This window comes from Colletotrichum abscissum, assembly GCF_030869225.1.
Source record: "Colletotrichum abscissum strain IMI 504890 chromosome Unknown Scaffold_22.1, whole genome shotgun sequence".
NCBI classification, from domain to species: Eukaryota; Fungi; Ascomycota; class Sordariomycetes; order Glomerellales; family Glomerellaceae; genus Colletotrichum; species Colletotrichum abscissum.
The window spans coordinates 466,435-599,703 of record NW_026850121.1 but is presented as its reverse complement, the minus strand read 5'-3'; the positions used below and the strand labels follow the sequence as shown (position 1 = coordinate 599,703).

The 133,269-nt window shown below is 53.7% G+C and overlaps 44 protein-coding genes across 44 annotated transcripts; 17 read left to right on the top strand and 27 right to left on the bottom strand.

The window, feature by feature from the left end:
- Positions 1–373: 373 nt before the first annotated feature.
- Positions 374–4,350, top strand: CABS01_09375 (uncharacterized protein; the record flags this gene model as incomplete). The annotated part of the gene is made up of 2 exons (XM_060542732.1): positions 374–577; positions 631–4,350. The coding sequence occupies 2 exons, from the start codon at positions 374–376 to the stop codon at positions 4,348–4,350; spliced, it is 3,924 nt and encodes a 1,307-aa protein (XP_060400459.1).
- A 443-nt stretch (positions 4,351–4,793) lies between these two features.
- Positions 4,794–6,656, bottom strand: CABS01_09374 (uncharacterized protein; the record flags this gene model as incomplete). Its single annotated transcript, XM_060542731.1, has 3 exons — positions 4,794–6,368; positions 6,482–6,530; positions 6,595–6,656. The coding sequence occupies 3 exons, from the start codon at positions 6,654–6,656 to the stop codon at positions 4,794–4,796; spliced, it is 1,686 nt and encodes a 561-aa protein (XP_060400458.1).
- Positions 6,657–7,264: 608 nt separating this feature from the next.
- CABS01_09373 (ribosomal recycling factor) lies at positions 7,265–8,199 on the top strand (the record flags this gene model as incomplete). The annotated part of the gene is made up of 2 exons (XM_060542730.1): positions 7,265–7,332; positions 7,383–8,199. 2 exons carry the CDS (start codon positions 7,265–7,267, stop codon positions 8,197–8,199), a joined length of 885 nt encoding a protein of 294 aa, XP_060400457.1.
- A 336-nt stretch (positions 8,200–8,535) lies between these two features.
- CABS01_09372 (uncharacterized protein) lies at positions 8,536–9,891 on the bottom strand (the record flags this gene model as incomplete). Its single annotated transcript, XM_060542729.1, has 1 exon — positions 8,536–9,891. One exon carries the CDS (start codon positions 9,889–9,891, stop codon positions 8,536–8,538), a length of 1,356 nt encoding a protein of 451 aa, XP_060400456.1.
- Positions 9,892–10,641: 750 nt separating this feature from the next.
- Positions 10,642–15,284, bottom strand: CABS01_09371 (hsp90-like protein; the record flags this gene model as incomplete). The annotated part of the gene is made up of 2 exons (XM_060542728.1): positions 10,642–10,752; positions 10,806–15,284. The coding sequence occupies 2 exons, from the start codon at positions 15,282–15,284 to the stop codon at positions 10,642–10,644; spliced, it is 4,590 nt and encodes a 1,529-aa protein (XP_060400455.1).
- A 1,325-nt stretch (positions 15,285–16,609) lies between these two features.
- CABS01_09370 (uncharacterized protein) lies at positions 16,610–17,261 on the bottom strand (the record flags this gene model as incomplete). Its single annotated transcript, XM_060542727.1, has 3 exons — positions 16,610–16,682; positions 16,746–16,925; positions 17,245–17,261. 3 exons carry the CDS (start codon positions 17,259–17,261, stop codon positions 16,610–16,612), a joined length of 270 nt encoding a protein of 89 aa, XP_060400454.1.
- Positions 17,262–17,450: 189 nt separating this feature from the next.
- Positions 17,451–17,591, bottom strand: CABS01_09369 (uncharacterized protein; the record flags this gene model as incomplete). The annotated part of the gene is made up of 1 exon (XM_060542726.1): positions 17,451–17,591. The coding sequence occupies one exon, from the start codon at positions 17,589–17,591 to the stop codon at positions 17,451–17,453; it is 141 nt and encodes a 46-aa protein (XP_060400453.1).
- Positions 17,592–17,833: 242 nt separating this feature from the next.
- CABS01_09368 (uncharacterized protein) lies at positions 17,834–18,196 on the bottom strand (the record flags this gene model as incomplete). Its single annotated transcript, XM_060542725.1, has 1 exon — positions 17,834–18,196. One exon carries the CDS (start codon positions 18,194–18,196, stop codon positions 17,834–17,836), a length of 363 nt encoding a protein of 120 aa, XP_060400452.1.
- Positions 18,197–23,535: 5,339 nt separating this feature from the next.
- CABS01_09367 (uncharacterized protein) lies at positions 23,536–24,423 on the top strand (the record flags this gene model as incomplete). Its single annotated transcript, XM_060542724.1, has 2 exons — positions 23,536–23,780; positions 23,850–24,423. The coding sequence occupies 2 exons, from the start codon at positions 23,536–23,538 to the stop codon at positions 24,421–24,423; spliced, it is 819 nt and encodes a 272-aa protein (XP_060400451.1).
- A 734-nt stretch (positions 24,424–25,157) lies between these two features.
- Positions 25,158–27,296, bottom strand: CABS01_09366 (DEAD/DEAH box helicase; the record flags this gene model as incomplete). The annotated part of the gene is made up of 1 exon (XM_060542723.1): positions 25,158–27,296. The coding sequence occupies one exon, from the start codon at positions 27,294–27,296 to the stop codon at positions 25,158–25,160; it is 2,139 nt and encodes a 712-aa protein (XP_060400450.1).
- A 5,053-nt stretch (positions 27,297–32,349) lies between these two features.
- CABS01_09365 (immunogenic protein) lies at positions 32,350–34,175 on the bottom strand (the record flags this gene model as incomplete). The annotated part of the gene is made up of 3 exons (XM_060542722.1): positions 32,350–33,585; positions 33,642–33,831; positions 33,889–34,175. The coding sequence occupies 3 exons, from the start codon at positions 34,173–34,175 to the stop codon at positions 32,350–32,352; spliced, it is 1,713 nt and encodes a 570-aa protein (XP_060400449.1).
- Positions 34,176–35,250: 1,075 nt separating this feature from the next.
- CABS01_09364 (uncharacterized protein) lies at positions 35,251–35,550 on the top strand (the record flags this gene model as incomplete). Its single annotated transcript, XM_060542721.1, has 1 exon — positions 35,251–35,550. The coding sequence occupies one exon, from the start codon at positions 35,251–35,253 to the stop codon at positions 35,548–35,550; it is 300 nt and encodes a 99-aa protein (XP_060400448.1).
- A 1,830-nt stretch (positions 35,551–37,380) lies between these two features.
- On the bottom strand, positions 37,381–37,854 carry CABS01_09363 (uncharacterized protein; the record flags this gene model as incomplete). Its single annotated transcript, XM_060542720.1, has 1 exon — positions 37,381–37,854. The coding sequence occupies one exon, from the start codon at positions 37,852–37,854 to the stop codon at positions 37,381–37,383; it is 474 nt and encodes a 157-aa protein (XP_060400447.1).
- A 3,078-nt stretch (positions 37,855–40,932) lies between these two features.
- On the bottom strand, positions 40,933–41,378 carry CABS01_09362 (uncharacterized protein; the record flags this gene model as incomplete). The annotated part of the gene is made up of 2 exons (XM_060542719.1): positions 40,933–41,016; positions 41,082–41,378. The coding sequence occupies 2 exons, from the start codon at positions 41,376–41,378 to the stop codon at positions 40,933–40,935; spliced, it is 381 nt and encodes a 126-aa protein (XP_060400446.1).
- Positions 41,379–46,657: 5,279 nt separating this feature from the next.
- CABS01_09361 (uncharacterized protein) lies at positions 46,658–48,912 on the top strand (the record flags this gene model as incomplete). The annotated part of the gene is made up of 3 exons (XM_060542718.1): positions 46,658–47,107; positions 47,160–47,583; positions 47,636–48,912. 3 exons carry the CDS (start codon positions 46,658–46,660, stop codon positions 48,910–48,912), a joined length of 2,151 nt encoding a protein of 716 aa, XP_060400445.1.
- Positions 48,913–49,826: 914 nt separating this feature from the next.
- On the bottom strand, positions 49,827–51,911 carry CABS01_09360 (lysyl-tRNA synthetase; the record flags this gene model as incomplete). Its single annotated transcript, XM_060542717.1, has 3 exons — positions 49,827–51,139; positions 51,228–51,404; positions 51,518–51,911. The coding sequence occupies 3 exons, from the start codon at positions 51,909–51,911 to the stop codon at positions 49,827–49,829; spliced, it is 1,884 nt and encodes a 627-aa protein (XP_060400444.1).
- Positions 51,912–52,589: 678 nt separating this feature from the next.
- CABS01_09359 (Tim10/DDP family zinc finger) lies at positions 52,590–53,028 on the top strand (the record flags this gene model as incomplete). The annotated part of the gene is made up of 2 exons (XM_060542716.1): positions 52,590–52,687; positions 52,842–53,028. The coding sequence occupies 2 exons, from the start codon at positions 52,590–52,592 to the stop codon at positions 53,026–53,028; spliced, it is 285 nt and encodes a 94-aa protein (XP_060400443.1).
- Positions 53,029–56,455: 3,427 nt separating this feature from the next.
- Positions 56,456–56,674, bottom strand: CABS01_09358 (uncharacterized protein; the record flags this gene model as incomplete). The annotated part of the gene is made up of 1 exon (XM_060542715.1): positions 56,456–56,674. One exon carries the CDS (start codon positions 56,672–56,674, stop codon positions 56,456–56,458), a length of 219 nt encoding a protein of 72 aa, XP_060400442.1.
- Positions 56,675–60,366: 3,692 nt separating this feature from the next.
- On the top strand, positions 60,367–61,808 carry CABS01_09357 (uncharacterized protein; the record flags this gene model as incomplete). The annotated part of the gene is made up of 3 exons (XM_060542714.1): positions 60,367–60,728; positions 60,785–61,259; positions 61,317–61,808. Coding segments are annotated over 3 exons (1,329 nt in total), but the record flags the coding sequence as incomplete, so codon positions are not given.
- Positions 61,809–62,831: 1,023 nt separating this feature from the next.
- Positions 62,832–64,188, bottom strand: CABS01_09356 (uncharacterized protein; the record flags this gene model as incomplete). Its single annotated transcript, XM_060542713.1, has 3 exons — positions 62,832–63,794; positions 63,858–63,985; positions 64,053–64,188. The coding sequence occupies 3 exons, from the start codon at positions 64,186–64,188 to the stop codon at positions 62,832–62,834; spliced, it is 1,227 nt and encodes a 408-aa protein (XP_060400440.1).
- Positions 64,189–65,121: 933 nt separating this feature from the next.
- CABS01_09355 (uncharacterized protein) lies at positions 65,122–67,865 on the top strand (the record flags this gene model as incomplete). Its single annotated transcript, XM_060542712.1, has 2 exons — positions 65,122–65,351; positions 65,408–67,865. 2 exons carry the CDS (start codon positions 65,122–65,124, stop codon positions 67,863–67,865), a joined length of 2,688 nt encoding a protein of 895 aa, XP_060400439.1.
- Positions 67,866–69,911: 2,046 nt separating this feature from the next.
- Positions 69,912–73,603, bottom strand: CABS01_09354 (WD domain-containing protein; the record flags this gene model as incomplete). The annotated part of the gene is made up of 2 exons (XM_060542711.1): positions 69,912–73,469; positions 73,586–73,603. The coding sequence occupies 2 exons, from the start codon at positions 73,601–73,603 to the stop codon at positions 69,912–69,914; spliced, it is 3,576 nt and encodes a 1,191-aa protein (XP_060400438.1).
- An 837-nt stretch (positions 73,604–74,440) lies between these two features.
- Positions 74,441–75,469, bottom strand: CABS01_09353 (SUR7 protein; the record flags this gene model as incomplete). Its single annotated transcript, XM_060542710.1, has 1 exon — positions 74,441–75,469. One exon carries the CDS (start codon positions 75,467–75,469, stop codon positions 74,441–74,443), a length of 1,029 nt encoding a protein of 342 aa, XP_060400437.1.
- Positions 75,470–76,452: 983 nt separating this feature from the next.
- On the top strand, positions 76,453–77,046 carry CABS01_09352 (uncharacterized protein; the record flags this gene model as incomplete). Its single annotated transcript, XM_060542709.1, has 2 exons — positions 76,453–76,705; positions 76,784–77,046. The coding sequence occupies 2 exons, from the start codon at positions 76,453–76,455 to the stop codon at positions 77,044–77,046; spliced, it is 516 nt and encodes a 171-aa protein (XP_060400436.1).
- A 4,116-nt stretch (positions 77,047–81,162) lies between these two features.
- On the bottom strand, positions 81,163–81,555 carry CABS01_09351 (uncharacterized protein; the record flags this gene model as incomplete). Its single annotated transcript, XM_060542708.1, has 1 exon — positions 81,163–81,555. One exon carries the CDS (start codon positions 81,553–81,555, stop codon positions 81,163–81,165), a length of 393 nt encoding a protein of 130 aa, XP_060400435.1.
- Positions 81,556–81,733: 178 nt separating this feature from the next.
- CABS01_09350 (uncharacterized protein) lies at positions 81,734–82,123 on the top strand (the record flags this gene model as incomplete). The annotated part of the gene is made up of 1 exon (XM_060542707.1): positions 81,734–82,123. One exon carries the CDS (start codon positions 81,734–81,736, stop codon positions 82,121–82,123), a length of 390 nt encoding a protein of 129 aa, XP_060400434.1.
- A 1,726-nt stretch (positions 82,124–83,849) lies between these two features.
- CABS01_09349 (calcineurin-like phosphoesterase) lies at positions 83,850–85,548 on the top strand (the record flags this gene model as incomplete). The annotated part of the gene is made up of 3 exons (XM_060542706.1): positions 83,850–85,253; positions 85,305–85,457; positions 85,519–85,548. 3 exons carry the CDS (start codon positions 83,850–83,852, stop codon positions 85,546–85,548), a joined length of 1,587 nt encoding a protein of 528 aa, XP_060400433.1.
- Positions 85,549–86,795: 1,247 nt separating this feature from the next.
- Positions 86,796–89,241, top strand: CABS01_09348 (dihydrouridine synthase; the record flags this gene model as incomplete). The annotated part of the gene is made up of 3 exons (XM_060542705.1): positions 86,796–87,106; positions 87,160–89,073; positions 89,160–89,241. The coding sequence occupies 3 exons, from the start codon at positions 86,796–86,798 to the stop codon at positions 89,239–89,241; spliced, it is 2,307 nt and encodes a 768-aa protein (XP_060400432.1).
- Positions 89,242–89,956: 715 nt separating this feature from the next.
- Positions 89,957–90,493, bottom strand: CABS01_09347 (uncharacterized protein; the record flags this gene model as incomplete). Its single annotated transcript, XM_060542704.1, has 2 exons — positions 89,957–90,323; positions 90,429–90,493. The coding sequence occupies 2 exons, from the start codon at positions 90,491–90,493 to the stop codon at positions 89,957–89,959; spliced, it is 432 nt and encodes a 143-aa protein (XP_060400431.1).
- Positions 90,494–91,240: 747 nt separating this feature from the next.
- CABS01_09346 (uncharacterized protein) lies at positions 91,241–92,718 on the top strand (the record flags this gene model as incomplete). The annotated part of the gene is made up of 3 exons (XM_060542703.1): positions 91,241–91,382; positions 91,725–91,940; positions 92,411–92,718. The coding sequence occupies 3 exons, from the start codon at positions 91,241–91,243 to the stop codon at positions 92,716–92,718; spliced, it is 666 nt and encodes a 221-aa protein (XP_060400430.1).
- Positions 92,719–93,108: 390 nt separating this feature from the next.
- On the bottom strand, positions 93,109–93,592 carry CABS01_09345 (uncharacterized protein; the record flags this gene model as incomplete). The annotated part of the gene is made up of 3 exons (XM_060542702.1): positions 93,109–93,231; positions 93,332–93,467; positions 93,552–93,592. 3 exons carry the CDS (start codon positions 93,590–93,592, stop codon positions 93,109–93,111), a joined length of 300 nt encoding a protein of 99 aa, XP_060400429.1.
- Positions 93,593–94,991: 1,399 nt separating this feature from the next.
- On the top strand, positions 94,992–95,489 carry CABS01_09344 (uncharacterized protein; the record flags this gene model as incomplete). Its single annotated transcript, XM_060542701.1, has 3 exons — positions 94,992–95,196; positions 95,291–95,356; positions 95,413–95,489. The coding sequence occupies 3 exons, from the start codon at positions 94,992–94,994 to the stop codon at positions 95,487–95,489; spliced, it is 348 nt and encodes a 115-aa protein (XP_060400428.1).
- An 884-nt stretch (positions 95,490–96,373) lies between these two features.
- CABS01_09343 (uncharacterized protein) lies at positions 96,374–97,317 on the bottom strand (the record flags this gene model as incomplete). Its single annotated transcript, XM_060542700.1, has 4 exons — positions 96,374–96,749; positions 96,865–97,014; positions 97,103–97,188; positions 97,297–97,317. 4 exons carry the CDS (start codon positions 97,315–97,317, stop codon positions 96,374–96,376), a joined length of 633 nt encoding a protein of 210 aa, XP_060400427.1.
- A 1,304-nt stretch (positions 97,318–98,621) lies between these two features.
- CABS01_09342 (Pex13 protein) lies at positions 98,622–100,037 on the bottom strand (the record flags this gene model as incomplete). Its single annotated transcript, XM_060542699.1, has 3 exons — positions 98,622–99,358; positions 99,410–99,910; positions 99,980–100,037. 3 exons carry the CDS (start codon positions 100,035–100,037, stop codon positions 98,622–98,624), a joined length of 1,296 nt encoding a protein of 431 aa, XP_060400426.1.
- Positions 100,038–101,203: 1,166 nt separating this feature from the next.
- CABS01_09341 (NmrA-like family protein) lies at positions 101,204–102,346 on the bottom strand (the record flags this gene model as incomplete). Its single annotated transcript, XM_060542698.1, has 3 exons — positions 101,204–101,790; positions 101,886–102,075; positions 102,170–102,346. The coding sequence occupies 3 exons, from the start codon at positions 102,344–102,346 to the stop codon at positions 101,204–101,206; spliced, it is 954 nt and encodes a 317-aa protein (XP_060400425.1).
- A 2,108-nt stretch (positions 102,347–104,454) lies between these two features.
- Positions 104,455–106,027, bottom strand: CABS01_09340 (uncharacterized protein; the record flags this gene model as incomplete). The annotated part of the gene is made up of 4 exons (XM_060542697.1): positions 104,455–104,918; positions 104,972–105,144; positions 105,205–105,722; positions 105,788–106,027. 4 exons carry the CDS (start codon positions 106,025–106,027, stop codon positions 104,455–104,457), a joined length of 1,395 nt encoding a protein of 464 aa, XP_060400424.1.
- A 4,057-nt stretch (positions 106,028–110,084) lies between these two features.
- Positions 110,085–113,909, bottom strand: CABS01_09339 (DNA excision repair protein; the record flags this gene model as incomplete). The annotated part of the gene is made up of 1 exon (XM_060542696.1): positions 110,085–113,909. One exon carries the CDS (start codon positions 113,907–113,909, stop codon positions 110,085–110,087), a length of 3,825 nt encoding a protein of 1,274 aa, XP_060400423.1.
- Positions 113,910–114,280: 371 nt separating this feature from the next.
- CABS01_09338 (LSM domain-containing protein) lies at positions 114,281–114,821 on the top strand (the record flags this gene model as incomplete). Its single annotated transcript, XM_060542695.1, has 2 exons — positions 114,281–114,496; positions 114,591–114,821. Coding segments are annotated over 2 exons (447 nt in total), but the record flags the coding sequence as incomplete, so codon positions are not given.
- A 384-nt stretch (positions 114,822–115,205) lies between these two features.
- On the bottom strand, positions 115,206–116,546 carry CABS01_09337 (sphingolipid long chain base-responsive protein LSP1; the record flags this gene model as incomplete). Its single annotated transcript, XM_060542694.1, has 5 exons — positions 115,206–115,840; positions 115,901–116,084; positions 116,142–116,275; positions 116,372–116,429; positions 116,490–116,546. 5 exons carry the CDS (start codon positions 116,544–116,546, stop codon positions 115,206–115,208), a joined length of 1,068 nt encoding a protein of 355 aa, XP_060400421.1.
- A 522-nt stretch (positions 116,547–117,068) lies between these two features.
- On the bottom strand, positions 117,069–117,164 carry CABS01_09336 (uncharacterized protein; the record flags this gene model as incomplete). The annotated part of the gene is made up of 1 exon (XM_060542693.1): positions 117,069–117,164. One exon carries the CDS (start codon positions 117,162–117,164, stop codon positions 117,069–117,071), a length of 96 nt encoding a protein of 31 aa, XP_060400420.1.
- Positions 117,165–119,941: 2,777 nt separating this feature from the next.
- On the top strand, positions 119,942–123,941 carry CABS01_09335 (SET domain-containing protein; the record flags this gene model as incomplete). The annotated part of the gene is made up of 2 exons (XM_060542692.1): positions 119,942–120,730; positions 120,810–123,941. 2 exons carry the CDS (start codon positions 119,942–119,944, stop codon positions 123,939–123,941), a joined length of 3,921 nt encoding a protein of 1,306 aa, XP_060400419.1.
- Positions 123,942–125,923: 1,982 nt separating this feature from the next.
- Positions 125,924–127,594, bottom strand: CABS01_09334 (NCS1 nucleoside transporter; the record flags this gene model as incomplete). Its single annotated transcript, XM_060542691.1, has 3 exons — positions 125,924–127,020; positions 127,072–127,288; positions 127,349–127,594. 3 exons carry the CDS (start codon positions 127,592–127,594, stop codon positions 125,924–125,926), a joined length of 1,560 nt encoding a protein of 519 aa, XP_060400418.1.
- Positions 127,595–129,621: 2,027 nt separating this feature from the next.
- CABS01_09333 (uncharacterized protein) lies at positions 129,622–130,419 on the bottom strand (the record flags this gene model as incomplete). The annotated part of the gene is made up of 1 exon (XM_060542690.1): positions 129,622–130,419. One exon carries the CDS (start codon positions 130,417–130,419, stop codon positions 129,622–129,624), a length of 798 nt encoding a protein of 265 aa, XP_060400417.1.
- Positions 130,420–131,949: 1,530 nt separating this feature from the next.
- CABS01_09332 (uncharacterized protein) lies at positions 131,950–132,214 on the top strand (the record flags this gene model as incomplete). The annotated part of the gene is made up of 2 exons (XM_060542689.1): positions 131,950–132,036; positions 132,119–132,214. The coding sequence occupies 2 exons, from the start codon at positions 131,950–131,952 to the stop codon at positions 132,212–132,214; spliced, it is 183 nt and encodes a 60-aa protein (XP_060400416.1).
- Between the last annotated feature and the right edge of the window lie 1,055 nt (positions 132,215–133,269).

Here is a 133,269-nt window from a genome sequence, read left to right as displayed (position 1 = left end):
GTGTATTGCTTGACTACCTTACCTCAAGTCACCAGCGGCTTACATAAACATGTATGCGAAGTCACGCTTTTTCGCACCTCCATCAACGCGTGCCTGGCCGCCGGGAAGGCGCGTCCTCCTTGGTGCACGTCCCCTACAACCTGCATCCCACTCAAGGCACCTATCCGCCTCTGTGTCGACCTCATTGGAGCCTGGACGGCGACGACGAGCCACCCTAGGAGCAACTTTCCAAACGAGAAGACAAAAAGACTCTCCTGCCTTTCTTGCGAGATTTTCCTATTGGGCCCAACTTTTCGTGTCAACGTCTTCTTGAGCCGCGCCTCATTGATCAGCCCAATCCCACCTCATCGCATGGCATTGGCCCCAAGTCACCATGTCTAAAATTGACAAGCTATCCATCCAGGGCATTCGCTCTTTTGGTGGCAGCAGGGAGACAATTTCCTTCTACACTCCCTTGACACTCATCGTCGGTTACAACGGCTCGGGTAAGACGACCATTATCGAGTGTCTCAAGTATGCGACCACCGGCGAGCAACCTCCGAACAGCAAAGGCGGTGCTTTCGTCCATGACCCCAAGGTTTGTGCCTCATTCTTCCGTCCAATTCACCTAGTGAGGCTAACATTTTGTAGCTCTGCGGAGAGAAGGAAGTCTTGGCCCAAGTCAAGCTTGCGTTCACATCAACTAGCAGCCACAAATGCGTTGCGACACGAAGCCTTCAGTTAACCGTCAAGAAAACCACTCGATCGCTCAAGACTCTCGAGGGATCACTAGTGTACAACAACCATGGCGAGCGTACCGTCATTTCATCCCGGGTCGCCCAGATGGATGAATTCATCCCGAGAGAATTGGGCGTTTCCAGAGCAATCCTCGACTACGTCATCTTCTGCCATCAAGACGAATCTCTCTGGCCCATGAGTGAGCCTTCGGCCCTGAAGAAGCAGTTCGACCAGATCTTCGAAGCGATGCGATACACCAAAGCCATTGACAACCTCAAGGTTCTCAGAAAGAAGCAGGGCGAAGAACTTGCCAAGCTCAAGATCTTTGAGGAACAAGACCGAATCAATAAGGAGAAGGGCGACCGTGCCGAGAAGCGATCTATGGCATTGCAGAACGATATCGAGAGCTCCAGGGACAAGTGCAATGCCCTCACAGAGGAGATGGAGGAGCTTCAGGAGCAGATCCGCGAGAAGCACGAGCAGGCCAACAGCTACTTGAGCATCGTCAATGACCTCAAGTTCAAGAGAGATCAGCTCAGCTACCGCGAAGGATCCATCGCGGATATCAAGATGACCCTTGAAGAGCTTTCCGAGACCGACGAATACCTGGAGAATGCACTTGCGCAATACGAAGAGCGCATGTCTCGGTACCAAGAAGAATCAGAGCAGAACAAGGCCCAATATTCGGAGCTGCAAACGGATCTTACACAGTCTCGTCGAGAACATTCAGCGAAGCTCGCCGAGCAGGGAAAACACCAATCTGACAAGGACAAGTATGAACGGCAACTTCAGTCCCGTATGCACTTGGTCCGAGATGCAGCAGAACTTCACGGCTTCCGCGGCTACGATGGTGATTTGAAGGACAGTCAGATCAAGGCGTTCAACGAGCGCATCCAGAAGCTACTAGCTGAGAAGAAGCGTGATCTCGAACGTCTACAAAAGGAGAACGCGCGTGAGCTAGACGAGGCGACCAAGGTCATTACGGAGCTGGAGGGCCGGAAGGCAACCACGACGCAAAACCGTGTGTTCGCCAAGCAACGAATGGGTGCCATTGAGAAGCGGACCAATGTCTTGCAAATGGACATTAATCGTCTGGACATTGACGAGGGCGCCAAGGCCGTTTTAGACAGCCAATTCGAGGATGTCGAAGGCAGGTTGAAGAAAGCTCAGGAGTCCTTGAGTAGTGCCGACTACGATACTCAGCTCAAGTCGGAAAACGAGAAGCTGTGGCAACTCGAGAGCGAGACGGAAAAACTTGGACGCGAATTAATTGAGTGCACCAGACTTGCCTCGGAGCGGGCACAGCTGGATTTGAGAAAGAAAGAGCTGGCAGATCGCAAGCGAAAACTGGAGACCCTAGCCACCACATGGAAGCCCAAGTTAGACACGCATATTGGCACCACTTGGCAGACCGACACTCTCGAGGCCCAGTTCCACGATGCCGTGAAGCGCCAGAACAAGGTTGTTTCTGAAGCTCGCCAGAAACGGGATACTGCGCGGGACAAGCAACAGAAGGTCGACTTCAGACTCAAGAGCGCCAAAGACATTGGTTCCAAAAAAACCGATGAAGCACAACGTTGTCGGACTGCGGTCGTTGGTGCTTTGCAGGCGGTTCGAGACGGTGCAACAATTGAGGATTACGAAGAAGAAGTCAAGATGCATGAGGAAGACGTGGAGACGTACACCACTGATATCAGCCTTCTTGATGCTTTGGCGGATTACTACCGCGGTTGTCAAAAGACCCTGCAAGACAAGAACAAATGCCGGCTGTGCGACCGCAACTTTGATGACAAATCCAACGTTTCCAAGTCTCGCTTCTCAGACAAGTTGATCAAGTTTCTTGATCCCAACAAGAAGGAAAAGGCAGAGGAAGATCTCGCCAACTCTAACGCCCTACTCGGCTCACTGCGGAAGGTGAAGACGCAGTACGAAACGTACCAGAGGCTGATGTCGGAGCTGCCTCCTCTCAAGGAAGAGGTTGCTTCTTTCGAAGCGGAATGTGAAACTCTGGGCCGGCAGCTCGAGGAGCATGACGCCGCTGTCAGCACCGAGGAAGGTAAACTGAACGACATAGAGTCTCTCAACAAGACTGTCATCAACATCACACAAGTTTTGAAGGACATTAAAGACTCCGAAGCGCAGGTTGACAGAATCATGTCTCAGCAATCATCTGGCAACGTCAGCAGGAGCGCTGATGAAATACATGACCTTCAGGCTTCATGCAACGAACAGATTCGAATGATAAAGGGTAAGATCTCAAAGACGACGACGGATTGGCAGCGGATGAGGGACCAGGTGAACTCTCTCGAGCTGGAGAAGAGCGAGCTCCGGAATAAGTTAAGCAAGGCCTTGAACCAGCTTGAACGTAAAAAGGACTTCCTGAACCAGATCCAGACTTTAAAGGAGGATCAGGCCCACCAACGAGACTTGATCAACACCGCCGACCAGGAGCTAGAATCTATCGAGCCGGAGATCGCCGAGGCCAGATCAGTCCGGGACGAAACCTTGCAACGCGGCCGTGGCAAGGAACAGTCTGTTGCCGAGGAGCGCGACAAGGTTGCCGACTCCGTTACTGAGTTCAAGATGGTTGAGAGTGATATTCAGGAGTACATTGACCGGGGCGGCCCTTCCAACCTGGCAGCAAACCAGCGTGCTATCGCTAGCCTCGAGAAGTCGATTGCTGGTCTGGAGAAGGAAATTTCGGACTTAACCGTGCGGACGAACAAGTTGAAGCAGGACATTGATAACGGTGATCGCAAGAAGCAAAATATCAGCAATAACCTGAAGTACCGCCAGAACCTGCAGCAGCTCGACATCCTCCGCCGAGACATTGCAGAACTGGAGTCTCGTGACGCTGACGAAGATTACAAGTCGCTGATTTCCGAAGCAAAGCACCTGGAGAACCGCCACAACCGACTGGTCGCCGACCGTGGCTCTATCATGGGGCAGATGAAGACAAAAGACGAGGAACTTGAGCGACTCCTGGAAGAGTGGCAACAAGAGTACAAGAACTCTTCCAGAAAGTATCGTGAGTCGCACATCAAGGTTGAGACAACCAAAGCTGCCATTGAGGACTTGGGCCGTTACATTTCGGCGCTGGACACGGCTATCATGCGGTACCACAGCCTCAAGATGGAGGAGATCAACCGCATCGCCGGCGAGTTGTGGCAGAGCACGTACCAGGGTACCGATATTGACACCATCCTCATCCGTTCCGACAACGAGAATGCGACGACGGGCCGCCGCTCGTACAACTATCGCGTCTGCATGGTCAAGCAAGACACCGAGATGGACATGCGCGGCCGTTGTTCAGCGGGTCAAAAGGTCCTCGCCAGCATCATCATCCGCCTCGCCCTCGCCGAGAGCTTCGGCGTCAACTGCGGCCTCATCGCCCTCGACGAGCCGACGACCAATCTCGACAAGGACAACATCAAGAGCCTCGCCGAGAGCCTGCACGCCATCATCAAGGCGCGCCAGGCGCAGAGCAACTTCCAGCTCATCGTCATCACGCACGACGAGGAGTTTTTGCGACACATGCGCTGCAGCGACTTCTGCGACAGCTTCTTCCGGGTTCGGCGGGACGACAAGCAGAACAGTGTCATTACGAAGGAGAGTATTACCAGGGTCTTGTGATGAGATTTGTCTGTTCATAAGGCGTTTATGTGGGAAAGGTATGGGAATTCGGAGCTGCTTCATCATGGGCCGTGGAATAGCGCATGGCGTTTGGGAGGTTTACGGCTGTCTACTACTTTGTTTTCTTCGCCCATGTAGTCAAAGAGCTCCACGAATACTACCTTGCCACTTGAGTTGGCAATGATATGGTTGAGACTATTATAGACCCCTCATGAGTTTTGTAATGTTACCTCTCGTATGCCTCGTCAAAACTTTATGCCTGACTTTGAAATCAATCGATATTAACGCGCCAGGTCGACCCAAACTCACGGCAATGCTTCAAATCTCAAATCACAAGGATGACAAACGACGATGTAGATATTTGGTGAAGACGGTTTCTTGGTATCATATAATCATCCGCAACACAACTCACTCATTGAGCGAAGGACCCTGTACGTTCCCTCCTAAGCGCCTCCTGCTTTGGCAGCCATCTCGGCGTCTTTCGCTTTTGCTGCCGCTGCCGCTGCCGCCTCTGCAGCAGTAGCCTCGTCCGTCGCATTATCCTTCTTGGCCTCAGTCTCCTCATCTTTGCCTTCTTCGGCCTTGGCCTCACCAGGCTCGGCCTCCTTCGCATCCTCCTCCTTGGTGTCGTCTTCCTTGGGCGAGGTAGGGGTTGTAGCATCCGTTGATTCGCCCGCAATGTCTCCCTCGTGCTCCTTGACCTTCTTGCTCGCAAGACCATCGAGCTCCTCGTCAGCGTCACGTTTAGGATGCGACGTGATACTCGTGTCGGATGCCGCGTCATCGACAACCGCATCCGCCCTCATCCCATCCTCCGCTGCGGCATCACCCTCCTTGACGTCCTCGGGAGGAGGCGTGGCGGCTTTCCTGCCCACCGCAGCCTCAACATCAATGCCCTGCATATCAAGACCGGGCCCACCGCCCACAAAGCTCGTCGTCTCGCTCTGCGGGCCGAGGTCGCCAACACCAATCTCCTCGGGGCCGCGAGCGTGCGGCGCCTCGTTCTCGTCTTCAGCAGCGGCAGCAGCACCGGCAGCGTCCTGCTGCTCATCATCCTGCTGCTGCTTCTCGGGGCTACTGGCTCTGCCGCCGTCCCCGCTTCGCAGGGCGGCGGCGTGTTGTGCTTCTTCTGCTTGTCGCACGAGTTGGTTGACTGGAACGACGCCCTGCTCCTGCTCTTGTCGCAGTAACTCACCTTGTGTTATCGCGCGGCTGCTGCTGGCGCCCATAGACGGTATGCCGTTGACACTGACGCTGACGGTCTCGATACTTCCGACGCCATTAGGGCCATCGATGGTCTCCGTTGACTCGGTACGAATCTCGGCCGGTCCACCGCCATTTGAAGAGGCTGGCGAGGATGAGCCGGGGCTTGGTCGGCGTGTGAGCCACGGGATCGGGGTTAGTAGAGCACCGCCAAGGGCTTCGTCTGTGCCGACGGTTGAGGCGACTGAGTTGGTCGAGTTGCTCCAGGCGACCGAAGCCGCTGGGTTGTTAACCTCCTGGCCGTTCGCGCTGCCATTGGAGAGCAGTGTCATGGTAGACATGTCGGGTATGGCTGGCGGAAGAGGGTAGGTGTTTGCGCCACTGGTCACATGCACGACGCGGTCGACGGCATGGAGGTACGATGCCAGGTGGCGGTAATGGCGGCGCGGCTCGAGGACGAGCTCGGCAAGACGCTGAATCGTGTGCGGCGGGTATTTTGGGAAGCTGGCCAAGACAGTGTTGATCTCGTTCAGCATGGCTTCAATCTGTGCAGGGAGCGATCTCGAGGCGGTGGACGGGGGTGCGTCGGCGACAGCTGCGTCGGCATCAGTAGCGCTTTCGATCGTGGCCTTGGACGGCGAGGCATCTTTAGGCTGGCTGTTCTCTTTGTCGGCATCCTGTGATGACGGCTGGCTGCTGGCGGGATCGATGGAGGACGAGGGGAGCGGCGAGAGTAGTCGTGGTTGTTGGCCTGACGCGTTAATGGGTTGAGGAGGGGTGGGTAGGTTCGGAATAGGGAATGCATTGTGGGCGATCTAGATATTCGCGATGCGAACTGGTGAGCGCGCCCTACCGAGGAGATTTCGTCTTTCATAGATATACGATGGTGGGATTTTCCGGTCGAAGCCAGACTTGGGGGCGGACGTACCTTATCTAGCCTCGAGATGATTCCTTGCGACAGGGCGGGCCATAGACCACTGATGCGCCATGCAATTAGCAGCTAAACAGGAGATGGAAAGGGAAGACAACAAGTTCACTTACTAGTCCATTTCGCCGCCTGTCGCAACCGTCCGCAAGAGATCTTCGTCAACCTCGATCTCCATTTTGGCGGGTATGGGGTGTTTGGATGAAGTAAGTGGTGGTTGAAAGGTTGAGCCTCCCACTGACGTCGCCTGCTTGTGAAAAAGCGCGACTCTAGCTACCTACCTCAGAGAACTTTGGGGGGTCTTGGGGTAGGTGTATTCGTAGGTACAATGCGTCTAAACGGGTTGGCAGCTTCCCGCTCCAAGCTCCAAAGTTACCGGCAGTACATGCAAAGTTAATGCAAAAAATGGTTGAGCTTCAAGTGCACCTCACTGCATCCTCGTCCATGTCTTGCTTTTGGCCTACAAGAGTAAAAGTGACAACGAAACATGTTTCTGCACCTTAGAATCATTCCCAGGAATCTCAAAATGCAAAAGTTGAAGTTATTGATCGATGCAGGGATCGAACCTGCGATCCTCTGCGTGTAAAGCAGATGCCTTAAACCGCTGGGCCAATCGACCGGATGCTTCTGGTTGAAGGTTTACCCCGACTCTGTGGACAAGATGCCTCAGAAGTGGAGCCGAGTCCGCCATGGGAGCTCCGTACGTCACATCCAGCGCTTCAAAATTGCGAGAGCTTCCGACTGCCAGTCAGTAACACAACACACATAACAACCCACAAAGACACCATGCGAGGACTCAGAGCTCCCAATGCGCTCCTCAGAGGCGCCAATGGCATCCTACCAGCTTCTCAAAGGTGATCTCCCTTACCAGCTCGACCACGCGACTTCAATTGACCCGAATCAGCAGCGCAATCCAGGCACCGCTCGCAGCTCGCCTGATGGTATCCTCAACTCTCCGCCCGCAGAACAACACCGCCGCCGCGACGATTCGTCCCTTCTCCCACTCAACAACCCTCCAAAAGAAGAAGAAGAACGAGCCCAAATACCCAACAGCCGACTCCCCCGCCGTCGTCTCCCGCACCTCCCACACCGCAGACGAAGCCGACACAGACGACCTCCCGGGCTCAAAGCACCCGAAACCAGACCCGACCGACCCCCTCAACTTCGCCGACGTCGCCTCCCGCTTCGCCTCCCTCTCCTCCCACCACACCGAGATCCTCAAAAAACTCCAATCCGGCGACCGCTTCTCGCCCGACGCCATCGGCGCCCTCGCCATCCAGCCCGACCGCAAGGACCCGACGACCTACCCCCTCCGCGAGCTCGCCGAGATCGTGCCCCGCCCCGGGGGGCGCACCGTCAGCCTCCTGCTGCACGACAAGGACTACGTCAAGCCCGTCATGGCCGCCGTCCAGGCCTCCCCCGACTTCAACCAGCAGCCGCAGCGCGACCCGGACAACGAGCTCGAGCTCGTGCTCAAGGTCGAGGCGACGAACAAGGAGGTCGTCGTGCGGCGGGCAAAGGACGCCGCCCAGGCGTGGCGGGACAAGATGCGCGTCGCGACGGAGAAGAGGAAGAAGCTGCACGCAAAGTGGGAGAAGGAGAAGAGCATCGTGCCGGATCTCAAGAGGCGGGCGGACAAGGAGCTGCAAAAGGTGCAGGATAAGGAGATGAAGGTTGTCGATGTTGCTGAGCAGCAGGCTGTCAGGAAGTTGCAAGCTTAAGTTCTGGGAACAGATGGAACACTTTCCCAAGTTATTGAGCTCAAAAGTCTTCGACGGGTCACATTACAATAGGAGATGTTGCTTTCCCCAAGTATAACGAGGTAGTTGCAACCATGAAAAGTCTCGGGAGCAAAGATTCAATCCGTAGTGTACAGTAGAAGAGACTTTCGGATCTAGTTGTACAATATGTATTTTTCTTTTGCCTGTACCAAACCTCCCCATCTCTATAATCATACAACAAATCGCCCATCTGCATTTTCGTCTCCGCTCTTCTTCCCGTACTTGTTACCATCCTTGTTGATATTACAATCTCTTGAAAGACCCAGGCTTTCCAAATCAAGCCCTCGCAGCCTTGCCCCCCTTGGCGGCACCGGCAGCACCCTTCTTAGCAACAAGAGCCGCAATCTTGTCGTCAAACTTCTTCATATCCCCCGCCACGTACGTCTCGTTGTGCAGATGCGACTCTTTAGCCATGTTGACCGGATCCCGGCTGCCGCCCGGCACGAACTTGGGACCGACGTGCTGGCCCTTGACGGCCCGCTGGAGGATATACTCCCTCACGGCCTTGCTCGCGCCCTCCTCGAGCTTCAGGTCCCGCACGGCGTGGACGTGGACATCGTCGTCGACGACGCCCGCAATAGCGTCAGGCTTCTCCTCCGCCGCCGCCTTCTCGCCCGTCCTCTCCTCGCGCGCCTCGACAAACGCCTTCTTCTCCGCGCCGTCGACGAAGAAGTACACGCCCCGGTCCCGGGTATTAGCCAGCGTCTCGGCCGTGTGCCGCACGTCGCCCCACCGCTCGGGCGTGTAATCCGCCGCGCCGGCAACCTCCCGCAGCGAGCTCAGCACCGTCGCCGCCTGCACGACGGGCTGCGCCGCCGACGAGAGGGGCATGGCGGGCCTGAAGCCTAGCAGGTCGCCGACGCTGAGACTAGGCGTAAACTGCTCGGGCGCGCCGTTGCGTTTCGAAATGTACGCGCGCTCCTCGGCCGTCTCGGGACGCCAGAACATCTCGATTTGGGACTTCCAACCCTCGGGGCCATGCCCAGTAGGCTTGGGGCGGTTCTCGCCGTCTTCTTCGCCCTTGCGTCCGCCCCGGCCTCCGCCGCGACCTCCACGGCCTCCGCGACCACCGCGGCCGGTACCGCCTCGACCGGCACCACGACCCCTGAAGCCGCCGCCTCCGCGTCCTCTGAAACCACCACCTCCCTCGCCTCCTCCACGGCCGGCGAACCCTCCACGGCCAGCGAAATCTCCACGTCCTCCACGAGCGCCGAAGCCCGCGCCGGGACCACCACGACCACGTCCGAATCCGACAGGCGCCTTGACGAATTTGACCGCACCGCCAGCTCCAGAAGGTCCATCGAGACCACCAAGCCTAGGCTTCTCATCAAGGCCCCGAGGCTGAGCAGCACCGCCGGAAGAAGCAGCAGCATTATTCACCGGCCCGCCACGCAGAAGCTGTCCAATCTCGCTGGCCGCGGCGCGGGAGCGCTCTCGTCCGGTAAGTTGAGGCCTGTTGTAGGCTCGCGAGGAGGAAGATTTGTCGCCATTGTCGTTTCTGTTCGAGTTCGATGAAGAAGATTCGTCCGCCAGGCGCAATTGCGTCGTAGAAAAGGTTCGGATGCAGGTCTTGATTGCGACCACGTCAGGTTTAATGCGGCTGCTCGCCGATCGCAGCGCCGATTGATGCATTTTCGGGGGAGACGCGAATTGTGTCGGGCTTCGCGATCAATGTCTGTTGAAAGTGGTGAGCTTCGTCCCTGACCTCGAGGTTGATCTTGCCAGGAGCTCGCTCTCGCAGAAAAGTCTTCGTTACGTAAGCATTTTGGGCATGGTCCGTGCTTGAATTGGTAGAGCAAGGGTCAATCACGGGCAAGTCGATGACCGTACCTGAGGTGAGTTCACGACGAACTTAAGAGAACTGCATACTAAAACTTCGCACACGCGTGGAGAATGGTTTTTTAACCATGGTAATATGGGTATCTTTGCATTACAATACTCCGAGTGAGGAATATCAAAAAAGATACGCTGAAGATATTCGTCAGTAGGATCTGTTGCCCACTTAGATTCCATATGCCCCGTGACTCGTCCTCGCATCATGTGCGTTCCCGCCTCAATACTCCAAGTCTCGTGCTTCCAAATGCCTTGCTCCTCTCAAATGCAAGTCTTATGCACAATGAAACAAACCAATACCTTCTCCCAAGTCTTTTTGGTCAGTTGCCCCTCCTTGAACGCCCCCGGCCTATTCTCTAGTACTACCGCACCTCTCTGGTGCAATAGCGAGTCTTGGCGGAAAAAGGAGAAAAATGAAAAATGCAAGGACCCAATTCGAAAAATGAAAACAGTGATCCAACTCCAGCGGCCTCTTGCCGTCGCTTCGGACAGGACCGCATGCGGTTCAAAGGCTTTATGCGAACGCAGCCTCTATGGGCGTGTTCCTACTCAAGCCAGGGGCATGGCCTCGGTAGTAGGTGGTGCATTGTACATCGTAACCAATTCCTTCACCTTGGGCAGCAAGTCCGGTATTCTAAAAGGCTTCGAAATCACGTCGTCCTGTGTCATCATGTTAGTGAAGTTCGATATGTGCAGTTTGGAGGTCCACTCACGATACCGGCGGCTTTCGCGCTCTGGATCTGCTCTGGCCGCGCGTATGCCGTGACAGCAATGATTGGTATGTGCCTAGTCAAAGTGCCTTCCCTCTCCAATTCACGGATACGTTTCGTACACGTGATTCCATCCATGACCGGCATCTCCAGGTCCATAAGAATGACGCTGAGATCAAAGCCCTCAGCCTCGTTGCCAGCCCAGAAACGGGACTTCTTGAGCTGTTCGAGGGCCTCGCCTCCGTGGTTAGCGACGTATGTAGTGTTGCCGCAGCTTGTGAGTTGCTTCCGCAGAACCCTCTGATTAACAATGTTGTCCTCCACAATCAAAACATCGTACAGCGGCGTCGCAGGGGCCACCGGCTTCTTGATAGAAGCCCTTCTAGGCAGGGTTGTGAGCGGAGGCGTCGATGGTGCGGAAGTTGGCTCGCTTTTGACTGGTTGCGCCAAGTTGAGCGCCGAGAGAGACGGCGACTCCAGACTAGGTGATTCCGTCTTGCGACACTTGACGTAGAATGCGAAAGTGCTGCCGATTCCCTTCTCGGAGACAACACCAATCTGGCCGCCCTGTAATTCGGCAAGCATGCGAGAGATGAAGAGACCGAGTCCCGAGCCACCATACTGCACGTGGGTGCGCGGCGATGCCTGGGAGAACCGCTGGAAGAGTAGCTTTTTCTCATCTTCGCGGAGACCAGGGCCTGTGTCTTGGACTGAGAAATGGAGGTTGATTTCCTCTCCTGTTCCCCAATCCTTCTCCTGGGTCAAAGCCCGAACGTCCTCCTTCTCTTTACGGGTCGGGAAAAATGACACTCCTTTTTGGGTAACCTCGGTGATATTCTTGGATGCGCTCATCTTCATGGTAATTTCGCGTTTCTCACGGCCTTGGGTGAATTTGATGGCGTTGGTCATGAGGTTAATCAGAACCTGCCTCAGCCTAGATGGATCCAACTTGACCCAGTCGACAGCGTGAGTGCTGTAGGCTTTGTCTACCGAGAAGTCTAGCTTGATCTCATGTGTGTTTAACTCCGACTCGAACATCTTGATGACGTGTTTGACAATCGTGACCGGATGCGAGTCGACGGGTGTCACAAGCAGAAGTTGCGAGTCGAGCTTCGAAAGGGTAAGCACATCATCGACAATACGTTTCTGATGGCTGGCGCATAGGTTGATGGTGCTGGCGGCTTCGGTGCAGCTTTCCAACAGGGTGTCGAGTTGTGTCGGATCCTGCGGTTGAGCGCGGTACTCTGTGATACTGTTGACGATTTCATCAGCACACTGGAGGACCGCACTCAATGGATTCCGCATTTCGTGACTCGTGATGTCGATGAAGTTCTCTTGTTGGCGTTTGAGCTCGACTGCCTCTTCTCTGCGTTGCTTCTGGAAATCCTCGGCCCATTTTTGAGGCGAAATATCGGTGATGCAACCAAAGATACTCTTCAGGTCGCCCTCTTGAGTCTGCTCTGGGAAAGCACTCATGAGGACCCAGGTATCGATGGTGTTCATCCCGTTCTGGCGGCTGCATTTGAACCTAAACTCAATGGTGATGGCTTCCTTGTCTTCAATGAGCTTCCTCCAAGCAAGTTCGACGCCCGATCGATCTTCATCCCTCACACTTTGCATCCATGTGTTGACACTGTCTTCTGTTCTGGGATGCCTGGAAATTTGCCACCACATATCGTTGGCAAAGTTGATGAGGCCCTTGTCGTTAGCAATGAACATGCCGACCGGTGCGAATTCTGCCATTCGCGAGAACTTGTACTCGCTCTCGACTGCCTCTTGTGTTCTCAAATAGAGTTCCATTTGCAATTCTTGACGATCCATCGCGGCCAAGCGAGCAGCCCTCTGTCCTCTTCTGATCTCCTCTTCGAAAAGTACGACCGATGCCATGGACGTCGCAAGTTGTCTCGACAAGAGATGGATAAAAAGCTGATAGTCTTCGTCATAGGGTCGACGGGGGTTGGTGCCCAAGACGATGAAGCCAACGACCGACTCACCGGCTGTGGTAGGGTGGACAGGCAAGATAACGATAGTCCTACTTGGGTCACCGAAGCCTCGCCACTCCAAGCCTTCAAGTAACTTTGCTGGCAGGTTGCCAGCTTCCGACGAGAGAATGATGGGTGCACCTTGCATCGTCATAGACTGGCGCATATAGGGAGCGAAGCCATCGTCTGATGACTTTAGGTCGAGCTGGGGTAGCCCAGCTGGGTGTCCCTCTGGAACGCCCAAGCTGCCCTCGAGGTGTAATAATGGTGGGTGTGCTATGCTTCCAGAGTGCATAGAAGATACTTCACTCTCGCTATTGTCTTCCTTCACGGAGTAAATGAGGGCAAACGGTACGTCCAAGTCGTTGAACTCCAATCCATCCTTGACCCGCGGCCAGAAGCTTCTGACGTCCTTGGCAGCAGCTGTCTTCTCGCCCACCTCTCGCAAAGTCAACATCCGGCGTTCGTTGACCTTGCGGCGGGTATTTTCGAAAGCCGGATTGTAGAGTCCGACCACCTGGCCATCAGAACCCAGTAATGGGATGATTGACCATGAAAAAAACGTCTCCTCGAGGAATCCGTGTCGAAGGATGAATAGCTGGTTGTCGTTCTTCATGATTGACTGCCCATTTGTCCAAGCATTATTGAACAAAGGCTCGATATCCGACCAGATCTCTTTCCATGCGTCCTGATACCGCATGCCCATGAGTTGAGGGTGCTTTTGTCCGGCAAGCTCAATGTAGGCCTCATTGTAGATGGCGACATTGTCCCGTCCCCAGTACATGGCCGCAGGGTGGGGACTACCCATAACCATGTTGGCCATGGCCCTCAATTCTGAACTCCAGTGCTCCAACGGACCCAATGATGTGGAGGCCCAATCGGTGTTGCGACAGAATAGGATATGTTCACTCAAATCCGGGGTTGTTTGAATGCGGGTCCAGTCAAACGATGGCCTCATCATCGCTGCTTGGAAGACCTGTTGGGTGAACTCGTCAGTGTGGTACTTCTCACCACTGTCTATCATCACACAATCGTCAACGACAATTGGTGTGTCGTCCAGCTCATGCGGCTCCCCTTCCATATCACCAAAGTAATCGGGTTCGTCATCCATGGGTACAATTGATGGCTGATTTGGTGTCGGCCCTCTACTCCGCTGTTCCAGCACCGCTGATTCATCAGCTAACGGAGGCGAGTCTGCTGGTACTGATACGGCGCTAGCGTTGCCGCTCACGAAGCGAAATCGTTTGCGCAAGGTTGAGCATGTCCATGTGATGCCACCATAGCTGTGAGAAGGAAGGCAGACGTCAAGGGATTCATGGTTCAAGACGAAGCTCGTGGCCCACGTTTTGAAGTTGATATAGTCGGGGTTCTTCATGACATCGTCACCCTCCACAGAAAGCAATTCCAAGACACCCACGGAAGCCCTGAGCGCCGCATTGGCGTATAGCAAATGCAGTCCCGTTTTTTGCGCGTTGACGGGATTTGCGAGATCGATGATGAAGGTTGGACGCTCATCCTGTTCCAAAAGTTCGATCACGCCAACTCCTCTCAAAATTTGCAGTCCTTGAGGAAGATGCTGGCTATTTGGGCTCTTTGAAGAGGTTAGGGTGGCGTCTGCAGAAGATAGACTACTGCTCCCCGGCGTACTCCCAGATCTTGCTGATGTTTGTGCATGAACGGTTCCGCGGGGTAGGCGAACAGTGTGAACGCGGTCTTGGTCCTCCCTCAGACGAGCTAGCAGGACGGCTGCAGCGTCGGAGGGAGGGAGAGCAGCTGGTCGAGGCGGCATCTGTCGTTTGTTGTTTGAGGAGAAGAACAGAGGGGAGACGACCCCTTGGTTGTGCCTAGCCAGAATGACTGACGCAGTTGGTTGTTTTGGCAGCTTAATGTGCCCTGGTGGCCCCAGTCGAGTTCGCGCCTTCTTCAGAGGTGACGGGTTTGGTCGTTCGTGTGCGTTTTCGTCGTCGGACAGGCGCTTCCCGTTGGACGTTGAAGGTCTCGACAGATGGGTAGATTCTGTAAACGACCTGATAGTCGGAGAGGTCGGGTCCGACCTGGGGGTCAGGAGCGTCTTAGACGCGGCGTCGAATGAGGGATCGCAAGTAGTGTCGCTATACGTCAAACCATACCGACTAATGTCGGGAGTTGTCCATGACCCTCCGGGGCTCAATGTCGTCGAGGTGGGCGAGGCGGGATGGTAACGTGGGTTACTTGACTGCGGCTGTGAACCCGATCGCTTGTGGTTGACGTTCGTGTTGGAAGAAGAAGAAGATACGGCGGCTGTAGAAGCCTCGGGTTTCGCGGCGGCGGTGGTGGAAACGGTAGCGAACGGGTCAGCCGTCGTCGGTCTGGCCGTCGTCGTCCTCGTCGTCGGGTTCGTTGCCGTGGTCGGAGTTGTGGTGATGTTTCCGGGGGCGTGGTAGGGTCGGTGTGTCGAGGGCAAAGGGGGAGCGAGGAGTCGTATCGTGGATTGGGGGAAGCGATCGTCACCCTGCGGCATGAATGCGCGGGGGGAGGGAGTGAAGATGAGGTGCGGCCGAGAGAGTCGGTCCGTTCAAGAAATTTTCGTCTCGGGCCTCCTTCTCTATGGATGTCTTCCCCTGCCGAAACTAAAATGATTCCTTTTTAGCGACGGCGGAGACGGGAGTGAAGCAAGTGCAGAAGTAAAGGCGCACGGCAAGCACAGACACAGTGGACGATGACACGGGGGGAAGCGGGAGCAGCAGTTTGCAGGACACGGGTGAGCGAGCGAGTGAGGGTAACCTAAGCCCAGGTGCCGCGGGAAGGGAAAGGCTTAGGCGGGCAACGCTACCTTAGTCAGGTAAGGTAGGTAGGTATCCGTAGGTAAGTGAAATTCGGGTATTCCCATAGAAGAGAGGAGGAGGGGGGCAGTGAGCTAGCGGTAAGAACAATAGAAGAAAAGAAAACACCGACAGGGAGATGCCAGGCCAGACGGGCGCTGTGTGCTTTGCTACCCTAGCTGACCTTGCAACCGGGGTACAGGTGGTTGGCGAGCGAGTCGGGTATTGGGGGATCGAGATAGAGCGAGGGTTTGACGGGCCCGGGCCATGAACAGGAAGGGGAAAGGCCTGCAGCAAAAAGAGTCTGGAAGGGACGGACGCCTGGATTGGGATTCGGGGAAGGGGAGTGACTGGGAACATGCGGGCTTGATCGGGGCGCGCCTGAACAGGGTAGGCAAGGTGAGTTAGGGTAAGGTGGGATTGAGCCTCGAGCCTTGAGGTGCAAGTACGACGGATACAGCCAGCGACTGGGGGTGATGGGTGATGGGGATTTTGGGGGTTGGAGACGAAGGTTCCATAGGTAAGGTAGGGACTGACTGTACGGAGTCCTGTCAACTGGATAGGTAGGCAAGGTTTGGCCCGACACGGTCGATACAAGATAAAAGCAAAGTAGGCAGATGGCAGCAGGGCTATACGAATAAAGGAGACAATAATGACTTGTCGGACTTGGACGGCGACAATGGGACTGCCACTATCGCAGCCACAGAGACGAGACGGCCGGAGTAGGTAGTAGCCCAAAGTTGTGGGATGGTCAACCGGAAAACACTCCGAAAGCGTGTCATCGTCAATCTGGCAGTCCGAACTTTGGGAGGGTGCCACCACTACGGCAGCCGCCGTTGAGTGTCATAAGGCATAAGGGACGGCAGAAGCAAACGATCAAGTGCCGTGACTAGAAGGGAGTAGAAGGAAAGAGATGAATTACCAGGATGAGGTCGAATGCGATCCAGGGTGTACCTGCAATCTACACCACACACGAGGTGCGGTGTATGAGATGATGGCACGGGCGAATGTGATGGTTCTGAAGCTACTGGAACTTAAGCACAACGAAGGGGACCTGCTGCTGCTGCTGCTGCTGCTGCTGCTGCTGCAAGGCGTGGCTACGAAGGTGCCTTCAAACGTGCTTCGTGCAGTTCTGGTCAGATTGCGGCAAGCCGCAAGACGAGAAAGCAAGGTCAAGCCCGTAGAGGTCGGAGCGGTAAAGGTAGGCAGGCGGCCCGTTGAAGACGACTTGAGGTGTGAGTGAGGCGTAAGGCGAGCGAGCGGCTGACGATGCGATGGCTCCGAGGTGTGCTCTGCTGGTCTGGTCTGGTGGCCTGCTGCTAGGTGCTGACTGGACTGCTCTGCGATGCTGCGTTAAGGTGATTGATTGTGTTTCCGATGGTTGGAGCGGTGGATAGGTAAGAAGATGTACGTGGAGATCGAGGACGTAGGATGGAATCGAGAGATGGTACAGAAAGGCGGAATGGGAATCTCGATGTCGAAAGAGGAGTCAGTGCGAGGGCACGCCGTGTATTGGTTAATGTTTGGGGAAACGTCTGTCCTTCTTCTCTCGTGCTTTGGTCCGGTTTAGGACCTTTGGGACTTGGACCGGATTGGAATGGTCCCGCGAAAAAAAAGCTGAGATATGGCGCCGGGGGGTGGACTACTAGTAACTATTACTGTAGGTGGGCGGGCATGATTATGCGAATGGATCTAACGTGTGAGGTGGGAGAGTCTAGAAGTCCAACAAACTGCAGAGGACCTTGCAGAAGGACGAATGTATGTACGTCGGCTCCTTTCTTGGCAGCTGGCAGTGACAGAAATGGGGATGATGTGCAACTGGGGGTCTGGTCTGGTCAGGCTGTGAGTGGCCGTCAGGTAACAAACTAAGGTAATTCGAAGGCCGAGGCGGTATGGCAGATTGGGGGCTCGGGGTCTGTGGAAGGGACCAGAAAAAGAAAAGAGAGAAAAAAAGACGTGGGAGTTTGGGACTGGGAAAGCGAATTGGACAAGAATTGGAAATGCATGACGAGAGGTGACCATGAGGTGGAATTATCAAACAAATGGGAACCGTACCCTTGATACCTGGTGCATACTTCGAGCCTTCCTTCCAACGGGGCTATCCCGCTGCGGAACTCCTTCCTTCCCGTTCATTCTTCCCAACTCGAGGTCGTCCTCTCCCGTCCTTCCTTCCCTTTGCTATCTCTCTTGATAGGTAGGCACGGTAGGTAGGTAGGTACGATCGGCATCGCGTATTTCCGTACCTTAGCTACATTACTACCACAAGCCACCAGAATTGATGTATCCGATAATGCCATTTGCTTCGTCTCACTACTTTACCTTTCCACTCACTTCCTTCCATCGCTCTTGACACTGGCAAATACATATATGCACACACACGCATACTCCATGTCCATCTATGCATCTCATCTTGTCTTCTTTCCTGAGTAAGTGAGTAAGGTAGCCCAGTCGTCAACAGCACTGACGGAAGCATCAGTTGACGTGAAGAATGAAGGCTCCTCGATCCCAATGGACTAGCGGGCCGTCCAGCGATGACAAGACACAAGTTGTGTGCCGGTGTATATACGAGCTCGCCCGTTGCGCTCACACAGGTAGCCCTCTCTCTGCACATGTGAGGAACAACCTAAAATGGGTGTGAGGAATCAAAAAGAAAGGGCGGATGGGATGAAGGCTCTGGCGGAGACTAGGACTGGGGGCGGAGCTGTCGGCTGGTATCCGCACTCCATAGGTAGCCCGTGGACCGCACTGCAGGCACGCCGCACAGCTGGGGCCTGGGGGTGGTGGTGGTGGCATTGTGGATGGACTGGACGGCAGCGTGGTATTTTGGACCCGGTCTAGAATCTCTGGACTTCTTGGGTTCTGCGCCTTGGCCAAGACATTGCTCCCAACCTTGGCTTTGCTGCTTCCAGACATGGACACTCCCAGTTCCACACCAGGCATCAGACGACCTAGCCAACTTCATCTGCTTTACCTCATGCCAATCGCCAACCCAGCCGTAACTCGGTGACCTTTTCTAACCATTGGAACTTCACAACTAGGTATCACCGGCAGTGTCCGATTATCTTCCAAGACAGGTACAAGTCAAATCGTGAGTAATCTGCTGTCTTCGTGTCTCCACGGCCCTAATAAAGCCTACGCAGTTAGGTAAGGTTTCGTTGTCCACCAAAAGGCCCAAGCTTGGCCCACCTCAGTTGGTCATTCCGCGTATGGAGAATTGGAGATTTACAACACCTTTACAGATACACAAGATGTTAATATCTTGTGCAGATATCTAATGGCTCGGCATACACAGTAAACATGTTGCCAATGCAACTTGGAGACAACTTGCGCCGGCCAAATGATCTTCTTCATCTCTCCACAAGGCCGGGCAACGGCTCGCGTATCTCGCTCTTTTCACCCACTCCACCTCATAGGAATGCATCCTAGCAGACAGGCGCAGCTTCTTTTGAGTCATCTGGAAACGAAACAGGAAGCGATGACAAGAAAGAAACCGACACGGCGCACATTTCAAGAGCAAACAGACCCAAAGATCCGTCCGCTTCTGTCCTCGCGGCTTCTCGCTTCGCCCCGTAGTTCTGCGGGCTGCCTGCATATCCCGCGCAACTGCCATGCTATGCCGTTATTCCCTGTCATTACCCATCCATTACTGGATGACGAGAAAGAATGAAAGCTGAAGACGGCGACTAGCGCTTGTATCAAGATAGCTTCTCAAGCGGCAAGCCAGGTACCCGCCGAACTTTCCGTGACGCCCGGCACTTGGCAGAGGGCATACGTCAGTCCGAGTCAATCTGGTGCATGCCCAAGATAAACCGTGTGTGTGCTCAAGGTAGGATGTCTCTCGCATTCAATCAAAGAAGAGGGTTTTGAACATTCCACAAGCCTAGCCGAAAGGTTGCGCCGTCGTCAGCAACGGCGTAGATGCAGCAAAGCGAACCCGACGGATGGCTTCGAAATGTCTGGATGGGAAAGAGCCAACAACGAGCCAAGCATTGGGATTGGATCAATGGATCAATGGATCCGAGAGGGAGCTCCACTCCACACGTCCCAGGGCAGGGCAGGGTTCCGCTTAGTACTTGGGTACCTGACCATGTAATGGATCCGTACCAGAAGGGAAAGAGCCCTGGTCATCCGCTCTCCCCTGTCGGTCTCGAACTGGCGCGGTCCAGACCGTGGTCGCCCCCACTCCGAGCTCGCCGATCGATGATCGTCACCTGCCATTCTCATTGGCCCCAATCCGGAAGGAAGCTCCTGTCAGTTCTGTCAGTCTCTTGTCAGGAAGCAGTCACAGCTCACTCACGAGTGTCAACTTCCACGTCGTTGGCTTGCAGACGTAGATGCAGAAGCAGGCTCCTCCAGTCGTTAAGTCTTCATTTCCTGTTTGAATGCTGCGGCTCCGTGACCCCCAGCCTGACCGCCGCAACATCCCAAAAGTGTGAATCTCACATTTTGACATGTCAACATCCAACTACGGATGCCTACCTTCGAATAGGTACCAACCTATTGCCCGCAGATCAACGTTCAGCAGCTTTGCGACATGGGTCTTTCAATCTGTCTCAGTTGCTGTTCGCATCCGGGCGTTACTTTCGAATTTTGATATCCCTACCCCAGAGACGAGGCACCACCTGGCAAAAGAACAAGCAAAAGAACACAGCCTGGAATACTCCGTACTGTATCAATCTATGCGCCAACTGCCTTCGACCAAGACACCTTCCTCGTCCTCAAGCGATTCGGGAGAAAAAGGACGAGATAGTAGCGCCTCTATCCGTATTCTCCTCATGCAGATACCTCGCGCCTGGTGCATCTCCTGCGTCCATAGCAGTGACGCCGCTGTCACCCCAAAGCAGTCATCATACGATGACGCCGGCCTACTGTTGTCTGTTCCGGGCTCCGTGCGGAAGACTAGGCTGGCTGGGCTATACATTCAGCAACTGTCCCGGCACTTGGCTTCGCATTCCGTCATCGCGAAATACTTTCTCGAACCAGACAAGCAGAGATGTGGCTTACATACTCGCGACTGAACCACTGAACCCATAGTGTTGATCGCCTTGCAGGGTGGTTCAAGGGCTTTGCTATCTCCTTGGCGCCAAGAAGATCAAAAACCGTGAGGCCGTGGACCGTGATACTGTCGCACATTGTTCCCCGTACGAGGCAACGTTGGATTTCAGACTCTCCAAGTCTCACCTCGGATCCGGGCACCGCCCCGAGTCGCGACTGTCGGTGAAGGGATACAAGACTACATTCCCAGCCAGGGAGAATGCACTACCTATGCTTTCGAACCTGCGCGGGACCCCTTCCCGTTCAATAGCTCTCGCGACCTTGTCTCGGTCAAGATGTATGGTGACAGAGGGTGTCTTTCCTCCATCCATCTCATACGCCTTATTCCCGACCTGTATCCCTGCCACGTAAAATGTTACTGCTCTCGGTCGGCCCTCCCATTGGATGTTCCGCCAGGAAGGAATGCTTATAAACCCTCCGGACGATTTATCCCGTTATACGGTCCGCGATACTCGCTCAATGACCAACCAATCGCTCACATCCCTAAGTCACTCGCAAAACTACTGGACAGCGAGGTTCATGTCTAGTCTTTGGATTTGCGTTGTTCAAAAATAGTCGAACATCGGACTTATCGTTGTCTCCCGATCCTCAACAACGCATGCCACGAATCCAGCGGAACTTTGTGCAACCTCAGCAGGCCAGTCATTTTCGACACCGTATTTGATAGTCGCGGGTTGCAAATACCTGATCATTTGTATCATCGAACGGTTTGGTTCCGTTGGTCATGACGCAAGGAGAAATGGTCTCCCGGTCTCAATTACCTTTCAATGCCAGTCGGAGTTGCGGGGATCACAATTCCGATGTGAAATATGCAGCATTCCTCGCATCAAGAGAAGGAGATGTGCTCTGGTCCATCGCGAGGAACATTGTCTCGTTTCAAACCTCTCTCTGTACGCATGGGATTCTCATTTCCGATCCAGCGACAAGGCGCCATCGGCTCCGGCCGAGTTTAGTTTCACGGATAATCCGATCATCTACCTATCAGTGACGCAGCTATTCGTTGATGGACACAATACTTGTCTTTCAGCGGTCCGACTTTGTTGCCAGGCAGCCAGATATACGGATCGCCGCAGTTCACGTTGCAAAGACCTGGCATTTGTGGCTGTTGGCGAGCATAGTTGAGCGGGTCGCATGGTTCGTCCGACTGATCTGCGTGCACGCTTGTCAAGTCTAGTTTGACAGCTCAAACTCTACTAGAGACTCGGGTTTAAGTCAAACGACACGATCGATGTTGATAGACAGTGGCAATACACGTTCGCGGCCAAGACTAAGGATTGAAGAACCTGGCGGCCCCGAAATCGCATTTTGGTTCTCGTGGTACTTTCCCATCCCTCTCTGCCCCTCTATTAATATCTCTTTGGCAACCGCATCCTTTCACTGCCGGCAGATCAGATGGTCGCTCACATAAGCTCAAAAAAGCCCGCAAGCGTGGGATGCACCCACTTGTACGACTGCACTCCAGCCTTGTCTTACACTCCTCCGATCACCACCAGAGCCAGAATAGAGGCTTATTTTCGGTCGACCAGCACACCGGCTGAACAAGCGAATGCATGTAGTATGTAGTGCATACTGCCTGCTTGGTGTTTCGCCACACTTGCTGGCAGGCATACATTGTGGATGGTCATCAGAATGCGGCCTGCTCGGGTTGATGGTTAATCCAGCCGATTGCCTCCTAAGGTATTTGGTCGTCAGTCGATCCTTACCTGAGCTGGGGTATCAAGGCACTCCTCAACGTGCCAGTACGGTGCCGGCTTCTCGGATCCGGGTATCGTGGGAAGATGTGCCCAACGGGCGCTTATCATCATGGACCCCATGCGCGGTTCCAGCATCATCACAATCACGTTGTTGGTTTCAACCTCCGGGATATGAAGCATCCATCGTCGTGTGTCTTCTGCAGAAAGAAGGACAAGTTTGCTGACTTTTCTTGCTGGTATCCTGCTGCATCTGCTGTTGCATCGCACCAGCATAGCACGAACAAGCTGATCTCACCTTGCTCACCCACCTACTCCGTAGTCCGTACTGCAGTAATTATGTGCAATCCAACATGGCCAACCAACCTCCCATTCACCGGCCAATCCTATTGGCATTCAATACTGCAACAGCAGTGGCCCCCGAAGCCCCCCTCCCCCCTGCTCTCATCGAGGCGGGTATTGTGCGCAACGTCGCATCTTGCCGCCCCCATTGGCTCATCCGCACGGGGGCCGACCAATTGAACGGCCCCTCTCGAACTCGGCGCTTAGCATCCCTCATCACCTCCGCTCCTCATTGGACCTCCCCGTTGTGACGGCGCACCGTCGGTCAACCACGGCACATGCAGCTCAGCGACCCTTTCAACCCCCATTGCCCTGAGCTTACCCGGCCACCCGCCCGCCTGGCCCCCTCTTTGGATAGGTGAATGGCGATGAATGAATGGAGCAAATGGGCGGCGGCGAATGGTTTGACCTGCAGAAGGGAGGGAGATATGGCCCTTAAACTGTCACCCTGCCCCCATCCGACCCATTGAGAGGCTCATTCTTTACTCGTGGTCCCCTTTTCTCACTCTTCACTCTTATTGAAGATTCGACCTCTTGTCGAAACGACGAAGACGACAGCAAAGCTCGAATCCCGCAAGGCTGATCGCGAGCTTCTTCTCATTGCGTTCGAGTGCTGGGTACTTGGCCAATGTGAAACCCCATTGTTTGCTTTGGCGAACAACCGCGCCTAGGAATACAAGGAACTCACTTCAAACCCCCAAAAGTCTTGGCAAAGAGAGGCACAGAGAGGGGAGAGAGTTACAACCCAACGACTTCATTAAGAGGACAAAACCCCCTCAGGCGACACGGGCATTGACACACCTCTCATCAAACACGCATACACGATAAGAAACGGAGGAGAGCAGAAGGAGAGGAAGGAAAGATGACGTACAAGATCTTGCACAGGAAATGGCTGCTGCGGAAATGGATGTGGACGCTCATGCCGCTGGAGCTGGCCGGCCTCGTCCCGCTCCTCGTTCTCTTCGGCATCGCGCAGCCGGACCTCTACCGGACCAAGCTCTGGGAGGTCGGGCACGCCTACGGCTTCAACTCGAACCCAAAGATGATTCTCTACGCCTACGCGAACTATGAGCCGTACCCCAAGGTCCCCTTTGTATGGACACGAACGTGAGTCCTCGCCGTCTTCTGTTCCCTTCTACCAAAGGACCATCACAGCTAAACCTTTTGAAATCACAGACTCACAGACTTCAACGTCGCCATCTCGGTCATCACCCTCTTCCTCCTCCTCACCAAACTCGTCGCCTTCATCATGAAGTTCTGGTTCCCCCTCCTCGCCGCCGGCATCAACGTCGCCATGGTCGCCCTCTACACCGTCTCCGTCTACGGCCAAATGGGACCCGACCACGCCGACCCGCGCTACCCGTCCTCGATCGCCTGGTACATCACCAAGTCGTGCGACTACGCCCGCCCCTTTAGCGCCTACAAGAGCTGCCAGCTCGCAAAGGGCACCTTTGCCGTCACGGTCTACATGCTCGCGCTCTACCTCGCCAACTTGGGCATCGCGCTGTACGTGCTGTGGCCGAACGCGGGCGACAAAGTCGACGGCGACGAGGACGATGATGGCAGGGGAAGCAGCGACGGCAGCTCGCCGGTGGATTATGCGAAGGAGGGGAGGGAGTGGGAGATGAGGGATTGGCATGCCAAGGGCGGGCCGGCGAGTCCGCGGGTCGGGGTCGTGCCGTATACCCCCAGGACGCAGGCTTTCCATACGCTTGATAGGAAGTTGCCGTTGAGGCAGCAGTATGGTTAAAGCCGGATGGTGTGTTGGTGGAGGGGGGAAGGAGAAGATTATGTGGAAAGACGGAGAGCTTTTAAATGTTTGGATGATGGATGATGGTGGCTGTGAAGAACATCGCTTCTTCTACATTCTCTACAGTCTACAGGAGGCGCCGGCGTGTTTTCAACTCTATTATTTCATTGTCTATTTATTTTCCATTTTAATGTTGAATATACCACCCATCTGATGAAGTCATACATTCGAGAGTAAGAGGGAAAACCCAACTCTTGACTTCGAGATTACAAGACTCTGGGCTAATCAGGTCAATTCCATCAAAAGCAGAAAGAGTTTATGTCAGATTCTTATGCATTCTGTCCAATCGACGAGAAGTGTTTGTTTCCTCCTCACTTCACGTACTCTCCCAAGCAAACCAACCCCTTTTCGGAAGTGTGTGTATATTCACGGGATAGCAAAAGAACGACCTGACGCATTTCTCACGTTCACCTGAAAACGGACCGCAAGGTCTTCAACTGATGACCTCCTAGCTTGCCTTCAAACGACACTTTCGCGGCCTCACGCCTCGATTCAAATTTGTTCCACGTCAAGCGGCTGGGATCATTCTGAGATGAGAGGGCCTACATAGAGCCATCCAGCTGCCAGTCCACATCAACGGCAATACACACCAGTGCGAACCAGCCGCTATCCAAATGCAAGAAGAAAAAATGCTTTTATTTTCAACGCCTTCTTGAAGACGGAAACCTGCTCCCTCAATCATCGATACCGCCCCATTCGGCGCCAGCCTCGTCATCACCCACCCTCCTTGCATTCTTAATCCGAATCTTATTCGCGGCCGTGGCCCCCTCCCTATTCGCATCCTTGCGCCTCTCCCACTTACTCTTTGACGAAATCATGGCCGCCCCGTGGCTCCGCCTCGCCTCGACGCCCTTTTCCCGGATCTTCTTCTTGTCCTCCTTGCTCACGTTCGGCAGCGCGTCGAGCAGCCACTTTTGCACGTTCGCCTCCTCGCCCTTCTTGCCCGCCTGCCTCTCGCTCGCGGCGATGACGTTGGCGACCGTCTTGACAAAGGGGATATCGTCCGTCGTGTAAAACGTGACGGCGACGCCGCCCTCGCGGCCCGCGCGGCCGGTTCGTCCCGCGCGGTGGACGTACGCGGCGCTCGAGCCGGGCACGTCGTAGTTCACGACGCCGTTGACGCCAGCAAAGTCCACGCCGCGCGCGAGCACGTCCGTCGTGATGAGGATCCAGATCTCGCCGGCGCGGAAGCGGCGCATGATGTTCGCGCGAGCCTTGTCGGCGAGGCCGCTGTGCAGGGCGGCGATTCTGGTGGGACCGCCGGCGGCGAGGGGGATGTCGTATTTGAGCTCCTCTTCCAGGGCCGTGGCGCGCTCAATGGTCTGGGTGAAGACCAGGAACGGAGGCCGGAGAGGTGGTCCCGAGTCGTCTCCTGCTGTGGGGTGAAGGAGCTGGCGGAGACCCAATAGCTTTCCCTTCTCAGTTGCGGTGTAGATCAACTTGTGTGTAACGTTGGGGACGGCCGTGTCCTTCAGACCGACTACCAAACGAACCAACGGTTTGGATGCTGGTCTCGCCAACTGTGCCTCAGTCACCAAAGTCTCAATGTTTGACCCGAAAGTCGCAGACCAGAACGTAGTTCTCAGCTCCGGGTTAGGACAAGCAGACCAGATCGCCATGGTCTGTTCGCGGAATAGGGGGTCCAACAACACATCCGCCTCGTCAAGAATCAATGATGTTACAGTCGGAACTTTGCGATCCTTCTTTGACGACGCCGTAAGGAAGTTGTAGAATAGTGCGGGTGTTGTGACGAGGATGTCAGCCTTTACGACAGACTTTGACTTGACCTGCTCGGTCTCGCTGTCCTCGTCCTCATCCTCATCATCTTCTGACTTCCCGCTCTCTTCCTCTTCCTCGTCCTCGTCCTCGTCCTCATCCTCGCTCTCGGCCTTATCTTCTTCCGCAACTGCGAAGCGCATGCCCTTCTTCATGCCGGCGATCTTGATGCCAGAGTTCAAGGCCAGCTTGCGTCCCTCGTTCACAATCTGGAAAACTAGCTCCCTTGTCGGCGCAATGATGATCGCAGACAAATCATGCTTATCCTTGTCATCGCCGGACTCTCTCTTATGCATGATGGAGTTGATCGCGGGGATCAGGAAGCTGATCGTCTTTCCACTGCCTGTCGGCGCAACGGCAAGGAAATCCACACCCTTTGAGACATCTCCAAGCTCCTCATTATTCGGCACTTCTTTCAGTGCCAGTTCTGGCTTCAGCAACAGAGGCAAGGCGCCCAGCTGCACCTCGGTCGGCACCTTGAATCCCTGATGCGTGAGGTTGTCCGCCAGCAGCGGCGCAATGTTGTAGTTCGTCCGAAGCTCGCGGAAAGAGGTCAAGGGCTGCGGGTGCAGCTGGTTCGTCTCCTTCTCAACCTCGACAGCGACCTTCTTCTTCTTGCTCTTGGTGACCTTGGAGGCCTTCTTGTGGCGCTCGGAGAGGAGCGTAAGCTTCAGTCGGTGGGAGCGAAGGATCTGTCGGCACTCGTCCTCGGGGAGCAGAGTCGCCTTTACAGAAGACGCCTTGTCGGCCTTTTTGGCTTTCGCAGCGGGCTGTTTGACATTTTCGGATTCTTTAGGGGTTTCGGACTTGGGGGGCGCGAAGAAATCGACCTCGGGCAGTTGTTCCTCTTCCTTCTCTTCGATCTCTTCTTTGCCTCGCTTCCTCTTATTGCCCCGCGCTGAAGACACCTCGTCATGGAAAAGTTGGGGGTTCGTTCGGTTGCCGGCGGATGGCAGGTTGGCCGCTCCTTTGTTCGCGTTCTTGGCACCCTTAGCAGGCTGTTTTATGCCGCGCGACAACACTTTGAGAATATCCATGGTTGATTTTGCAGTTTCCAAATGGAAGAGATCCCAAACTTTGTCCGCCGGCTTTCCTACAGTTGCGCCTGGCATGGAAATTTTAAAGTGGGAATGCGGACCGTTCCCGCACAGTTTCTGCACTGTACGGAAGCATCGACTTTCGGATTGATCAACTTCACCTCAAGGACGCCTACTTTAACAGCGACTGTAGTCAGCCGTTCGTGAAGGAGTACATTGGAACCACTTTAGCAGTAATTCTACAGAGGGCTGTATGCTATTGCTTTAAGATGTCTTGGTCGCTCTTGTTGCTTCTCTCGACCTTTTCTTACTTCTCTGAAATATCTCAACATGAATAAAGTGAGTTGACGTTCATTTGGTATTTGTCACCATGTGATCGAGCCGAGACCCTTAGATGCAATATCAAATGGAATTTGAGATTGAGTGAACGACTATGTTTTTGAGTCTAACAGCCTCTTCTATGTGCCTTGATTCCTCTCGTCTTTATGGTAGTCTTTAGTAGGCTCTAGTTCATGCAGCTTGACATAAGACCATGAAGGCTGCTCTAGCTTTGCTGCTGTTTCGCTGGAACATGGATCGATCGGAAGCTATGACCATTCAAGTTCCATCGCGGCTTCAAGGCTCACAAATAGAGAAGAGTGTTGCTGGATTTTACTTCTTACGAAAGCCACAGAGATACAATCCCAATCAGCTTCTGGTTCGAGCAGTAAAGCCAAGTTCAGGGGGATAAGAGGATAAATTGAGTATCAACAAGCACTTTGATAAGCCACCAACTCTTCATTGAAATAAATAGTCACTCAAGTTCTGAGGTTCTTCAACGAGTTGAGCTCCTTGATCAAGTAAATGCCTGTTAAGAGAATCTTGCCTGTCTTGGCCAGTGAACTCGTTTGAAGACGACTACGAGCGCTCTCGATTGTCCAAGGGTCTCCCTCGAAGCCAGGGGCTCCAAATTCAATTGACGAGAGCACAGAGTTCAACTTACTCTCTTCCAATCATTTATACTGCGTCGAGTGCTTCAGAAACATGCATGCCGCCCTCCGAGGATTTATCTAACTTCAAATGAAGCGAAGACCAAGGATTGGACATAAGGAGGCGCTTGATATGATAGACCATCTGACTTCCCGCTTTTCCAGTAAATTCGTATGTACGCACTTGCTTTTTGATCATTCGAGAGCCCCAGAACACAAGTACCGTCAAAGTCCATTCATTGTCTCTTCTGGCTTTATTCCTCAGAGCTACAAGTCTAAGATTGCCTTACGTATATATTTGAGCCAAGAGTCCCTTATAACAGCCTCATAGCATCTGAATTCGCAATGTTCTTCTCATAAAAGTGAAGGTTTCTATTGTATCTGGTCAAGCTTTTCTTCATGGGCTCATGTTGAACCGTAACTTATAGGAATTTCGTCTCATCTTGAACATCATGTTTTTTCCCCAGATTAATACAAAGGATTCAGTATTTAAGTTGTCTCAAACGGTCACAAATGTCCCTATAGCAGTAATCATCTTTGCGGCGTCGTTTATTCTGCAGTATTCACTAGATCGGTCCATCCAACATTGTGTATGAGTCCTTCTGCGGTGCTTATTTCCTGTTGCTCTTTGTATTCATGTGCCCAAGTGAAGGTAGTATACAGCCAGCCTCTTCGCCACCTTCGACGTATTCGTAGAAGCTTAGAGACAGGCTACGACCAGTGCTGAACGAGGCGAAAGTCTCTAGTCGTCCGTCATTACCTGGTATTGTCTTATACCTTCAACATCGAGAATTCCGGCTGCCCTTGACCAGGACTACACCAGCACCGTCTCATGCAGCACTAATGACTTGCCTTAGCTGTGGGAGGTCAGACCTATGGGCAGGCTATGAGCATCAGCAGACACGTGACACGTTTTCCATGCTGAGGCAAATAATCAGAGGATCAACTTGAGGTGCTCTCCTCCAGCTGAGGAGAGGGCCAAGATTTTACTTACAGACGGATAGGTACGTCCAAAGGAAGTTGAAACTGGAGTGAAGCAATAAGCGCCTTCTTCACCGAACACACGCAGGAAATACATCGGTGGTTCTAGAGGAAATTCCAACATCCCTTGCGAAGTTCTTAGGTGTTTAGATACAATTCTAAAATTGTTCGCTCCTGTCGTTGGCTGAGGGGAAAGTGGCGAGCCAGAATGGTTGACAGCCCTCGTTCCTGACCATGCTTAGCTTCGCTAAAGCATCGAAGGTTCCAGCATGCCTCTGCCTTATTGCCATTTGCTGCAATTTCTGCTGCGTTGCTTCCCCTCTACACCTAATTATCGGCCTCACAGCATGGCCTGAGGCGAGTGCGCGCTTCCGAGCTCCCATAACGAAGGCTGAATATTGCTATTCCTTTCCTAACGTTACGGATACTTGCTGTCACTTTGCTCACACTGTATATCGACCATGATCTTGATGCTTCCATTCTCAAGATCTCTCAAACACCTCAAAATTGGACCTGCTTCCGTTGTCTCCTCTGAATACATCATCACCTTCTCCACCACAGGAAAACACTTACTCGCATTATCCACACCCACAAGCAGGATTAAAGGTTCAAGATAAAGTGGGAAAGAAAAAAAGCCCACAGCTCCTTCTCCACCACTATCAAGTCTTGAATAGAGTCTAGACCTGCATGTGCGGATATCGACCCACCCTAGCAATGTGGATAACAGAGATTCGCGCCGACTTTACATCCAACTTCAACCCTCGGCATCCCCGCCCGTCGTAACATTTCCTTAATCTAAGTATGCAAGTCATTATCTCACGATCCACGAGATCATTCCCAGATTTCGAAAGAGAATTCTTTAGACTGACGTTGATTGGTCAAGGCATTTGAGCCTGTCCAACATCATCCCAAGAGACAGACAGACTAGGCAGACAGGGGAAGAAAACTCGTTCTTTTGTTTAGGAAGCTTTGATAACATCTTTACTTTGGACCATGCTCATTACCGTACATACCGTACCGTTTTAGAACCCCCAAAAACGGTCTCCTGGGCTCTGGTCATAGCAAATGGCTCAAGTTAAAACATTTACGTAAACCCGTCTCGGAAAGACAAATATCGAGATGAACTTGATCATAGCACTTTCTCTCTTCTGTGAGAACTCGCAAGACACACACGATGACCATGGAGCGGCAACCAAGCCCACCGTTCATCCGCCCTATCAGGTCTCCGAGCTCGTCAATAGCCAGCCCGATATCAAAGCTCTTCCGCGCTCCCCCAAAATATCTCGTCTCGACTCCAAGGGGTTGTCCTCATACACGAGAGGAAGCAGTTCTAGGACCTCAATCTCATGAATGGACACGACGCCATGGACTCTCAACTCAGCCACCTCCAGGTACAAATCTCCGAGACCTCTCACACGGAACATTGCAAGATCCTGAGGACTAGAACGCTGTACCGAAGAAGCTTAAATCGTCCAAGCCCATAAAGTACTGATGGCCCTACGCCTTTTCCCTGTCGCAGCGCTGGGTGCGCATCAGTCAAACACGCACTCCACCCGTGACCTTACACATCCACCCTCACACGAACATCACCTTCCAAAACGACAGCCCCGGTACCCCTCCTTTCGCATATACGAAGAGCGGCCAAAGTGACATACAGACCTCACCCAAACACACGCGCACACACGCAAGAGGCGAGACGAACCTGAGGCACATGCAGCTACTGCGAAAGAGATCCATCCGTCCGTCCATCCGTTCGCCTCCCCCTCAAAGGAGGAGACCTATGCTCGTGCTTCGAACACGAGGCCAGACGAAGAACGAAGAGAGGCGCACGCTTCGCCTTCGCCGTCACTTTCCGCACTGACATGAAGTTCTTGCTCCTCCTCTGCATCCGATCGCATCTCACCCCTTCCTTGCCTGGGTCTGCGTCCCGACTCCTGCGGTCTTCGAGAGCGGATGTGACCCAGCCCACATGTGATGCCAAGCGATAGACAAACGCAAGGCACCTCTCGATTCAATCTCAATCGCGATCTGACAATCTGCCTTACCATTTCAGCTTCATCTGACGCAAATCAGAAACCTGGGGTACATGGACGACGAGTCGGCCATAGAATCGCGTAGCGTTGCATCCGTTTCACGCTTGTCGACTGACCCCTTCTGGAACACGAAGTCGACAGTCTCTCGATCCGGACGGAGCTCGCGTGGTGAAAAAGGATGGGGTACGGAGTTGAAGTAAGTGAGCTTGGACCTGTCATGCTTAGACACAATAACTGACTGACCGTTATCGAAACTAGACTTATACGTCAAAACGTCGAGGACGCGGACGGGCCTGACTGACATGACTTACGTGTACACGGCAGAGCGAACAAGACCGAGCCACAGGAAATTGACTCACATGTCACAAGTGTCACATGGCGCAAGAGATCAAGGGGGAACGCACACACGATTCTAGACAACACGCAACGAGCTTCTATTAAGTATTAAGTGAATGCGAACAAGCTGACACCGGCCCTAGTGGCCAGCACAGACGGTTCCATGCAGTCTTTTTCCACCAACAGCATCTCCAAACTCAAATCTGACGATTCCTGACCCTAGCCCGATATGAACCAACACACACAAGAGGTCCGTCCATCTTGTCGGACCAAGGCGCTTCGAATTTTTTGTCGTGGGTATTTTCTTCTCGTGTTCTTGTCTGGAGCGACGGGTATAACTGGGTATCAAAGCATCAAAGCAGGATACTTGTGGAAAACAAAATCAAAACAAGAAAACAAGGAGCAGAAATGACTTCGAAACGACTGAAAGTGGAACGGAATCACCTCCCGCCAGTTTTCGCCTTCCGATGCGTGTGCTGTGTAAAGAGGGAAATAGGAAAGGGTATCAGGTAGAACCAGTCTTGACGGGGTATCTTGAAATGCAGGTCCGATTCCAGACAAACCCATCCAAGTGAAATGAGTTGTCACGTGATGTTGCTCTTCCTCCGAATCTCAATCCGATGCTATTGCACTTTTTTTGTGGCGTTTTGTTATACGTTTTTTGCTTCATTCAGTTGATCATGACGACCGACGCTGGCTCTTGCGACGAAGAGACAGCGAACCCCATCTCGCATTCTATGCGGCGGCGGTGACGGGGGCGGGAGTGGAAGAAGCGACGTTCTCGGGCTTGTTCTCGGGCTCCTCAGTGGCCTTGGAGGTCTCGGCAGCAGGAGTCTCGGTGGCGACAGCAGGGGTCTCCTCGGGCTTCTCCTCAGTCTTCTCGAGCTTGTCGGCAGGCTTCTCAGTCTTGCCACGGCCCTTGATGGTAGCACGGAGCTTGGAGAAGGCGCTGGTCTTCTCCTGCTTCTCAGCCTCCTCGTTGTCGGAGTGGGCAGGGGACTTGGCAGGGGACTTGTCACGCTTGCCGAAGCCGAAGGGAAGGGAAGACTTGCGCTTCTCCTTGAGGTCAGGGCGGGGCTCGCCGTTGGTGGCGGGGGTGACCTCCTTGTTCTCGACGGGAACGGTGCCAGGGTTGGCAACGTCGACAGCGAGGGGAGTGGTGGCCTCAACGGGAGGAATGACGGGGGCGGACTCAGCAGCGGGAGTGACCTCGGTCTCCTTGGCCGGGGCGGGAGTCTCAGCCTCAACAGCGGCGGCAGCCTTCTTCTCCTTCTTGCCGAAGACACCGAAGATGCTGTTGCGCTTGGTGGGAAGGGGCTTCTTCTCCTCCTTGGCGGCCTCGACGGGCTTGTCCTCAGCAGCGGTCTCAGTGGCAGCGGCGACAGGAGTCTCAGCAGCGGGGGTGACGGGGGCCTCGACAGCGGGGACCTCAGCGACGGGGGTCTCGGTGGCAGCAGGGACAGCGGGGGTCTCCTCCTTGGGAGTCTCGGCGACAGCGGGGACAACAGGAGTCTCCTCCTTCTCCTCCTTCTTAGACTCCTCCTTCTTGCCGAGCAGGCTGCCGAAGATGGAGGCACGCTTGCGGCTGGCAGAGCGACGCTTAGGCTCCTCCTTCTTGGCCTCCTCCTCCTTAGGGGTCTCAGCAACGGCCTCCTCAGTGGCGGGGACAGCGGCGGTCTCAGCAGCAGGGGTCTCGGTGGCGGTGACAGCCTCAGTAGCGGGGGCCTCGACAGCCTTCTCCTCCTTCTTCTCCTCCTTCTTGGCGGGCTTGAAAGCCTCCAGTGCAGTCTTGTAGGCCTCAGTCTCGGTAACGGTGGAAGCGAGCTCCTTGGCCTCGGCGACCTTGAGCTTCAGCTGGGAGATCCAGTTGTCGCGGTCCTCGGCGTTGGCAGCCTTGAAGGTGTGCTTGTGGCCCTTGGCGGTGAAATGGAACTTGTTAGCGCCATCGGCAGCAGGCTCAGAGGCATCGGCCTAGAGAATAGTCGTTAGCATGATATTATTGGTGTAAGTCATAGTGTGAAACATACCAAGTTGATGACACCCTGGGGAGCGGTCTTGTCACCGAAGAAGAGGAGACCCTTGCCGGTGTGGGAAGCCCAGGCGGCGTTGTGGTGGGCAGTCTCGGTAGACTTCTCGCTCTTCAGGTAAGAGGAGAGGTTCTTGGACTCGACAGCGTCGGATCCGAACCAGAAGAACTCCTTGGAGTAGATGAAGTTCCTGGGGAATAGCCGTTAGCACATGCGACACAATGATCTTGAAGCGCGCTGTACTTACTTGGGGAAGTTAATGCCCTTGTGCTCGAGGGTGCCCTCCTCGACGGGGACAACCTCCTTCTTGGCCTCCTCAACGGGGGCAGCAGCCTCAGTGGCACCGGCCTCAGCAGGTGTCTCGGTGGCGGTGGTGGTAGCCGGGGTCTCGGTGGCAGTCTCGGCGGCGACAGGGGCGGCAGCGGGAGTCTCCGTGGTCTCGACGGGCTTCGTCTCGGCGGCAGGGGCCTCGGCCGTGGTGGTGGCAGGGACAGTCTCCTTGGGGACCTCGACGGGCTTCTGTTCTTCGGCCATTGTGTATGATGTGTGGTGTTGGAAAGGGGAATTGGGTATCAAAAAGTCAGGCGGTAGACTTGGGTATCACAATGAAAAGGTCTTTTAGAAAAGCACTACTAAAAGTACTGTATTGGTCGTGTCGAGGGGGTGGTGTAAGGTCTTGGGGGTATAAAGGAGTTCAAGAATAGAACCTCTTCTGGGGAATAATGGCAAGAAAAAAAGAAGACCTGTAAATGGTGGCAGAGGAAAGACGGGAGAGGGAGAGAAGAAAATGGGAGGTAGAGCGGGTTGCTGGGGGTACTTATTTGCGAGAGGGTGACGAGAAGAGGCTTTGCCCTTGCCAGGAGGCCCGGTTGATGGAGGCTCACACGGTCCAGTCAGTTCCTTGCGAAGGAGGAAAAAAGAGGCGTGGGCCCGTCGTGAGTGGCTACCCCCGGGTAGGATAGAGGTGAGGTACCTTGGAGTGTGCGTGTAGGTACTTTGACGAAGGAAGGAGGGAGGCGTGGGTAGCTGGGCAGACAGACAGAGAACGACCGATGAGTGGAAGTGTGTCAGTCAGTGTCAGTCTAGGTAGACGGCGGCACTGGCGTGGGAGGTTGATGAGCGGTAGATGGCTTGGACGAGAACGGTGGGAATGCGATACGGTGTAAGACTGTGAGGTAGGTAGACCGTATGGCGGGTACGAAGTACCGTACGATCAGACCGTATGTAAAGCGATGGGGGAGAGACTCGAGAGAGGGAGAAGGGATCGCAAAGGGCCAGTCAGAGTGGTCGTCTGAGCTTGATGAGAGAGCGCAGGCAAGTGCGACGAGGATGGGAGGTCTGCTGGTCTGCTGGAGAGCTTGGGCGCGAAGGAAAGTGAGGAGGACGAGAGAGGTCCAAGGTGTGTGAGTGGTGAGTCGCGAGTGTGGTGTGTGTGAGGTTCAACAAGCATGCGATGAAGGACAGGGGTCCGGGAAAGAAGCCGTTCCAAACGGATACTTTTTAGTGGGGGTACTTTCCCTCGCTGTCGCGGCCCTGTCACCAATGTACCTACCTTACTGGATGTACTCACCTACCAGAGGCTGCTGCACATAGCATTCAATACTGCGTAATGTGTATGGCATGGCATCACTTACCTTTCTTTTTCCGGCCTGCTTATTTCTATCTCTTCTGTTCCGTACCTGGGGTCAATCTCTGCCTCTCTCTCGACTCGTCATACGCGGCTTACCTGATCTCCATGTTGAGATGTTACTCCGTACTGGTGGTTGCGATGCGCATCTCGGGAAATGGAAATGGGACACGATCAAGCCTCCAGTTGAGGTACGAGATGCCCTGGTCTAGCAAGAAGATAAGATACTTTAGTTTCCCCTACTTTCAGCAGCACGAGCGAGTGCCTCAATGCTTGCGATGAGGTACACGTACTTGTACCTTAAAATGGGAGGTGGGGCATGGCATTTAGTAACTCTTCCCCTGTCGCTATGATTTTTTGGCGTGTTTCCCGCTCTCAGTTGCGTTGCCAGAGAGTCAGAGGAGAACGAACTGAACGTCGCGTGCTGGCCCGTGCTGCGCGCAAGCGAGTGGGACGAAATTGCCAGACCCGTACGGAATACCTCAGGTACCCTGCCCTACCTTTAGCTGCATGTGCTTGGGATCGAACTGCGTGTTGCGTTCTTCTTCTGTTTCTTCGTGTCGTATCGTGTGTGCAAGGCGAGAGAGAGAGACTGGAAGAGTGAGAGAACCGTATTGGTAGTGTAGAGAGCCAAAGTAGCCAGAGACTCACATGTAGCGGTACGTGACCCAGTCGCCGCGCCTAGATACGTACTGCGGTATACAAGATACTAACTACATGGGGGCCCAGAAAGAAAAGAGAGTGCAGGACGAGCAAGATGCAAAAGACGGACAGGGGGGTACAAGGACGAGCCTTTCCACACTTTGGACAGCGTCAGGGGTGTGGTACAGAGGTACATGAACATCCATGCCCATGCCTCGCCATTCCCTGCCTGGACCCTGCTGCTTTGCCGGGAACATGCCATGGTGACCCACTCCCGCCGCCATTCCCAGACGTTAGTGGCTGTCCTAATTCATTTGTTAATCTTTTTTTTCTGAATGAATCTTTTTTTCGTTGCTTCTTCTCTCTAATACGCAGCAGCTACGCAGCAACGCGCCCAGAAAGATAGTATGTAGAGAGAAGGAGAGAAAAGTCGTTCGCCGGTTGCCCCTCCGATGCGACGACGCTATTATCCGTATAGGATAAGGTATCCGTACCTTCAACCACAGGCTCCGTTGTATCTTTTGTTGTTGGAAAGAATGGGAACAACGAGAAGAAGAGAACCAAACCAACCGGTGTTGAAACATCGTAGCCGCCGCAGACTCCCGCTCCCTTCTTTACGCCGCCGCATCCCGCCGGCCCAGCAACCGTTTAAATCGTTTTTTCTTTCTAGACCTTTTCTCGTTCTGTCGTACGCGACCAACAGATTATCAAAATTCACAGTGGACCATAACGAGATGGCTGGGTGATTTCGATACGCGCTGAACCCGGGCCTGGAACCTAGCACCCGGCCGGGTCCCTTTTACAGAATCCAACAGACTGTCTCCATCCAGCCAGATAAGGTATGGATTAGAAAGGGAAACGAAGAAAAAAGGGGTGCCCGCGACGGCGGCCGTCCACGTTCGCAGACTCGCAAAGCAGACGTCGCAGTTTCGCTACTAGGAATATTATTAGTTGAACCAGCTGGCGCTGACTGCCTGACTCTGGGAGGCTTCGCTCGGCCTCCTGTCACCGGCGGGATGTGTGTGTAATAAAGTTCCCTTCTTGGTGACTCATGTCGCACTGTAATCTTCAGTCCAGGCCTCTTCTCCTGATACCGCTACTTTCTCCCTGGACCGTTTCTGGTTCACCGTCTGTATCCCTCTCTTAGAGTGCTAAAAGTATTGGAAGTATCCAAGGAGTATTGGGTACCGTTACATTCGATGGCCAGACCTCGAGGCCGTGACGATCGAAAAGTGGATGAGGGGATGTTGAAGGCTGGCATGAACGAATGAAAAGGATACGATGCTCTCGCGCCACAGGCTCGCAGTACCAAACTTCCATGGTTCCTCACCACTTCCCACACACACTGCTTAGAAACAAAACAACAAAAATGGAGTGAAAAATAGAAACGAGAGGCTTCTCAGGAAAGTCGGAAGAAAGAAAAGCAGTCCCTACGCGTATGTGGCATATCGATTCCAAAACAGATTCACTTCAAAATGGCTTCTCATCCAGCCAGAAAACTCGCGTGATGTCCTGCAGCAAGCCCATGACGGACGTCATATTGCGGCCGCCCACCCTTTCGAGGGTGATGCCGTTGAATGCGCTCCATTCTCGTGCATTGCATAGGCAAGCTTTTTGCAGGGCAAATCGCGACACCACCAAAAGTAGAGGTGTGCCCACCCTGCAACCACAACGCACCTCCCACGACCACCTCAGAGAATGAATGGATGGGTAGCAATGAGAACCAGACGAGAGCTTCAAGACTGGTTGGTTGGCTCCCCGATACTCGCCTGGTACAGTACCTAAAAGGCACAAATACTCGCCGTAGGCACATAAATCCGATCGATCGTTCTCACGCTCCGTAATCCGTCTTCCAGATGTGTTCTCGTTCGCCGTATGGGCCGGCTCCCTCTGCCCTACACGAACACATGGGAAACGTTGGAACGAGCGGCCAAGTGCCGGCATGGCTGGGCAACCTGTAGCGGTTGCCTTCCATACCGTCGCCTTTCATATTCCGCCCTCCGTTCTGAAGGGAATCTCCCGTCTTCTCAAACTGTACTGTTCATTCCCACCGTTTCCGCGCCCTCAGCCCAGCCCAGTGCCGTTCCTTTAACCTCGTCCACTAGTCCCTTCCATAGCACATCGCTAGAAACCCCCGAATGAGTTGCGTGTGTCGTTGGAACTTGGCAATTTTGAGGGACCACCACGCTCGCCTACTACGGCTGCAAAACGGGACTCGAACTTCGGAGAGAGGGTATGCGCTAAATTCCTCACTATTTTGCGACACGCGCCTTTGTCCTGTTAGGTCATTTTTTCAAAGGGGAGCGAGACATGGCCGGTCCCTCGTTAAAGCAGAAAACCCTTGGGGCCAAAGATCCACATGGCCAACGAGTGTGTGGGCTTGCAGGCAAGGGGAGAAGCCTGAGAGGGGATAGGAAGAGGAAGAATAGGAGTCAAGGTGGTCCCCTATTAAAACGACGACCACGCCATAGGGCCACGATGGAGAAAATGGGGGGCCAGTACGCTACCTCACGCTTCCTCGTCCAGATGTGCCGCTAGTCCTGCTAGCTGCATCCTCTTTAAAACCATGTGACTCAGGCAAGATACCGTCTTAGCAAGATTTATCCAGAGCGGGAGTGTCGATCAGTCTGCGCACCTTATCCCAAGGCTTCATTGGACTCGTCGCACGACAACTGACTGCGCTGATGGAGGGGCATAACGGTGTGGGTGTGAGAGGTACTGCGTGTGAGTGTGTCGCGTCTTCCATGGACTCGATGGCGCGCTCTCATTCAGAGTTCGCCCAGCATTCGTCAAGTTGTGAGCCAAGTGAGGCCGGGCAATGATATGCGGCGGCCAGCCTGAGGGCCTTTGCGCCTGCGCCCTGCGAGACTGTGCAGAGGCGGCGCCATGTATTTCCATCTGTGTCCGTAGATAGACGTACTGTAACCTGCCAGTCCTGCCAGTCACCGTTAGGTTGTCTCCTTTTATCCTAGGCGTGCTTCTTGTGCTTCATTGACATGACAATGCAGGGCAAGCAGCCAAATGTTTCGGACTCTGCCTCCCTCCCGTAGCGCGGTCTTGGTGTTCACTCGTCGGTTGCGCCAATCTGTATCTCGTAGTTGACTTGTGTCCATGGATATTGCATCTTGACTCTCAAGGCGTGGCGCCACTCGGTAACCGTACGGATACAGGATTCTCCTTTCTGGGGGGCGCGCCGCGTTACTGTCGTCGTAACGGTAGCAGACCTGAAAAGGAGAAGTCGTTCAAAGAAGACTCGACTGAGGCCGGCACGATGGATCCACTGTAGGAGACGACAAGAGACCATTCTCATGACAATCAGAAACAACAGCCGCCCGACACTGTGCAACTGCCAATCAATCGGAGATCCACAGGCCCTTGACTTGGACCCATTCCGCATATTTGATCCAAACAATCCTAGCTGCCGCCAGGCCCAGTCTTGGTCAACAGACAGGGACTGACGGGGATGTAGGGGGCCGTTCCCCTGCCTCTCATGATCAGAGGTCACCTACGGGAATTTTTCTTTCCTCTCGAGATTCTCAGGACCACAGCGTAAGAACAGGATACATTAAATCCCCTCCACCGTCCGGTCCTGACTGTTGGCCTGGAAATAGGCACACATTGCTGACCCGACGGCTTCCCCAATCAAGTCTTTCGGAAGTTCAGAATCCAGAGTCCAGACGCCAAACGCCAAACGACACTCCATCAACAGCTCCGTTTGGGCGCGTGTCCATCAAGACTCTAGACCTGCCAAGAGGACTTGCGGCTGACTCTAGCCCGCCGGATTCCCAGACCAGACCCCTCGAACGCAGCACAGCATATCCCCAACGAAGCGAGGTTTGTATTCGCACAAAGTACCCGCCATCGTTTGGACATTGCTTGCTGCTTGGGTGACCATCCGTGACGGGGACCAGATGCAGATGCGCAGGGACGGCAAATTACGGCCACTGCCGAGCTAAAAATTGCTGACGGACACGGCCTTCATTTCAACAAAGAGCCTTGGGCCGTCCGAGTCGGCCACTATTGGCTCCGTGGGGTTCCAGCGCGGCGCTACCATCGCGATCCCATTTAACCACTTGGCCATTCTCGCCTGAAGCGTACCTAGCTTGTAAATTAGGTGATGAATGATTGCGCCCCAATATCTGTGCCTGACATTGAGCAAGCCATGACAGACGTTCCGAGCTGGTTGACGGGCGACAGCGGACAGTCAGTCCGTCACGGACAACGAGACCGAAATCAGAAAGGCTAATATTCGGAGAGTCATGCTTGGCCACTATGCGGTGCCCCTGAACGGCGCGATCTTGTCCTAACATCTAGCTGATCGACATGCCTGATGTCGTTGGAAGGCCATCGGGAGGTCAACCGAATTCGTCTGCTCGAGGTGGCCGACCGCTCTTTTGATCGGTTTGGAATTCCATGGGATGGGTTGGCTTGGGATGAAGGGGCCACCCGTGGAATGCGATTCGATATCCAGGATGCCCATGAAGTGAAAGCCGAATGAATGTCGACTTATGCCGTCAGATGCCACCACCAAGCCCTGTCAAATGCGGGCTGCGCGTACCTCAGTCAGAACTGTCCTTCACAACCCTGTTAGCTAATTCCTGGTCTATCTCTGCTTTGATTTTACTTCCTAGGTTGGGAAGTCGCATTTGCAGCGGATTCTCATGTGGACCCACATTGCGACCAGTCATGCTGGCGGTGGCTCCAGGGAGAGGCCCGGCAGCCGGAGAACAGCTCATTGCTGTGGGACGGAGACTCGGAGCCGGGCGTTCGTTGCCCCTCGAATTCAAGATCCGCGATGGTATCGCTTCTTGTCGCCTAAGTGGGGTTTTGGGCGATGATGAGGATAGCGAGCAAGGTTCACGCGGATCCCATAACACTTCAAATTACCATTTCTAGGCTTTGTCTTGACTGAGGTAAAATAGAGTTGGCAGTTGGAATCTTCGGCAGACAGCGAATGCGTTCATCAGACCACGTAGGTACTTCGTACGGGTAGACGAATGCAGCCCTGCTTGGCTAAAAGACTTAGATGGCGAAATCGTCATCTCCCCGATCTCGCTGCAGAGCGCAGGCCACCTCGCCATCATCTCCCTGATCTGTCTCGACGAACTGCAGCATCGAGCAGCCGAACGCCCTGGTTTAAAACGGGGCCGTGGTTGCAGTCTCAGATACACATGACCGGAGGCGGAGGGGCACGGAAGGTGAAAGGTTCTGGTGGCCTGGCTGGGAATGGTGTCAATGATGACTGGTATCGTATCGGATCGCCTGGCGTGAATCCTAGCACCAGGAATCTCGCGGGTGGGTGCAGCCGAATCAGATTGCTCCGGGTCGGTAGTTTGGGAACGTATTGATGTATCTGTGCCTGTATGCTGAAGGCCCGAGACGGCAGATCTGGTTGGGTCTTTTGAGTTGTCAATTATGTTGTAGTGTCTGGTCGGTTCTCGGCCAAGAATCAGGATCGTGACTGACATCCATCTTCGCTGGCAAGAACGTTACGTAAGACAGAAGAAGTCTTGGAAAGAAAAAACATACCTTACCTTAGGTGATGTAGGTAAGGTACATCGAATATCGAATAGAACGGGAAGTCAGCAAGCAGGAACATCATCCCACCCTCGTTCCTTCCAGTTCCATGTTTGTAACTTCAGGCCAAGGCAAGCAAGCACCAAGTACCTCAGGTTAGGTAGATGGCGCCTTCCAAGTTCACGCTGACGGAACAGAGCAGGTTTTCCCTGGTTCCAACGTACCTACTTACCTCAGGCAAGGCTCTAAGAGATAAGTAGGTACCTTGCTTTGCAACCTTCGCTACCTAGGTAGGTGATCGTACCAACTCCGTACTGACCGAATGTTGAAGTATCACCACCATAGTAGTCGCCTACATGCCTCGAACCCGTCCAAGGCAAATCTGCCCAGCGCCACCCAACATTGTCACAGCATTCCTATTCTTGGCCTTCTTGTCATGTACCATACTCGGGGCTGCGTTGGCAGTGGCTGAGAGACCTGCCAACGGCAACCGATAGATCACCCCCCCCCCCCCCCCCCCCCCCCCCCCCCCCCCCCCACCTGTCCACCCGTTCCCTTTTTTTGCCTTTTTGTTCATGTCCCCATCCCGGGCTCGGTTGGGGGGGGGCGGAAAACCCCCCCAAGGGCAACCAAAAAACCCCCCCCCCCCCCCCCCCGGCCTGTTTTGCGTATGCGCATGATCGTACTTTATTTCCTTTCCAAGCAGTGGAGATCCATTGACCGTTCGATATGCCATCCTCGGTCCGTCCATTTTACGTCATCTGCTATCTTGCAACCTGTCGTTACTGCTGCAGCCAGGTAGCACGATACAATCCGTTGTGTCTATCAGTTCGTCAAATGTACAAAGAAGGCTATGGCCATACGGACATAATGACTAGAACTAGGCATCCTCACGAGCACACGCACATGATATCTTGTACCTAGATAACATACCTATCCCGCTGGTTCGATGAGCCGCCCATGCCGTCGTCTCCCATCTGAGACAGACAGCCTGGGGGCGTCTAGCTCATAACGGCTTTGTGGAGTGAAACATTGACACAGCACGGAAAACTGCAACCACCGCGACACGGCTCCCACGGCTCGCATTCCCTGAATCTACAATAATCTCACCGGTCGGTATAACGATGTAGCAGAGTACGCCAATGATTTGGACACACTTCGCCGGCTCGCCCGGCTTGCTTGCTTCGCCTTCATTGATCTTGCATTTCGCCCGTTTGGGACAAAGAATCTCAATAACCATATACATCCCCGCGATTCAACTCGTGTGACGTTGATCACCCGAGTATTAGATACAGCTTTGACAGCGCTGTCCCGGACTGCGGACCCACGGGGCCTTGCAAACGGGACCGGCCGGAGTATATCAACTCCCCTCTCGTCTCAGCCCACGCATCCCGTCGCCACGATTGCACAGTTCGTCGGAGCTCGATCAGATGGGCCAGTACTGGAGCTGTGGTGTGCGCGGTGTTACTGAGCACACCAGTTTAAACGCAAATAACCCGGCCACTCAAGCGCATTATCGGTCACCCATCAGTAGCTCAGCTGGTGCTTGCTGATCCACGAAGCCCGTAGGTGAAACAAACCCGTCTCTCGTTTGATGCAGGTGGGGGCTAGATTGAGACACACGAAGAAGTGCAGGCATTTCACCGTAGTAAAGCGATGAGGCCGCCAAGTTTAACCAGAGGAGGCATTTGAGATGAGTCCGCGCCTTTTGCTGACAAGGTAACCCAGGTCAAGCAAAGCAGCTATGTCCGAATCTCTTCGTTTCCCCAACCTGAGATGGCTTGCCGTCAGTCAGAGTTCCGGCCACAGTTGAGCGCAGCAACATCGAATAAAGGGTAATAATCCGATGTTTGCGAGACCTGAATGTTTACCATGTCAGCGATAAATGAGGCGGTAAAAAGGGAGTATCAATGCCCAGACTTTCCGCATTTCTGAGTTTGTCCCGCTGACCGACTGAGTTTACCGTTGGCCGCTTCGAGCTTGATTCTCGGCCTCCTCGCCCAGAACGAATTTGCGGTGACGGTCTCCGATACAGCTCCGCCTCGGGGTCGTGTGGCTCGTACACCACCATTCATGTGTTGATCCCTCGTTGTCTTCACACCATGGGCTGGCAAGGCCCGGCACACAAAATAAAACGTTCATGCAAGCCCCGCCGTTGGTATGCACATGATGCATTTGGCTTCTCGGCTTGTCTCCCCTCACCACGTTCTAGATCCCCGCGTACCATTGCCAATGTCTCCCACCACGACGAGTCAAGTGGCCCGCCATCAAGCAAATCGGAGGGGGGGTTGCGCAGGTCGCATTGCTCGACTTTCTCGACGTCAGCCGTACCACATTTTTTTTTCCTCCAGTCGATGTCTCGTTTGCCGTTGTCACCGCCGGTGCCGCGAATCCCTTAGACGCCATCCATCCAACCGTGCCATCCGGCCTAGTGGCCATTTTTGGCGTCATCTATGAGATGTACTGGCTCGTTGGTTCATGCGGTACTTCCAATAAGGGATGCAGCTCTTATCACACCGCATATGAAGGAAGTGTGAAGTGTCAAGCCACTTTTTCGAGGCAGACTTGCCAAGTAAGATACTTTTGTGGCTTTTGAGGGCCCTCGTCCTAGGAGGTTTTATGTTTGCATGCTGTAGGCTTTATGTCGGCCGAGTTTGACTTTCAAGGGAAGTTCTGCGGATTTCCTTGCAGCTCTCCCATGCTTCAAGCCTCACGTCGCTTTTCAAAGTACCTAGGAAGGCCTGGGGTCTCGACCCGGCTGAAAATTGTGTTTGTTGTTGCGTCTCTTCTCAAACTTGAGTCTCGAGTTGAGACTTGATAATGCTCATTGCTCACCAATACCCCGTTTGGTCAAAGAGGCCGGGCACGTGATCGTAGTCAACGACATATGATCCAGCTCACTGTCAAACCTCCTGCATGCCCATGAGAACGACAACCTTGTGCCTGCGTAAAGTCAGTCAGAGTTCCTCAGCGTGCCTCTTGATACAATCTGGCCCTTCCTTCGTGATGAAGTAATGAACTACAACCTGTCTGCAGATTGACAACGATGGGGATCTTAGGTGTCAGACGTTGTAGGCATGTGTCCTCTTATGCCTCTCTGCACATATGGTGTTATGGCTATACTCGAGGAGTTGATCATGCCATTGGCAACCACTGGGAAGCACTTCTCTATGCATCTATCCAGTTTGAGTTCCCATTCAAATGGACAGGGACGCAAAGAGACACCTGAAGATATCCAGCCAGTAGGATAGCAGTCGTTGATCTTGTCGGCCTCAGCCCGATATCCAGCTTGATATGCTACTTGGCGTATAATGGTGAGATCATCTCACAAAGAGTACCGGCCCCAGACCTCTTAGTATGTGGAAGTCAGTGCCTACTTTGATTTTCGGTCGTTCTTCTAGCAGCTATTGTTCACGGCGTCGGTCTCCATGGTCGTTCTTACTGCCAGTCGATTTCCTAAGGTCGCAAATCGAGGAAACACGCGCGAGTGATTCGAGCAGCCGGCTTGGGTGAAGGCCTTGGGTACCAAGCAGATGAGACACAGCAGATATGTGATGGTGTTCCTTAATCGCAGCCTTGTGTAGGGCTGGAAGTCCTGGTCCTTCGGAGGCGTGTGCTCGAATGAGGCCATCGCCTGTTCTGGGGAGGGGAGTTGCTGAATGGTTTCATATGGCTCGGATGAGACTACGCTCTTCCGTCGTAGACTACGTTGTTTCGCTGGAACGCTATCCTCGTCAAGTCGCCAGTTACTTGCGTGTTCGCAGGCTCGTTGTACATCACGGTAGAGCCTCAAACTGTTTGGTTGAGTATCTCTCGAGGCATTCGTTGTTACGAAGCACAGCCGCCGTACTCACTCCGGGATAGCTGCAAAGATGAAAAGAAGTAAGCAAGATACCTAGGCTCTGGGCATGATGAGGCAACGTGTATCAAACTTCGCTATCTCAAACATTGTGGCTGAAGCTGGTCTCCAAGCGAAGCCGGGTGGCTGAGTGACCTTTCTCTCGTGACAAACAAGCTCGAGAGGTACATGCATGGTGTCTTCTGATTATAGATGGAAGAGAGGCCTGCTCTCTTGAGGCCTGTGGGATTCGTAAAGCTTACAGGCACAAAAACCGTGGATGTCAAGCCCCAAGGTTACAGAGCCATGAAAGCTGGCGTGGATTCACATGGAGCTGGCTGACCGGGAAAGGGGGATGGGTAGTCCCTTCCCAGACTATTGCTATCCTGTCTCCTAGACCAGACACAAACTGAACCATCGCACAAGCAGATCTCAAGTCATCTACCGTATCATATACCATCATGGCTGTCACCGTCGAGAGCAACAAATCTGACCAGGACAGCAGAGCCAGATCTATGGCATATCTAACGGTTGTACCCATAGCCTAATCCTTCCTCCATATGACGCCTCAGTTCCTTCCTACAGGGCAAGTGATGTTGTTCTCAGCTCTCCAATCCGATAACGAGCTTGAGGAACACAGTTGATCCAAAATGGCAGACCAATAGAGCTCATAAATGACAACATTAGTCTTTGCGACTCATATCCCGCTCTAGGCTCATCTAGATGGCCTCTTTGTACTTCGGGAAGCCATAACCTCTGCCACCTGCCTGCAATTTACGTACCATCTGCCATCCTCAAGGTGACCGATCTCCTATCCCATCTCTCCAGCAACTCCCACAACTTCTCCCCGATCACCTGACCTTACGACTGAAAACCAACATACTAAGCCTGAAAGGGGTAATATTTGGGAAAGGAAGGAGCCCACTCGAGTCTCCTTTCCTGGGCTGTGCAGTCTTTGGTCTTGGTATTTTCACCTTGCAGTTCCTTTCTGGGCCACTTCCACTCACACTTCCACTTCCACTTGGGCCAACTTCACCTTTTGGTCACAAGCTATCTTCGTCACCCTTAACCTTACACAACCTTTCAGTCCTCAATTTTCTTCTCCAAGAACACCTAGTACCACTCCCTTCTCGACTACTTCACCCCCAACCTCTTTCTTCTTTTGCCCGACACACAGTCGAAGAAGCAACTTGGACTTTGCTTCACTAGCATTGTCCCAATTGCCACTCCTCCCTACAACCCCTAAATTATTGGTAATTGGCTTTCTTGCCCTTCAGTACTATCATTACTCTGCTCTCGCCTTTTACGATCATTAGAGCCAACAAAGGCATACACTACTACTCAAGTATATCCTTCCTTCGGTAGCCAAAGACCGGTACTAAGCACGACAAGATGACCCTTCGTCGGCTTCCCCGTACCTACAAGATGGAGCTCACCGTTCCCGCCGATGGCAAACTTCATGAAGTCGTCGGCCGGACTTTGGAGGAGCAAACAACGCACCAAATCAAGCTCGTCACAAAGCTCCTGGTCGGTCCCAATGGTTCTTTGCCTGACTTGCCTGCTGATTCACCCCCAAACATTGCATTCTGGGACAATCTTCGACAGAAATTCGTGACTGCTAGGGTCCGTCAGGATGACTCTGGCAACTCGAATTCCAGAGCAGATTCCAGCAAGGTCAAGAACCTCAAGGCGAACCAGACCAACGTTACTCTGGAAACGCTGTTGAAGGTGGTGCCTGTTGGGCACGAGATCATCGCCCACTTGTGGCTCATCGACACTGCAGCCGTTGGCAAGTTGGCGTCAGCTTCGATGGGCTGCTACGAAGCCGTTGCGATTCATGTGGTAAGTCACCATTCCAAAAGTTTATGCTAAACTGAAGCTAACACTGTCATAGTCCAAATTCGACCTCCCTGCGGGCGAGTATCGAGACTGCGACTGGCTTCCGGAGCAATTGGCTCGCATGGATGATGACTGGCGCGCCAACATTGATATCCGTGGCATCGGCCGTAATCTCTTCGTTCGCGGCAGAGCCCTCAATACTAACCCGTATGCTAAGTATCACATCAAGGATGCTCCCGCCTTTTGGTCTAGCCCCCAGAACCGCGATCACTTGCGAGCTATTTCGGAAACACTGTGTGAGGACAATTCCAGCCTCATCGAGGACTTTGCTCGCTTTCACCGCGATGAGAAAAAGCTCACTAAAATTGAAACTGCTTGGAGGCGTGGTCATGAGAAGATGGGCTTGGCTCCTATCGCCGAGGATGCGGACAAGCGCGGCAACATCTACTTGGCTGAGATGAGCTACAACATTCCCATGCGTAAGTCCTCCGAAGAATTGACATGGTATACACATAGCTAACAAAACAATAGTACGGTCTCTGTCCCAGTACGGAGGAGCACTCACCTCTCTGCAGCTGCATGAAGTCCCCATGATGGACCTCCGCATTCTTGAGCTGATCCTTTCGGCTTGCCCTGCGCTCGAGATTCTGGGAATCGACAAGTGCGAGCTTCTTCATGTCGCGGACATCAATCCAATCCTCGACATCGCCTTCCGACGCGCCAAGAAGACTGGTAAGAAGCTGAGAAAGCTTCAGTTCTACCCTCGTTCTTACACCGAGCCGGCCCACAACCGCACTGGCACCCACGTTCTCTCATGGAACCCATTGAAGACCAACGTCGAGACAAGCCTCCTCATTACAGTCTTCTGGGCCATTCTGAAGGCCGTTCCCATGGGCATTGACCTCGTGTCCAAAGGACAGCCTTTCCGCCAGTTCCTCGATCTCGTGCCGATGAGGCCCGGTCAAGTCGCGGTATTCCTTCACCACGTGTTCAAGTGGCTCGAGGCCGCGGAGACTCCTGGCGCCTATGACTGGCTCACCGAGACGCAGAGTCCCGAGGGTCAGTTCCGCAACCCTGGCCTTCTCATGCTCGAGGATCAAGTTCTCCTCAGTATGCTCCAGGGAACGAAGGAGTGCAAGACGATGCTGAAGCATAAGCGAGCATCTTATTACAACGAGCAGTACGAATGCTGCCAATGTGGTTGCGAGATGCTCGCGATTCTCTTCCGTGAGGAGATGAAGTCTCGCGCAGCCGATCATCGTGTCTGCCGCATCTGCGACCTTCGGGGTGAGCTCAATGGAGAGAGCCACCATCGCCTTCATGACAAGAGAACAATGCTCAACCGATTTCTCTACTCGCCCAACGATATTGAGGACAAGACAGATCTCAGTGACGATGAGATGCAGAGCGTATCGGCCCCTCCTAGACGCAATCCCTTCATCAAAGGAGAGACGATCAATGGAACTCATCGTGAAGAGGCCGTTCTCCAGCACCGAAGCCTGCCCAAGGTTCAAGTTCTTATCGGCGAACGCAGAAACTTTGATATTCTCAATGCTGCGGGACAGGCTGCGATGTACGATGCCGAGGAGGCGGGCTGGTGGAAGGCTGGGATCTTCAATGATCACCCAACCATGACCAAACAGACTCCGTATACGGAGATGAGAGTCGCCAACCAGGGCATGCTTCGCAAGCAGTCCTGGGAATACGTCATGTGGAAGAACTACTACAGGGACGCTGGCTTGGCCGAGCAGCAGGCGGCGGCAATGGCAGCTGGCCACGAACCTCCCAAGCCAGCCGGCTTTTGGTGAGAGAGAGCCCTCGAGAGCTCGACACGACAATCCTTGAGGCACCCGTAGAGTCGAGGTAGCCCTTGGATGCATACATCAACGGCATTACTATCAGATATCACATTATTGGCAGAGCTGGCACGATCAGCCTCAGCCCATCAAGAGCAACAGATGACGTTCCGACAAACCTCTTCTATCCGAAACCCTTCGACCTCTCCTTCTACTCCGGAACATGACGAGACGATATTGGATTTGAAAAGTGGAAGACACTGCACTGTGCAAGATGGATTGGAAAGAAACAAGCTTTTACGTTTCCTCGTCATACACTATTAGACGGCATTGAGCGCTGCCCATTGAAAACACAACAAGATGGACAGAGAAGAAGCTGGCGGTTTCGCATTGCTTCACGAAACTGCATCAGACGGCGATGGCCGCTGTCTGTCGCAAAGTCAGGCCCATACACCTCCAGGGTAGAGGTAAAAGAACAGACGACCCTCTCCATACGCACGATTATGGCAAATGAGAGAAAGGGATAATTGTATGATAATTGGCTGGCTTGGTTCTTCTCATTTGGCTCGGTTGGTTTTGCTCTTTCAGATTTCCCTCATTCGGCATTGCAGCCAGATCCCATAATAAGATTCTCAAGGAATAGGCAGGGCTAGCTTACACAGTCCATAGAAGCAATAGCCATTCTCACTCTGGCGTCTCTGTAGTGTGCTCTATGGCCTCCCACGTGAATGAAGCACTCGGTTCTCTGTATGATGCCGCACCAGATCTTGTTCTACAATGTGATACATCTATGAGTCTCTGATGTTGTACAAAATGATTACACGCTGCCCATGCGTCCCAACTCCATCTAACATTACAAGGCCAATGCAAACAACGGCTTTGGCTGGGGAAAATAAGGGGGTTCAAGATGAGATGGGGAATACCGCTCAGGAAGGAGACTCCCCCGACTGGTTAGACGTAGACTCCTCAGCCTGGGTAGAAGAACCCGACTCAGACTGATTCTGCGGCCCCTCAGTCGACAACCCGACCACGTTCCTCAACGTGCCAAAACTCAAACAATCGCTGATCCGGCTGGCGCCAGAGAACAACATGACAAGCCTCTCCACACCGCACCCCCAGCCACCCGTCGGCGGCAACCCAGCCTCGAGCGCCCGGATATAGCTCTTGTCGAGCGGCGCGTCCCTGAGCGGGTGCGGGTCGTCCGCCTCGAGCGGCGCGGCGTCCTTGCCGGTGCCGAAGAAGCGGTGCTCGGCGAGCTTGCGCGCCTGCGCGGCCGGGTCGTTCTCCTCCTCGTACATGTTGGCCAGCTCGCGGCCGTTGACGAAGAGCTCCGTCCGCGCCGACACGAGCTGCAGCGTCTTGGGGCAGACGAAGCTCTTTGCGAGCGGGGACATGCAGGTCGGGTGGTGCGTGATGAAGAGGGGGCCCTCGAAGGATTTGGGCTCGAGGTAGATGGCCGCCAGGCGGTCGAGGAGCTTGGGCATGGTGGGCGGGACGCCGCCGGGCACCTCGATCTTGCTGAGGGCCAGCACGGCGACGAGCTCCGAGTAGGCGTCTTTACCGGTCAGTTTTGGGAAGCGGAAGCCGAGGGCCTCCTCGAGGGCCGGGATGAACTCGAGCTGGCGGAAGGGGCGGGCGAACTTGGAGAGGTCGACGGGCTGGAGGGAGGTAAGTTTGGTGTCGATGAGCTCCTGGCAATGTGTGGCCAGGCCGGAGAGAAGCTCCTCGGTGCGGTCGATGAGCTCGGGGAGGTTGGTGTAGGCGCTGTAGAACTCGCACATTGTGAACTCTGGGTTGTGCGTGCCGTCGATGCCTTCGTTGCGGAAGGCCGGGCCGATCTCAAAGACCTTGTGGACGCCGCCGACGACGAGGCGTTTGAGCCAGAGCTCCGGGGCGATGCGCAGGGAAAGCTCCTTGGAAGGGAACTCTGTGGCCTGGGTGGTGAAGGAGCGGGCGACGGCGCCGCCAGCGTTCTCGGCGAGGATGGGCGTCTGGAACTCGAGGAAGGACTTGTCGTGGAAGTAATCGCGCATGTACTTTGTGATGTGGGAGCGCATGCGCAAGACGTCGGCGACTTCGGGGTTGACCATCATGTCGACGTGACGCTTCGCGGCCTTGGTCGCTGGGTCCGTCAGGGTCTGGGGGATCTGCTCCATCGCGGGGGACAGCAGCTCCGGAAGCACAACGGCTTGAAGCGTGAGCTCGCCGGTGCTTGTGCGCGTGGGCCGGCCGGTGATGGCTGAGGGGGTTGTAGTCTTAGCATCATGTCACCTAACTCAAAGAGAGCAGCCAGCAGCAGCAGCAGCGGCAGTAGATGATGGGCTTACAGATGTGGTCGCCCTTCTCGATCAGCCGGGCAAAGAGCTTAAAGGTATCAATGTTCATGTCAGGCGAGTGGGCGCCGAGATTACGATAATTGATCATGCCCTGGATCTTCTCGAACTCATTGACAATAGTGACGAAGACGAGCTTGTTCCCGTGGAGACGAACGGATTGGACGCGGCCTGTGGCCTGTCAGCGGAGGGCCGATGGTGGTTAGGGACGCCGCCGGCCACAAGCTGCTGCGGCGACTGCTGCTGCTCTTGTGGGACGACGACTTGTATTTCATTCTGCGTACCATACAGGGTGACGACCTCGGCGTTGCCGGGGTCACTCAACTCCTTCTTCTCCCAAACCTTCCTAAAGGCCGGGACCGACATGGGCTTCTTGCGATGGACCAGTCGCGGATGCGTCTCCTTAATCACGCCCTTTTCGCGCACTTCCTCCAGCGCCTGGAGGCGCATCTTTTTGAACTCTGATATCCTAACCGCTTCACTCTGTGCTGGCGTGTCCTGCTGACCCTGCTGCTCCGTCCCCTTTGCTACCCTATCCTTCTTCTGCCTCTTCCCTCCGGGCCCATCCTGGACGCTGGCGCCACTTGGTCGACCGACGTGGAAGGACTGGGCTAGTCTGGCAACTTGTGGTGTGCGTTTTGCCGGCCGCAAAAGCCGTAGACTCTGAATTAAAGTCATCGCGTCTGATTGCCTCCTGTTAGCTTCGTAGTTCTTACAAGACCAATGTGCTGCTAATAAGATTGGAAACAGGAAAGGATGTCAGATAATAGGCGGTTTAAATCAACCACAACAAAAGAGCTGTGTAAGTCGCAGCGGTTCTGAATTGCTTGCAATCATCATATTAAAGGTAGGATAGAGGGAGAGAAAATGGAAGAGCGGAGCTCAAGACTTACCACCATAGTCGCCCAAGAAGATTCTGGCTCTTCTTGGTGTGGCCAAATGATAGTGTTAGGATCACCTTTGGCGCAGAAATTTTGCGACAGCGCGTTTTTATCGTGGCCAGAAACGGGTCTTTGACGTTATCGATAAAGCCGGACGGAACAAGCCGGCCCGGGAAGAGGGTTCACAATGCAGCAGCGGCGATTGGACAAGGGAGCTCCAAAGCGGGGGCCGACTCTTGCGTACCTCACGCAGCAGACGGGACAAGCTGAATTGCCCCAGGCGCGAAGGTAGCTGACGGGCGATAAGATAAGGCAAAGGAGCTCTTCGTAAAATCTCGACTCTGCGACGTCAAGCAACCAAGGCTATCCGCAAGTCAATAATCGCTTCCGTCGCATCCCACGAACCTCGCTACTGATTCATCATCACTTCGCTCTTCCCAATTCATTAGAAACTCCAGAACCACAAACCGCAAATATGTCTTTCTTCGGAATGGGCCGCCCCAAGCTGTCTTCGGACGAGAAGATCGCCATGGCCGAGCAGGAGATGCGTCTGCTGGCTGATATGCACAACCGGTACGTCGCCATCGACAACACCCTTTCCTAGGGAACCCCCTCTCGAAGCGTTCAAGCCTTGTAAAACCTCGAAGCGAAGCGGATGCATAGAGGATAAAACTTGGGAGGAAGAAGGACCTCGTCGAAACAACTGTGGCTAACATGCGCGTCATAGCCTGACCAAGATCTGCCAAACCAAGTGCCTCCCCGACTACCGCGAGGGCGACCTCAACAAGGGCGAGTCCGTCTGCCTCGACCGCTGCGCCGCAAAGTTCTTTGAGGCGCACATGAAGGCCTCCGAGGTGATGCAGAGCGAGAGCCAGAAGAGAGGGGGCGGCGGTATGGGCGGTGGCATGTTCTAAGTTTTTGTCAAAACGAAATGGAGTGTGCACGAATGAGCGCCGGCCATGATGGGTCCTGCGACTGAAGGATCACGATAGAGGAGAGACGGAGAGAAAGAGCATCGACAGAGCAAGGGCGGCCTCGCGGGGGCTGGCTTTTTGCTCTTTGTAGCATATGCCATGACGCAACAACATCTCAGGATGAGATGGGGACGGGGACGTGGAGTGGGAACATCGCGTCGCAAGCTTGGGCAAAGCTTGGGAAGACGTGACCTGTTCGGATGTACTTTTGAAGCAACACCTCGCAACCGGGGGCTTCGTGTATAATACAAAGGGGGACTGGAAACAAGTCCTATCAATGAGAAGAACTACCCTCACAACTTTCAGGCTTCATCTATGTACCCTGACAAGTGGATGATAAAATTCCCGATTCACGTCATCGAGTGATACAGAACCCATATGATAATGGGCTTTCTGTCCGGGTAGCTATATAAGAGTTAGCTATCTAGTAAACTCAACACTTATTGCTCACGTCCTGTAGGCGGCATCTCGTTATCTAATCGTCAGTTAGCGTGACGCATGCTCTCCATGGTGAAGTTCTTGGTAGGCAAATCCGATGCAGCTGAGGAATTGGAGGTTATGAGAAGATCGTCATGCGGATTAGGGTGTTGTGTACTCATGACCTTCAACTTGAGATCTGAGGCCGCTGCCACAACCGTCAGGAGGGCATGTCTCTGATTCATAGTCCACCCAGGATCTTGTCTTTAATGACCAAAAGTCCGCAAAGTAGTAGAGATCTCTGTGTCCATCTGTTTTTAAATACTTCCATCCGATCCAGACGTCGTTCTGTATGAGCTCATTTGAGTACGAATGCAACCCAAGTTGAGTTGACAAACAGAGTGTATCAACTTTTGTTCATTGCACCGGACGAAGCTGCGATCTAGCAACAAGGCTCTTGACATGATTCTCAGTTCCGGGACGTCCAGCATGTAATGGTGTTAACTTTTCACAGAGCGACATCCAGTGTAAGATACCGTTGTGAAGTTATAAGAACTCGATAGCAAGAGTACCCACACCTGGCGTCAATACTTTCATATCCTTCAAGTAACTGATGCCTGTATATCAAACTGCGCAAAGGCAAGCTATGCAGATGGCCGACCTATATCTTTCCATTATAAGAGATATCAGCTCACTCTCAAGTGACCAAACTTCAAAACAGTCTCCCAAATCACGAAGCCTCGAAATCAAGTGCTCTGATAGGCCAGCAACGGCAAATATGGCAAAAGAAGCCAATGCACCAGAGGACAATCAAACAAAAAGACCCGCGGGCCCCGTCCTCCCTTTTAGGCGAATCGCAGTAACATGTCACCAGGTGGTTGGGAACTCGGGAGCCCATTCTTGGAGCCATCTTAGTCAAACCTTCCCTGGCCATAACGGAGCGACAATAAACTCCCTTTTTAGTCAGAGAGCTTTCCAGAAAACGTCCAAAAACGCGTGGCCGTCGTCGTCGTCACCGGCAATTCGGAGCCGAATTACCATCGGGATTCGGTCTTGGCCTTCAAGGTACCCGTAGAAACCTCAACCACTCAATCTCAAGTCAATTCTCAAAAGTCTGCCTTGCCTTACTAAAGCATGTGGATTCGCGACGACGGTTTTCTGAGGGAGCTCGGCGCCGAGGAGCCAAGCGTCGGTACATGCTCGGCTCTTCAGGTCCAACCTCCGAGGGGGGCCATACGGCGTAAGGTAAACCCGGTAAGTTTCAGAATATCTTGCGTGAAGTGCTAGAGCGGTTCACTGGTATTATCCGTACGGAGTAGTTTCTGCGCGGACTATCTTTTCGCACGTGGACCGGGAGTGGATTTGGGGAAGGAAAAGAGCCCGCCAGATCTGGGATTGCCCGCCGGTTCCCACGTGATGTCGCGATGGTTCTTCGTGGACGACGGCCCAGGGTTCTGATGACGAGGGGTGGGGAACAGGATGGCCATTTGGACAGCCTTATTTGGAGGAAGATGGACAAGAGCTAGAGCCAAGAGGCAGCCGACACGAGTCGTTGTCGGTTTGCCTCGAATAAGCCGGGAATATGTAGCTACGTGCTCTGTGTCTGTGGTTCATTGAGCCCCAATTGATAGACTTCAATTAATCAGCGTTAGATAGATAGAGTAATATCGGTCAACTTGGTCGGCAACGATGACCTCGGGAAAGCTAAACAAATCATCCGAAGAATTTGAGAAAATTGGTGTACTTCGTACAGAGTACCCATAGAGGGCAATCGTGCTCAACCAGGGCCACGTGCTTCGCTGCAGCGAAGCAAGAGCCTTTCTCTGATACCACAGACGCCGCGGTAGCTCAGTCGTGGTTTTGTGCATTCGTACATGACTCTTTGCCACCAGGGTATCACAATGAATTTTAAGCAGTGGGCGATGGATTGCTGTGAAATGCGTGGACGTGTTGAGTTGTCGACCGCCTTTCCATGTTACCCCAGAAACCAGAGGGTGTTGAACATAACAAAATGAAGGACTCCTTTCGTAATGTATACGAAAACCGAAGAAACGGGGCTCTTTCCGGGATGTGTTAAACATAGAATCGAGAAATTGAACGAGATTCCCCCGTCCCGTAAAGGTTGGTCGGAGGAATCCAGTAGGCGAGATTGTCAACTGGGCCTTTCTCGCCCCCAAGCCAATCATCAAATTCGTTCGAAAAGTCGGTCAGGTCTAGACTTTTGAAGTCTGGTTGGCGCCTTGCAGAAGAAAGACGCAGAAAATAGAATGTCATTATTGGGATGCAAAGTGCTCTCCATGAGGAAGACCGCGGCTGCGTTAACGATGGTGGCCGGGGAAGCAATGCCGGTTGATCTACCGCGAGCACCACCACCTGCTGGCATGGAGGGTGATGTAAATCCTCACTCTGTCGAGTAACTCATACCCGAGAGCTTGGGGCTCTGTTGACTCGTTTAGATCTGCGACAGGGTGAGTTGACGAACAGGCGATGAACGGGCTCCGGCGGGAATGACCAAGCCAAGCATTGGCCGTGCTATGCCGCCCTTGAAAAAGTTGAGCAAACTCAGGGTTTTGAAGGGAAAGGAGGAGATGCTGTTTCAACAATTCGGATGAAGACGAGAGAGTTGGCAGGCCTGGCAGTATGTGTGTGCTGCGCGGCTCAGCCAGCATGGAGCTTGTTTCGTACGCATTGACGGGAGGACGTCAGCAAAGATAAGAGGTGCATGAGGGGTCGTAAGGCAAGGAAGGGTTGAGCGGACGAGACGTTGACAGAATTCCCGTTCTCACTTGAGTCTGGAGAAAGTTTGTGCGTATGAGTCTAAGTGTGAGAGAATGTCTTCGCGATGGTGGTTCAGTTTGACTGAGCCTCAAACCGTGGTGTCGCGATGAAGTTGCCGGCGTGGCTTAGCGGCTTTTCTTGTGTGTCTGCCGAACCTGTCGCCACTGCATTATTATCCGTAATACTGCACAAGGCCGATCGTCATCCTCTCCCTATGCGAGGGTGCGTAGGTAATCATGGCACATATCTCGGGGCGGCGCTCGCGGACGGGTTCCAGTGGGGTTCTGGGATCGGAGGCCGTGGGTCCAGAGATGAGGGCGTGGGCGTGGGCATGGGCGGCATTGAGGAGGGTGGGAGGGATGTAGCGAGTGCGGGAGTGCAACGGTGGCATGGCGGACGGGTCGTGGAGATGACGGTCTTTGAATTGGGTCGAACTGACGTAGCACGTCTTGAAGACTTGGCGGCGCCGGGAATGGGGGCAGCTGGTACGGAGTACAGGTATGGATAGAAGCGAGCCTATCCGGTCCTTCTTGGAAAGGCCTCGTTCCAATCCAAAGAGACGATTATCCACATAGAGATTGAATGTCCATGTTGGTATCCGTATCTGTGAATAGGTAGGTAGGTACGGATACCGGTGAACTGCATTGGCTTCTGTAGCGAAAGCCAAAGAGACGCGTACTCTGTCTTCGCTTATTTAGTGCTTTGCAGAGAATTATTGCTTTTTGAAACTCCGTAACGGGGAATCTATAGCGGAAGATGCCGTAAGCTTTGATGGTTGGTTCGGGATACCTACGGCCTACGGGCCAGGAATCGGAGTGAGATGAAAGCAAAGCAAAGCAAAACAAAACAAAACAACGTGATGGAGGTAGCAAAATAGAAAGCCAAATCAGCCATATGCACGATCGACATGTGTGATGTTATTTTGGTCGCAAAGCTGGCATGAGCCGTCAGCCGCTTTCCCTTCAGCCCTTTGACAACGGAACGCCGGGAAATCAGCACCTACCTTGAGCTTAGGTAAGGTTGAGACTAAAGCAGGTAGGTACTACCTAAGCAGGAAAGAAGCGCGCCTGGCGTCTGGGACGGTTCGCAGATGAGCCTATCACCCGCCTGAGGAAGTCACGGCGTGGTCCGGCTGGGCAGTCTCGAGGCCGGGAATGATCTAGGACGGTAGGACCAGTGGTGATCAGTCTTGCGTCTTGCGTCAAGGACTAGAAGTAGAACAAGGGGAAGAAGAAAAAAAGGTTGGCAAGAATGTGGCTGTGAGCCAGGCCTCATCTCATATTTTCGATCGGATATCCAACCAACACTGTCTCCATCATGACGACCACAGATCACACACTCCGAACCAATGTCAACAATAGTGCGTGCTACTGCTACCCAGAAGTTTTCCGGGTCCATAATTACTACGCACTGCATACTGCCCTGATAGCAGTTGCAAATGAACGGTAAGGTAGCGTGGCCGTTGCTGGCTGTCAATAAAGTCGTGCATGTTCAGGGGAGAACGGGGAAGAAGCAGCGGGGTCGCGTGTTTTTCGAGAGCGGGTTGACTTGCAGGTTTGCAGCAAGCGGCCCACCAGAGCAAAGTATCTCACGGTCCTCGCATGTTAGCACGGCCATGAGCAAGAGGCAGCCACCCGGCCCGTCATCCAATGTTGTGTGCAGTGCATCCTCGGCTGTGCACTAACAGAAGTGGACGGTCCACGATACGGTCGATACCCACTCCAAGGGCCGCTGGGCGCACCATCTCCACGAGCAGGTCCTATTCCTGGCGCAGCCCGCTGCAACCTGGAGCCCGGGTTCTCTGCACAGCCCTACTGTCCCTGGAAAGAGCCAGCCTCTCTTGGTCAAGGTGGCATTGGATCGGGGGAAAGCCTGGCACCTACTGAGGTGTGGACGGGTATCCGTAGTGTGAGGTAGTGGACGGAGTACTGCGTACCTAGGTACGGTTACGGTTACTGGCAGAAAAGTCTGGAGAGATTGAATTGAGGGCACTGGCTTTCTGGCTGTGCTATGCCGGCGCTAACGCAATCCAAAGATACGGGGGCCGACACAATGGATAAATCGATAGAAGAGATGCACCGACCTGGGGTCCTGTAGCCTGTAGGTACCTATGAAGATTGAGGCCTCTTGCTGTTATCATATTCCTCCTACCTTACTTTATGAATCCTTCACTTGCTCCCGTCGTCCTTGGTCCTCGGTTTGGATCTTCATCTTCTTCATCTTCTACTCTTGATCGCCAAACGCCTAAAGGCCAATCGCTGAGCGACTTGGAGAAATACTGTCGACCGTTCGACCGTCAGAAAGCACTAATACGAGAAAAGGAAACAGCCCAGTCCTGCAACCACGCAACAAAGTACAAACTCCGTAATACCAAGGAAATCTTCCCAGGCAAACCACTCAATCCGTGTCTGATCGATCCATTATCGGCCAGACCAGACCGCACCGGCGACCCACCATCCACCCGCCTTACTTGCAGCCTGCGCACGCTGCACGCCTCTCAATTCAAGACAACACCTCACGCTCACCTTTCTCGAGTCTCACCTCACCACCTCATCATCACTGCTGCTGAAGGAGCCAGAGTTGAATCCATCCACCCATTCATTCGACCACCCTCAATCCATCAACCAGCAGTTGATCGCCCAGTCGGACGAATCGAATCCCACACAGACTTCTTGGAAAGCACCCGACCCGGCCCTCCTACGCTAAAGGAAGAACCGTCTTACCTCACCGCGCATCTACGCTACAACGCACGCAGTAATTGGAACAGACACCCGGCATCTGACTTTCGAAAAAGAGCCGCCATAGCAATCTTGGCCCCTCATTCTTCCTAGGTTTGGTGGTAATAACACCACTTATACCAACATCCTCACCCACATCTGCAGACTACTACAACAACAACAATAACCTCCGTCAATCCACGCCTTACAACGTCGCTCTTTTGCCCTATTCACTCATTGTCAAAACTCACTCGAACCATTGACTACGCAGTACGGACACACTCTTGCGCCTTTCCCGAAAAACTTGCCAAGGTTGTCATCGCTTCCCGTCCGCCGTCGTCCACCGCCCACGACCTTCCCTGCTCAGGACCTTCCTCTCTACATTCCCCTTCCCTTCTGGTCCTTTTGGGTCCTTGGTCCTTGGTCCTTGCTCCACTGCTGCTTAGCGTCTCTTGGACTCCACCCCCCCTCCTCCTCCTTCCCAGCGGACCCAGCCAGCCAGCTCACGCTCCAGTGGCTCCTGCACCTGCACCTGCACCTTTCTTTCCACCTGGCACACCCCGGTTCACACAACCACTGCCCCCCCCGAAAGCCCCAAGCCCCAAGCCCGTGGTGTTCCGTCCTAGGTACCTTACCTCTCACCTCATCTTAATCGGATAGGTACCTAGGCGCTGGGCTTTCTCTTGCTGCGCACAAGGTACCGTTGCCTGCTGCCTTCGCCCCCCCTCCCGCCAGGTCCCTACCGACTCCGTACGTTACTACGTATTCTTGCGCCTGTCAAACCCGGAGACAGCGAAGAAGGAGGAGAAGGGGAAAAAAAGACAAGAGCCCTGTCTGTCTTTGAACAGATCAAACTCCTCATCCCGTTTCAGCTTCGCACCAACAACATCTTCGCATTCTCTCCTTCTCCAACAGCTTTGCCCCTTGCTGTCAACCAAAACCCAAAAACCCAAAAACACCCTTACTACGTACCCGTCAGGTCCTTCAGGGAAATCCAAAACTTAATCCCGTCACTTTCCTCTCCCTTTCTTTTACTTTCCTCCTTTGATCATTCGCGCCTGATTCCCTCTCGAATTTCCCGCCGACGGGGTCCTCCCTCGCTCTCCACTCGCTTTCCACACTACCGTTATCCCTTGACCACACGATTGAGACGAGACCACATTGAGTCTCTTACTCCGGTTCCTCCCAAAAGAAGGACTTTCATTCGATCCGACTGTCCCTCTTACCGCCGCTGACGCCCGCCTTTGTGTGCCATCTTGCACACCATCGCCCAACCCGACACACGACGTCCAGTACCTTCCGGCACGCAAACACGCACCCACCCAGCCTCCCTTCTCATCCGACGCTTTCCCACCACTTTTAAGCATCATCTCATCTCGACTCCTTCCGGGGAGTCGCCAATACCGTCGATCTGGCTACAAGGCTAGACTCCCGCCGTTCTTTGCTCGGCGGTGACCCTAACTTCGCCGGCTTCGACCAAGAACTCGCCGCCCGCCAGTACGCTCAACAGTATCAGCAACAATACCAGCAGCAATACAACCCCCCGCAAACTTCAAACAACCAAGGCTACGCTTTTCGCGAAGGTCTCGCTCCATCCACAATGAACGGATCGCGCCCCAGCAGTGGTGCCAGTGGTCCCCTCGGCTTCGGCTTCATGGGTGCCAAATGGCCCAGAATCTTTTTCCTCATCACCCTCGTCCAGGCTCTGCTTTGCCTGGGCTTTGAGTGGTAAGCCGGCAATCCTCCGTCGCATTGGGACTCGATTGGTGCTAACAGCGACGCAGTTATGTCTTCTGGAAATTCCAGACTGGTTTGACCGACCAGGACCCTCACCAAAATACAGATACTACGGATGCCACCGACTCGCCGAGAAGGACGATCCCGACGTTCCTGACGCTCTTCATCTTTGGATTCTTGTACGAATTGGTTATCGTCTGGGATGCGCTACGGGCAAAGAACACCATTCAGGTTATCGGAGTGTGCATCGCCAATCTCGCTTTACTCGTCTACACTGCCATCCAGGTCGAACAGATTGAGGAGGCTGTGCAACAGCTGAAGGACAACAATGCCCTGAGGGACCCGACCGACGACATGTGGGCCGACGTCAAGCCTTACCTCGTTGCAAGCCCCTGCGTCTTGGCTTTTGGTACCATCACCATGGCCTTGACCGCCTGGAAGCTTTACCAAGTTTTTGCTTGGGACATTCTGAAGACTATAGGAGCCGACTACAGAATGAAGAAGCGTTTCCTCCACTACCAGGTACGTCACCAGAATCACTTACCTTAGTTCCAACATGGCTAACATGACGACATCTAGATTTATATCGCACTCCTGAAGTTCGATTTCTTCTTCTTCCTCGGTTTCACGGTTCAGTTCTTGGTTATTGTTAACGCCCGCACCGACGCCGAATTTGGATTGACCATTGCTGCGATTCCGATTACCATCGCCATTTTGCTTTTGGCTGCATGGTTTACCAGAATCGAGAATAAGGTTGGCATGGCCACTGTTCTCGTCCTCTACTTTGGCGGCTTGAGCTACTTCATCTTCAAGCTCGTCCGTATCTACCAACCACACACAGCCGAGCAGTACATGCCAGTGCGCAAGTCACTCACTGCCTTCACCGTCATCACCATTCTCCTTATTATTTGCACCATTGCCAACTGCGTGGTCTGCATGCGCAACTTCGGAGCCGGCTTGAAGACCCACCTGCGGAAGCCGTCACGCGATCTCGAGAAGAGCCAGGACCTCAACTCGATCAACCTCCAGGATGTCAAGCCGCAAATTGCGAGCAGAATGACGATTGATTAAAGAAGGGGTGGAGCTGGCTTGACCCGACGAGGCAATGCACGATCAAAGAGATACCGCTCGATTGTACAAAGAAATGACTTAACGAAACAACGCCACCTTTCTTATCCCAACAAAAAACCCCTCTACGGGATCGTAGGCGGACGGAACGGTGGACACGCGGGGCCGGGCGCGTGTTGGACTGATTGAGATTCCCCAACATCGGCTGTTACTTTTTTCTTGACTTTTTTCTTGACTTTCTTGTGTGATACACACTGTATGGCGTTGACGATGCTTGATCTCTCCACCTAGCGAGGATGAAGAAGACTGGCCCTACATGGCGGAGTTATGGATCTGTTTCTACGTAAAGAGTCGCACTGGCGGCGAGATCCCGTCTGGGATATCACGATGGTTCCGGGAGCAGCCGGAAAGGCTCCGACTTCCTATACGTATCTACGTCGCCTTGGGGCCCGAGATGCAATAAAATACCTTTCCTTAGTGTTGTAACTTAGCGTTAGCATGAGGTAATTCAAATACCATGATGAAAGCCAGTGTTCCACCCAAGAAGGATTGCTCGATTTCCGCTGTCCGTAAGGGCTACGTGCTCTGGATGGGGCCTCGCCATGAGATAGATGTTCGCTGCCATCCCAGATGACCCGGTATTCGTCAAATTGTGCGAACCAAAACCAATACCACCAGAACTGATCACATATTTGACATGCGTTTGCATTTACGCTCGCTCTATCCTACTTGCTCAAAAAAGTAGCCCGAATCGCTGTACCAAACAAGATTGCATCCGAAACCTAACGCCACCCAAAATAAAAGAATGAAGTGACCTGCCCCGCCGTGATTGAGGGAAGCTGTACCCGTCGAAACGTCAACCCACAACGCCTGTCGTCCTGGTACCAGACCTACTCATCTCGCCTAACAAGCAAGTGGCAATGTAGGCCATTGCGTCTTGCACGTCTTCCGCCATGGAAAGACCAGTGCGTTGATGAGATGTTTGTAATGTTCACATCTATCCTCCAACTCGAAGCCCAATTCGTCCTACAACTTAATCTCCCGAGCATCTTTGATGTGGCCCTCGTTGGGGCAGTATGGACACTTGAAGCGGGAGCCCTTAGTCAGGCGCTGAAGTGACTCTTTGCAGATGACGTGGCCGCAGGGCAGCATCATTGGCGGGTTCTGCTCTGTTGTTTGCTCTTTGCTCACGGGGCATACGAAAATGGGGTGGTAGATCATGCTGCGAGGTAGCGGCGTTTCGAATGCGAGTTCGCTTTCCGTTGTCCATTCAGTTCGCTTGGCTTTTACGTATGTTGTGTACTTTATGAGCTGGGGCAGGGCGATGGCGCCGGCGGTGGCAGCGACGTAGAGTGGCGATTCGGCGGAGAGGCCAAGAAGAGAACAGAACTCGCGCGTGAAGGATAGGGCAACGTCGTCAAAAGCGGCAGATGTCTCGAAGATGTTGGCGTATGGCGACTGGCCGATGTTGGATGCGTAGACCATGGCGCAAGACAGCTGCTGGATCTCCTTGATATGGCGAGCCTGGAAACGGCCAAAGTGTATTTGTGCATAGGCAAGGGCACCTATCCGGCCGTTGTGCTCGTCATCCGGATGTCCGTTGACTTCGGGACCCTTGAAGAGCCAGACGAACTGAAGCTTGCTGAGTTCGAACTCAAGGTTGGAACCGCGGGCTTCGAGCTCATCGCTATTGAGACGCGCCCAATTTATAGCTGGAACGAGGTTTCGGTTCTTGAGCTCGTTGAGGATCTTGTACATGCTCGCAAACTTGTCCTGCAGCTCCTGAGACTGAAGAGAGTGTATGTCCGCATCGAGAGCTGGATTGTTGGCGGAAAGTGGCGGAGGCCGCTCGTGGGCTTCGCGGAGGAAAGTCGACGCCACGCTGAATTGGCCCTCGCGGAGCATGTGCATCGCTACGGCGCGGTTGATTAAGGAGGGATACGCGGCCATGGCATCGTAATCTGTTGAGAGCGGTCGGAGGGGGAATGACTATAGAAACGGGCGTAAGTCGAGGCTCGTTTTGTAACGAGAGATAGTTCCTTGGACGCATACCTTATCAAGGGCCTTGCCATACGTCTTCTGGGCTTTTGAGACCTCTTTCAAGTCGTTGTTGATTGCATCAAACCCCGCAGTAACGGGGTTCTGTAGCTTGGCCATCGTCAAGCCTGCCCGGTGCGGATCTGGGGTGCGGTATCACTGTAAGCACACGACCTGTGGCGGCAGCATGGAGCGGGGCAAGTGACATACCATTGGCGACTTGCTCCCTCGCCTGAATGAGGAGTTCGAGAAGCTTGTCGGTATCTTTGACGGCTGAGTTAAGTGTCGCTCTGCGGAAGCGCGAGAGCTCCGCCTGAAGGGTGACCATGGGGTTTTGTTCTGCCATGGTGGTGGCTGGATGCGGGAGGAGAGGAGGGTATATCCGTATTATGTTTGCTTGCGTGTAGCTCGAGATTCGGGAGATTATGACGGGAAGATCATGGCTACAGGCTCCCCACAAAAGCTCGGCTTGGTGGTGGGAGGACTGCTCTTACTGTTTGTCGGGAGGGGGTTCACGGCGCAGGTTTGGTGGTCCGATGGTCCTGCTCTGGAGGTTGAAGGGTGAGGTTGAGGTAGGCACAGACCGACTTGGCCGTCACCGATAATGGAAGCTAAGGTTCCTCGGCTGGCGGGTTCACTGATAAAGCGTCAGGCGGGCACCCGCACCTATCTTGCGCCTTGGGGTATCTAGGAACCTCCATTCCAGTACGCTGTGCCTGCTGTAGCCGCTGTCAGTGTAACAGTGTCCCGGTCTTGTAGCACTGGATCGACCTGCCGGCGAAACAGCGGCCCGGGAAATTTAAGCGATGGTTTAGCGAGGGGAGGCCTGAAAGCACGGGGAGGCAGGGGGGGTTAGCTCGGCAGATCTGGGTCATTACAGACGTGGGGACGGGGAATGTTAGCGCCTGCTGCTCGATAGGTTTCGTGCTACCCTTCTTCCAGTACTGGTCGTACAGCTCCCGGCCCAATCAACCAACGCCAAACCACGACAGCGACGGTAGGACATTGCGTCACATGCCGACCAGCCCTCCGAACATAAAGAAAGACACAACCTATCGATCGAAGCGGGAGAACATTCGAAGCACCAACGAAGCAACCCGACGAACACGCCCCCCCTTCCAGTCACATGCAGAGCACCCGCTGGATATTTCTTTGATTGCGCAGAAACCCCCTTTAGGCGAGCGATTACGACGACTATGACTTCTTCGTCTTGGAGATAGTCGCAGGCGCCTCCAAAAGTCTCGTCGATGCACCGAGTTTCACCGCCGCACTCCTGCAAATGGAGATGTCATTCCGCTTTCCCTTTCCCGTCAACGACCCGCGAATGCATCGCGAGGAGGAACTAACGCTGGCGAGAGTCGCTTCTCAGCGAGGCGCCAATGGGCCTTCTCCCCTGGGCACGCCCTTGCCGCTTGAGGCGCGAAAGGAGGCCTCTACCGAACCCGCGACACCGTCCCCCTTGCCGACGACGAAGAGGAAATGGGTATTCGCCGACCCTGTAGCCTTTAGGTGAGCTCTCCTATCCCCCGACTTTGAGACAAGCCCGCGTGCTGATAGTCTCCAAGATACCTAGAAAGCGATCCGGCGGTTACGGTCCTCGAGCGACGAGGAATCTTACAGGGATACGAGTTATACTTGGTCGAACAATGGGCATGTTCGCGGAAATCGCCAACGCTGGTTATTGTCACGTACACGGGTGACCCGAAGCATCAGGTCGTTGTTGGGGTGCTGGCCGTCCCTGCGGACGAGAGCGTATGGTCCGACCGCTTGCGATTCTACTTCAAGGCCATCCATCAGTACCATGCTCGGCCGAAGGAAACGCCGTTGGGCGACGTGATGGTCACGAATCTCAGCAGCTTCCCCTCAGCTCTGACAGTTATCCCCGTACCCGAGGGCGATATACGCACCCATCGTCAGGCCTTCATCGTCAACGAGAACCTCAAGCGACTAGGATGCTCTGGCCGATCTGGCATGAATCTTTCAGACCCCACACCTGCAACCCAGGCCAAATTTTACCAGCTCTACAGGACAAGCGAGAAGGTTCCCTTTACCCAGTCGGCAGTGGAGCTCGTCAAATTGTGCCAAGTCTCTCTATTCATGTTTGGGAAACTGGACATGGAATACATTGACGGTTTACTTTGCGACAAGACTGAAGAGTCTATCGGAAATTGGTGGACAGAGATTGGAGCCGAGTGTTACAATGTTGAGCCCACAGACGGTATCTTGGGTCCAACGACAACGGCAGCCCTGCTTGGACTACTGATGGGCGCCAGGAACCGACTGCACTACTATGGCGCACCTGTGTCCAAGGACGTTTTTGACATTGAAAGCACAAAAAGGGGCATTGGGTACTTCCAGAAGGCGTACAAGCTTGAGCGGACGAGACGTCTGGATCGTCCGACAATACTCAAGCTTCATTCTGTTACGGCAAAAGCTGCTGCCGGTGAGGGCTGGGGCGTGCAGAAGGCAGTCAAGTCCACCGTCGCCGAAATCGGCGGGAAAAGGGGCGAGCTCGTCATCGGCATGGTCGGCGGGAAAGACAAGGCCGGCATAGCTGATATTGAGACGGTAGACATTGACAAGTTCATTGCCCTTGCGTACGGCGAGCGCGCAAAATGGCTCTGGTACGGAAAGCCCAGGAGAGCAGTGCCGGAACTACAAGAGAAGCCGACAGACGTGGCGCAGCCACTTTTCGGAAAGGATGAGGTTGCACCGCCGTCTAGCAAACGAACACAATCATTGCCGCTGGAAGAAGAGCTTCAGAGACAAAAGGAAGAATCGCCTGGTGTTTACTCAACCCCGGCGCCTGCCTCAGCTGTTAGTGTGGTTGAAGGATCGGGAGAGAAAGACGCGCTTAGAAAGACAGTCTTTAAATCGGTTGCTGGCAGAGTCAGTGATGCCAAATCTGGTCTCGGGCGCATAAAAGACGTTGTTGGTACCGGCCTGAGAGGTCACGCGAGCCGGCCTAGTAGAGACGACTTTGGTGAGAATGGCTACCACAGCGCTCCCGGCATCTCGGCTTTGGCGCAGTCCTCGGCAACGTTGTCGTCTCCGGTCATGGTTGGTAGGGCCTTCACGTGGAAAAACAAGCCGGAGGAGTACCTGAATGCCTTTAAGAAAGAGGCAGAAGCTGCTCAGGATTTGAGGGAATCATCACAGGAGCTTGAGAAGGTTCCCATGATTGCCAAGCCTACGCGCGAGGGGTCAGACCCAAGCTCGACACATGTCGAGGCGGAGAAATTCTCAACACCTCCTAATGGTCCAGTCAAAGACGAGCCTGATCGGATACAAACATCGGTGGCTGGGTCTGTGGTTGATGAGGCCGATCTCCAAGGTCCTTTTGAAGCAGAACGAACCAGCAACACGGCCGTCAGCTTCCTCCAGCGGCGACATAGTGTCGCCGTCTCCAGACTCAGGTATAAGCATCCCTTGAACGAAGCCCGCTGGCCTCGGCGGCTGTCATTTGGAGACGCCGAAGAAGCGGTTCTCAGATGGGAGGAGATCACCGAGCTCTATGACGACAAGCACTTCTCTACCGCCGATGCGCTGCAGCAGCAGGCCAGCCTGGCCGAGTTCGCACGAAGCCTGTACGATTCCATCGCCACCATCAAGCGCGAGGTCAACCCCTGGGTCGAGTCAAAGGTCAAGGCTGTAGACGCCCTCGACGAGCACTACGGCCGCGAGCAAGAGGACTTGCAAGCCCTCTACTACCAGCTCAGCGAAGCCTACCACCGCGTCAAGCAGAGCTCGACGGAGCTCATTGCCGAAGAGCGCGCACACATCACCGAGGCCATTAAGGAGGTCGAGGTCCTCGTGGCACGACTCGAGTATGAAATCAACGGGCTCGTGAGCAAGGTGGACGACGTTGAGGATGGCGTCAGGCTATTTGAGAGACAGGTCGAGGACGTGGAGAAGCGCGCCGAGGAGCTCAAGGCGACGCTTGAGACGGAGAGCTGGGCGCACTGGTTCGTCCGAACGCTGACGGGTATCGGTACGGGGCCGAATATTACGAGGGGCTTGTAAGGTGAACGACTAGATCTTTGGCAAGAGCAAGAAGAAGAAGAAGAAGAAGAAGAAGAGAAAGAAGGAGAAGAGACAGAGATATGGTGGTCTTTGGGCTGCATAGCGTGGTTCGTTTTTCATTTTGGTTCGCATCGGGGAAAATACCCAGCAAGGACTTTTTTTCTGGCATCTTTATATTGCGGGATATCTATCAGATGCTGTATACTTAGGCGCAGGATGACATATAATCGCCGGTTCGAGGTTTACTGTGCTACTAGGGAAATATCAATAATGTGTCTGTCACGTGCCTGTTGTGAGGCTTGGTGTGCCTCCCTCTGGGGGGGTTAAAATCGCAGTGAAGCGACGAGGCACATGAACTTCTCCGCACAGCCAATGGAGGAGACAATCCAAAGCTAGGATGAATTCTAACAGGGATGATTGGTATAGCAATTCTAAGGCTACTTCTCTTGCCCACAGACAAGACTTTGGACCGGATGGCCGTCTCCTCCATCTGAACCCCGGTGCGGTAAGATGGCGTCTGCATCACTGCCTTGCTTCCGTGTCAGATAGCCTTTAAAAACGTTGAGCACCAGAGCTCATGCCTATCAGATGATCGAGCACGATGCCCATCTGATTCCTCAGCTGATGCAAGTGTCAACATACGAGGGTATGCCCAAGAGCGTTGAGACTGAAAGCCATGTGGAAACGGACCTGCGTTCTTTAGCCGCACCTATGAAGCCCGCAATAGTGAGGAAATGGGGGCAGGAGACGGAATCTCCAAGCGCTCTCCTAAAGTTTGGCTACCGAGGACACCTCTCGTGCCTTGTTAGACTCGGCCCTCTTGTCGGCAATCTGTGTGATACTTCTGTGATCTGTGGGGTCTTTTCCGTCGAGATCTTGTTGCTCTTACGCAATTTTTTGCGCTTTCTGACTTCTAGTTGCCTGGAGCATCCAGACAGTCCCAATCATGGAGGTTTCCTCCTGCCACTTTCCCCGCATCATTGGACTTCATTGATGCTGACATCGTAAAGAAACACGAGGTCCGCAGATAGGAGGCGGGCCATGATGGCGTTGTGGATGCCAGGAACACAGATCTCATGCAACTAGGGATTATGACAACTCACCAAGATAGGCTCAAAGATGAAAGAATCTATGACTATCAAACATTGAAGATGTGAGAGATGCCCCTGAATTGAACCAAGGGCTGGTGAGGGGGTGTGGTTGTGGATATTACGGAGGCCATCCATCATGTCGAGAATGAATACCATCACTTCCAGAGCGACAAAGAGAAGAATACGTCGTCCACTTTGTCGTTCTCTTCGTCTTCTCTGACAACCCAGAGTTAATGTGCTGTAGCTCGTCATAATACTGTGTGATAATGCAACCTGGCGGACATACCAGTTGCGGCTGGAATTGGCATCGCGAAACGGCACTACACGACAGTAATCTTCGTCATGCCCCGATATGAATTTGTACGAATATTTAGGATCTAGAATGAAGTAGAATAAGACAATAAGGCATGGAAATGGGTGCCCAACCCTTGAAAGGCTTCGTGGTATCTCTGCTCGCTCAGTACGCCACAGCAGCTCTCATTATCACGCGTGCGAAACACCTCAATGACTCACTCCAGAGACCTTTTGCCACGAAATGCAAATAATTACTAACACACAGGTAGTCCTATCAGCCATCGACTGACGGCTGGCCTCGAGCCTAGGTAGAAGAGCATGTAAGCTGAGTGTGCCCGTATCTTGGATGCTCGGCGAAAGGAGGGGAAGGGAAGCTGTCGTCGTCATCGAATAGACTGAACTGGACTGGGGACGCAGGGTTTGTAGGATAAACTCTTTGCCTTAAACCTTACTTAATGATAGCTGTGGCCTCTATTGTCGTCCTTGACAATATGAGTCTGTGGTGACGCAGTCAAGACTCAATACATAAGCCCCTGCGGTGAAAAAAGGCTTCAGCATAGCTTCATTATATCAGTCCCATCATCTACTTCATCTCTATTTTTTCTAGCCATGTAATGTCCCCTCGCTCAAGCCCCTCTTTTTGTTGCCATTTTCAGACCCCTCAAGACCTCCAATCCCAAACCTCCAGCCCAACACCGCCGACAGCAACCTTGCCATCCCCAATAATCTCAACGTCGCCGGCGTCCGCGACGCCGCTATACTCGTCCGCCAGCAACGTGACCTCCTCCACCCCCTCGCGCCACCCGAGCCGCCACATCTTGACCCGCTGGTCATTGCTGGCCGTCACAAAGTCCACCTGGCCTCCTCGTTCCCCGAGGACCACGAGACCGTTGATGGCCGCCGCGTGCGCTTTCCTAACCCCGGCTCTCGTCGCGGGCTCGAAACCGCCGTCATTCTCGTCATCAGCGTCGCTGCTGCTTCGCGAAACGAGCGTGACGATGCCCAACGCGTTGTCGTCGCCGCCGGTAAGGACTACAACCCTGTCATCGGACGTGTAATGGACATCGAGGGCCTTGATGCTACTCTGGTGAATCCGCTCCGTGTGCCGCAGGATGTACTCGGACCCCTGAGACCGCCAGACAGCAAGACACCCGTCCGTCGCGGCCGTAATGACATCAAACACGCCGTCCCGGACCCGGAGGTGCCGCGCTTGCGTCAGGCAGGCACCGGTGTACTGGCCCTTGAAGAGTAACTCGAAGCCTTGGCCGGGTGTATACCGGTACGTCTTGACAAACGAGTTGGAAAAGGCCATGGTGACGGCGACGCTGCCTTTCTCTTCCTTGTCCAGCGCCACGACGTCGAAGCTTGTGATCCGAAGGTCCCCGTCCTCGCTCTTATCCGCAAACACGGCCTCGCGCATCAACCCCAACCCCCTATCGCCGAGATCGCACGCCCGCCAGGCCATGAACTCCTCGTTTCCGCTGCAGCTGAAGAGCAGGTCCTCGCCGAGCCACTTGAGGGACTGTAACCCAGCGGTATGAACCTTGACGACCTTGACGCAGCGCAGCTCCCGTCTTTCATCAGGCGAAGCACCGCCGGCCGTGGTGTACTCCCAGATGCGAATCGAAGTGTCCTCAGAGCCGGTGGCGATGTAGCGACGAGGTCCAGAGTTGTTAGAGTGCCCCGAGTACGCGATGGCGCGGACCTCGCGGCCGTGGGACCCGCGCTTGAGGGTGCGGTGGTGGGTTGCGGCGACGGAGGGGCTGTGCTGGGTGTAGACTCCCAGGGTGGCGGCTTTGTTGAAGACGAAGCGCATGCCGTGGTCTCGGTCTCCGTCCCTGTTGCTGTTTTGGTGGCCTTGCCGGGTGTAGGCAAAGGCGCGGTGCGCGCCGCCGCAATCGACGCGGAGAATCTCCTCGTGCCGCGTCTCGTTCCACACGATGAAGTTCTTACTGCGGAAACCGCAGAGGATCAGGTCGCCGCTATCAGACAGCCATGCGTCTTCGAGGTTCGGCACCGCTGCGGGCGCGGTCTCGTGGCGCAAATGGATGCCGGAAGCGGAGGTCTCGTAGACGCGATAGTTTCCGTCGCGGCTCGTCGTGATGATGTGAGATGCCGCCGCCGCTGCAGAGGTAGTAGATGAGGTGGGGAAGACGTTGATGGATGTGATTGCGTCGCCGGAGCGGCGACCCGGTGCCGGGAATGGGATGAGCTGCTGCTCACCCTCCGCGCGGCGAAACGCGGACACGTAGCCGTGGCGCGAGCCGAGGACGAGAAGGTCATTGACCTGGCAGGCGGCCGTAACGACGAACCTGCTGTCGAGCTCGGGGACGGGCACCATGGAAGTTACGGTCGAGGCGTCGAGGTCGAGCGTGAGGATCTGCATGGCGTCCCCGCTGCCCAGCATGGTGACGAGGAACTCGAGCTTCTTGTCCGATGGCCCCGCATCCTCTGCCGAAGATTTCCGCAGGGGGAATATATCTGCTACTTTACCGGGCACCGTGCCGACTTGCTGGATAGTCGAGTCGCGGTAGAGTAGAATCTTCTTGTTGGCCGTGCCTATCAGCGCCAGGCCCGGGGCCGGGCTCTTCAAGCTCGTGCAGGCGTTTAGGGCGCGCATCGTCTCCCCACCGGTCCCGATCTGTGTCCACGTGAGTTCCGGTCCAAAGGAGCCGACAAGGAGACGGCCGGTGGTGCTCGTCGCGACGATGGTGTCCTCGTGGACGAACGCGAAACGTTGAAAGGCCTCTTTTGTTTCCAAGGGGATCGCGTGGTCGGGGTTTCGCGGGGCCAGCTTGCTGACCACGTCCCGCATCACCAAAGTCTGCAGCTCGCTCGGCAGTTCTCGCAGCTTAGATGCCGTCGTGTTGCTGCTGCTTCTGCCGCTATCGCTGCCGCCACCAACGCAGGAACGTTCCGAAAAGAGATTAATCTTACTGTCCGCGCCGCCCGTGGCGACCAGAACCTGCCCGTTTGCCTTCTCCGTGATGGCGGTAGCCCAGATGTGTTTCCCGTCGTGGCGGGCATACGTCTCCTTATACGTGATGCTCGCAGCCACGACGGGCGCCTCGCCACCTTTGACCGCGGCGGCCGACTTTGCTCTCCGCCGCCAGGCCTCGAGGTCGACGTCCAGAGACCAGGCTTGCAGCGTAGAGTCCTCGCCAAAAGAGTACACCGTCGCGGGACGACCCTTCGCCAGCTCGTCGAGGCCTCCCAGAGGGAACCTGACGTGCCAGATGCGCGAGATGTGGCCCATGACCATGGCCAGTGGCGCGCTGGAGGCAACTTGTGTTGTTGTGAGATCTGTGGCAGCGGCAGCAGTAGCAGGGGCGGCAGACGAAGAACCTCCGAAGCCAGTCTCCCTAGCCTCGCCAAAGGCGTCATACTGCAAACGCGGCGAGCCCGGTCTCTCCGTGATATCCCAGATGCGAATCGTCCGGTCATCACTGCAACTCGCGAGCAGCCTCGCCGTGCACCCTCCGCCGAGGTCGATCTCACGCGAGATATCGACGCCAAAGATGGAGCCCTCGTGGCCCGTGAAGACAAAGAGGACCTCGCACCAAGACTTGCTCCCGTCCTCTTCAGCGGCAGTTGCGGCTCCATCGCTGGAGAAGTGGCACTTCCAGACAATAATCTCGCCAAAGACCGTGCCGCCGGCCACGAGTACAGAGGTCTCTGACAGCCACGTCAGGTTCGCCGAGTACAGGATCGGCCGGGACGGCGACACGATGCGACCGAACGAGACCGTTTTCCCATCACTCCCCACGGATAACTCGAGGACTTCGTTGTGCGCCGTGATGAGCACGCCGCGGTCCGGGTCCTCAGGGCAAATGACGCCGTCGTAGATCCAGTCCGGCGCCTTGGCCTCGATAATCTCTACCGGTGTCGTCGCCACCACGGCCTCACCCTCACCACCGCCACCGAGGATGAGCTCTTCGATGACGGCAGCAGAAACGACGGTGACGGCTTGGTTCCCCCAAAGCAGCACATGCCGCCGCTCACCATACCCTGCAGCGGCAGCAGCAACATGAATACCGTGAATGGGCTGGGCGTGGAAAATCCCCAACTGGCACCGCAACCGGCCCTCGCCATCGTACACCTTCAGCTCCGTGTCCTCGCCGGCGAGCAGGTACGTCTCGCCATCCCTTGCGTTGAAGAAGCTGAGGCCGGTGACGGGGGTGAAGTAGTGATCCCTCTGCAGGGGTCCGGCTACGAATTGCTGTTTCCCATTTCGTTAGCTCAAGGTACATATTTCTCACTCCCCATCTTCCTGTATGAGAAAGAAGCAATATGTGAATGCTATTTTAAGAGGCTAGGAGGGCATGGATTACTAACTGCATGGCGACGGTTCATGAGGAGAAGAAGCGGGCAGCCGTTCGAAGACTGGCCTGCCCAAGTCGGGTAATATCTGACTCTCTGTGCGTCTTCACTTGGCTAAGGAGAAAAAAAAAGTCTCACTAGAGGGGTTGTCCTAGCGTTTAGAAAAAGCGAGAGGTTTGAATCCTGATGCAGTGCGTTTCCTGTGAATGGTGGTTGCCTAAGGTCTCAGGAGCATGATGCCAGTCTTTTGCGGCTGAGCTTAGCTGAGCTGGTTGCATTAAAGGTCCTTCCTCCGGTAAGCACTTGATGGTGGTTAGGATGTAATGTGGTGGATCGAGTCATCGTCCACCCCTCTGCTGATTTTGGTGGAGTTTTTTCACTTTGGTGGTTTTTTTTCTGTGAGAAATGTCGAGGTGTTTCTTTAACAGTGTCAATACACCCCGAATTGCACGTTGTTTGGGATTTGCCCACCATCTCAGATGCAAGTCACGATTCGATCGTAGAATATGCTCTCTCAAATGAAACCTACACATTTCACTTTGCCAGGGACAGAAAATTTTGTAAAACTCTAGTTTGTTTTTTGTAATTGCTCTTTAAGCATGTTGGAATTCTATAAACAATAAAGCCTGGATGGGGGTATCTCCAATCCCGAGCAGTCCACTAAAGCAATCAACTGTCGTCATCCCCCCTGACGATCATCTTCGTCCCAGAGCTACTAAACATTCATATCCACCTCCGTGCGTGTCCGTCGTTCTCATGATAGTGAGCCGTTACCCAACGCCAACAATGCTGAAAATCAAGAGTGCTACCAAATCAAACGGCTTCCCTCGTACAAAAGATTACCACACCGTGAACTCTCAAATGCTAAACTTAAGAGCGGTGGGAGTAAGGCTCGTAAGCAGTGTCACCACGGGCACCGCTGGCGTAGCGGGGAGCACCGTACTGGGTAGCCTGCTGCTGCTTGTAGTAGCCGTTCTCCTCGTGAATGGGCTGGTAGCTGCTGGACTGGGGAAGAAGCTTCTCGCCATCACTGTTGCGCTTGCGGTCCTTGCGGGTGTGGCTGGGAGCGCAGCAGCAGATGGTGAACATCCAGAAGAAGCCGGCGCCAAGAGCGAGAGCGGCAGAGATCCAGATGAGGGCGAGGAAGCTGTTGTTGAAGCCGGCAGAGACACCGTAGTACTTGGCAGTACCCTCAACAGCGCCAACGACAATGACAGACATGGCGGTGGAGAGAGCGGCGGAAGCGCAAACGGCGACGGAAGCGAGAGATGCGACGAGGAAGGTGATGCAGGACATGACACGAGTGCAGTTGGCGAAGATGCCGAAGACGATCTCGAGACCCAGGGCGATGAAGGCGATGATGTAGGCAACCTGAGTCCACTTGGTAGCGGTCTTGAAGGCGGAGAGGGCAGTGGTAACCTCATCAGGAAGCTCGATCTTGCGGCCGGCAGCAGTGCCAATGGTCTCGAGGGTGGATGTGTTCAGGTAGGATGAAGCCCAGTCGAACTTGGCCTTGGTGCAGGTCTTGTCGCCGTTGGTGTCGGTGGTGCAGTAACCCCAGAGAGCGATGTCGTAGAGGTTGTCGAGGCCAAGGTCGGCAGCGGTGATGTTACTGGTCTGAGTGGTGGAGGAGTCGGTGGCAGCCTTGGTGATGGCGTTGTCACCATCGCCGGTGAGAAGAGCGCGGTCGTGGTACTTTCCAAAGTTGACTGCCTTGACGTCCCTTGAGACTATACTTGATACGGAAGCAGGGTTGATCTCGAGATCGGTGAGGTTGACGCGGAACATGTAAAGGTCCTTGTTGGAAACACCGCCGAGAGCAGCGACCAGCAGGAAGATCATGGAACCAACGCTGAGGATGAATGGCAGAGCCACGCAGATAACACGGCCGACACCCATTTTTGCTGTGTTGTTGAAGATTGTTGTATAAGAGTTTAAAGTTGTAGTTGTTTGCAGATAGGCCGACTTCGGTAAGTGGGTCGTCGGCTTGTCGTCAACGAGTGTAACTAGGAAAGCAACGATCGTTGGTAGGTGAGTGGTGTGTGTGTATGTAAAGAGGGAGAGAGGAAGAAAAGGGAAGATGGGAAGCCCTTTTTGAGAGTAGTGTGTATGCGAGAGAGAGGCAAACGGATGTGAGTGTGATGAATGTTAGAAGTAGGAGGCTGACACAGACGGACGAGCGTTGATGTTTATAAAACCGTAGGAAGAGGGAGCAGGAGCGCAGGTGCAGGCTTGGAAGTGCCGTTACGTATTTTTGCGTAAGGCACAGTACGGCAAGGAAGGCGCAGGGCGGGCAGGTTGGGGCACTTGCACCTTGCTTGGCTTTGCTTGGGGGTGTGGGCAGGCCGCAGTGGGTGGGAGGTGGGCAGTGGGCACCGTGGGAAGCGGAACATGGACAGGGACGCGGACGTGGCGCAGTACCGCGAAGTCGCGAACAGTGAACACGGCACCAGCTTTTTTTTGGTGGAGATGGGACGGCTACCACCACTGTGCTCCGTACAATAGGACAGTATGTGATTAGGTAAGGCAGCTATTCACTTTTCTTCAAGCCTCCGCAGTAGGTATTGGCACACACAGCAGCAGTAAGGCAAAGATTGCGTTGCTGACGGGCTGCACAGTAGCGGGCCACGACTCAGCCCCCGGCTTTACTAGGAACACCCATGACCCTGGAGAATCCCTCGACCGAGCAACGGCGTCGACAGGACAGCCAGACCCCAGGCTGCCAAATAGCAGACGGGAGCCGAACCGTAAACCAACGAGCTGCTATGCTGTGCTGTGCTAAGTATTCTGTGGCTCTCCTCTCCTCCACTCTTTTCTCCGAGCCTCTTTCTTGACGTGTGGTGGTCCTGGTGGTGGTGTTTTTTTCGTCCTCTTCCTCCCACATGCCGTGCAAAAACACTGTATCGAACGCGACTCTCGAATCATCACCCATGTCCGCACATGTCCGCAAGGCATTCACGCATGCAAACTTGCCGTCTTGGCCTTTGACGATGGAAATGACCGATGCAGCACCTTCCAAACACTGCTATGTGTCCGCTCCAGAAGCTCTGCTACTACTCTATTCTTTCTGTCAGGACACAGACATTGAAGCCAGCCGGGGAACAAGATGGGGAAGGCCTGGAATTAGGAATAAAGGTACGGATAGATGCTGACAGCCTGACAGGGATGTCCATCCGTAGGGCAGCGTGAGCAGGTACCATGGTGACGCCACAGGCGAGTACCTCTCTGGCTATGCTGCCTGCGCACGGGTACCTTCTGACACTGGCGTCAAACCTTGCTCACCTTCACCTGTCGAGCCCGGGATTCTGTTCCCTCGAGATCCTGCTGCCTCAGCTTCACCAGATTGCTTCAACAGATTCGCCTTCAAAATGATCAATGACTTCTCCAAGAGATATGCGGACTTGAGATGTTTCGAACCATACGCATGCCAATCGTCATCATTGAAAGGACGGGATGCGATGCCGGCCAGTCTATGAGTTGGGCTTGGGACGACTTCCATTCGGACTAGGAAGTAACAAGTCCAATCTCACCGTTTAGCAGAAGCCGCCGCAGATTGATTGAACGTAGAGCCGGGCCAAGAGCCAGGCCAAGAACCCATGGAGCTGAGCTTAGAATATGCTATTGTAGAGATACCTACCTAGGCCGAAAGAAGATAAACTACCTCAAAGACTCAAGTGAGGACGGCGTGGTAAACCCGATATGTGTGTGACTGATTGTTATTCCCGAACAGCGAAAGGTCTTTGGGAAGTTGGAACGTTTCCACTTTGTGTGCTTTGCTTCTCTCATCCCGTCGTACGCGTCCATGGCCTCGTACCTCTCATTCGTCCTTGGCTTTTTGTGGCCGGTCGGACTCGTGGAAGGTCGGGAAAAGATGAGATGGAACGGCGCACCAAGCATCATCATCGCACACTGTGATCACTGTATACTGTCGTGTACAGAGCTTCACACAGAGTTTGGAGAAACATGAACCCCCGGCCAGGCCAACCTCCCAAATCCCATGGAGAAACATGGGAATGAGTGGTCCTTGTCTGATATCACCATCCTTGGGGAACAGCCGATCGCCGGTGTGTTGCTTGAGGGATAAGTAAACTAGAGGCGACTAGAGCAAGAAACAAAACAGGTCCAACAGGTTCAATGTGCTCATCAGAGTCGCATCTACATCAACGATTTGCCTTGATCGGCAGCCCGTCTCGTTGTCTGACACGTCCCAAGCTTGCTAGTTTGGGCTCCATCCGTCCACGCAATTAAAGTGGTCCAGGGGTTCGTCATCCTGCGGAGGCTCAGCTCTGTTTTCTGTTGCTCTCCCTTCTCACGAGTTCACAAGTGCGGGAGAGAGAGAGAATTACGGCAGCACAAAAGTGGCCTAGTGTAGTTTTGTAACACTTTGCACTGCAGCACTTGGTACCGGATTATTCAATGCCCACGTTCCGAATCCTTCTTTTTGCCATACCCAGGTCTACTCTGTACCTTACTGCGCATTTACGAATACCGCCAGCCCAGCATCATGGGCATTTCGACGGTCCCCTGTACGGATATTCGGAAGTTAGCTCAGCCCCACGGGACGTGCTTGGTAACAACCGGCTATCGAGTTCGAGCTAGGCTGGCTGGCTGGGCTGGGTGAGGTGGTATTAATGATGGTGGCTGGTCATCTTTTCGGGCTTCGCCAGATCGCCCACTTAGAAGTTGAGACCCGCTTCCCATTCCCCCCAATTCCCACTAGCACCAGCCGATGAGGCGGAATGGAACCCTCTTTTTCTGTGTGTGTCTCTCACAGCTAATTTTAGAAACATCCTCCCGTCTCTTTTCTTCTTCCCTCCCACAATTCGTCCAACACCGCCCAACTGCCAACCAAACGGGCCACCAACGCCCGGGTCCAACAACCACATTCCGGTCGTCGGCGCCGAATCACGCATCGCGAGGCTCAGTTCCAATACGGGGCCCTCCCGAGGGCCTTGTGGCTCCAGGCTCTCTCAATTTTTTAAGGTTGCCGAGCCTTTTCTCGAACAGCCTAACAAAGCGACCTTGAATCCATCGTCATTGGCTGGTCACGACCTCTCGACCCGTGACGAAGCCATCACCGCCACCATTGTCCAGCGCAAACTCCAGGAACAGGGCCCGAACCCATAGATTAGCTCCCGTGCCGTCCTCGCCTACCTCGGCGAGAAAGCAAAGAAACATGAATCCACTCGACCACCTTATCAATATACACTATCAACCTCTGATGCATGCTGCGCGGCGGTGACATCTAGCCTGCATCCTAAAGAGGGGCCGTTGATGGCTCTTAAACAAAACCCAATTCCCTGGCCCCGCCAGCGATGTCGAGTCTCTTTACCAGTTGTGGGCTCGCAGCACCTCTCAGCCTTTTGCTGATTTGACAGTTCCCGCAAAGTACGCAGTACGTACGACTCGGCCGCGAACACCATCGTGGCTCGGCTACACCAAGCTCTACCTTTGCATCTCGGCGTGGAGCTTGTGCTCGCTAGAGGCTAGAGCTTGAATTTTGGCTCATGGGGCTTGTGGAGAGACGAACTCTGGCCGCTGCAGCTTTGCGTTGGTTCGTCGCATTATCTGAATCTCGTCATCGTTGTTACTGCACTGCTGCACTTGGCAAAGAGATATGCTCAACAGACCCATTCCTGCCCCATGTCGTGTAAGTTGTTCTTTTCTGCCATGCTTCTCTGGTGTTTTGTTTGCTTCCTTATTTGGCAGTACTTGGACTATTAGTCGCATCTCAGGCCTTGGCTGCAACGCTACCCGTCGAGGAGCTAGTACCCAGATGCCCATTGCCATGCTGCACCGCGTACGGAGTACATCCCGGGAAACAGAAGTGCGATCAAACCTCGAATTTTTCTCCGTCCCCCACTCATCTCACGCCGCGACTGCAAGAGCCTCGAACGACGTTTTCGAAAAAGTTCAACTCGAGTCGAGATCCGTTTCAGCGGCGAGAGCGAGATTTCGAGAGACCCTGAATCCCAGGCGGGGACAAGTCCGGCAGGGGAGGGGCCTGCAATAGCGGTCCCCCAGATATAGGACCACCAACCACGCAACCTTCTTTTGGCCGACTTCCGAGTCCATCCTGATAAATAAGACAGCCACCGAGAATCAGAGCTGGTTTGACGGTTCGGGGGTCCATGTCCGGCGGGGCCAGACACCAATGCCCCTCCCTCCCGAAGGCGGCGATGCCGGCTTGACGCGCGGTGCACGGCGGCGGCATTACAAGACATCTCACCATCCGCATGAACTCGCTCTCGCGCGGCCGGCTTGGTGGCGTATTCATACCTCGGAATGCCGACTTGGACAAACCCTACCGACTGACCGAGTTTTGCGCGCGGTTATGCCCACCTGCGGTTCGGTGAGGACTCGTGTGTCTCTGCGTCTTCGGAGGGTCAAGAAGTCACCTGGTATTTCGATTTATCCCGTCTGGCTGCATGTGTGCGCTCTGGAAACGATACTCCCGATTTCGTGAATCACACTCCGTTCCTCAAACTTCTATGAGACCTACGGCGTCAACCTGCAGCTGCATAACCTATCATGGGCCACACACACAACGCGGCTTGCCGTCTCAGCTGCCTTTCCCAGACTCCTGTTTGCTGGATTTTCTGGCAACGTGGGAGCCAGAAAACCGCTTCCCCCCGCCATTTTTTGAGGCCCTCCTCAACCACCTTGGTCGCACGGCAGCCAGGTGCAGCACGTGCTCGCATGGACGCGGGGACAACGCACCGAAGGAATGTATCACACTTATTTTCTGGAATGGAATGTCAGCGTCGGGATCCTCATTTCATCCAACCTTTTCTCGATTCGCTCGTCCTTGTCCTTTTGGGCCGTTGGTCGTGTGGGGAGGAGAATGATCAGTCAGTGTCTATTACACCGCTGCACTGGAGCCGGAAGATCGGAGGTTTGAGAGACAGTTATTACTTTCCTGGATTCGAGAGCGACTGCAAGTGGTGATGCGACTCATCAAACAGACATGCACGCGGGCGTGTGGATGAATGTGAACCATCAACGAATCCTCGGCTCATGATCAAACACAGAAACGATGTTTGAAAGCACTCGAACCGTTGAAAGGTAAAAATGGTACCATGCGGAGCACAAGTATTGACAATGCGACCCGAAAGGCTACCTAGGTAATGATCGCACGATGGTCACTTCTCAACATCCTCCCGTGTCTTCCACCCCCTTCACACGTATCTTCCCCTTCGGCTTTCCTCCCCTCTCCTCCCCTCCCCTCTCGTCTCATCTCATCTTTGTCTTGTTCCTTCCTCCCTCCCCTCTCCGCCGGACTGCCACACCCAAACTCGAACGCGCATACGTATAGCTGGGAAGTACCTAGCATTTGCTCTAAAGACGATAATGCAACACCAGAAAGTGAACACGCGTCGGATACCAGCAGCGCAAGAGAAGCGGGCAGTTTTACACGGAGTAATTGGTAGCAGAAAAGGCCTGCTAAGATACGTTGACACGTTGGACAGGAACCACTCAAGTGTCGTCACTGGGGAAAGGCGGTCGAAATCTGACCGAGCGGGAGCGGGACTGTGGAGGGGAGGGGGAGATTGGGTGGCAAGAAACAAGAGGTAAGTATCCGTAGCTTCTCCTCATTCCTCCAGTCCAGTAGGAGAGAATACAAGCCGTTGTTGGTGCCATGATGATGGCGGTGGTGGTGTTGGTGGTGGTGGTGCGGCGGAGGAGGTCCAGGCCCCCGGGCTATCTGCTGGCGGAGAACTTATTCCTCCTTGGGTGATGGTCTCATTGGCACCAAACCTTGTCCCTTTTTCTCCTCTTGCGAGCAGGACGGTCACCACTGCGCTTGCATGTTGGAATGGGTCATGGATAGATGGTGATCCAATTCTGGGGCCTGACCACTCGGTTTGTCTTGCGCTGAGCCTCAACGCACTGTGGTCTGACTGGCTGCCAAGCTTGGAATGGGGAAGAACGAGCAGCAATAAAGAGAGAGCAATGAGGGGCTCTACTCTGTACAAGGTAGGCATACCTAGGTGCCGATAGAGTGACTGTATCGTCCACAAAGTCAATGTGTGTAAATGTGGTGCGATTTCTCCTCTTCATTCTGTGCAGTGTAGGATGAAACTTGGCTCCAGTCTTGGGAATACCCCTTCTGCGTGAACGTGTGCTTACTGACCTGTCTGCCAACTTGAATGTATTCTTGCCATGTACCTAATGAAGTGTCGTGCCGGGACTCTCTCTTTTCTTCGTCTCAACCTTTTCTCTGCAACATCGACACAGGGGTTGGAGCTCGAAAAAAGGATCAATTACCCAAGCGCTTTTACACTTTGTGTGTGGCTACGGATACTTTCATCCCAGCATAAATCATCTGGCTCATCTGGCTGGGCCATGTTGGATTGTTCAACTCAATTCCGCCTGCAGAAGGCAAACCAAGGTCCGGTTTCCATCTCTCGTGAGGGTCAATCAAGGTTATCAGAGATAAGCACCCAACACACCACACCTATTGCCCAATATGTCCCACACATTTGCCCTCCTCCCTTGTCTACCCTAGATCAATTCCATTGCCCGAAAGCAGGGCAGCATGAGGGAAGCTGAACAAGCGTGACAAGGCAGAGCAAGGTAACAGATATATTTACGAGCTGTGCAGCACAGAGTGTCACAGACAAGCTGGAGGTCAGGCCAGCCCAGCCCAGTTTAGCCTGTAGGTTTCAGACACCAACGACAGGGAAAATAGTACAAGAAGAAAAAAAAAAAAAAAGGGTGACCCAACTCCATCTCTGGATCCTTGGCAGCGCACCATAGCACCACAGCACCCGGCCGCTAACCAAGAACTTGGGACCTTGATCTTGGGACTCTTGGGTGCCACTGGTGCTTGGGGGCAACGAGCGACCAGGCACACGGCTGGAATTCCTGGAACTCGGTTGAACCGGGGACTGGACTGGACTTGGACTGGACTCGTCCTCTTTTTGAGTAGAGTCTGATGGATGGTACTAACTTTCTCACCACCACCCACCTCACCTAACCGGGCTCACTTCAGTTCACCATTCAAACCACCTTCACGCCACACACAAACAAGTACATCAAGTCCATCTTCCCAGAACACCAGACCACTTACCCCTTCTTGCACAATACACCGGCTGCTGTCCCGATAACTTTGTGCATTGCGTGCGCCTCGAACAACCTTGGCCCACTCGGTAGTTGCCAATTGCTCTGTACGGATATCCTTCCAAGGTTCTCCAATTTATCTGTCCACCTGTCTTACCTGAGCAACAACAACACACGCACGCTGCTGCACGTACACAAAGGAACCCCCCTCGCCATCTTTGCCGCTGCCAACTGCTGTTCTTCCGCCTCTTTCTATCTTCCATTGCCAATTAATTACTCAACCTTACCGACCACCCACCACTGCTGTTCTACCTTGCTCGTGCAGACTACCACTACTAAAATACTACTACTACTACCACTTTACGACTTTACCACCACCGCTTGGTACACACATCAACTTGCTGGCTACATCCGTCATAGCCCCCCCGCATTCCATTGAGCCTGCGACTACTTTAGCACACCTCAGGTATCTGTAGCCTTTCCACAGAAGGTGCCTCTTAGTCTCTCTATCCATCGAGGTACAGAGCCCAATTCTAATACCCACCCGCTCTGCCCCCATGCCTGTCGCCTAAGGTAAAGCAATCCCGCCCGTCCTGCATTCATCCGTCCCTCCTTGTACCTTCTCCTCCCGTACATACTCACCAACAACACCTCGGATTCTTTCGCCTTATCTCCAGACTCCAGCCCACACGATCTGAACAAGGCTGACCAAAAACTCCTCCCACGCAGTCGTCGACAAATGCCTCCATAGCTCCAATCCATCCGCGCCTGCCAACTTCATTCGAGTCTTCTTGTCGTTTCTTTGACCCGACATAACCGCCGCCCGCGAGCCACGTATACGTCACTCGCCGCCCGTTTCCTCGCTTACATACGACCCTCCTCCTCTTCTTCCTCCTGCCCATCTCCAGCGATCGATCAAAGGCAATCGCCTTAACGCGCCCAAAACGGACAACTCAAGTGGACGCCGCTCTCCCTCCCGCATCCGCTTCCTGTCCATCCTCGATCGTCTATTCCATCCTCCCTAGGACCCCCTACTGCGACACAACATTACATTTTCCCATCTCGACTCCCTGCCAGATTCGGGCTGTTGCGGCGAGACGTGTAGGCCAGCCATACATCAGACGAAGACGAGGCCAGCCCACGCGCACAACCCGACATACGACACCTACATCAATAACCGTCGTTGTTCCTTTTGCATCGGCATAAGAGCTACATCATGGGAAACCAGCCATCCAAGGAGGGTGGCCACGCTTCCACCAAAGGCCCTGGTGGCGACGGCACCGCTGAACCTCTCAAGTCCTACCCTTCCTTTGGCAGATCCGACACCAAGGACTCTTCCCGCTCCTTCAAGGCCCTGAGGTCCAAGATCCCCGGCTCGAGCAAGACGGACAGCCCAAGGAACTCAGTCATCACCTCCCCGACCGAAGAAAAATCCGACGCTGCTTCGGTCAAGTCGGGGAAAAGCGCAAAGTCCGGTGTCCCCCGAAGCCGCAATGACTCCGCCACGTCGCCGACGTCCCCATCGACTGACATTGAATCCCCGCTCGATGACTCTCAGCCGCCGCCATCCCCGACCCAGTCTAGCACGATCAAGAGCGGTGTTCACGACGTGAGCGCAGCGCAGGCATCAGGAGAGGTCGACCACGTCTCCGACCAACCCCCTTGTGCCGGAGGCAGTCTCAATACCCACATGCAGCAGCCGGGCAAGTCCATCCTGGCCACCAAGAACGCAGATGGCGCTGCAACCCCGGTCGCCAAAACCTCGTCGACAAACTCGGGGGATAGACATGAGGGAGGTGTTGCCATGAGCGAGATCAAGGACATCGACCTCGACGACTTCATCAAGCGTCTTCTGGACGCGGGCTACGCTGGAAAGGTCACAAAGAGCGTATGCTTGAAGAACGCCGAAATTGTCGCAATCTGCCAACGGGCTCGCGAAGTGTTCCTCTCCCAACCCGCTCTTCTGGAGCTTGACGCCCCGGTCAAAATTGTCGGTGACGTACACGGCCAATACACGGACCTGCTTCGCATGTTCGAGATGTGTGGCTTCCCGCCCTCATCCAACTACCTCTGCCTGGGCGACTACGTCGACCGTGGCAAGCAGTCTCTCGAGACGATCCTGCTGCTTCTGTGCTACAAGCTCAAGTTCCCCGAAAATTTCTTCTTGCTGAGAGGAAACCATGAGTGCGCCAATGTTACGAGAGTGTACGGTTTTTACGACGAGTGCAAGCGCCGCTGCAATGTCAAGATCTGGAAGACCTTCATTGACTGCTTCAACACCCTCCCGATTGCTGCCATCGTCGCTGGCAAAATTTTCTGTGTGCACGGAGGTCTCTCCCCCGCCCTCAGCCACATGGACGACATTCGCAACATTGCTCGACCTACCGATGTTCCCGACTACGGCCTGCTGAACGACCTATTGTGGTCTGATCCGGCCGACATGGAGCAAGACTGGGAGGCCAACGAGAGAGGCGTGAGCTATTGTTTCGGCAAAAGAGTGATATTGGATTTCCTTGCGACCCACGACTTTGACTTGATTTGTCGAGCGCACATGGTGGTTGAGGACGGCTACGAATTCTTCAACGATAGAGTCCTTGTAACGGTCTTCAGCGCCCCCAACGTAAGTCTCTACCAATTGTTCCGGACGAGCTCTGCTAACATGTGGTCATAGTACTGTGGCGAGTTCGACAACTGGGGTGCGGTCATGTCCGTTTCGAATGAATTGCTTTGCAGCTTCGAGCTGCTTAAGCCGCTAGACTCGAGTGCGCTGAAGAGCCACATTAAGAAGGGCAGGAACAAGAGACAGAGCATGCTCAACAGTCCGGTGAGTAGACATGAGACAAACTTGGAACGCAAAGACTACGCAGTCACTAACATTGGCGCAGCCTGCACATGTCGAGCCGCGAAGCGTTTGATGAGGAGGTACGCCGGGGAGACGTGGGACAGCAGAGAATCTCCATTCATTGATGGATTATTATGAGTTACAATCAGTCGGGCAACCGGGCAGAACATTTCAGATCAGAACACAATAGGCGAAGCATGCGGTTCCGGCGGCATCACCAATACCCTCGGCAGGTGGAATTCCCCGAAGGACATGAGCGCCTACTCGAGACCGGTCATAACACGGACGATGCCTGCGAAAGGCGTAATAGCCGAGTCGAGTGATGGCCAGGTTGGGATACTTGGCAGGGTCAAACTCTAGCAGGTGGCCGTTCGTTATTCGATCTCTAGACACGGCTCGGGCAAGAGCAGGAAGCAGCTGGGAATCTTGCGGGTTTCCTCGATACGATAGGACGAGAGGGCATGCATCGGTTGCGGCCCTTGGGAACTGGTGGATGATGGTTGATGAGAGCTCTCGATTGCCAGCCTGTTTCGGACAGTTGCACCGCGAGCTAGAGATACAGCGTACATCCAGTCCATTTCCGAATGTTCATCGATGAAGGCATCGACTAGCGGGGTCTATCATGGTTATACAGTAAGGTAGTAAGGGTGTGGGAACCAGGATTCGATTTTGTATGCTTGGTCCTTTGATTGCTTGATGAATTCTTGCCGTGACAATCTTCTTCCAATAATGCAACGAACTATCGATGTATGCAGTGTGAATAAATGAGCTTCAGCTGAACAGCGTGCGGCGAGCTGACGTTGAATGCAAGGCATCTGAGTGTAACGGAGTGCCGCGCTTGCATCGCGCGAACTGTGCCCCTCCATGAGGTTGCCCCACTTAACGTTCTGAGCTCAGCCTGTGACATCAACTTTTTCCCTTCAAGCCGTAACCTCGAGAAGGACGAACTGCAATACAGACGAACATTCTCCATTGCCAATTGCTCAGCGGAGCGATTTGAATCAGTCAGAAGCGAATCTCGCATACTAAATTGACCCTCCCACCTCCTACTATAGCTAGTTACGACTTCTCCAGCTCAAGTCGAAAGCGGAAAAGTAGGTAGAAAAATCTACCTCTACTACCCTTTTTCATCCTCTCTCTCACTCTCTCTTTCTCTCACAACCTCAGTAGGGACTTCTTGACCTTTAACTGACCCACACCTTCTCCTTCCCAGCCACATCCTTGGCTCGTCCTCTATCTGACTTTCTCTTTCAGGAAGAGCCAATTCGACGCCTTCTCCATCTGTATAGCACCCAAGGAAAAGAAACTTGAGGGGCAAAAATGGAGAACCAAGAGCCCCAGATCGACGAGTCTGAGCAACGCGCAGCGAAGCGTCTTAAGGTGGACGATTCCACGCCGCAGCAGACTGAGAAGGTTGCGAAGCCTGCCGAGGCTCAGGCTGCTGAGGAACGCGTTGCTGTCGATGAGGCTACGAAGCGCGTGGAGCCTGTCCCTGCCACTGGCAACGGTGAGAAGGCTGATGTCCCGATGAGCGAGGCACCTGCTGTCGAAAAGCCGGACGAGGGGGAGTCTGCAAAGCCGAAGCAAGATGCCAGAGACGTGAGAAAGGGCCAGGCGCCAATCAAGGCCGAGTGGGTATCCCTCAGAATGTTCTACAGACTCACGAGATTGACATGTGAAATAGGTTTCTCATTCACAGGGAGGGTCAAGTGAAGGAGCAAGATGAGGTCGTCGACGATGATGCTGCCGAGGGTCGTGACCAGGGCGATGCTCGCGATAGCCGCGATGCCCGTGACAGTCGTGACGGCCGTGACAAGCGCGACAAGAAGAAGCGGGAAAAGGGCCAGAACAAGGAGCGCACCTTTGGTCACTTTGACGACAATCTCCGCCTCTGCAACACCCGCGCCTACGCCCCCGAGTTCTCCCCGCGCGAATGCAAGTTTGGAGAGCGATGCAACATGCTTCATGATCTGCGCAAGTATCTCAGGGAGGGCCGCCGCGAGGACCTCGAGACCTTTGAGGGCAAGTGCCCCGTTTACGAGCAGTTCGGGGTCTGCTCGTCCGGCTGGAAGTGTCGCTTCGTCAAGAGCCACATGAAGGAGGTTGACCACGAGGACGGCCGCAAGGAGCTTGTTCTCGTCGAGGAGCCCAAGGAGGCCACGAAGACGAGCGGCGAAGCGCCCGCCGAGACCGGTCGCGAAGATCTCCGTCCCGGCGTCTACAACAACACCGAGAACCAGCTGAAGATCGACCTCAGCCGCAAGCGCATCGACTTCACGGAGACCGATAAGTACATCTCCTGGATGAACAAGGAGGCGAAGCTGGGCGATGCGTTCCACCAGCGCCGCAAAGACCAAGTGATTAGCACCCAGGAGGACCTTCGCGCGCAGTTTGTCGACCCGCCCCTGAAGCCGTCCGAGAAGCGCAAGCTGTACTTTGGTAAGGAGACGCCCGCCCTGGCGCCCCTGACCACCCAGGGCAACCTGCCCTTCCGCCGCCTCTGCGTCGAGCTTGGCGCGCAACTCACCTACTCCGAGATGGCCCTGGGTATGCCCTTGGTTCAAGGTGTCAAGAACGACTGGGCGCTGATGAAGGCCCACGAGTCCGAGATCAGCCCGCCCCGTGTCAACCCGGGCAGCAACATCGTCCAGGGCTACGATAACGCGCGCGATCTCAAGTTTGGAGCCCAGATCTCCGGCAGCCAGGCATGGCACTGTGTAAAGTCGGCCGATCTTCTTAACCGCTACGTGCCCCACCTGCGCCTCATCGACCTCAACTGCGGCTGCCCCATCGACATGGTCTTCAAGTCGGGCGGCGGCTCCGCGCTGCTCGAGGCCCACGGCAAGCTGGAGCGCATGGTCCGCGGCATGAACACCGTGTCCGGCGAGATCCCCATCACCGTCAAGCTCCGCACCGGCGTCAGGCAGAACCGCCCGACGGCGACGACCATCCTCGGCAAGCTCGCCTTTGGCTCCCGCGAGAACCGCGACCGCCTCGGCGCCCCCGGCTGCGCGGCCATCACCCTCCACGGCCGCAGCAGGGAGCAGCGGTACACCAAGAAGGCCGACTGGGGCTACATTGCCGAGTGCGCCGCCATGATCAAGGCCTACAACGAGCAAAAGGACGACATCACCGACACGGTCCGCGAGGCGGACGAGTCCACCCTCCCCAACGCCAAGGACGGCCGCATGTTCTTCCTCGGCAACGGCGACTGCTACTCCCACGTCGAGTACTTTGAGCACGTCGAAAAGGCCAAGGTCGACACCCTCATGATTGGCCGCGGCGCCCTCGTCAAGCCCTGGCTCTTTGAGGAGATTGAAAAGGGCCAGTACCTCGACAAGTCGGCGACGGAGCGCCTGGCGTACGTGGAGAAGTTTTGCCGCTACGGCATGGAGGCCTGGGGCACCGACGAGCTGGGCATCGGCTTCACGCGCCGCTTCCTGCTCGAGTGGCTCAGCTTCTCGCACCGCTACGTGCCCCTCGGCCTGCTGGAGCACCTGCCGCCCGACCTGAACGATCGCCCGCCGGCGTACCGCGGTCGCGACGACCTGGAGACGCTGCTTGCTAGTAAGAACTACAAGGATTGGATCAAGATTAGGTACGTGTTGGTTGAATCTTCTTTGCACTTTTCTGCCTGGGTGAATGCCACGTGTTCAAGAACGATTTTGCTAACTCGTATTACAGCGAGATGTTCCTCGGTCCCGCTCACCCCAACTTTACGTTCCAGCCCAAGCACAAGTCCCACGCCTACGAGGCCGAGGGCTAGATGCTGGTTATATGGACAACATGAAAGAAGCATTAGAGTTATATCTGGACCTGGAATGAGAAGCCCGCGGGGAAAAAAAATCAGAGGTGGAGGGATACCTTTCTTTCTATCTTGAGCTTCGTTCAGCGCGGAGATGCCGCGTTCAGATGTAGTTGCATCCTCGACGTAACTCAAACTTTGAGGAAACACGAGATATAGCTGGAAGTGGAACAGAGAAGAAGAAGAATCAAAAGTTTTTGTTGCAATCACTTGAGAGGAAGAAATATCGTTCAGGATTCTGGTATTCGATGGCATTGTGAACCTAGTGACGTCTCTGAATGATTCAACCACTATTGCCGTTGGATCCATTCAAACGAAGCGCGAAGCATCGCCAGGAACTTAGTATCCCGTGGTTCCCTTACAACAGCAAGTTGCCTCTTTGTTCCCAACGTCCACCACTGTGAACGCAACAAGAAGATCAGAATGCCTCTCCTTCTCCCTTATTCCTGTCCTCCCGTGATCTCATTGACCAAAACTCATTATCCTCTCCGCACCGGTACGATCCTCCGCCGTGCTACGAACTCTCCCAGAGCAAACAAACGATATGACGAAGCCCACTGCATCACCACCTCACCCGAAAGACCTCCCTGCATGCCCACCTCCTTCAAATCTGTACGATACCCCGGAAGTGGCCTCGGTCGATAGGATGGCCGGCCAGGTGTTGCCGAAAGACATTCTAAACGGAAGTAGCATTACCCTCAGCGACGACCGAGACCTGGGAGCTGTGAGTAGTAAAGATGAGCGTGGTGTTGTCATCGGTGTACAGCGTGGTGGTAGCCTTGGTGGTGACCTCGGGAAGGACGTGACCCTTCTCCTCGTCTTCGTGGGGGACCTTCTTCACAGGAGTAGGGACATGGCCAGCGGCAGCGGTGACGGCGATGATAGCAGCTGTGGTAGAGTCACTGCCGGTGGTGATGGTCGAGTTGATGGCTTGGACTTCGTTGTTCACCTTGGGAGTGTGGGCGAGTGCGACCATGACGAGGGCGCCGAAGACGGCGAAGGTGGCGCACATGAGACTTAGGGTGAAGGTTTTGAAGCGGCCACTGTTTGGATTTCGTGAGTCAAAGGTTAGCTGTTGTTCTTCTTCGATTGTTGGGTCTGTAAATGTTTTTGGTTTTTTTTTTTCTCTGTGGTGTGATGTGACGTACGGGTGGTGAAGGCGGATGCGGCGAGGTCTGGCCTCTCTGGTCTCGGAGGCTTGGGTTTGCTCCATTGTGCGGTGTATGTCGTCGGCTTTAAGGTGGGAGAGATTTTTAGTTTTGTTTATGTTGGGAATTCTTTTCTTCACGATGTTCGGGTGCTTGGTGAAGGAAAGGTTGAGATGGGCTGTGGAAACCAAAGGAGGCGGCGGTGTGGGCACCGGACGATTTCTCTGGTCCTTCGTGTGTAGTGTTTCCTCTGAGAAGGTATGAGGGTGGTGAGAAGGATGAGGCAAGTTGGGAAGTCGGTGGTCGAGGGCCAGCTGAAATCTTGCCAGCTTGGGAAGGAGACAACATCACCGTGCTGCCCCTTCTCATTACGTATCGTACCTTCCGGCGGACGACCTATTGATCCTGATTTCCTAATCCGATGGATTCAGTACTCATGGTTTCTTAGCCACGAGTGCCTGGCTTCATTATCATATAAGTCCTTGCCTTTGCTGCGGGGCTTCATGGGCATATTCTACCGTGATTACATGGCGATAGACTCACACTACCAAGGGCAATAGTAGGAGCGGCAGCCATAGAATTGATTCAGAACTGTAGACCTTAACTCCATTAACTCGACTCAAATAATTGTATTTTCCTCTTCACATTGAGTGTCTGCCTTATGGGAAAGCTAAATCTATGCTGTGCCTTCTGCTTCAATGCAGATGAAGACTTTCCGGACAACCTTTCTGGTTCGCAGGTATCTATAAGTAAGTTGGCATCGCCTCCTAACGTAGACATCTACCGCTTCGACGCTGCATACAATTTCCAAGATGGCAAACGACGCGCCTCCTGGGTTACCCTGCCCCCTATGTTTTGTTCTAGGCCACTTGCGACGCCTCTTTCGAGCCACAAACATCCCCGTTGTTATCGACGAGGCTGAAGAGAACTCACATGATGATATCCACCAAGGGAGTACGTCTCTGACAGTTGAAGATGACGGCGAACCTATCCCTGATCACCTTATAGGTAGCGTAACTACCGATGAGGGGGATTTCCTAGATACAGGAAATGGTTTGGACGAAGATGAGACCGTTCGCAATCTTACTGCAGTGCCGGATAACCCAAAGAACTCATCTTGGCGGCTGGGTGATGCCAACACGCGCCCCTTGATTCCAGCTACATCTCGCAATACAATTGCAAGAGAGATATTGCGCTCAAACAACACATCGGGTTCTTTCTGCAGACCTTGCACAGAAAACAGGGATCACTCGAGCCAGAAAAGCAGGGCGGCAGTCTTACCATTATACTGCTCAGGATGCCGTCGAGACCACCCATCATCCCTCTTCTCGGCAAAGCAACGACAAGAGGAGCCCAACAAACGGATCTGCATCGGTCGAGAGGGACATATCAGGCTCTGCGAGCACAGGACGTTTGGCTGGGACGAATTCGTGCACACTTCTTCGACCACCAATGCGGACACGAGCATCACATGTAACCATCCAGATCACTTAGGAGCTTCAAAAAAGCCAGTGATCCTCCGCGCGCGGCTTGGGATGTCACCGCACAGAGCCGAGACAGGAACAGGGACACCCAGTGAAGTCCAGGCAACGTTCGAGCATACTAATAACTACGCTTCCTGGGCCAGTGAAATTGGTCTCGACAGGAGAGCCCACGTAAAGATTCCAGCATACAAGCTAAGAACACAACCGGGATCCTTGTTACTTGCCAGCGATCTTCGGCAAGTCCTGGAGACGCAGCGGGGGCAGTCGCCCTGCCCATGGTTCCCAGAGGAAGGACCTCGTCAAATCGATGCCATGGCAAGCTTCAAGTCATTCCGTTGCATCTGCGTAGTCGACGAGAACGAGAGGGAGAGAATCCAGCAGGAGTGAATTGCTGGCCCGTTCAACTGGGATCCGTCTGCAAACGAGTGTCCCCGTAAGTTTCCCCCCAATAGGTTCGAGACAGAGACTTGACTACAAGTACGAGTACTAATCGCACAGAGGTAGATTATCACAGAGAGGATCGGTGGTCTGGAGACGGCACGGCGTATATACATACTGAATTCTCGGGCTGTAGTGAACACGATGGCTGCGTCATCTTGTCTCACAATCGCTCGATACGGCGGCGCATGTCTACTGCCCAGGCGTTGGAACCTTGCGACTCGCAATGGTACCAGGCTTTGGATCCCTCGTCTCACAATCTAGTCGAAGACATCGAGTTCAAGAACGTGACGTGGTGCGAGGACGCGAGGTGTCGGAATTTCTACAGGTTTCGGGACCATGCCAGCGTGGGCACCTCGACAAGTTGAAGGAACTTGGTCCGTAGATGTTCAGGAGTATGTATGGAATACTCTAGTTAGTAATGCTCTAGTCAGTCGAACGACTGAGGAATAGTGTAGGATAAGCGTCCCTACTCATTCCGCTAAGTTTATATAGATAGCAAAGGCATAGTCAAAGTTGTTCCTCTCTCTAGCACTTAGCGTGTTGCCTACCTAGCAATATGCTTGGAATACAAGATACGGCAAGACCGTCACTTGTTCACTCTTCTCATCGTATGAGCAAAACGTCTCGATCATTGCTTAGAACTGTCTTCCTCCAGATCTATATGACAACCCTTGATCCGCGAAGAAATCCCTATAGAGGATCAAACGTCCCCTGATCCTCCTGTCACCTGAGACTAGGTACATGACACGACGGAATCAGGCCGGGCACCCAGCGCCGTTGTAAGCGGTGCAAACGGCCCTGAACCTCTCGTTCGGCTGGTTGATGCCCTTGAACGTGTCCCTGCACTGCTGCTCGGTCCACTGGCTTGACGTCTTACACTGCCGGTCGTCGATTGTGGTTAGCATTCCACTTCTCTGGCAGCTAGATATGGCAAGAGCAATGTGTATAGGAGAAAGATAGCAGACAGGTTTCACTTACGACATTGTAGTTCCCGGCAGAGTTATAGCAGAGGGTTCCGCCAACGGCATCACAGAGTCTGATTGCGGCGATGACTGCGTTGCCATCGTTGATGATTTGGCAGTGGCAGGAGAATTGGCTTGCTGCGAGCGGCACCCTGGTGATTTCCCATCGTTAGCTTTCATCATTGTATTGTTTTGCTGTGCGGAAAGATTCTTTCCAGAGGCGGGGATGTTAATACCAAGCTGCAAGGGAAATGAGGCTGACGACGTTGAACTTCATGTTGGCTGTGAGGAAAAGTTGGATTTTAGATGATTCAAGTTAGATGCCTGATAGAAACGAGATTAACTGAGGAAGTGAGGATGATGTCTATGAGATGACTATTCTTCCAGGAACCGGGCATCGTCAGTCATCTTATACAAGTCATTGACTATCGCATCTCTTCACCAAGTTCTCCTCTTTGCATCAACTTCCCACCTCTCATTCAGGCATGTTGGACCACAAACCTTCCAAGACTCCAAGATGCATGACTTCGTTGACCAAGTTCCTTGGCCTCGTAACTCCGTCCGTCCGTCAACCCAGGGCCGCAGAATGGAGCGGCCGCTTCAAGCCCTTTAACACCAGCAACATGATTCACGATACTTTTACGCGCCAAGCCGCATCCCACGCGAGCCCGAAATATACTATCCACGCAAATTCTTATCTTTCCCTACACTAGGCTCTAGAGATTGATAAAGCCAGAAGCGGACACCAGCTTTTCCCAAAATTCCCAGTATCCCCATTGATCTGCATAGACTGGGGTCCTATAAGAGGCCATGATCAACCGTGGCGCAATCAGAGTCAGCAAAAGTTACCTGTGAGCTTTCTTCTTGTTTAATTAATTATAGTATCAGACTAGTTGACAACTCCCCCCCGAAGTCTTTCTTTCGCATTTAACCGCAACTCATAACCTTAACCAGACCCAAGTTGTCAACCGTTTCTTGTGGATGGCAACTCGGCCGAGACCCCCATCGCCAAGAGCGTACCAAGGAACAACCGAACGACAACTCCAGAGTTGGACCAGGAACCTGTGTCAGTCACAGTCGACAAACAACCAATATGGAGTCGGACTCTACGGAAAGTTTATGACCAGTCAAATGTTTCTCTAGATTGGACTACACGAGTGATTGTCGAATGAGGAGAGTTCCAGCCTCCCACGGATCTCTATAGCACGGGTTAAAGCAATATACCCGAAGTGTTTCAACTTCTTTCACCGCCGTACCGCCGTGAGAAGAGCCCATGGTGGATGTTATTTGCCAAGCAACCTGGAAAGCCTCACCTCTTCATGCTTCATCTCTTCATGCTTCCAACTCTCCCACTGGTAGCCGGCCGTCCGAACACGAGTTCGTGAGCCTGTTCGTCGGACCACCGCCAAATTGCCAAGTCCTCATTATTGAAGTTACGCATATGATGTTCATCGGTAAAGCAGTTGAAGGAATTCAGATTTCGAACAGAAATGTAACCTGCCTCTAACTTTCAAGATGTATTAATACAAGAGATGTCCATCACCATGGAACACAACTCTTCACCAAGATACCTCCCATCATCAAGTCCACTTCTCCAAACAAGTCCCAAGCCATCCACCCACTGCTCTACTCCTCCTTCTCTTCTTAGAAATTTCAAGAAATCTTCAATCTACACAATGCAGTTCAACATCAACACCGTGGCCCTCCTCGCCGCCCTCCTCCCCCTCGCATCCGCCGTCCCCTCGGACGCCAACGCCGTCGAGGCCACCCTGGCAAAGAGGCAGAGGCAGTACCAGTGCGAGACCTCGAACAACCTCGGCGCCTGCAACAACGCCATTGCCAAACTGAGAGGTCACGAGGCCAGAGGCTGCGATGTCTGGTGTGAGTCTCCCTTTTCCGTTCTTCCTCCCTCCACGGATACACAGACACACACCTTTAGGAAATATGACCTGGCTGACAAAAAGGGGTGGACTAGCATGCATCGGTGCCTTTGCGGCCCTGATCCCGGCTTGCGGAGCTGCTGTCGATGAGTTCTTCTTGAGTAAGTCGCTCATGTGCGGAAGTAGCGCATGGGGATTACGGCTGACTTTGATGTAGACCCCCTCGCTGATGTCGCTTGCATCGGAGCCGTGGCCAACTTCCAAGGCCCTTGCAAGGGCTGTGAGCCTTTCTAGATGGAATGAGGTTTTCCAGACAGCCAGGCCTTTGAGCACGAGATACATATTTCCTCCGGTTCTTTCCTAGGGAGGGAATACGACCTCCCGGGCAGCAATAGCAAAGAGGGGCCGTCATGACTGAGCTGGCGGGACTTATATAAGGACGTAGAAGAGATGCATCATACATACCTTTGGGCCATAGACGCATGACTGCGAGGGTATCGAGGAACACGGGATGCGTTTTTCCTTGTTGTGAGCACGTTGTTAGTGGCCCAAATGACCGATAGCACTACTTTCCCCCCCCCAATCTAGGTGCATTTTGATGATTCGTCCGATATCACCATCCTGTAGCTTCCCGTGGCAACGTCGTTGATACTCTTGTGAATAAATTCAGGATGACTACGATTACCCAGTACGAGAGAGTGCTTTGGCTGATTGGGACGTATTAGAGCAGTGAAATCGACAGATGATACCGATGCGTTAATCCTGTCTGTGGATCTTCTTCCTGACCGGTGCATGCCTCAGAAATCGAAGTGCCAGCTGCTCGAAGCTCCGTAGAAAATGGAAGGCGGGTGGCATTTTATACATCATCCGGGTCCAACAGCTGGGACACTACTGTCTTTCTGCTCGGTCGACATAACGAGGCGCCCCGCAGCAGCATCTACTTTGGGAGCATAAGTATGGAGTGTATTGTGTTAAAAGGAGAAGCTTTATTAGAGCTAGAGCTAGAGCTTAACGCCATCCAGGCTTCCTACGTACGCCTCTATACCAGTGAAACGGGCCAATGACCCGGAGCTATTCTGTCGCTCTCCCACTACCCCCTTTTATGCCGCACTCAGGCGGCGCTTTCGTTCATGTAAGAACACTTCATTGAATCGAATATCCGTATCCATTGTGCTGAATTACTGCGCCTTCTTGTCACCCTTGAGCTGGGTAGAGGCGTACTGGTCAGAGAGCTCGTCGTAGCTCTTGTGCAGACCGGCGCTCTGCTTCTTGAGGGTCTCGAGGTCGCGGTTCTTCTCCTCAAGCTGCTTGCGAAGCTTGGCGATCTCACCGGCATCACCGGCAACGGCAAGCTTCTCGCTCTCCTTGGTGTTGCCCTTGGTACCCTCGTAGCCGCGGACCTTGTCCTCCAGACGCATCACCTCAAGGATCATAACGTAGGTGCGGTTGAGGATGAGGGAAAGGAAGAGGGTGAAGCCGCAAAGGTACATGTTGCGCTGGGAGTAGAACTTGCGGGCTTGCACCTCAAGGCGTTCGTGACCCATGACGGCGGCGCTGTACAACATCTTTGTTAGCGTTGTGTACATCAGGGAGTTTGTAGAGTTTGATTGTGGTGCTCAATCAAGGGAGCGTCTCAGGAACGCCGGAAAGAGGGGCACAGGAGACGTACCCGCTGTTCTGGTTCTCAGTCGCAATCGCCAACTCGACTTGGACGCGGTAAACGCGGTTGACGCTGTCAATGAACAGAATCAGGATGAAGACGAATGTGATCTTCATCCAATACTGCACTTTTGCCACGATTGGACTCTCGGAGATGAAGCTGCAAAGAAGTGTACGTCAGTAATCGGTTCGGGATGATTGGTATGGGCTCGGCCGTGGAGAAGCGGTCGACGGGGGGAGGAACGTACGTGAACAACTTCCGCTTGACGGCGAAGGGAAGGGGCACCAGAAGGAGCATGAAAAGCCCCATCTCCGCCATGAGGAGCATGAACACCTGTGACGCACAAAGTCAGCACATGTAGTCAACGGCTCGGCAAGCTAGTCATTCGACCAATGGCAAAGAGGATAGATGGCAGCTTGAAGCCGGGTGCTGTAGACGTACGAGAGTGTAGTAGAGAGTCATCTTGACTGGTGCGGGGAAAGCTTCAGCTCTCGGGACAGCTAGTTAGAAAAAGGGATTGTGGTCGTGTGCTCTCCGTGGATACAGGGAGAGATGTGTCGTGCGAAGGAATACACTCGGAAGCCCAAACTGACTTCTTCGGTTGTGTTCTTGTTGGGTATCGTTCTTGGCGAGGGGAGATTTTGGTGTCTGGAGCTGTGATTTGTAGGAGTATAGTTGACGGGCTGGGCGGAGCTGGCCTTTTGTAGGATGGGCGTGAGGGTGACGATGGGGTCCGGTAATTCTGGCAAGTAAAGGTGGCAGGTACGTGAATACAAGTACCCTCTTTGACGACTGCCTGAGCACCTGAAGGTAAGGTAGGTACTGCGTAAGGTATGGAACTCAATGAGAGGAACCCTTACGTAGCCGGGACGGGAGAGGGACCTTGGCGGGAGAACAGGGCTGGGAGCAGCTAGCAAGTGCAGCTAGCAGTGTGCCAGAGCAGCCGTAAAAAAGACGTAAGTCAACAACGTCATCGGTGGCTCGTGCACACTCCCTCCCAGGGTTTGCGGAGGGAGCCACTGGGGGAGCTCAGGCACGCAGCTTTTCTATGGTCTTCTTCAGTGGTGTGCTGCGGCTTGCGGGCTTTCAGCTGAGCCCGTCGAGTGGCCTTTGTGTCCGCAAAAGTGTTCAGTGACGGCTGTGTCGCCAGCTGTCACCAGATGGGAGCATACCGGCAACCAATACCTATGAGTCTGGAGTACGACTGGCTTCTGACGCTTGTCATCCCATGTGACGTCAATCGTGGAATTGTCCAGACATGGAATGATAGCAGTGCAAAAGCGGATAGGTATTCTGACGAACTAACCCGGTCCAGAACCCGCTCATGGTCTCGCAGGTAGTATACTTTAGAGCCGCAAATATGCCAGTTTAGTCACAAGTCTTGTCTCGTCGCGTTTAGACTTTGCATTTCTTCTCTCAACATGCACAGCAACAGATATGATTTGATAATTGATAGTTGATGGTCAAGAATCCTGTCGCTTACACTACCGCTACTCATGGCTTTGAACTGCGTAATCACACATCAAATTGAGGCCAAGATAACCAAGCGGCAACTCCATCCGCTCCCACTACTAAGGGACGCGATCATGAACCTGAACGCCCAGCTTTTGAGTCCTAACCGGACTTACAAACATCCCAGACGGGAACTGAATCGTACAAAACCTACAAAGAAAAATTCGTCTCTCCACTCGCCGCATCACTCGTCACACCGCTTTATCGTTCCTGCCGGATAGGTCGCCCTTCGTTACGGGTTGTTTATATATAGTTTAGTTGTAGAACACGCTCTTCTGGAAGCTCTCGGGCGAAACGTCTCCGATCTTCGTCTTGATCTCCGGTCCCTTTTCGGGAGCGGCGCCAGTGAGCGAGTTGGTTCGACTGCTGTCGCTGGGCGCACCCTTGATGGCAGCGAGAGGCTGACCAGGTCGCTTAATCACCTCGAGGTAGGTTGAGGGGAGGTAGCCGGTACGGCCATCACGCGCGCGGCACCTCCACCACTCGCTAGGGTTACCGATAGGATCGCTCTTGGAGAGAACAGCGACAAGGTCGCCCTTGCGCACTTCCATGTCAACGTCCTTGACGGCGTTGCCAGGCTGAGGAGCGTAGTCGTACAGGAGACGGCAGTAATCAAGCTTGGACGGGTCCAAGGGCTGTTGCGCGCCGGCCAGAGCCATACGGCGACGTTCCTCTTCTTCCGCAGATGCAGCCATGGTGTTGATCATCTTGCGCATCAGGTACGGGAGACCGAAGGCGGCAAGGAGGAAGAAGAAGAGCGGCTTGCGGGAAGCCTTGGGGGGTCCCAGGGGAGCACCGTCGGGGCCGATGGGCGATCGGCCTTCGAATTTGGCAAAGGCTGCTGGCGTGAGCGCGGTCGCGTCGGCTGGAGGCGGGCGGCCGGTGATCTTGGCGATGAGGGTTCGGATCCAACGCATCAAGGTGAAGATACCGAGTATCGAGCCCAAGGTATCCCTAAGGTTGCTGAATTGCTCTGCTACTGACACCATTGCTGTGATATCTGTTAGTCATACTTCGCTTTCATGTGACGCAGTGGACATACCAAAGAAGCTTGAGTGTGTGGCCATGTATGTGCTCTCCAACATCTGGGCAAAGCCTCCAAAGGCACCAACGATGCCTTCCAACATTTGGAATGTCGCCTGCGTGCTGTTGTTGAATCTGTTGGTAAGGCTGTTCGGGTCGTTGGGCCCTCCCATGCCTCCCATACCGCCCATGCCCATACCGCCGCCGTACATGCCTCCACCATACATGCCACCGCCGTAGCCACCGCCATACATGCCACCACCGTACATACCACCGCCGTAGCTGCCGTAGGAACCCATCCTTGAGTATGGGCTGCTGTAGGGAGAAGAGTAGGCACCGCCGCCGTATGAGCCGTAGGGACTGGCGGCCGCACCTAAGCCTGCTCTGCTATAAGCGGCAGCGTTTTGGTCAACCGTGGAGGCGAGAGAGGCAGGTCGTTCGGGAACGGCGGGCGGGGTACCACCGGAGAGGGATGTGGCCGGTGTCGGGGTCGCGATAGATGCGGCAGACATGGGTGTGACTAGAGTGGTCGTTAGCAAAATGTGTGAAATTGGCGACGGTCAAGGACCGTTTGTGGTGTTCAACGCACTTGAGGCAGCTGTTGTTGGAGCACCGGCCCGTTCCCAGGGCTTTGGAGGGGAAGCCATAATTACTTTTCCCGCGAGGAAGAAGTTTTCCTTGGATACTGTGTGGTGGTGGTGGTCGCTGGCTCGGCGTTATCTCGCAATCCGCCTATCGGGAGCGCAGCCGGTGGCGATTTTCTCGAGTCGTGTTGGTTTGCCGGTTGCTGCACGCTGGGGCTCCGGATATGCGCGACGGAGGCTGGCGTTAACCGGCCAGGTCGTCGGGTTGAACTGAAAATCAACCTCAATGGGAGATGCAGTGAAAATGGGGATTCGAACGACGTTTTGCGACGTGTTGGAGAGAGGAGAGGGAAAGATAGGGTCGGGGATGGGCCACGGGTAAGAGAAAGCTGGAGGGTCGCTGGGATGGCGGAAACAAGTTGGGCTCGCAGCGCAATGCACCTGAGTAATAATGGGGGGCCGCGGCGGACGGGGACGCAGTCACAGTGCTGGGCAAGTGACCCCGGAGGCTCGTGCTTGGCGATTGGCAGTGAAGTGAGGTGGATGAGGTGAGGAGAGGAAACTGGAGACTTTGGCCTTTGGGGGAGGCTCGGGAGAGTCAGCGGTTGGAGGCGCAGAATGTCAAAAAGATGGGGTCGGGGACGGGCGGGTCCCGCTCCTCCTCTCTGCGTCCAGTGGCTTCCATTCTTGCCTCGGTATCTTTCACGTTAGTTCCGACGTGGGCGGCCCAGGCCTCGCACCCGCGCCGCAGTCACGTCCTTCTGCCGAGGCATCTTGCACCCTGGGGAAATTTGTCGTCCCTCCCGTCGCCATTTCGCATTAGCTTTACCGTTTCCAAGACTCTTGAATCTGGGGTTTCCCCGGTTGTTTGGGGACTCGACGCTTTGCTGGATTTGCTGATCGACGATTCGTGCTGCAGAGTCGTTGCATTACATTACTAGCACTGACATGCCATCTCGCCGCGAACTAAGTTGATCCGCCCTTCAATTATTTCACCAACATAAGATGTTCGACACTTAATCCTACTTTCAAACATAGGAGCAACCAAAAAAAAAAAAAAAAAAAAAAAAAAAAAAAAAAAAAAAAAAAAAAAAAAAAAAAAAAAAAAAAAAAAAAAAAAAAAAAAAAAAAAAAAAAAAAAAAAAAAAAAACCATTAACATGATTTCATCCATCAATTATTTTTACTTATTGCAAGCTAACAAGCCGATCTAGCATAGTAGACCAGGACCTACGACAGTCCAGAAAAGGCCTTGGCATTCTTCACATGCTCCTCCCACGTCGTCAACTTATCCTCAACAATCGCGTGCGACTCGTCCAGCTTCTCCCCACCATAGTACCCAAACTCGTCGAGCAGCCTCATGTTCTGCAACATCTCCTCAGCCACGAAATCCGGCATCCCCTGGCCCTTGAGCGCGCCCTTGAACTGCTCGTGTGTGAGCTCGTTGAACCGCGCCGTCTTGCCCGCCTCCGGGTACACCTTCTTGAACGTCTCGACCGCCTCGCCCGCCGTCACGTAGTTCGTCGCCGCGTATACCCGCTTGCCGAGCACCTTTTCGCGGTGCAGCACGATGCCCTTTACAAACTTGCCCGTGTCGGCCGCTGCGTCAAACAAGGGGATGGGCGCGCTGGCCGGCACGGGGAGGCTGAGGCCCCAGGCGTCGTCGGGGGGCGTCTGGCGGAACATGCCCCCGGGGAGGTTGGCCATGTAGAAGCCCGGGAGGAAGAAGGTTGTGGGGAGGGAGGTCGTACGGATGTACTCTTCGACGGCGGCCTTGCTGTCAAAGTGGTACACGTCGGGGAGGGCGCCCTTGGATACTATTGTTGCGTGACATGTTAGCGTTCCCGGATCCTCATTCGCAAACGTGACAGATGCATGTATCTTTTTGGGAGTGGGCAGGCAGGTTACGTACGCTTGTTGACGTCGAGGAGGGAGCTGAAGATGAAATGCTCGACGCCAGCCTCTAGAGCCGCGTCGGCAATGTTCTTGCCCTGCTGGATCTCCAGCTCCTTGTCCATCTTGTCCCAGTAGTTGGTCACGGCGAAGACGGCCGAAGCGCCCTTGACAGCGGCAGCCAGCGAAGCCTTGTCACCGAGGTCGGCCTGTGTTTTGAAGTCGCAGCACTCGTCAGCATGCCAATTCCAAGATCATTAAACCAAAGCTATGAAGTCGCTCGAAAGCGGATTAATGACTTACAGCGACAACCTCGACGCCCTTGGCCGCGAGAGCCTTGGACGAGTCCTTGGCGGCATCGCGGGTGACGCCGCGGACCTGCCAATCCTTGCTGAGCTTGGCATCGTTGAGGAAGATGTTGACGACGCTGCCGCCCTGAGCGCCCGTGGCGCCGAACACGGTGATGATCTTCTTGGACATTTTCGTGTGTAGTGTGTGGGGTTTCTGTTGTGATGGTGATCTGTTTTACACAAGTGTCAGTTAAGTAGTGTTCGTCTTGCTGCTTCACACTCCAATGTTGGGGAGGTGTTGAACATTAAATACCTTAATCGTGCGACTGAATTGGAGTAGTAAGAGTTGAAGTGCTTTTGGAATGGGAGCTTGATGATCTTCTCCAAGAATCAACGTCAATGAAGCCAAGCGATCGTCCGGTCTTTATACACAATGGCGCTCATGAACCTCTCTGCCCGCCCCTCCCCCAAGACGCATATGTCTCAGGACGTGGACGAGTACATAGTGCTAGACACACCTCGACATAAGCTACCAGATTAGGTAAAGCTAGGGCGCGCGGGAGAACCCCTCATCATCATGCACCTTCGTCTTACCCACAGGGTCGTCCGGTAGGTATACTGAAGAGTGGTAATCTCGCAAGGCTGGGGACCTCGCGCCCGCGCGCATACCTGTTCGCGCTGAACCGTTAGGAGGATTCCTTTCCCCTCTCCACCTTACCTCACCATACTATCATGAGTATGTAAGCGGCGACTTGGTATGTACCTCATACTGTCGATTTACAATCTACAAAAGTCTATCGTACTGAAGCCCCGCGCGAAATCTGACCTACCCAGATGGGGAAAAGCCGTATAAGCTACCTATCTTTTGGTTGGGCAACTACAAATCAAAAAGCTGTACGTGTCCCCGCAAGCCGTGCATGCTTACGATGTATTGACTTTCCTACCACAGACTAAGCGTAGCTCTAATCGATCTTCTACAGGCTACAGAGTTATGTGTTCTGTACGCGTATGGACCATGGGAACTCTGTAGATGGTTGCTCTGCTGGCTCTGTATCCGAAGCAAAGTAGAGAGAGACATGGTGGGGAAAAGACCCCGGACCTCTCGCGCAGGAGCTTACAAAGCCTCGCGGTTCGCCGCGCCTATGAGAATTTCACCCCATCAAGGATCCGCGAGCTTCCACCCCGTACTTGTCATCCCTCCCCCAAACCGCGAAAGCGAAGTCGCGAGATGGGCCACAGGGCATAGCGTGCGCCTAGAATATTCCCAAGTTTATCATTGTGTTACAAGATTTATCAGTCTTACGAGAACAAACTAGACATTTTAGAAATCCACAATCGCCAAGAACAAGCTGAAAATGGACAGCGCGAGTAGTCGCGCGGCATAGGGCAACACTCTTTCATGTACATTTGTCAGGCGCACGGAGGGTTAGCCGGTTCGGATGTCCGTTCGCTCGCCGCCCCGGGTTCCGGAGTTTCCTGCAACGACCGGGACCACACCCACGCATTTACCACTATAGGTATTCGACAACGACTCTTCGTCTTGTTCAGAACTTCAGATGGATTTGCCTTCCCCGGTCTCGCGCCACAAAGACGAGTCAGTGACATGCTTAGACACACAAACGTCCACGTCTGTTCTTGCGAATGTCATCTGCCCTGCAACGGACAACTTTGTGGCTTGTGGCGCAAGTGAGCTCTCTTCAGCGGAAAAAGCCACAGAGCTCGGACTTCTTCACAAGGCGCGGCTACCTGGAACTAAAGATGTGACATGTGACTTCCTTCAAGCAAGCCTCCGTGTTCTTTTGTGTGAAGTGGCAGGTCTAGTCATCAAGGAGTATATCACGAGTCACAACGAGCATGAGCATAGGTAGTCAAGCCACGCTTGTTTGTTTGAAAAATTTGGTATCAAATGGTATCTCCTCCCTTTTGGAGAAGAAAACTCTCTGGCTAAACTGTCTTGCAAGAGAAAAACCAATCCTCCTGCCTCCTTTCCATAAAATCGTAAAAAGAAAAAGTGCGCACTTTTCCGGGGCCGGTGGGTATCTTCGTCTTAGACGCCGTCTAATGTCGTTTCGCAATCCCCTTGCCCCCAAAGGCGAAGGTAACAGGTACCCTCGCATGTCGAAGAAAAAAAGTCTCAAGTCATTGGATGCCGAAGATCCATTGCAGAAAGAAAAGGTCTTGCTTGGGCTCAATCCAGCGAGAAGAAGAGAAAGTTATCGTCAAACCCCCAATCCCATATATGCAAATCGTGTACTTGTTGGAATACCTTCCAAGTAGAAATCAAAACCGCGGAAACACTCAAGATGACAAAGCGAACAAGGAGACCCTGTTGCTCTTGCCGCCGGTGCTTGCGGTCGAGACGGAGTTGGCAGAGAGCCAGCCCTCCACCTGGGAGCGGGTGATGCCAGAGCTCAAGTTGACGCTAGAGTCCAACATCTTGACTGAGACCTGGCCAGAATCACCATCTAGGACAACAGCGACCTTGGCGGGAGCGCCAGTAGGTCGGTCGAAGTAGTCCGATGAGCCGCCGGGGACATTGGAGTGGATGGTTGACTTGCACTTGGTATCGCCAGTGGCGAGGACCTCGAGAATGTCGAGCTCACCACAAGCAGGCCAGCAGGAGCAAGTGCTATACTGAGCAACGCGGGGGATGCGAGCGTTAAGGAACCAAAGAGCGGACATGTCGGCGTTGAAACCAGTGGTTCCGTCGAGAGGCATGCTCAGCTCAAAGAGCCAGACTGAGTCCTCACCCTTGAAGCCGTCTAAGATGTGTAAGCAGACAGAGAGGCAGAGCAAGATTCTATGAATTACTTACGGTATGCAACGGAGCCAGGGCGAGAGTATCCACAGCCACCATCGTCGCATGACTTGTCGCTGGCGATCAGGAACTCCTGGTTGGACTTGAGGGTGATCGGCTTCAAGACCTCGGGTGAGGCGGCACCGCCAGTACCCGCGGCATTCAGGTAGGACAAGGAGTTGCCAAAGACGCTGATCCCAGTCAACACACTGTGACTCATGTATAAAGAATGATCTCAAAGTGACACTTACTTGTCAAACTTTCCAGAGAGCTGGCCACCGTAGTTGCCAAGGAACACGATGCCGTCAGCAACACCCTGATCAGCGTTGTAGTAGCCGACACGCTCGTAGTCACCACTGACAGAGCCAGAGCCAGAGCTTGAAGCAGCCTTGGAGCTAGCAGGCTGAGGAACAGCAGCAGCGACGGGGGGCTGAGAAGGAGTGGGAGTAGGGCTGGGCGCAACAACAGGAGCGACAGCAGGGGTCGCAGCAGCAGCAGGAGGTGCTGCGGGGGTAGGGCCAAAGTAGTTGTTGATCCAGGATACGACCTTGCCGTCGATTTCCGCAACGACCCAGTCTTCGCCGCGCTTCTCCTCCTTGGGCTCCTCTTTAGGAGACTCGACCGACTTCTTGTGGAGGTGCTGGTGACCGTGATGGCCATGGCGGCGGGCGTGGACGTGAGAAGCGGCAGGGGAGCGCTTGGCCTTGGAAGACAGGCTGTAGATAGCAACCTGCTTCAGCTGCATGGGACCACGGAAGACGGGCATAAGCTAGGATTTTGTGAGTACTTGTGCGAACGTGTAAGTGAATGATGCTGAGAGAAAACAAAGCTTACCTCCTCGTTGAAAGGGGCCAGGGGGCCTGAGAAAGCAACATCCTCAAAGGTGCAAGAACCATCGTCACCCATGTGGTTGACAGCCTTGTAAGTGCCAGGGTGACCGACATTGGAATACAAGATCTGATCGACAGCACCGCAAAACCAGTTACCACCCTCTTCCTTGGCCGTGCCGGAGCACTGTTGAATGGCCTGGGTAACAGCGGCCGAAGCCAGCATGAGAACCGTGTAAGACTTCATGTTTGTTCTAGTGTCGTTCTCGAAAAGAATGATTGGAATGAATGTTCAGAAATTGAGCTTTGCTGGGAAATTGGAGTGAGTTCCTCTGGATATTTGACCGGCCTCGAAGAGAATTGCAAGTGGCTGGTAAAAGTAATGTAGGAATGTCCCAGTGGTGTATGGATAGGGCCCAGGTTGTTCTTTGACTCTACTTGCGAGATGTGACTGGGTTTGTTAGGAATGTTGGCGTACTCAGTGAACCCTGTTCAACGGTGTGGCGTGTCTTGTCTCTGAATCAAGGACCAAGTGAGACCAAGGGTTGAGTGCGTGAATAAGGAATGACTTGAGACGAGGAGTCTCTTGGAAGGAGAGGCGATGCTATTCGATAGCCGGCAGGTCGAAGTTGTGCTTTAACACTTGATCGTGGGAGAAAAAGAGAAGAAGAGGAGATCTGGGATAAGGTGAGTGTGGGAGGGCTGAGTTAATAAATCGACCTAAGCAAACGAGGAAGTTGCAAGAAGGCACATCTCGGGGAACAAGGTTAATAGGTGGATGGAGAAGGGTAGGATCCAATCTGAGGTGGGTGGACTTTGGCCCCGGTGGATAGGTACGGAGTACGGATGTTGGTGGGCAGACGGGCAGCGCCAGCAGGTCACAGCAGACGGGCAGGCACGAACTGCAGAAAGGCAGGAGCGGACCTGCTTCTGGGCAGGAACCAACCTACAGGGGGGTCCAGTCGCTCCTTCCCTTGGATTTTGAAGGTGAATTGGATATTTACACGCCTCACCGCGGCAAGTGCCTCCTCCCATCCTTCCTTTCCTCCTTCCTTCTCTGCAGACTACAAGTGAGGAAGGAGGAGTCCAGGAACAGAAAAAGCCGTTGAATCATTGGACAAAAGAGGGAAACAGAACAGAATGGACCAATCCGGGCTTGATTTTTATGAAACACTGGCTTGGCTCTCCATGGGGTCGTACCTTGCAGCCATTGGCAGGGGAGAACCGAGCTAACCTCGATCTCACCTCAGGCCCAGCAACGATACTTTTCTCCCTCCGCTTCGCCCGCGGCTCCCTTCGTACCTCTGTTGGTCAACTTGCTGGTGCCGTGTTGCATTCTGACCACGACCAGCGGCTGCAGAAGCTGAGCAGACTGTTGTCCTGCGCTTACACAGTACCTTACTGTGATTCCATCCATACGCCGTCCGCAAGATGGTGATGTGGGAGCCACCGTAAACGCCAAGGGCCAAGCCAGGCCGTTTCGCTCTTCTCAATGAGGCTTGGAGAGAGACAACCAACCACCGTCCGGCACGCCCAGCTAGACTTCCTCGGCGTTCTGGGCTCTAATTTTGAGGACGAGGCAAATGCAACATTCGAGGACAACAATGCCGCCAGCTTGTGCCCGACAGGGCAACGAGACGGACGATATCAAACCAGCAAGCAATAGGGCCAGACCGGTCGCGATAGATCAGCAGAGCAATACGAAGAATACTTCATGCCCCCGGGTTTGCCACGCCTCGAGAACACTTGGATCAGGTGACGGCCTCGGCATTGCTGCTCAAGGCTGGGGGATCATTTCGGCTCCCCAGAAACCCGCCGTGCCCGCTCTGCCGTTCTTCAGAAGTTCAGGTCCGCACAAAGACGACTTTCAGAACATCTGCAGCTGCTATTCACAAACAACGAGCCTACGGAGTACTTCAGGCTTGTTACTGAGCACTATCCTCGCTGGTCAGCAATTGCAACACACCAGAAGAAGCGCTTCAAAGATAACCTGAGAGGTGCTATTGTAGCGCCGTCGAGCCCGCCTCAATTTAACTTCAGTCAGTTAGTCGTCAGGGGTTGTCGCCCCCGCCAAATTTCGGGGCATTTGGGGGTGGCAGTGACAGCGCCGGCGTTGCTGCGTCTGTGTGTGCTGACCTTGACAAGGTGACAAGCAAGATCAAGCGCGATTCAAGCTTACCGTGGTGTGCGCCCGGTGTCCTCCAAGGTGTGTCCCCATTTCAAGTCCGACGGGGACCCCTCGCTCGACATGGGTTCATCCCAACGGCAGTGACATCTGGAATCCTCATATCGCCCCAATCAACACGCCCGTCCGATATCACTCAATCCACAGAGCGGTCCATCTCATCCGATGTTTAATCGCGCAGACAACTCTCAACAACAGGCACCATCCCGACACCACCGTGCCGTCCAACCCATGCCGCGACACCGCGGAAGGACGGGTTGGGCCTCGCCTCCGGTGGTTCTTAGTCTGACTTTTGCGCTTCAACCCGTCCCAACCTTTGGCACCACGAGGATGAAGGCGACGATCCCTCTGCTCCTTCTCATTAAGACTGAGTGCTACCTGGCTTTGTTGATCCATTCTAGATCCGCTCTGTGACGGATGGCCTTGCTTGCTCGAGTTGCCTGACACCCTGAGTCGCAACCCTAGTCGCGATGGCCGTCCAGAAAAGCAAAAATCCTTGGACAAAACATACCGCGGGACGAAAGGAAAATTTCCGAGGCAGCAAAAAACAAAAAAGCCTAAACCTGGGAAAACCGCTCATCTGCCTACTCCACCGACCGTCCCTTGCGACCCGTCGTGCCACATGGCGGTCTCGCGACATTGGTTCTTTCCATCACCACGTTGACGTCGTTGATCCGCTGGTCCAGCCGTGGGACTCGGTGCAATCTGCTGTAACAAGGCAAAAAGAGGGACAGCCTGACCAGGCCCCTTGTGTCGGTGACGATGCGAGCGAGCTTATCAGAGGAAGAATATTGATGGCCAGGCAAATTGGCAGTAAACAACAAAGCAATCCGAAGCGAAGGCGTCTTTCATAAGCCGGAAGCCGTTGATGACTGAAAGTCAAAATCATCGCCAACCGTCCACGACTTTGGCGTTCGCTGTTCCTGCATTAGCGGAAACGCCTACCCGAACCGTTTCCATTGGCTGCCTTGGACTTTTTATCTGCATTTGCGCACTCTATTCTCGCCGTGACGAATGCTTATTCGACGACAGCGTTGCGTAGTCACTGTTGCTGACCATCCTCTGCGCTGCTGTGCAGTCCAGGCGGCAGGCCGGGTCAGGGCGCACCACGTTGAGTATGCCGGCACATCACCAAGGTTCTATCGCTCTTCGGACGTCAACGAGTCAATTTCTTCGGACCTACAGCAGAAGCCAGAGCTCTCATCTTGCATGCGTCCACGTCTCACGAGGTTCCTGACTGGCGCCAAAGTTTGAGCCTTTGCAGTGGACCACCGGGTTCTCGAGGAGGTAGTATCCGGACCATCGCCCAGCTCCACGCACACGGCATTTCTGCGGTGTATCCGTACACCCAACCAGCACGTGAGAAACAGCAAAGTTCGTCGTCTCGAGAGATCTTCGCCTCCCGAACGTCTCGCCCGTGCCTCGCCACGTGGAAACGCAAAAAAGATTCTGCCTATCCCCTCCGTTCGATTGGCATTCGGAGAACTAGTTCTCCCCACTTTTAACTCATGATATTCCACCCCAGATCTGGTCTCGGCACCTGCGTAAAGAGCGACTTAAACTACTACATCGTACCTGAAAATCACTTCTCGAAAAGCGGATTCGGGAATGGAACCCCATTCAGCCTTAAGGGAAGGTTTGGCGCTTACTCAGTAGACCCTCCTAATACATACCCGCAGAGACGTGGGAGAAGAGGATGTAAATCCAATAGTAGACTTTATCATCTTGAGCCTCATTGGACCAAGTCGCCAACGGGTCTTTTCTTCCTTCGGGCAAATGCCGTTTGCTACTTGTGACTCACATATCCGATGCAGGTCTGTAAATTCTACCACCTGTGTCCGAAGTTGAGAGATTTTGTGCTTTACTGCGCGATTTCAATCACCGGCCTATCGCCACAGCGGAGTTGTGGCAGCGAGAGGAGGGGTGGATTCCGAGAGCCAAGGCATAAGTTTTTTTTTTTGGCTCAAAGACTTTATTTTTGTCAAGAACCCTGGTGATACAACGTCTCGTTCTCTCTACTTACGGGCCATCGCCTTGGTGCCTCGTTCCGTAATACTACAAACAAGTGACGCAAAAAACGGACGGAAGTCAAGTTTGTGGTTTCTATCAACCCGAATGACTATGCAGATGCCTTGGCCTTCTTTCCGCGTCGGGCTCTACCGCTTCGACCATCCTGCCCATTCTCCTCCTCATCATCGACAAACTCATCCTCATCCTCAGCAGCCGCCGTCCTAGCCCTAGCTTTTCTCTTCCCCGTATTTCTAGTCGGCGCCGCCGTGCCAGCAGCAGCAGAAGCTCCGCCCTCCTGCTCCACATCTCCCGGTTGCTCGCCATTGGCATTAGCCCTCAACCGACTCACGGCGTTAGCCATCCTCTTGCTCGTCGTGCCCTTCTGCCTCGGCGCAAACGCATCCCTCGCGCCCACGCCGACAGCACCCTCAAAGTACCTCGTGATGTTCGTCTGCGTGCCCTCAATGTCGCGCTTATTCATGTCCCGAATCACAGGCACCAGCACCTCGTCGGTGCGCTCCTTGCTCCACCCAATCGTCGCCATCAAGAATTGCCGCAGACCCTCGAGGTCTGGAACGCCCCACTGGAAGTGCTCCGGGCTGTCGTCGACCTCTGGCCGGATGTAGGCGTCCGTTACGGCCGGGTTGGGGAACCCCGCTGGCAGGAAAAGCTTGGTGCCCTGGGACTTGCGGAACTTGCGACGGAAAGGCGACCCCGCGTCGGCCTCCTTGGGCCGGTTGTTCAGCTGCACGTCCGCCCACCACTCCTTGAACTGGGCGAGACCGTCCTTGCCGGGGAACTCGGAGAGGATCTCCACGGCCGTGACGGGACCGACGCCAGGTAAGCCCTCGGTGTAATCCGAGCCCAAAAGCTGAGCAATGGCGATGAGCTGGTCGCGTGAGAGCGAAAGCTCCTTTTCGAGATCCGAGCCGAGGTAGCACTCAACAAACTTGTTGCTGTTGAACATGTTCTTGTAGATACGCGTGCCGCCAAAGAGGAAGCAATCCGAGTCGTCGGTGACAATGCCATCCACCAGGCCCAGACGCACCAGCTCCGCACACTGCGCTTCCGCCTCCATAGGAGCGGTGATGTAGGGGATACCAAAGAGGCGAAGGAGTGCCTGACACTCGGTGACCATGACCTGCGTGACCTCGTCGGCGTCGCGGCGGTCCTTCTTCTGCTGCGTGCGCAGCGCCTTGAGTTCCTTTTCGTATGCCTCTTTGTTCTCTTGCTCCGACTTGTTGTTCAGCTCGCTGGCAAAGCGGGCATGCTCTTCGGCTTCCTGAGCCAGGTTGGCAAAGAGCTCCTCGTCTTCCGGGTCACTGAACTCGTCGTCGCTTTCGGCAAAGACGGCTGCTTCGGCGTCTTGCACTGGATCGCCAGCGGTGTTTGGATCATCAAGCGTGGGCCCGTCCATGAGTTCTTCAAACGTAAGCTCGTGCTCTTCTTCTTCGACGGGCTTCGGCTCTTCTGCGGTCATGGTGATATCTTCCATGATTGGGTCTGGAGGGGAGTCGGGACCCTGTGGCTCGGTGACATCTTCCATCTCTGGCTCGGGGGACTCAGGGACTGCTGTAATAGTGACCTCCATGTCGTCGTCGACTTCTTCAGGCTGAATGTCTTCAAATTCGACTTCGGGAGACTGAGATGATTCGCGTAACACATCTGCCTTTTCTGACAATGCAGCCGTCTCGTCTTCTCCTTTCTCGGGCTCGACCTCTGCGTTTGTGGCATCGTCGGCGGCATTGGTTTCGTCTAGGAAAGTAATATCTTCTTGGGAAGCAGCATGCTTCGGAGGTGGAGGCGCGTCAAGAATCTCAACGTCGTCGTCTTCGTCATCAGAGGACTGAATCTCGATGAGCTGGTTTTGTCGTTGACGCTCAAACCTCCGCTCCTCTTCCTGCGCAGCCTCTCTATCTTCCGTGTTGATTTCACTCTCCACTTGCCGCTGTTGTTTAATCGACTCTCGGATATCTGTATTGTCCACCATCCAGGGAGGTAGAGGCTTGGGACGGTCTTCTTCTGGCCCTCGTTCAAAGCCGCCTTCGTCGTCTTCGTCGCCAGCAGGCTGCTCTTCAGCGCCATCAGCCAAGAAACCACCACCAAATTCGTCATCACCATCTCTGCGCCCCGGTTCTTGCAAACTTTGCGCTGGCTTCTTTGGGGCTGCCACTTCAGGCTTCTTTGGCTGAGCCTTCATGGAGAAGAGAGAAGGGCCCCATGCGAGTTTGGGGAACGGCAGTGGTCCATCGAAAGGGTTCTTGACGTTGGGCACTGCAGGCTTGGGCAATACTCGTTTCTTCTGTCGAGAGGCTTTCAGAGCCGCCTGCAGGTCCATCTCTCCGTCGCTACTGCTGGCACTATTGGCGCGTTTCCTTGGCACTGCGGCATTAGACCTGTTGTTTACGATGTGAGCAACCATGCGACCGCTCCTCGCGGCGATCGGCTTGGGTGCCTCCACAGCCTTCTGCTTCCATTCAGGTGCCTCCAACTCCACGTCTTCAAACTGCTCATCCTCCTCAGATTTTTGAGCAGCTTCTCCGTGCTGGTTTTGCAGTGACATGGCAATGGCCCGATTGATGTCATCTTCTTCTTCTGGGTGCATTGGCTCATCGCCTCGTTGCCTAGCAACATTTCGGACATGGGCTTCCGGCAAATCACCATCGACAAAAAGACTTTCCTCCTCCTCTTCGAACAAGTCGTTCACTTCGCTGCTTCCCCGGTTTCCATAAAATTGTTGCCTCTGGATAGCTGCTTGCCGGGATGCTTGTGCGGCTGCGCTGGAGGACATCTTGGGCAGCCGGTTCAGACCCTCGACCGGAACATCTTCAAAGTCGTCTTCCTCTTCAGATGCCTCAGCCTTTTCTTTGGGCTGGAACTGAAAGTCCAATGCATCGACATCAATGGGCTTGTGGGCTTCGCCAAGGTCCTTCTCCTTGCTCACGACTCCTAGGGCCCAACCACCTTCTGCGCCATCGTTCTTGACCAGGATATACTCTCTGTCCTTTTCACCGGCGATTCTGCCGCCACCGTTCAGAGTGAGATCGAGACCAGTCATGCCGGCTTCCTTCATGAGGCGCTGTGTCAAGTTGTTTCTTTCGCGGACTCTTTCAATCTGAAATCTTGAAAAATCCATGCGATTCGGGAACATCTCGTCAAGCTGCTCCTTGCTCAAGCCCATCCTCAAACGACTACGCAGTCTTGCCGCATTCAGAATGTTGTATCTATCAGCTGCTGGTAAGCTTCGAAAGAACTCGCCATCAAAGTCGATCTTGCTGAAGTCGTAGAGATTGATGTCTTCGCCGTTATGGAACTGTCGGGCATATTCCTCCAATTCTTCAATGCTCATAATTCTAGGATCATCCGCCTTGGCCATGGATGCAATATCGCCATCCATCTCGGGCAAGTGATATGCATCCTGCTTGAAAAACTTTCTCGTCTTTTGACGCTCTTGCTGCGACATGCCGACCTCGTCAACGTAAACAATCTGTTCCATATCAGGTATAGCCTCCTGAGGTTCCTCTCGCTCTCGCTGGATGCCTCGGTCCGCATCGCGCTTCCTCTTGTCCTCCTCCTCCTCGGCAATCCGCTGCATCTGCACAGCCAGCAGCTTCCCAGCCGTGCGGACGGCATCCTCCCTCCGACCCTCACGCCGCTGCTTACGACCCTGGATCGTCTGGCGCTTGAGCACGGGAGCCCCGCCATCAAAGACGAAGACGGGCTTGATGCCGAACCACAGCAGCTTGCAGATGCGGCGGAAGAAGCCGACGACGTGCGAATTGCGCAGGGCATTGCCCTCCTTGTCTCGCACCGCCTTGAGGAATTGGTATATCCAGATGGAAGCATCAACTGCGAGGCGCTTTCGATTGAGAGTCGCGAGGTTCGTCGGGCGCGCGCAGGGCTGCACGACGGTCCAAAGGCCGTTCACACCCATGGCGTCGGCGGGAGGGCAGAGCCGACACCTTTGATTCGGAGTTCACGGAGGGGTCAGCTTCGGAGGGTGTCTGATGCTGCGAGAAGCGCTCTCCTCATCTACCGAGTGTATATAGCATTGTAGAAGGTGGGCGCTAGGTCCTGATACAGTCAAAGTAGCACAGATGTAAGTGTGGCGGCTGTGAAGAGTGAATGAGATTACGAGTTCGTGAAGAATGAACACGCCCGCAGCTGCCTGTAAGCCATTTGACATGGGAGCTCGAGGTCATGACGCGCTTGCCTCCACTAGGGGCGTCTTTATCTGTGCTTATCGATTGGGTGCAGATGTAAGCGGCGGGGCAGAAACCTCATCCGCTTGCAATCACCGCCAAGGGGAACTGTTCGCAACTGCGCCGTCTATGCGCCATTCCATCCTTGACCTTCACTCTCCTCGACGCCTGGAAAAGCAATGTCCAACATTGCCGTCAACCAGTCGCCATGGACAAACAGGAGGCAAGAGATTTCCTGACTTCGCTTCTCAACAAGAACCTACGCGTCCTGGCTACTGATGGCCGTATGTTCCTTGGCCAATTCAAGTGCACCGATCCGGTAAATTACTACCCCTCCAATCCTAACCTCCTCCCCTTATGGGTTCCCTTCGTCAAGATCATTTCGCTAATCAATGCCAACCTCAAATCTATAGGATCGCAATGTAGTACTAGCTCATACCTACGAATATCGACAGCCATCAGCGCAGCAGCGGGCTGAAGCCGCAAAGAAGGCTACAGAAGGAATCACCTCGGTCACGATGGACATGACATCCCGGTACCTGGGCTTGGTCGTGGTGCCTGGGCAGTACATTGTGAAGATTGAAGTAGAAGAATTCACGAGTCAGATCGGGAGCCGGAATCCATACGCCGACGTTGTCGTATAGGTCTCGAAGGTGATTGATCATTTGCACGACTGTATATGGAACGAATTGTGAAGCGCTCAAGATTACTGGCGCGGAAGCATCTGAACTCCATGAAGCATTACGCGGCATAAATAGATGCAGTGTATCGTTTGGGTATGGAATACTGGGGATTAAGAGCTGAAAAAAGGCACTATTTTAAACCATAAAATTCCATCCTGTTTCACCGTAGCAAGTCGATCTCGACTAGATTACCGAGGCACCGATTCCCAAACACCTGCACCAAACGCTTTCCTTGGCTTTTGCCAAAACCCGAACATTACTGCCATTACGAGCTATGTGCTCAATGCCGTCCGTTGTCAACAGCAGGATAGGTTGACTCAGATCCAGAGACATGCGGTCGTTGTCTTATGCGACGACGCTCTCGTGCTGACGGCCTCTCGTCTCGCCGCTCAGACCATCGTCGGTACCAACGGCAGAGTGGTGGATGTCATCCTCCTCCTCGTCCTCGTCGCTGTACTCAGTCTCCTTGTTGTGGGCCCGCGTCCACGACGAGTCGTCGTTCAATGGAACATCTTGCCCCGAAAGGTCGTGACCTCCCTCGGCACGTGCTCTAATGTTATTTCTGCGGCGCGTTGACAAGGTGCGTGCACGAGTTGACAGCTTGGAAGACACAGCAGCTTGGGATGTGACCCAGTTGGTCAAAGCATCCTCGCAATCCTGGATGATGGCCTTGCTAGCCTCATATCCGTCATAAGCTGCACGAGTCTCTCCGGGAGTGACAGGGGTGTCGTCAATCAACTCGAGCAGGTGCTTTCCGTACCCGGCGACAATGGCAACCTTCTCGCAGTGCTCTCTCAGGGCATCAAATTGGTAGGTGTAGGCAGCCTTGATCTTCTCGCGCGTAATGTTGGACAACTGAGCCTCTGCGACCAAAGATTCAGCCTCAGCACGCACCAGCTCCTGCTCAAGAACGACAATCTTGGGGGAGTTGGGCTCCTTGTACTTGAGCTGAGCGATCTGGTCGGTGATCTTTTGCTTGCCTAAAGTTCATGTTAGTTAGGCAACGATACCGCATGTGTCGAGCATAGGGTGGAGCTCACGGTCTCGGCTGGGTTGGACAGAGGCTTCAATGTTACGAATGCTCTTGATCGTAACACGGTATTGGTCATAACGGTCGACGTATTGGTCCTCGAGTTCGCCGATTTCGTAGAGTAAAACTCCGAGCTTGTCGGTTACATCAGATACATCCTCGTCGCAAGCCTCGCCCCAAATGGAAAGTTGTTGCTAGGGGATCAAGTCAGCAGATGTATGACGGGACGATGGTATCTTCAGACGACCTACAGCAACCTCCATACGCTCTCTCGCTACCTGCTCGAGACTGCGCATGACATTCTTCTCCATCTTCACCAGCTGAGACAGCTTCTTTGCGAGGTCTGGGCCGAAGGCACCGGCTGACTTGTGGCGGAGAGCATGGCCTGGATTGACTTGTTAGCCCATCGTGCTTCCCAAGTTCATAAGATGGGAAATGGCACGGCGCAAAGGTGGCAATCGATGGAGAAAAGACTACTTACCAAATCCTCCCTTGAACAGGCGACCAGACTTGGTGGAAGAAGGCGGCGGAGGCGGGTTCTACGAACACGATAAGTATCGTACCATACATCGAAGATTGTCATGAAGTTAGGCGCATACCTGAATCTGCGAGGCGGTGGGCGCCCTCGACTGGCGCATGGAGTATGTGCGATGCATGATGTTGGAAGTGACGTTGACTGACTGTAGTGGCGGGAGTGGGACGGCGTCGGCGATATGAAGTCGTTGTAGACAATGGATCTGTGTATCTAGGAAAATGAAGCTTCAATGCAGTGATGCGCTGGGAAGCAGGGTATCGCGGGGTGTGACAAGGGGTATGAGTGGGAAGAGATCAAATGGAGGTCGGGTCAAAAGGCCCCTGAGGATGAAGCGAGGCCGGCTGTTTATATGTAGGCGCCGGAAAGGGTCCAGTGGTGTGGTCTACTGCGTAAGGCAAGGGGAGGTTAGGTAGTTGCGGAGGTGACGGGACTTTGAGGTGACGGGACGGACAACACAAGGTGCGCGTACTTCGTACCTACGCAGTAAAAGGTAGGTCCCCAGTGGGAGAGGTGACGGTCTGGCGGGGAGAGTGTGTGTGCCGTCCCCCCTTGAATGCTCCTCCCCCTCGGTGCCTCTTTCGCGCTGACGACGTCATCTGTGTCTTTAGCTCGACTTTTTGGCGTTGTTCGCAGCGTCACCCAGCTAACCTGGTGCCTGCAGGCCTACACGGGTACAAGACAAGTGCCCCACACCAAAGGTATTGACTGGGTGCTTTTCCAGCTGCAATCGGCTTGTCATCGTCGTCAAAGGCTACAATCTCCAAAGCTCTGTTCAAAGTCACTCCCCTTTGCGGTCTAGCTCGGCCTACGTTAGCTGAAAAGTGCAGACGAAGACCTGCTAAGTGATCTGACACCGAGCAATCCATGCGTGCGGCCTGCCGTGGTTGGGAGAAAGAAGGACAGGCAGGGCCAAACATATTCCCCATTCGAATTACAAAAAACACAGCCATGATGATCGCCCTCCGGGATGGCGCCGTCTCTACGAACCCTTCGCCCAATGTGGGTTCATGAAACGGACGGCCGGGCTCTAGGGGACCGACTTGGGAAGTTGGGATGAGGAAGACAGCAAGCTTTCGACGCAAGCTGCAAGAGAGGACCCATCAACCCATGCCTATCTGTTCCCATTACCAGGCCATCTGCAGGTCCCGACGGGGGTTGAACTATTGAACTGAGCGGCACGCAGGTGGGCTGGGATGGATTATGGGTTGGTCCGTCTTAGCTCTTTAACCTTTTGACTGCCATCTGGGCATTTGTGCGGTTAAGGTATGAGGGACCACCAACTCTCAATTCCCATCACTGCCCAAAGTCTTGCTCCAATGCCCAAGTAAGTACGCAAGTTCGCATTTGCCCACCCTCAAGGCCGTCGAACTCAAGGACAAAAACTGCCTTACATCATAAGCAAAGACATTCCTCAAGATAGGACCAAGTCGCCCTCAAAACTCTCCATCTTGCCAGTGGACACATCAAATCAAATTATCGTCCAAGGTTTATGATGCTAGCGCCGCATGCCGTCCGCTTCGGCACGGCCTGCTCCAGGTATTTGGAGGCTAGGCCGACTGTGCTTGGCCATGTAATGTGCGATGATTTCATCGATTCCTCTTTGACTGCGCGAACCATTCCTTAGCGCCGCCCTCTCCCGTTGGTCCGTTCTTTCAATCTCCAAACACACCTAATCTGCTTTAGCAGCATCATGGCCGGATTAATCCTATCCGGTTGCCAGGGGTTTTTACACTACGATACCTCCATTAGGTATGGATAAGGCACTTCAGTTTTGTCCATGATTGCTGGTAGCATGACTCAGCATCAGTTGTCTCCCGTACCTTCCATCCATTGCTAAATACTATCTTATCTAAAGTAGCAAGCACGAGATCGCAATTCACTACCGACGAGATATCGACATTGCACTTACCAAAAAAAAAAAATTCAAAGGCTGCGTTCTTGCGTCGTCATGAAAGTAACAACCTCATTGGGTTCAGTCATGGAGCAAAAATCCCGTACCTGATCCAATAACAGCATACCATGATGTGGTTAACTTATCACAATCAGCCGTCGTGAGCTTCAACAACGGAGAGTTGCCCAATGGTACGCATAAGAAAAGAAATAGATCCATCAATTGGCGATTTCTTCATCCAAGGTTCTCATTGATTTCGCTCTTCGAATGTCAAGTTCTCCTATTTTCTTATGAGGAAGTCGAGACGACTTGAAAATTGTTATTTGAACTGTACAGTGTACTTAACCATAGATATGAATGAAGAGTTGCGTGAAGAGAAGATATCAAATTTGTCTGTCAATCGCGTGCTTGCCAGGGTTGACGTCTTTGAGTGTTGAACTCCGCAATGCAAGTCCGGGCTACTTACCCTATCAAGGTCTCAACTATGCAACTTGCACTCTCGCAATGTTTGCACTAGTTGTCTTGAATTGATTGAGTCGACCTGCGACAATTACAGGAATTAGTCTTTGTGTGCTTACTTATGTGTGAAATAAGCTGGTCAAGTGCATTGCCTTCGGTACCTCGTAGAGACATGGCTGTTGTAGAAGTGTACTTATTATCTGCGCGGTAATAACGTTTTGCCTCTCTCTACAAGACAAGGCGGAAACTGACACGCAGACGTTAGAGTCCTATGCACGGCTCCCCTCTGTGTTGAACCCGAAACTCAACAAGTTGGCTCAAGGAGTAAAGATATAACAGTTGGAACAGGTAACTGACGTACCCGATTAGTATCGTGGTAGGTAGTGTGATTAGGCAAGTTGCCGAGGTACTCAAGTATCTTTGACGGTTGAAGACTACCTATAGTCCCTTAGTTATCCAGCTTGGTAAGTACCTACCTGCCTGAGACGTGGTAACAAACATAGCATGTTCTACCGCAACGCATCAAATAGGAACTGAAACTTAGTGAGTCTCTTAGAAAAAGATTGGGGGAAAAGACAATCTCCATTGGCATCTCTTACTCGACAGTCAAAGTCTTTAGAGATTGTTGCGACAGGTCGCAACGCACGGAAAAAGAAGGAGCCAGACAATATCTGAGCCGGGATTGCGAACAGCTCGAGGCGCAATCCCTGCTCCCCGCCCCAGTTTCGGCCTAGTGCCTTGCAATCTCTCCCTCCAACTCTTTCCTTTCATGAACGCGCTTAGCCTCGCAGTTCACCAACGCGTCTCACAATATCTCATCTTCTCTCATCATCAACCTCATCTCACAAAGTCCACTTTCGTGATCTTCGTGGATCGCCACTCCCTTTTTTCATCGCCATCAACCCTCAACTTTTATAATTTGACTTAACTTCACCAGCGGCTCATTATTGTGGCGGCCTAGCATGGTATTTCCATAGTCAATGTTTACAGGCTTTGCTTACGCTGACAACCGGGAAAGAGGGCATGGTGAGCGACCGTGTCTTTGTCTGTGTTCGCGCACGCAAGTGAGGAGGACGTAGCAGAGGCCATCAGAGACGGGGAAAGAAGGCGCCGCCACCGTCGCTTTCTTTGCGCCCCTGCCTTACTCACTTGAAGTGTCCTTCGACATGTCCCCCTTCCGCGCTGGGTCCGACCGGGACCATCCTTCGCGAAAAGGTCCCTACATCGACTACGCCAGATTTCTCCCACTCAACACCGATCCCGCCTCCACCCACTACATGAACCGCGCTCAGGCTGAGCCACCGTTTCGCGATCAAGAAGAGTCCAGGAAAAAGATCGATATCATCGATCTAACCCTCAACTCAAGTCCCGTATCACGATCCTCCATTCATCACCAATTGGATGCCGATCGTGCGCCACCCCTCAGAACCAAGGTTGAGAGTCAAGGCCCTCCGGGTTTTCCTCTGGGCCTTGCGCATAGCCTTTCGGACCCGAGCGGCGGCTCAACCGCCGCTTCCAGCAATGCCGCCTCAGTTCTGGATCCTTCGCCACCGCCAGTATCCGTTCAACCTTCGGTCTCATCAATCGACCTGGAGGACGGCCTAAACGGCGAGATGCCTCGACCGCCGCGACTTGAGGCGTCGTTGAAAACGCCTCAACAGGTGACGCCGCCGTCATCTACGCGACCCTCAAGCCATCAGTCTCCCAAGCAAGCCGCCATCTCCAAGAAGCAGACCCCGAAAAAGGACATTTCTGATGTCCGGCAAATCATTACCTCGCTGCGGGGTTACTCAGCCGATATCAGCAATGTACATTCGCAACTGTGCCTCTACGCTCTCAGGTCTACCAAACCTGTCGAGACGCGCGTCAAGACCGGCATAGATTACTTTGCTGATGTCAAACTGGCCCCGGCTGATGCTGAGAAAACGGGCACCACCATGACAATCCGGGCCAAAGTGAGTCAAAATCGTTGTTTTGGGGCATCCTGAAGACTTCACTGCTTTCAAAACATGCACGTGACTAACCTCTCTAAAGCAACATTTCCGTGGGAGAAAGGTGGACACTCTCAGAGCTACGCACTACCTCCCAGTGTGCGTCAAGTCCGACAAGCCTGCCGTGCCCAGGTATCGTTTCCATCATACGGAAATCATCAAGAATGTCTTGTCCCCCAATTCGATGCTAAAGTTCGTGCCCGTCATTCGAGACCTCGACCCTGACGAGGAGCGAGATTACAATCTCTGGCTTGGCGAGCTGGAGAGAATGGACAAAAGCTGTGGATTCGAGACTCTCGGCAGCCGTGACCAGCGGGTCGCCCGGACGATCAAAAAGGAAAGGACTGCGACGCTATCACTATTCTTGGACTCCTGGCTCAGAAAGATCGCTATCGACAACTGTAATCGAACTACCCTGATTCGCCACATGGCAAGTTCAAATTCCGATGATGCAATCACGCCACAGCAAAAGACGAGTCTGGTCAACCTGCACAGCGACGACAATATGGCCGCAACTACGCCAAGGGCTTTGAAAGCTGCGAGGGTGTTCACGGAGGCATTTGATCAAGTCTTTTACCATGACGCTCCTAAAGGAAAGGAAATCCTCCTTCGTGACGTTCTGAAGCTTGACAAGTCCGTCGATGAGATTGTCGAATCGAAGAAGACAGCAAAGGGCGGGCAAGATGACAGCGAAAAGGTAGACTCTTTGGAGCAATGGATCGAAACCCACACGGTTATGGGCTGTCTCATCTGCTACAGCAATTCATGCGAGCATGGAGACTACAGCATTGAGAACCACAAGCGCAATTTTTCTATGGATTGCATCGGCATGTACGGGCGAATGTTCTCAGCAAATCGCACGGTATCCTCTAGTGATCCGGTAGAGCCGCTGGAGCCTCCCCCGCCGTGCGAAAGACAGTGCTTCCAGATCTATGGTACCGGCGGCGCTGAAGCGCAGGGGAAGCCATGGACCAAAGATGAGACTCTGTTACTACGCAGCTTGTTCACGATCTTGGATCATAACAAGGTCCGAGTCAAGGCTCAATGCGCTACTGCTGAGATTCTCAATAGAGATTGCCGGGACGTACATCGCCATCTGCAATCTCTGGACATCAGGCTTCCGCCCATTGAAACGATTGATCAGCCGAGGGTCAAAAGCTTTCCTTGGTACGATCGCAAGAGAAAGATGCTCTTGGGCGACTGGCAGGCAGAGACCAACTCTCATGATACCAAGGTCCGGCCATCCAACGATCCATGCCATCACGAAGGCCCTTGCTCGAAAGAAAACGACTGCCCATGTGCGCTGAACGACATTTTGTGTGAGCGCTTTTGTCGTTGCACGGAGGAGTGTTGCGCTTGGAAATTTACGGGTTGCGGCTGCCATGGCAGCGGCAAAACGTGTTTGCAAAAACAGAAGGAGGGCCGTCCTTGTATTTGCGTACAGTTAAATCGCGAGTGTGATCCCGACCTTTGCGGAAGCTGCGGTGCTGTTGAGCGAGCCGATCCTGAAAACCGGCACGACGATGCGCTCTTCCAGACCGGTTGCCAGAATACTGCCATCCAACGAGGTGTCAGCAAAGCAGTCGTCCTTGGCAAGAGTCAGTTGGAAGGCTGTGGCTACGGTCTCTTCACTGCAGAAGACATCGCACAGGACGAATTCGTGATTGAGTACACGGGCGAGCTCATCGTGGCAGATGAAGGAGTCAGAAGAGAGGCACGCCGCGGCGAGGCTTTCTCTGTAGAGAAGAGCACATCATATGTGTTCAGTCTCTTAGATTACGAAGGCATCTGGGTCGACGCTGCTATCTACGGCAATCTCAGTCGCTACATCAACCATGCCGTAGAAAATGCTAACGTTCAGCCCGGCATTCTCTACGTAAATGGCGAATACCGTATCCGATTTTCGGCAACTCGCAACATCAAGGCTGGAGAGGAGCTTTTCTTCAACTACGGCGAAAACTTCCCTAATCTTACTAAGAAGATGATCAAGGAGAAGGCTGACATTGAAGGAGACGCAGAGTCTGGACCAGAAGAAGGAGTAATACCGGTCAAACGTGGTCGAGGCGGACGCCGAAAGACAGTCAATGGCACGCAGAAATCAGCTGCCCAGAAACTCGCCACGGCGAAAATCGCGAAGAGCGTTCGCACCGGAGCTCGGAAAGAGGCGCCACAGGTGACGATAGACGATTACGAAGCTTTAGCCGACGTTGAAACGGCACCGAGTGCAAGCCGGAAGCGCAAGCGCGTCGCGAAGAGCGATGATGAGGACGAGGACTTTCATCCGTCCTTGGAATCAGAAGAGAATGCTGAAGGGCGAGCCAAGGGGAAGCGGCCAGCCGTATCTCGTCGCCGAAGCGGAATACAACGCGTCAGATCAATGGGTTCTATCATACCCTCAGACTCGGAAGCAGATGGTTCCCAGCGAGCAACCCCTCGTAAGCGTGGACGGGCACGTCCCAATAGTTCTCACGGTGTTAGCAATTCTCAAACAACTGCAAAGACTTCGGCAAACCCCGAGAAATCAGCAGTTGATACGCCGCCTCCGAAAAAGAGGCGCGGACGCCCGCCGAAGAATCCTCGTCCGCCGAGCCCAGCCGTGGAAAAGCCACAAGAGGTGGAGCACGTTGAAAATGAGATTCGCGCCAGTCCGCTTCTCACCCGGAACCCTGAGGCAGAGGGTGGCACGATCTCGGTTGACTTGAGCCAGCCTTCGAGGTCTGCACGGGGCCGCAAGTTTACAACGTCTGCTCTCAGTCAGTCTGTTGAGGATCCTATGGACGTGGACGAAGCTGAGGCAGAGATCGACGCGACTCCTTCGCGGTCTAGAGGTCGAAGGAGGGCTGAGGGCAATTCGATCACAGCTCGTGGGGCATCTCGGGGTGGCCGCACATCTGTGTCAAGAGCGCGTCGCTTGCCTACCGAATCGGATGCTATCGTGGACTCGGATGAAGAACCCCTCACTCTCACTCCATCATCCCGGAGGAAGCGGATGCAAAAAAGGGTCTTTGGACCTTTGGAGGTGAATGACAGCGAGTCCAGCTTTAAGATGCCTGGCGTTGGTTCAGACTCCGATGATGATGACGACGACGACGATGACGACATTGTTGGTCTCAAACGCACTTCTAGGCAAAGGAAACTTCCAGCTCGATTCCGTTCATCCGACGAAGAGTCTTGACAATCAAAGGAAGCATGACCCATCGATTGGGGTGACTGCAGCGCGGACGAACATCAACTGAGCGCTACTCTGCGGTCACAAAGCATGCTATGATGGATGAGTTAGGATGGTGTGGAGGTAATTGAGGTCGCATTTTGCATTCAGAGAAGGCATGTAGTTGAAGGGCTCTTCAAGTCATATGGAGCTTGGTTTTGGGCGATGGCGGCATCTTCCCGGGTCTACATTTTTTTCAGGCGTATTCAGGAGTAAAAAGCATACATATCTCATGCCGCGGACGGGATACATAACAACGTCTTGCTAGGGCAGATGCATTATCCACCGAATATACGTACTTGCATAGATTATTGGTCTTCTAAAGTGCTGTGCTACAATGTGCCTGAACCACGAACACATGGCGTGGAGCCAGCTTGACCTGATATCTAAAGTACTTACTTGTAGATCAGAGGCTCGCTTATCTAGAGTTCTTACTGTTCACCGCCTCGTGGCTGTTAGACTTGACGTTCGGTTCTAAATCCTTCGACCTATTGCTAAAACACCAGGAGCCATCAGAGGCTCGCCCAACACTCCCAAATCGTCCCCTCTTCGGGCCAAGTGAGCATTGGATCCTACTGCCATCAATAAATGCCAATGACTTTGATTTCAACGATTTCTCAGCAATAAAGCATACAACCTCAACTTATTCTGAGCCAGCTGAGAGTATCCAGGGGACGGCTCGAACTGTGGTGATAGCTGGGCCGAAACGGATCTCGACTTTGACGCATGGTACTGGAGCTGAACGAACATTGTCAACCGGGCTGCGGCGACAGGAATGTGTCCCCCTCTCCAATCTTCGTATAGAATCACGAGCGGAACGAGCCTCAAATCCAAATTCCATGGCACTATGCCGAAGAGACGGTGCCATGGTTACACGACTCCGTCCGGCTACATGGCAGATACTCAACCTTTCGTCCTTCAAGGGCTCAACACCATCAATGTTCATATCCAAAGCCAGTGCAATCCATGCTCAGGTCCATACTCAGACCACACAACTCTCTGGTTCTCTTAAACTTGGGGGCCTTGTGTGCAACTACATCAGCTAATCTGTATCAGTACGGCTGGCTGACTGGTTGTGCGCGTAGCTTCCCCGGAGTCATCCGCGCGCCTGGTGTCTTGGTGAGGACGAAGGGGCGGATGACATATTTTTTCTCTTTTTCTTTCCGCTTTCTTCTCTTAAGTATGTTGAAGAGATGGATAACTTGAGAAACTTTCACTCTTGCCTCTTACATATAGCAATCTGTCCGCTCTGCGCAAGGTAGGACGAGAAAGATAGATATTCGATAAATTACCACTATCTGATATCTTCTTGTCTCTTCTAGGCTGCAAAAAAAAGTTCGCCTAGCTGGGCTTGGTAGCCTAAAGTCTCACAACTCGGACTTCGAAGTGAGGGATTTAAACGAGCAAACCAGCCGACTGGCTTGAGAACCCATCCAGAAGAAGACCGCATAGTAGCGGTACTGATGGCTCTGACACGACCTGCATCCCCCTCACTCTAATTCGGTTAGTAGATACCATACTCGAGTGCGCAGTGAGAAAAATCTGATTTCTGATCAATCCAACCAACACTAGTACATGCTCGTCCAAAGTTCAGTCTCGCGTGGGTTTGCAGATGAGGTTGATCCACAATTATGTAGCTAAACTTAGAGTTCCGGGAACTAGATGAAGCAATTGCTTGGCATGCTATCCTCTTTAACGACACTTTTATTAACGTGTTTGTAGGTGATTTAATTCCAATTTGATAGCAAGCCTTTTCACTTTCAAAGACCAACAATCAAATTGCCCTTGCAAATCCCAGGTAAAATGGGGCTATTCTTCAAACAAAATCGCAACTCAAAGTCCTTCGGACGCCTCCCAACACCATATACGCCTACACTTCAGGTATATACAACCCACAGCTCGATATCATACACATATTCACTCAGCCAGCTCGCTGTGCGCTCAGCTGACTATCTCTTGAAAAACTTCTTCTCGACTGTGCGCAGCACCACGTAGGAGACTGCTGCAAAAGAGAAGGCTAATTCAAAGCCAATATCACCGCCAAAGCTTCCGCCGGCAAGCTTGCCAATGGGACCGGTGAACCAGCTTTGTGACATGCCGAGCACGGCACCCATGACGCCCATCAAGAAAGCCACGATGGCGGCGAATCCAGGGGGTAGGCGCGAAGGCGTGTCCCAGTCGCTGATGTCGTACCCTCTGATGCCACGACGGAAAACGACGTGATCAGTGAGACTGACGCCCTCGTAGATGGCGAGCCAGTAAGCGATGATGAGCATGAAGTTCTCGAGCCATGATTCGAAGTGATCGTAGCCCGGAATGCTGATGGCAATGTAAATGCCAGTGCCAACAAAGACCCAGATGAATCGGGGAATACGCTCGGTCTTTCTGGACAGGACCTGCAGAGAGAGCGAGACCGAGTAGATATTGGGGCAGTTGTTGGCGATGATCGAAAGGGCGAGGATGACGAGGCAGAACTGGCCAAAGCCACCCAGCTTGGTGACCAGAACGGCTGCCAAAAGACCTCCGATTCCAGAGTTGGCGTAGGCGTCGGAAAACGTGGGGTCAGTAACGCTGGCAGTCATGACGGCGGCTCCCAGCAACTCGGTGAAGCACAGGGTGAAGAAGAGGCCGCAGAAGGTGACGAGGAAGACCTTCATTCTGGAAGTGGACGCCGGGTAGTAGCACGTGTAATCGGCCGCGTAGGATGTCCAGCCCGTCGCGAAGCCGTAAACGCTGGCAGAGAAGGAAAGGACAGAGCCCGCTTCTGACGGGCCGGTGCTCATGGGCAACATGCTGTTGAACTTGCCCGAGTGCGCAAAGACGCCGAGAACGATGAGGAAGATGATGGCGCAGGGGATCCAAGAGAATCGCTCGTAAGTGTGGACAATTCGGTAACCAAAGGTGCAAATCATCAGAGTCGAGATGGCAATAACGAGGATACCAGCCCACCCAGGCATGTTGTTGTTGACCGCATGGAAGAGTTGAGCACCGACGATGGTGTTCACTGCCGACCAACCTAGACAGGCAAGGATATTGAAGACCGCAACTAGTTCAACCAGTCAGTAAGGCCAAGGCGATTTGGCAGATAGTCACATACTCAGCTTGACAGCGTAGAAGCCAAACCAGTAACGGGACAAGACCATTTGTCGCAAACCGAATGTGGGGCCGAAAGTCGAGAAGAAGCAGACCGGTAAGACTCCCAGAAAGTTGATAAAGACAATGGTCAAAGCCGTATCAACAAATCCGAGACTGAAGACTGGAATAGCCAAAACACCAATGGCAAAGGATGAGACTACCATATTGGCAGAGCACCACTGTAGAAGGGTCAGGATGGTTTCCTGGCGGAATGAGCGCAGCCATCAAGCTTGACTTACCAACGTTCCGACGTTGGCGACGGCATCGTTGATTCGTTCGTCTTCGGGGACCCTCTCGATACCTCTCTGCTCGACACCAAGCTTGCCCGCCAGCCTTTGCAGTCTTGCGTATGTGCTGGTTCCGGTTGCGAAGTCAGCCTGGTGAACGGCATGATCATCCCCCAAGAAGCCTCGCTCGACATCGGTTGCCGACTTCTTTTCCCCGCCAGTCGACGAAATGTCGCTCTTGGTCTCGAATATAGCCATCTTTGGACAGTGGTGATTCCCGTGAGGTTGGTGATGATATTGGATCTAGTTCACCAACAGCTCATTGCTTTCCCCGAAGATGGACTGAGAATGGTGGACGGGGGAAAGGTTCGTGGGCGGGAAACCGGCAGAGACGAGCAGATGCTCAAAGCACTGGTGAATTATGAGGGGATGAGACTGAGAGATCCACGAAGCAGCCAGAACATGTAGTGGCGAGCCGAGTAGTAATATTCATTGCGGAAAGTGGAGGAACCCTTATCAGGGCGCGACAGACGGCGGACCGCGGAATACCCAGATTTCTGGAGTCTAGATACAGCCTCAGTCGTGGGCTTTTGCAGAGCACACACCAAGTCCTGACGCGAAACTGGTGTAGGTGGGGGACATGGAGCGATCAAGATAAGAACCGCGGCATTGAAGAGCCTTTGATGGCCCACCGACGCGTCCTTGATGGCGGGACTGGTGTGGTCCGGAAGTAGGCCGGCACTTGACAGCCGTTTGGGATAGGTTCGGCAAGGGGAACTGGAGCTCTCGAAGTAAGCTAGAAGAAGAACTGGGAGGCAAAGTTCGGGTGTTCCGGGCTGATCTGCCCAATGGCGAATTTCGAAGGGCAATGATTCTGGATACTTGTTGGTCACTATGGAGGCAGTCAGGCGATAGTTGCGGAGGCCATAGCCCGTAGGTCAGGGCTTGACGTGCTTCTCCAAGACAACTCTGAATTTTTGTCTTTTTTTCCCCTCTGATTCTTTGGCAGAGGGTATCACCCCACGATCCAAAAAAGGAGGCATACTTCTTTGAGTGGACGCATTGCAAAGTACCATCCGTGCTGATAGCAAGCAGGGATTGGCCACCCAGGTATGCGACCCAGGTTTCTGTTAGTCCGTGAACCTGCAACATGGGAGGCAAAATAGGAGAGGCCCGGTGAGTAAATTCGAAGAGTCGAGGGTTGCTGAAGATGGCTTATCTTGGCCGACGAATCTGGACGATAAGATAGACCAGGATTGAGGGGATTAGAAAGACTGCAATTGGTTGTTGGAGACCAGTGTGTCCGCTATGGGGCCGAGTCTAGCTGCCGCAGAGCCGAAAGCATGAGAAGACGAGAGATTGATGATGATCTTGAATGGCTTCCATGCGGACTAGAGTCTAGCGCAACAGATGAAGTTTGGGGTCTCCAGATGGGGGAGAGACACAAGTGACAGAGTTGACGAGCGCCCGGGTCCGAAGTCTGGAGATAGGAGGTGCCCGTCAGATCTTATCGTACTTGCTTTCGATCGACACTTGAGGGCAGCAGGAAGTATCCGTAGGAAGAGACCGAAACATCAATAGCCGGCATGATAGGTACCCATGCATAGTACTCCGTATGGCGTAGCGAGTCGTGACCACTGGCAGTGACAGCAAGTTATGACTTGTGAGCGGTGACTGGTGAGATGCATCGCGAAAAAGGGAAGGGCCGCCCACAACTTCCCGGCCCAGGGTTCGTGCCCACAAAGCTTGTCTTTTTGCAAAGGGAAGGCGTGGCTTGGCAATGTGGCACTAGCCACATATCTTGTGGCGGTGCACAGCCAGCATCGGTCCTTCCAGAATCCAAGATAAATAACATCCCTTCCAAGAACATAACATTTCTGTTCTCAGTCTCAACGCCCTCATGTTCAACATTCCGACATAATGAGCCATTCGGTCCGCTAACCTCACCCGAAGAACGATGATTCCGTTCGCAGCAAAGCAGGTGCTGGCAGAGTTGTGGCCCGGCCCGTATTCATAGACATGAGAGAACGCCCGTCTGTCAACTGATCTCTTTACATTCCACCAGACCCCAGGTTTTGAACGGGCTGCTTCAGCGCCATGCTTGAGAGGCTTTGGGAGTCTCGCAACATCTTGATCATTCCCGGCTCAGATTGTCTCGATGCCAGCCATGGCGTGGATTGTACCTCGATGGTCTTCAGCCCCTTTCGAGCTTGCATTGGTGCGATTACGCCGCCTTCTGGAGAAGGCATTTGACGAATTCTCTACGCAACTATTCCGTATCCTGACTACCAACACGAGAATAGCTGACGCTCGGCACGCGTTTCGACCCCAGGACAATAAACAATCGACAGCGCGAGGATTTGGGTCATGTAGCGTCGGATGAACCACTGGCACCTTGTATTCAAGTCGTTACCTCGTTGAACACATCGGCCTCGAATGTTACGCAGTACACACAACTCCCATCCTGCAAACGGCACGACGTGAAGTGACACTAACCAAGCAACCCAACCACAGACGGACATGCCTGGCTCTGGTTGGTATTCGTGCGGATACATGGAACACGGCGTGGTCACCGACCGTTGACACTGGTGCAGCGGATCCCGGCAGCCGTCAAGGCTCCTTGCTGGCAGCAGAAGCAACACTTCTGAGCACACAAGTTTGGAAAAGACCAAGTCGAGGCTACAGATGCCTACTACGACGGGCTGTCCTACAATTTCGTCGTCCTGAAACCATGGGGATGCAGGGGAGTGAGACTTCACTCTATCGTCCGATAACACCATTCGGGCGCTCCCTTCAGACCTCTTGTGGGATTCAGACCTTTCCAACAACGTCGTCCAAGCTTCTGCCGCTAAACCTCTTCCCACCGACACGGATAACTGCCAAGGAAAGCTGTTGGGGGCATCTTTCGTCGTCCTGACGCTCACAGCGCTGGGCCCCCACTGTTTGCGGTCGGGTCGTTCGTTGCATGGACTCGAGAATCGAACGCACGCCAAAAATCTCGACAACAACGTTTGACAAAGAAGATTCAGCGGCCTCCCGTCAGCCACTGCGTGATTTAAACGGCGGTTGGACCAAGATTGCATCGTGAACACGAGGGAGAGCCACGCTGCGTTGCTGCCCACCAAACCCCACGATCCCGCTCAGAGTTTGAATTACCAGAATGCAATCTCATCAGAGGTCTCAGCAGCAAGCCATGGCGAACCTTGTTTATTCTCGTCTAATGTCCGACGCGATCAACACACCAGGAAAAAGCATGGACGACATTTTTCAACCATTTGCTTTTTGGCTGCAGTAAGGCTGGGCACCTTCGACGGTAACGGCCGTTTGTTTGCACTCTACAATCGTACCAGATGCTTGAGTCGGTCATCAACCTTTACCTGCGTCTTGGTGCCTCTCAGCCACAGTTTCTATTCTTGTCCCACATGTCGCCTCCCCGAGCTCGCCGGCTGTAACTCCCGCGCCTCAGTTTCTTCGTCAGAATCTTCGTATGCCTCAGCTCCCCACCACAACAGCGCCAAACCTCCCCTGTCCTAGTCCCGCGCCCTCAGCTCGAGCTAATGGCACAGACAATGTTTCCCAGATTCCCAGCATTCTCGGTCCCTGCCGACCACTAGCCACTTTGTAGAACTCGTTCGTGACAACATTGCCAGTAGCGTTTGCTTCCCTTCACAAGGTCTCGGCCAGAGCGATTGAATGTCGCCGGTCCAGTAGACCATCATCCGCAAGGTACAACCCCTCCTCTTTCTGTTCGCGCCCTACGTCCCCCGGCAATGGCCCTGGCCTAGTAGATCTTGATCCATCAGACTCGATTTCGTTTGTACACTTGGCAGTTCACCCCCGGTCAATTTCTCCTCTGTAGAACGGAACACCTGCCATCTCCTCCTCCGCTAGAATGAAAGGCAAAGGTTACCACGGCTGCTACAAGACCGATGACACGAGGCATCGTGTATCCGACTGTCAAATTTCAAGCTGCCGTGTCTTAGTGATGCACATGATTCTCGCCCAGATGATGGATCGTGATTCGAGGGGAATTGCCAGGCACGTGTCGTCTGTATCTCTCCCTTCCATCTATCATTGCTTTCCAGAATCGGCCGGCCCCCGTAAACCACCCCCCCAAAGCACCCCTGGGCTTCCAGATGACTGCGACGGGCGGGAGATGGGCATTGACTAACGGCCGGAGCAAGAAGCTGCAAGGCGTGGCGCGGACTAACGCCGTCACCCTTGGGCTTCTGATGGGAGCAGAATGCTCGTGTGCGAAAGTACGTCTTGTTTTGTTTGTCCATATTAAACAGCATTCCTCCCGCCCTGTCATCACCCAGGACTCGACCCCACTGCATTCCGTGAGATACCTGGTTTGTAACTGAGCTTCATAAAGAAGTCTCTTGGCCTCTTTTCCGCTTTCCCGCCCTCTTTACTCGTCCCTCACTTGTTTCCTCCCTGTGTCCCCTTTGCTACCTTTTCAACCTCTATCGCTGCCTTCAACAAAGCGACGATCTGGGTTCCCAATTTCATCAGATATCTCGGCCAAAGTCAAAAGTCACCGACAAAACATCCACAACAAACAAACACCAACTCGGACAGCTCTTCCTGTCTATTACATTCGAACGGAAAAAATGCAGTTTCCCGCGGTATTCTCCATGGTTCTCGCCGTCGCCTCTCTCGGCGCCTTCGTCCAGGCTCGCCCGTCTCCCTGTCCCGATGTTCGTCGTCTCCATCCTCCATCCAACCCCTCCGGTGCCCACCGCAATATCACTAAGAGATTCTGACTTTTTTCATATATAGTGGAAGCGAGATGACATCCTCAACGGCAAGGCCAGCCCTGAGATTTGCTGCTCATACGGCGTCTGCAAGGGCGACGTCGTCGTCATGAGCGGTTGAAGGAGCAGAGAAGAATCATTTCCCATCAGAAAGCTCAGGTGCAAAACCCAAGCTCACGCAATAACGACTACTCCGCAACACACAATAGGCGCGCCCCCCAAAAAAAAACATCGTCAAAGCGTTCATTCAACGTTAACACGACGACGATGAAAAGGCCCTGCCTGCTCCCCCTACCACCACCCAACACAACACCCCTACCTATCATACAAAGCCAGACAGTCGACTTGAAAAAGGACGACATGCACATATCGGCATTTACATATGGGCCCCCATCCTCCCAAACAACAAGTCAGATAGATACGCGGCGTTTTTACGGGCGCAACCTAGGGTTTCCCACAAATTGGAGCCCTTGCTTTTTTTCTTGTAGGAACCAGGGATTAGCAGACTTCCTATTCGGGATTGGACGACGGACACCGACCGCAGAAGATGCAGATGCACGCAGCACATCCACCACACTTTCCGTGTGGCCATGCCGCATCTTTCGTCGGGTATCTTGACGTGCTTGAGGATATTCCTCTTCCTCTCTTTTGGACGAATGGGAAGGGTCGGTCGGAGTTCCGCTGCCCCCTCCTCACCCTCACCCTCTCGGCTTTCAAGAAGATGTTTCTTGGGTGGTCGGGCGGCGGAGTGAGACGGCTGCACCGGGCTTACACTAGACGCGACTTGATGAGTCTTCTGCTAGTTACCAGGTCATCTTATCGAGAGTGAACTGTCGAGGCATGAGAAAGTCAAAGATCGACCTCGCGGGAAAAGGAAACCCCACTTAGAGAGTATCCAAGAAACTAAAATAAAGCCTACTATGAAATCATACAGAAATTGTCATGGTCTTGATAGATCATACCATCATCAATCACATGCTCAAAGCCAAAAGTAAAGACACTATGAAATTCAGACTTATTTTCAGAAACGGGATACGGGTCCACGAGATGCAAGAAAATGCATGTTTGGTGCTGACTGGGGCGCCTCTCGGAGACATTCCCTCTTCTCTCTCTTCGCTCACGCTTCGCTCACTTTCCCCCCTCCACGTTGCGCGTCCATTGGCCACTGTCTCGTAT